General features: G+C 37.3%; 1 long non-coding RNA gene across 2 annotated transcripts; it reads left to right on the top strand.

The window, feature by feature from the left end:
- Window positions 1–44,894: 44,894 nt before the first annotated feature.
- On the top strand, window positions 44,895–136,624 carry LOC117213703. 2 transcript variants are annotated; one of them, XR_004488706.1, is made up of 4 exons: window positions 44,895–44,938; window positions 72,599–72,783; window positions 88,065–88,132; window positions 136,549–136,624. It is a non-coding gene; the product is annotated as an uncharacterized LOC117213703 (long non-coding RNA). The 2 variants fall into 2 exon arrangements; XR_004488705.1 differs by lacking the exon at window positions 72,599–72,783.
- Window positions 136,625–144,179: the final 7,555 nt, after the last annotated feature.

The following is a 144,179-nucleotide window of genomic DNA, read 5'->3' as shown; positions in this document are numbered from 1 at the left end:
AGAGTAAAAGTACGAAATACAAAGAATATGCAATATCGCCTCGAATTTCAACATCATTATATTGTATCTTCTATGTTTCGATAACTTTATATAAAGGAGATACAACAAACAAATACTACTACGTGTGTGATATATATATGCGTCGAGCGTTCAGTTTTCAGTTTCGGTTGAAAGGTCAAAGTTAACAACCAGCAGCTGCCTCGCTATCATGCATGCGACTAGGAAGAGAAACGCTCGAACGATTTTTCTACTTCTTCATTCCCTTCCTCCGTGTTCTTCTCTTGATCTTGATCGTACTTCGTCTTGCCGTTCCTTCGTATTTGCATTCCCTTGGATCGAATCGTCTTCCATGATTACGTAGATACACACTAAGGAAGAAGAATAAAGGAAGGAGATTTCTTCTTGCCAGGCCGAGTTCGATTCGACTCGACTGGATACGACAAGGTATGTGTATGCTCTGTCGCGTATCAAGCAGCGGATCATACAGCGGATCAAGAGCGTGCGCGGATCGACGCGTGTTTTACGAGAAGTATTTATTCGAAACGTCGCGCGAAAGGGTATCGCTGCGTATCGTGCAATTCTGCCGTGCACTCTAGTTTATTACTTCGCCGGCGTAATTTACTTGCGCTTCTACTTGCACGGGCCGCGAAATCGAATCCCCTGTGTCCCGGCGACGAGAGCCGGGAAACGAGACTGACGTCAAGTGCCATGCGAGTAAATAACGCGACAGGGCCCGCCTCTCATCCTCCCTTTCTCTAGATTCTTTCGTTGCTCTTTTTTATCCGCTCCTGCTTCCTTTTCGTTTTCTCTACGCGATTGTTGTTTGCTCGTTCTTGCACTTTGCAGCTCTGTGCCACTGTCACGAAACTTTTTCGAATACTAAATTCCTGAGTTCAGGATAATTTGAGTTCAGGAGTCTTTGAGATCGATATTTTACGTAAGATACTCAAACGGATGTGTCGCGGTATTCGCGGACAATTTTACTTCCCTGAATCGGCATATTTGTTTAAAAAAATGCGGTCATTGATTATCACAATTATTGAAAAGTATCGAAAAATGAACGTATTAAGGAATAAGAAGATAATGAAATAAACGAATTCAGGTTCGTGATTCAAGCGGCGGAAATTTCATTTTCGAGATAATTCACGTCAAACGTCTAAGTAGATCAGATCAAAAGCATAATCTTATTAACAGTCATCAAACCGCCGACATTTATTAGACGAGACAAGGCACCGAACGCATTTCAAAGACGCGCTATTTCAAAGTTGGACGAAACCGAACAGCCGTGCAAGTATCACAGTTATGAAACGGCTGGATTCATCTCGCTCCGCTTCTCGGTCCCTACGAACCGGTTTCGCTTCCGGAAAGTTTTACGAATTACAGACTACCCTCGAATAACGCAATTAATAATTAGTTTCATGTTTCAAGAATAATTAATTATTCATGATTTGTGTAATTCGTACAAATGTAATGATCATTTTCCGCGTTAGTCATAATTCTATTATTCAATATCCTACATTTGTAAATAAATGGATGTATAATTTCAAACATCTATTTAAAAAAATTATATAAGGAGATATAGGAATTTTCGTCCGATCGCTGGAGAACCGAGCGAAGACTAACAAATTTTGGTAACAATCGCGGACTCCTCAACTTGCGAAGATTTCGCGGCTAGGTTTACAAGCGGTCGTGATTTCGAGCGGAATGAAAGTAAACCTCGAGCGAGTTGGCGAGTTTACAAAATTACTAGTTCGTCGGTTCTAAATTTCCGAGTTACAAGGTATCGAATAGTTGGAAAGTTGAAGAGAGCGAGATGGTAGTCGAGGAAGTTTGGTCATTGGCCGATGCGTTTGCCATTAAAAGCTGATTTAAAGCAACCTCCGGCATTCCGCTTTCTCTTCTTTCGGGATATTCCATCGGAGCTTATGAAGATCGTACACTAGAAGAACGTGAAAATTTACCCCGGAACTTTCCACATACTTGGAACAAACTCCACGGTTACTTACGTGGTTCACATTTTCAAATACTTCCTTGGTCTCGTGGAATGTACGTCTAACCCTACGTGCGTTATTCCTTCTATTTTCATCGATCGATCGTACGACGATAGATCGTCTTTGCCGGCGCTTTGCATAACCGAAGGTCTACCATGGCAAAGAAGATTTCAACACGGAAGAGGGCGAGCGTGCAAGAGAGGAAATTCAGAAGGGAAAGAGGGTGGAAATAGGAGGAACTTCAAAGAATCGGCGTCGCGCTGCCAGTAGCGACGAGACCGTTAGCATATTTTTGACTGGGTTCCTAGTTTCCACAGTTCTTTTTTGACGTGTCCCATATGTTTTCGGTAATCTTGGTGAAATAGGGGCATGGTCGGACCTTTGAAGGTATTTCATCTGACGGTGGCGCACGAAGTCGCTGGCAGAGAGGCTTATACATTCTGCACACGCGATTAAATGTTGTCAGAAATTCCTTTCTTTCGCTTACTTTAATTAAGTTCCAGGGGATCGGAATTCGTCCCACCGAGCCGAGTTAGAACGCGTTAACGTATCACGCTCCGCTCGTCGCGGTACCAGACAAACCACGGTTTCAAAATTCTTTCTTCCCGTTCCAGCCCGTCGCGCTTCGTTGCTTTAATTAATTCTTGACTCACCTTTTCATACTTTACGTCCTTGGTTGATTATGTTTATTTGATTGTTATTTTTATGAACTCAATAAATTGAATAATGTATTGTTAGTGCTGAAGATCACTTGATTACGTTACATCATCGAAGTTGAGCTATCGTTGATTGTCATTTGTAGGTTAAGAAAGATCATATTACTCAGAACTTATTAAAACAAATTTACACGATCGATTAATGGTGTCAATTTCGTAACAGATGATTAAATCAGACCGTAACCTTCCGCGTTGTTTCTTATTTCCTCTAGTTGTGTTGACGGTAGATTAAAAAATTGTTCCATGGTCTTGAAAATTGATCAAAGTCAAAACCGCTTAATAATAAATCATAGAAAGTCCGAAGTAATTAGAAAATTTGGCAAATAATTACTTTATCTTGAAATGAAGGAAATTTCAGAGCAATTATAACTTCAATCAACATCGGAAGTGGATTTGAAGAACATAATGGAATCTTTCTTAACCAATAAAATTGCGCGATTAGACAGATGATAAGAACTCTCGTAAATCACGAAGGAGTACGAAGTTCGACGACCTACAGGAAGTTCTGGTTATTGTCTTCGATTTATTTTGGTGGCCTGGAGAAGATTGAAGACCATCGACAGACAGGAGTGGCTCGAGCTCGATCGCTGTTATCGAGCCACTTTGGCTTTGCTAAATTTAGTAATCTTTCTGAACATCGCGTTCATCCAGCGACGAAAATTGTGCGCAACTTTAATCATTTTTTAGCAACGAAAACGAAATATCTTCCTACTTTTAACATGTTCTTACATAGGCGATCGTGAAGATTACGCAGAATGGGATTTGTTTCCAATAAGATTCTTCAGGTATAAGATGGAATATTAGAGACGCTTTAAAATTTGATTTTCGAACGAGATCGCTTGCAGAATTGAAGATTTCATGCCAGATATAGATAGAATTAATTCTACTTCTCTTAGTAAATGATATTAATGCACGATAGATAGTATTTACCGTTGGGAATGATTAAATATTTTTGTAATATATAATATAGTTGTAATATGTTTACATATATATTATATATATATGTTTATTAATATATTTGAAAGTTCAATAATTCAAAGAAGCAGCCTGCCAAGTGAAATATCGACTGCGTTTAATATGTGATGAAATGCAATATCAATATCGAGCGGTTAACATTTACCCCCAAATAATATGTTTTCTATTTTCATATCTATCTTCGTATTTATTATTTAGAATAATGACCTGAATATCGACGATTGTTCTTTTACGAATGACGAGATTTATGTATGTTTATAGGTTTCAAGTGACTCGAAGAGAGATTTCAAAGTAAGTTTATGGTTAAAAAAATATGATTTCCATGCCTCTGTCATTTTGTTTGTACACAAGCGGAAAACTTCAAACGGAAGTGGCTTCTTTTATCCTCACAACCGTTTTCAGCTTCCTCCGCTTCTTCATTTGTAAAATTAATAACAAATGGTTCACTTCACTGCTCATTGAATATTCAAAACTTTTCGTAGATAATATTCACCAATGGTCAGGCAACAGAAACTTTCATATAAAATTTGAAATGGAAATCGTACAAAAAATATTTTATAGCGTTTCATTTTAGCTGATTTTGCAATTTGTAGATCGCGAATTTTCTAAGGATTAAAATTCTGTACAATTAAAAAGAAAACATCAAAAAGAATTCTAAAATATAGTTCTATGTAACGCAAAATAAAGTGAGGCAACACGCAATATCTTTCTCTCGCTTTAAGCAAATTTTCTCTTCGCTCTTCTTCCATACTCTAATTTCGTACGCTCGATTCTTACGCACATTTCTAACAGTAGAAACATAATCACTCATAAATAAATAATCACGCTAATTTCCGTGATATTCGAAACAAAATTTTTACTTGTCTCGAGGAATAAGATCACGGTAAACCATTATTTTATACGAGTCACGTCGCGCTTATTTGACAACGCATTCGAAGCGAAATAGAATCGATATCCGCCGCATCGATAACATAATATCATCCGAGGTGAGCAAGATAAGACGTAATCTCGCTATGAGCAAACCCGCTACTTTCATCTTCTCGTCGATCCGAAAAATGCTGTAGGTTGCTTGGTCTTGCGACTTCAGACCTATATATTTTGTCCTGTGTTCGAGCAGAAATTCGATTCCGATTCAACCCCGGCCAGAGAAACTTTCCGCTTGAAATTTTAATGTCATCTCGTTCCTCGTAAGAAGATCGATCGCCATCGAGTCTCTTTCGGCCTCGATTAAGCGGTTTTCGTGGAAAAATCTGAAAAGTCACCGAAGTCCAGGAGAATTGCAACGATCGCCGTTGGTTTTTCATACGCCAGTGGATTTTCGAGTTCGATGCGAACGGAATATGAAAAGTTTCGTGGCCGGAAGCTCGCAGAGAAGCGCAATTTCCGTGTGATTGACGCGCGCATACATGTGAGTGGCGTTGCCAACGACAACTTCCATGCTCCATAGGTAATGTTAATTGAATTCGTGTTGTTACTACGGTCGGTGTTTTTTTTATTTTCCTTTTTTTTTATCATTTTTCGTTTCGTTCGTTTTTCACGTGTAAAATGTTGTTACGTCAAATTCTTCGGTGGAATTTTTGGTGAAAAATCGCTAGAACGATATCCGCTTCTGGCATTCGCCAACAATTGTTTCGTTCACGGTTTGTAACAGGGTAATTCCGGCATCTCGTCGAGAACTGAACGAAATGATCGATAAACCGTTGTTTTGCTAGTTCGAGATTAGGTATTAAGTCAGCCGGAAAGTTTGGTTCATTTGTAATGCCGTTAAATTATGGAAGTTCTACATGTACTGGCAGAAAGTTCTGTCAGAATGCTTATAGGTAAGAACCAACTTCTTGACGTATGCAGTTCGAAACTAATATTCGATGCCTGATCCTTTATCTCTGCTGTTCGTTACTCTGTTATGGATCCACTGGAAAATGCATTTAGTTCTATATTTATTTAATAATATCGCGATCATTTTTTTGTCATTTTTCAACGCAGAATATTTTATTCAACAGAGAAACAGAATAAAAACGCGATAGAAATGATATAACGTAATGTATAATATAGTATAAAGGTATAAAAAATGTTTTTATCTAGTATGGTTATAGTATACATTAGGTGAACAAATATCCCTGAAATTAAACAGCTACTGAAAAGATTTAAAATTTACAAGATTCCCTTATACATTCATAGACAATATGGTATACAGGTAATTTCGAAATTTCATATTGTACCCACACTGTTATAAATTTATACAACGATCCGCGAAATATTAACGAGACTGTCCAGAAATTTAACGTTAAACTTTGTCAGTGTGTTCTATAAGCAAAAATAAGACTAAAATGTGGCATGCAAGAGAAATTCCAAAAATACTTAATTAGAAAGTTAGAACGAAAGTATGAAATATACGTCGATACTCTTTTCTTCTCTAAATTTAGTACAGGATAAGATAAGATAAATTGTTCATGGTACGTGTTGTTATGAGGTATACATGTTTACTGTTTATGTACGTGCATGATTCTATTTTACGACGACAAACTTACGCTGTTTCGTTTCATTTTTGTCCTGAGTTGTAAACTGATCGCAACAATCAAAATTGCATGCGAAAGAATGAGACAAAATCGCTATGAAATTCGGTCTGTAATAAATTCAATACTATACCAATGCAAAACTTGTATCAATATAAAGCCACGACACTTCGAAATGGATACATAAGTATGTATAGCTTTACGTTCGATACTTTTGTTATAACTTCTTGATAAAACATTTATGAACTTCTCATTATATGACATTTTAGTCTTATTTTTACCTATATAACACACTGATAAGGTTCGAACACAAAACCTCTGAACATTCTGTATAAACTTTACACGGTCTATGAGATTGCAAACGGTGTTTAAATATTCAGTTGAACGAAAATAAAACGTACACCGACACTATAACGTCTGAAAGCTCATTCAATTATTACACAGATAAGAATTTCACCAATTTTTTCACGGCTATATGCATACGTATCACTGAAAAGATTCATATTTCTAGCAAATGTCATTTTGTCAGTACAGGAGTGCGAAGACATTTTTAATAAAAACGAACCACCAGATAACGGTAACGGGAAGATTCGTCCGAAACTTGGACTCGAGAAATTTCCAATATCATTGATCTCATCTATAAACCCACACATTTTCTTCTAGAAATGCTGTGGCATACTTTACCTTTGCTGAAGCCAGATTTCAGCCGGATACATTACTTCCTGTCAGAGATTATCCGTCGCCGTCTGCCACGACGTCTTTTACGTGAATCCTCCAGCTTCGTCCGGTGTCTGAAATAAAAGTAACGGAGCTGAGATTTTCCTGTCGGAATTCGTTTCTTCACGTTGATCACGTCAAGTGTAATTGCGTTCCCTTTGCTCGCAAAAGGATGTCCGCTATGTTTTCAGAAACCGATATACGCTGGATCATCCGGGGAAGAATTAGACTGCGAATCTACTTAAACTACTAATTTAAATATGTACAAACGTACAGAATGCAGATAAGTAAAGAAAGCATACAAAATATCCAAAATAAAGTATTTTTTGTAATATTTAGAGTGTGACACATATTCCTATTTCTTTTTTCTTTTTTTTAGTTGTGTTCAGTAGAAAATGTGAATTTGCGGAATATTATTACGTTTGGTGTCTTCAAAGATTCGTCGAAGTACAATTCTATTTCATTTAACTTTTTCTAAAAAATTCAGAATTTCTCGAAGAATTTGAAGACCTATTTTTGGTATTTGTAGATAAAGATCACAGTCGCTAGTATAACGTAATATAATCTTGAAATCTATGTTAATTTTATTAATTAAATTTAAATTTACCATAGTGGGTCAAGGGAAGAGTATCATAGGTACTTACCATCTCAAGATTTTTACGTTCTTAAAATTCTTCACTTTATGGAATACTATCGTAAAAGGCAGCTGTTCCATTTAAGAGGATAAAGTTGTCCTTATAATCTCCTCCACCTCTGACTCCATAACAAAGTTTATTACCATCTTATTACATGTTCCTCAAAATCATAAACTCTGTATCGTTAACTTCTTCCTATTTAGAATAACAAAGATGTTTCTGATATATAGCTGGGGTCAGTGATCTACTCCCTCTTCGATCAAGCGCGAACTTTTTCCCAAAGAATATCAACCACCCCAATTATTTCTAGAAATAGAACAGCTATGTAAAAAAAACTTCCCTTCGTATCCTCTATCTCTTTATTTATTTCTTTATCCCCATACGTCACTTTAATTTCCTATTTAAAAAGACGTTCTGTCATCATTTACTTTCTCAATCAATGTCGGCTGGTATATTTAGCTATCTATATTTAGCTATATTTACAAAGCTATATTTAAAAATAGGATAGCACTAGAAGTAAAATAGGGTCAGAAATAACTTCGGGTCATGCCCTGAGGCAATTAATTTTTGTATGATTGACAAGTTAAATTATATCTATTTAAATTATATCTATTGTTTACATGTAAGTCTGAATAAAAACATATTTATTATTTACGATAGTTTTCTCTCTACGAAAATAACAAAGAGATACGTCCTTAAGAAATATTCCGATCAGAAACCACGATATCACCACCTCCATAAAGGCACAGATCGTCCAATAGTAACATACCAATATCGTAATAATGAAAGAATTCACCTTAAAAAATAAAAACTAGATTGAACAGAAATGACAAAGAAATGATATAGGATTTAATCACTTATAGTAAACAATCTCTTAACTTCGTTTTAAAAACGCACTGAAAAAAGGATAGCTTAGAAGAAAAATTATTAAGCCAGCCTAAGTCACTTGCCGCTATGACAATTGCCGATTTCCTTGTTCGACACATTCCAAGACCAATAGAGAATCTTACTATTGGTTGGTTCGATGGAAACCATTCGACAATTTGTCGTCGCGAACTGTCGCGATCGGATCGTCAGGTTTCGGCTCCTCTTCCTGCGGATTTAGAAACTTCCGGCATAACGTTTCAACCGTGGAAAGTTTCAATAAGATTGCCACGGGTCCCGCGTAAAGTGGTCGAGGGTTTTCTCGCGACCAACTCTGGATACGGAAACTCCTTGTTCGCGCGGAAACTCGCACACGATCGTCGAATCGAATTTTCGATCTCGTGGCCCGCGACGTCGACTGTAACCGGCGTCGTGATCTAACACCCCACGTCACTGGTCGTCACCTTTACCAGCACCTTTATTCTCCCGGGTCACGTTCGACTCTAGCTATCCAGTAGATTTATAGGCGTCTCTGCCCGCTCGTATATCGATATACCGACCGTGGTAAAAATAGCGAAACGTGGGAATCCCGGGTTGATCCTTCGTCACAGGAATGAGGTAAAATTGCGCGAAAAGACGCGCACCAAAGAGATCGAATTTTGTATGCGTCTTGGAGAGCTGGATACTCCAAGTATATAACTTGAAACTGTGACATGTAAAAAAAATGGTGACAATTTGGGAGAAGAGGAATGAAATTGATATGTATTTGAATCTTTTGAATGTTTTGAGTGCTTTCATATATATTCAGTAATTTGGATCTGGTCAATTTTTAGTGGAAAGAAAAATTTCAGTTAAATCAATCCTGCATGGATAAACTGAATTGTTGACCCATATGGAATGTTGGTAAGAAATGATTAATTCCGAATTGTACTGTTATCCCAAGTATAGTAATTTCTTATTATACGTATGTAATATATTTGTAAGTATGTATATATATTTGTAGTATGTAATATATTTATATGCAAGAGAATAATACATATGCAGCATTATTTTGTTTTTCTACATTTGCTACCTTATAGGTGATATCTTCTCTCGTCAAAAATGTTTCGTACGCATTCAGGATAGAGCACAGTTCTATTTATAATACTCTCTGCCATACCTTTCCATCTCAATAACTCGACACGATCTGACAACTGAGTAAAACACAAAAATTGATGAAAACGAATAGCTCTAACGGTCTGTGCTTGAAAGCACAAGCTTGAATAAAAATATTCTATTTTTCTTGCATTTTATTTCCCTGTTTATTTTAGAAAGGTATGTAAACTATAAATCCATAGGTTTCTCTTCTTTTTCTATTTCAAGCATATTTGAAAACAATTAAAATATTGAAAAATTGTATATAGAAGATTGCTTGTCATATCGTTTCTAATTTTGTTCTCTTTTTCGTTTCTTTAGACAACCTATTTTCAAATATTTTAACAAATGTTGCTACAATGAATTCTCTTGTTCACAAGCTCTGGTGTAAAATATATAGACTCTGCTGAGTGGCAATTAACTGGCTGTAGAAGGAATGGAAGGAGAGGGGGAGTTAAAAAATGAGATAGATGATTGGATACTAATCAAAATTTGCAGGAGGAGAAGATAGGATTGGAAGACGCTTGTAAACTAAAGAGATGTGAGAAAAAAGAAGGTAAGAGAAAGAAGGATACTGAAAATGAGCCCGGGGCTGTTTGTTTGATTTATTGCGGTGTGGCTCGTTTATGTTGCTAGAAGTAGTTTGAAATTTAAGTTAGGCTGGTCTATTGCTTCGTAACGCCTCGTTGTTTGGTTCAGCTGCGGTGTGTATTTATTCATAGAACTTCTAAAAATACTTCCTAAAAAATTTAAATTTTCTTTAAATTCAAAGTTAGATAATCTTTAACCACTTGAAATCTTCTGATCAATTATCGTAATTTTTGTCGTAAAATATTTAATTCTGGCTACCTAATGTTATATAGATAACTTTTTTTGCATGAATATGATGATAGGGAACAAGCGAAGTTCCAGCAAAGCATTGTGCTTCGGTCTATGTTGAAAGAAAATAATTGAGACAGGCTTGAAATAGAATATGGAATATTTTCCAGTATGCATAATACATGGCGTATTGTGAACAACGAATCGATTAAATTTTGAATATGATTGATCTGTTTGCACAAAGTTTTCAGCGGTGATTTTGACTTTCTTTAGTGATTAATGGAAGCGTTTGTACGAGTAGAAGAAAGATTGGGTGTGGTTGAAACATGATTGATTGTTGGAATTTGAAGTTAGAAAAAGTCATAGGAAGGGCGTAGTTCCTTGAAAGAATTTAAACTCTAAACGATCAGAAAATGACTGGGTCATTTTTGATTCACCGCTTATTCAATACATATGTCCGTTAATTATTCGCGAAGAAATGAATGAACGGTTCTAAAATCAAAGCGAGGTACTCTTTCGCGAAGCAACAATTTGTTTGACAGAAAGAGTAAAGCCAAGAGCAATCTTTGTATGCGAAGAAGCTGGACGAGATGAAAGGAATCGTCACGGAAATTTAAAGACGAGGACGCCTAATTATTTGGTCTCGGAGTCGAGAAGAAAATAAGACAAAGGCAGGAACAAAAGGAAAAACCAGAAATTCTCGCATGAAAAAAGAAGAAAGCGACTTGGAGAAAACAGCCGAGCCTGGCAATTATCTCGAAAATGTCAAAAAACGTTTCATTCGGCGTTATTTACACGTCGTGTAGAAAGGAAATGGCCTCTGTTGCGATGCTTTGCGTTATATTTGGTACAAACTTGCTAGTTTAATTTAACGTAAATTTTATAGAAGATGAGCCTAATGAGGAACGTTCGAAGCCGACGACAAATCGAGAAACGCCGTTTGCTAGAGTTTACGAAGCTCGTTCTTTTTCTCTCTATTTTTCTCTTTTCTTCCTTTTTTCTATTTTTAGTTATTTCGCCCTACCCGCGCGTCGCAGCTTCCCCGTTTCCTCTACATCCTCGCCGCCTGCGCGCTTCCCTGGGCTTTTCCGCTTTATTCCACGGACCTCTAATGACGTTCTCGTTCAGTGGTCTGTTTCATGCGCTTTCCTCCCCTCTGTCCTTCTTCTTCCTCTATACAGGCACCTAGTCTTCCCCTTTCTCTTCCTTCTTCCGACTCTTTATTCCTTTCTCACCTTTGTTCTTTCCTTTTTCTCGTTTCGTCGATGACGTGGCCGCTGTGTTCTTTTAACCCTTTGAAGCTGTCCTTTCAATTAATCTTTGCGAAGAAGATAATACGGATGCTGGTTAAGATCCACACAAAAATCATGTCCACGCATGTTTACTTGGTAAAGCGATTCGCGATCGTGTCTTCCAGTTTCGTTCTATCTATGTTGGCTAGAGATTCGATGTAGCAAATAATTCACACTTCGGTGCTTTGCTCCAATTGTTGATATTGGCATCGAGAGGATTAATCGTAGGAGATGTTCCTTTGCTTTTGCTAAACATCATATTCGCAAAGGCTCAAACCCTTTTTCGATCAAATTCAAATCCCACAGTGAATGGATATACAACAGCGTTCGACTATGGTCAAATATCGCAGCCTAAAGGTTAAACCTTAATTTTAGACCCTCTTTTCCTCTTTCCTTTCTCTGCAGCGCCGTTTCTCTTCCTCGCGCTGCCCTTTGCACTCTTTGTGATAAATTTCATCGTTGAAAAAGCGCTGACCCGCGCGCAACGAGAAAGCCGCCGAGTAATCCGTAATGTCGCGCGGCTTAGGAACGGCCGCGTGATTAAGGCAGACGCTAAATACACGCGCTCATTAAACGCGCAACAGTGGCGTTGCTCGTTTCGCAGACACACGATCTCAAAGGAACTCGTCCTGTGTAGCCGTGTAACCAACAGTTCGTATCCACGACCACGGAAAGTAGATCCAGAAGCCATGGAATTTTTCCATTTAGCCGGAAGCGTCGTGAAGTTCGTGGCACGCGGATTACGCGACTTCCTCTAACATTCGGTGTCGTGTTACCTCCTTGCGCTAATATCCTGTGTTTTCTTAACTGATAGCTCGTCGACGATAAGTACGCTCTACCACTGTAAAGTGCGGGTAATCCTTGTCTGGATTCTACGTGGATTCCGACAATTTTAAACGTTGTACGGGTAAATGCTACATAGTACCTACTTGGTCTGTGTGACGTAAACTTTGTAATATGTTTGGGACAGCTGAACGTGCGTTGCAACTGTATATGGACTTTTAAAGTCGTAGAAATGAAATTTGTGAATTTATTTCCAAGTATTTGCGGTTATATTTTCTAGCTAGTTGCACGCAGTTTCTTCTTCTTTTTTTTTTTTAATTCTAAGCTTCGAATAAGAAGTGGTAAACCAATCTATAGTTTCAGGGTTAGTTTATGCAGTATTTATTTGGCTATCTTAGAAAGATCGTGTAATAAAACCGTGTAAATTGTTTCGGCATTATCCAACACGAAATGAATTTCGATTTTACGGAAATTAATTGGCCACTCACAGCCACTTGTTCAACTTTAAACGACGTCGTCGGTAACTCTTTCATTAAAAATAGAGAGCGTGTACTTGCACGGTCCGTCCTTAAAACAAACAGTAGGGAGAACAAACTCATAATGAAGAGACAAGAGACAAAGCGATAGGGTTACTAAAGGTTCTTTGTTGATTTCAAAATGTCCTTAGGTCGGTCAATTGACTTTAGACGAGGTATATACTTGTACTTATAGAACGAAGGTCCCATCTATCGACGTACGTCATTAGCAACTCCCTACAGAGAAAAATTATAATTATCTGGAATACGCTTCGCAAACAAATATATAATTTCTTAATGAAGCTTCTTAAATTCGTGTTTTCGTTTGTCGATATAAATACAATCATTAATTGCACAGCTGTTAGTCGCCTATCGTTAAAAGGATAACAGTAGAAAGCTCGACGAATATATAAAATTAAAATGTAGCTCGCATCGATACCATGAAAAATCAAGCGAAAAATTCCTCTCAAAGGATCTTTCGAAAACAGCAGCGAAAAATATTACCACGGTGCGATTCGTTTATTTTCAATTTATCCTCGACACTTGCCGCGCATCAGTCTTTTTCCCGATCGACGACGAATACAAAAATTTACGACCGTGGAAAGGTCGTAATAGTCAATTAGAAAAATGGCAACGCGTTCGATCAAAACACGATGCGGTGGAAAATTTGAATTTTCGCGTCGAATTTTAATCACGACATTTCGTTATTTTGATATTCATAAAGGAACGGCGGACATTTGGCCGATACTGCCATCCGGACCATTCTGAATGTTCGTGTCCCGCGTAGTTATTATCCAAAAGGGGGAAAAAATCGATACTCGATAAAACGATGACGTTAACAGATGGGGATGCTTGGCATTTTTTATTCTATTCTACTCTTTCACTAGCTCGTCGAAGCTTCGAAGTCAATGGCGTCACGTCGTGACAACTTACTATCAGTCTTTCGGATCTCGAATCAGTCTCCTTGAGATCTTAAAAGCGGTAATTTACATTTTAAAGCTGCCAAATTTCAGTTGAAGCGCGTTACAATGGAATTTTCTTGTCCAGAAAATCGTTTCTTTCGTAGCGAGAGATACTTTAACTGTTTTACCCTACGTTCCTTTACTTAGTCTGTCAATTTGCGCCTTGCGTAAGTAGTTGAAACAATTTGACGTCAACCCCGGTAACTTCGAACTCTTCTTTCTAAACTTCTTGAAGTAGCTTATCTTCGTTTTAACGACAAATCTTCATTCTGATCCTAAAATGTGCATACCAATGTTAGTAGACTAGTAGAGACCAATTTAAAACACGTATCCAGCGTATCTTCTGGGATTATCCTTTCCTTTTTGTAAGCTGTTCTACTAGAAAATCTGTTTCTTTTCACCCTAAAGCCGCAAAGATTTAAGAGGGAACTCAATCTCTTGCATAGTATTGTGAGGAATTTCCGGAGTGTGACAAAGCGCGGGTTTGCCTACAATATCGTGCAGCTTCCGCAGCTATTGGTAAAGTGAGGATTCTTACAATGTAGTTGAAAAGCTGGATAAGTCTCGTTTTCGATTAAATTTTCTGCTGTTCTAATTTTGGACTAACTTAATCGATATTTGGAAAAAATTATTCTTGTAAAAAATGTCTTCCTTAAATTTGTTTCAAAATTTTTCAATATATATACTTTTTTTGATACCCTCTGCGTACTACGTTCTCCATTAGACATTATCACGATTATCTAATCCCAAACATAGAATTTTGGACGACCCTCGAACTACCAAAGTTTCCAGATGGCTATCCATCTTAGACGGTCGTTCAGACTAATCGCGCCCGACGTGGCTCAAACTTCGGTGATTAGACATGAGATGGTGCATTCTATGCATGCGTTAGCTGAGTTGCTACCGCCTTTTCCACAACCACGTAACTGTATAGCTCGCAAGTAACATACGACAGTTAAAGACTTGCCTGGTCCAATCAGAAAACAACGAATCGAAGGATCACTTCTACTTTCTTATTGTTCTCCATCCGGCGAAACCATAAGCATTTTACTCTTCTCGTTCAGAAATATATATGCGTCATATCGCGATTACCAGAAGAAAACGGAAGAATGGATGAAGAAGAACGAAGTTTATAAAACTATTTAGATAGTCTGTTAATGTTTCGATCTCACCGTTCACGTGTGTGCTTTTATGTTATACTTTTTTGTACCTGATAAGTCTACTAACTTTTGTACCTGACGCTCCACAATCTCTAGAAACGTAATAATTAATATTTCAAATATATTTGAATATTTTTTAACAATGAAAATTCCTTATCTGATTGACCTATAGTTTTGAAACATTTTGTTGTTCCTAATGGAGTGAAATTCAAAGAATATGTTGATTTAATTTTAATAGATAGAGATTCGTGGGTTGGGTTCTTACTAGTGATGCTACTTAACATCTCCGGCTATGAGTCGTGTTTCTTTGTTCAGATAACGAATCAACATCGGTGCGTCCTTTAAATCCTTAGTGAGATGCTTGGTCCAAATACTTTCACGAAAGCGCATGATCTCAAATAGCGTCAACTCGAAAAGGCTGACAACAAGCAAAAGGTTGTTAGGACGTTGTTTTATGAAGGTAATTAAACTACAAATCAAACGACCCAGCTTGCTTTTAAGACCAAAGCGCATTCAGTGCCCCTATTGAAGTAGTTAACGAGATAATGTAGAACCATGTCAACATTATCTTCAACTATGTAGAATATATTAATGTAAAGATCTAATATAAATTGCGAAGCATACAATCGCAAGTTATTGGTAATTTAATGTGATAAAAATACGTATTAGGCAATCATTTCTAATGGAAACTACAAAGTCTGTGAGAGGTCATTCCTGCGATTCTTATTTTTAATATCTGTAGTATTTCAAGCGCGTCTGACGCCATTTTTCATCAAGAATGAAAACATCGCAAATATAATTCAATCTTTATTTCAGAATGTAAAGAACAAAATGCAAGAATAACGTGACCAGTATTTTAACTTTATATGAAAAATAAGAAAAGATATAAAAATCCTAAATACTCTGTTTATATATCTATACGCTTTAATAATTAATACTCTTCATTACATTTGAATAGACATCCGAACAGACATCTGAACAATCAAAATAGCCATTTATATTCTATTACGATATCTTAGAATAATAGGTTTCCCAGTCTATTTAACAACGTCGTGTTAATGCTGACGTTATAATTAATAACAAAGTGCTGTAAGAGGGTATTATACACGTGTACCGTTGCTCGTCCAGTAGAATCCCAGAGCTCGATCTTGACTATACACGGAGAAACAAACAAGCATAGTATCTAGCTCATTGTCTGTGAGTCCATGGCTATCTCGAATCAGACATCAATTCTCAGCTCACCTGAGGGTAGTACGGAACCAACAGGATGGTCTTTGAACCGAGAATGTGCGTTCACCAATGCGTCCAGGAAACCTTTACGTCGGAGGATCATCATCTGTGGTGAAAGCGAATTCCTTTTGCCAAAGCAGCTCGGGATCAGTTTATAGCCAATCTAAAGGGTTTCGCTTGACAAATGAAGTTACCGCGGTCGGACTACCGATTTCTGCGGTGGAAGCATTCGATGGAATTGGCAAGATAGCAAGGTTCGATTTAACTAAACTTCAATTAAAGCAAGTAAAATTATTTTATATTTTAAGATCACAGAAGGGAAACAAGATAAGTGCATCTTCGCTGGTTTTCTGATTTTAATGTTACTGTACGATTAATCGAGGAGATTCTAATATGACAATAATTGAATGAAAATAATTTTGATATCGTTATTCTTTTCGTTAAAAAATTTTCTTCGCGATAAAAGATTCAGTTCAATAAATGACATAAAAATGCATCGAGAGTAACATTTTGCTAGCAAACCCCAGAAGTTTCGGAAAAATGGCATTATGCGGCTTCCGGATAAATATCATAGCATGTTACAAAACGTAAAATATTGTGCGTCAATTATTTATTAATAAAGCTAAAAAGCTTAATGGACACAATATTTTGAAAATTGTGAAGGGGATAAAAAAAGAGGTGAATTTAAAAACTCTTTCCCTGAAAAGGAATAAAAAATGTCAATTATTATGTTCGTCTCCTACAGTATTTATTTAAATGAAATTGTTTTTCGAATCTTTTGCAGATTACTAATAAAATCAAGTTGAAGTTGCTTTTATAATCATCTTAATATACAAATTTCCTGTTTAATTTCTAGCTAATTTAAGCTGTAAACAAACTTCAAAATGGTAAAGTTTTTCAAAGTAGCTTAAAACCAGTAATTCTTTCCGGCAAATTCGCTCTCTCTTCTGGGCACGAAGCAATGTCAAACTTTTGACCAACATCATACATCTCCTTACATTTTTAATGTCCTAACGAAATATCATCATCGAGTTTCTGTCTTTTTCCAAGCACTACGTGGCATCTTGATAACAGATTAGAAAGCCTCGTCCAGTGGAATTTTGGTGCTAGCACACTCAATAAACGTGAAACACTGATAATACCCTTCTCAGAACATCAACTGCAACGATCCAAAATTGCACGAGACAAGCATCGAAATGAGCAGTTAGTATCCTGTCGATTGGTCACTGTTACTGTATTTGACACAACCTACTAACGTCTCACAGAACATCAAAAGTATCCATTTACATAAAATGTATTTGATACTCTTATTCGACGTATTTAGAATGTTATACTTTATCCACATACTTTTTCTATACTTTATCCCATCCGTATACCTTTTTTTTAAATATTCGTCTCGGTTATTAATTAACGAGATTTCTTTTTCATTCAATTTCAATTAAAAGGTAGAACCAGAATGGATCGATATTTCAATACTCGTAGAATCTAATTTAATTAAGCCCACTTAATTGCGCATCAAACCATCAGCAGAGAACCATACGAAAATAGAAGACGCTTTTTCAAGCGTGTATTATATTTTATAGATGATAAACGTAAACTCGGCGCAAAAAATTGAAGCTTTATAAAACAAATTTATCGTCATAAAGGCCATTTTTGTCGCATCAACAAAAAAATTACTGGTGTCACGGTAATTCGCACTTTCTTCCAGTTTACTATAAGCCCGCGCCAACGTCATAACCAACTTTTCTAATTCGACATATCGATCGAACGAATCGGTGCTCCGGCTTTTTCATTTTTTTTTCTTTTTTTCTTTTTTCGATTTTGAACGCGTCGCGTCGCCAGACAGAATGGAAATTACCACTTTCGGCCCTTTCGCCAACAATACCGCGACGGGTAGAGTACAAAGAGCGCGAGAAGCACGAAATGGCGCGTTTGACGCGTTTAAAGGAGTTCAATTGATTCTACCACGCTTCTGAGAGAGAGTGCACAAACGTCGATGCGTCATTGCGGTTCTGAAACGAGATGTATTCTCTCTGTCTCTCCTGTCTCTTTCTCTGTGCCTCTCAGCTCGCCAGTTCCACGTCTCAATTTGTGAATGAAAGCGCGACCACTCTCGCGTATCGCCCGCAGAATTAACAACGAACGTTCACGGCTGAAATTGTATTAAACTGCACTAATAGCCGAAATTACGTGTTACTAATAACAGCTGATTATGTTACTAATAACACAGTAAGAAGAATCAGTGTCGTTTTCTTCCGCGAATTCCGACGACTTCTTTAACAAATATATACTTATACGATGAACTGCGATGACTTTTATCGTTGTTTGAGTGGGATGTGCAGAGGAAAAAATGTAACGCAGTCCCGTTTTTTATCCGAAAGATGGATGCAACGCTTTGAATTCCCCTTGATACGCAATTAAGCTTAACGATATCCCGTTAACTCTTACCGTACTGCCGCTTCTCTGTGCTCCCTTAATTAAGCTCCTAAGCAAAACAGTCGTTACTTTTGTCCGTCTGGGAACGCTCAGCTACCAGCTTCGAGACGAATAATTTCCTTTCATAGAAGTTTGCCTCGTTCGCATTTGTCAAACAGCTTTTTCTCAGAAGAAGAGCTTGTGAGAAAATCGAACGGGTCAATGTGTTTGTTTTGTGTCGAGGAATTTACGCTTCGTAAATCTTTGGGAAATTTAACATTATGAAAATTTAATATATGGAAATTATTTTTACGGAAGTAAATGGTTTAGTTTCCAATTATCTCACTCTTTATATAATAGAATATATCTTACTTCGGTTAAAATTTTCTCTTAACTATTTCCTTTTTACATTTTAAACCAGAAAATTTCAACAATATAGATCAATATAAACTCCATTTTAATAGATGGACGGCTCATACGCTATTTCTCCTCGAATAAAATACGTACGTACGGTAACTGACAGACGTATAGAAGTAAGCTCGTTTTACAACACGAAACGAACTTTAAAACGGCACCGTTCATACAAAGAACGTTTTATGTGGTCTTGTCCCACTTTGGCCCAATCCTCGAGGAATCAACAGATTCCCCTTGCACAGCAATCGCATCTGCTAATAGGTATTTCTCGTATATAATGCAGCATCCGCCAGCAACGTTTCTGCTTCACAGAAACGGTGATTGAATGAGAAAAGTTCCCTAAGTTTACCAGCTTAGGTTGGACAGTATTGCTTTGAGAAACAATCTCTTTTCCTTATCGATAATTTAACGTTTGCTTATAAGGAGGATGATAATTTACCTTTTATCTTCAACTTTCATACGGTGAAATAATCTTCCATATGTAACTTTTGTCTTTCATAAATATTGTAAAAATAATCAGTCTCCGTACGAAGTTCTTTGATATTCAATATTTTCCTTTGACAGACTGTTATCATAGTTCTGTTGTTGTTACCCTTTTCCAATTTTCTCATGCATATTACATATCATAATACGTGCTTCAGTTATCCACAGGTTCCATTTATATTCTAAGATGGTATTCGAATCTTTCATGTAATTTAATCCGTTGATTTACAAATATTTTTTTCGTCCTGCATACAATGAATAGATTGGGAATTTTTATATTATTTATATTTTTACAAACGCAATTAAAAAAATCAAGGGATTCATTAAATACATTAAATATTATACATTAAATATTATAACAAATACTTTACTTTTAATATTTTATATACTTTAAATTTTGAGTAAATGTATAAAAATCTGCAGTGTAGCTATGAATCTTTTTTCAATTGCAGCAATTAATTTTATTCTAAGAAATTCAAACATCTTGTATTCTATTTGGAAATGATGTAAAATGACAATGATGGTTTAAAACGTCTGTGTTATATGTACCTAAGACTGCCAAGAGTTGTATAGACTGTCATATGATACTGACGGGTGTATAAAAATTCTATTTCTATCTCGGTCATATGCTTCAGGCGCATTACCTCTCGAAAAAGTTTATCGCTCTTATATCACCGATTATCATGGAAGAAAAATGAGATCATAAAACCAGTAAAAGTAGTTATATTTTGGTCATCGAAACGAAAGATATAGTTATGGAGATTCGAAGATTTCAGACCTCATTCAAAACCAAGCGAGGTATATTTAGCAAAGTTTCAATTTCGTTCCAAGATTTGCAAGTTGAATGAAAGACTTCGCAGAATCGTATATAGACCATAAGTCAACTTTTACCTACCTCTGTTTTACGCTATACACTGACGTACATATGACTGCATTATGTGTGATAGTATCTGAAAAATTTACGAAAAGAACAAGATATAGTCAAATATGAGTTTCTTGAAAATAGGTGACAAATCTATAAAATTTTCTAAACAATTAAGTAAGAATCGGTTTTTGGAATAATCGACAAGGTACAAAAGTGCATATTTAATTCCACAATCGACTAAAAGGACAGTTTCAGTAATATGAAATCGATTATTGAATTTAAAAATTACGTATCATATTTTTCGCCTATGGTCTTCACTTAAGGTATGAAATTCTTTTACTACATTATATTTACTCCATTTTATAAATATTTACATGCAAGCATTTATCCTATTTCACGTGCTACACTCTGAAAAGGTTAATTCATAATTTTCCCAATTTCTTTCGCCGCTGGTACACTCGATTAAACTACAATACATAGATCGATGAAAAATCGTATAGGACGCATATTCGAGCTATGAACGCGTCGTTTAAAATTCCATCCTCGATTCGTAACGCGCCTACGTATGTCCCATTCAAAGGGCAGGATTATAAATCGCACAAACGGTGATTTTTGGAAAAAATATTCGCGCCTGAAAATATTTTAAAGCAACCAGATTCAGTTTTGACGAAAACTATCGAGTGACTTCGACAGGGAAGCGTTCCCGATACCCCAGCAGCAGTTCGTGGAATTGCTTCCTGAAATTTGATTACCACAGTGCCCCGTGGCTTTACTTGCAAGACTCTAGCGGCACTCGACACGAATTCCTGTGATATAGAAGGTAATTACCAGGCCGAGGTTGCACCTCGAAACATAGGAATCCAGGAAGACGGTTCTTGCATTTTAACAACCTATATGTTGCTGCATTCGACGTTTCAGAGTTACCGATGCATATCGCCATGCTATCCTCCGCTGCCAGTAGTTTCGCCGCCGATCATCGATCCTTTCCAATAGATCGCTTTGTCGATACAGACGTCTCTAATATTAACGTTGTGACCATTTTGTTCGATGCATTGCTGTACTCTCTCACGCAATGATAATTGTGCGTGACAGAGACGAATTTGAGGTGAATGCTCCGATTAGATACTATTGCACGTACAGGGATTCCATTGTATTCATGCTTCTGGTATTTGTGATATGGATCATCGATTGCATTTCTGTGGATCCTGAGTGTTTCTATACTCTGTCAGTAGAGATGCTTCTTAAGTGGTTTTGTTACGTATAGTTCGCCGAGAATCTATCGATTGCTCAAGACCATTGAGGGATGAACTGCTACTTAGATTCTCCATCTATTACCGGCGGCGCCTTTTTCTTTCGTCTGATTTTCTTCGATTTTTGGATTTGGTGATTTGAAAGTGGAGAAATTGAAGGTTGTGTGCATATAGCGTATCGTTCTTTTATTAAATTCAACTTCCTACATCCGGATATAAGTCTAATATTCAAGAATACTTTTAGCAATTTACGTTGAAACTTGCAATCTTGACTATTCCAGGCAACTAATTCTGATTCATATCCGAGAATAAACGTCTGTGCCAAATAAGTGCTACGAGAGTTTAATAAAATTAAACCGCGAAAAGTAATCCGATTTCCAAAGCTTGGTTTGGGCCGATATGACATAAATTCTCGATTTAAATCTAGGACGTCCTTATATCCAAGGCGCAGAGTTTGCTAAGTAGTCTTGCCGACGAACTCGACTACGACAGGTTTGAAACAAAGTGTACCTTCTCTATTCGTTCTTGTTAATCACACATGACAATTAATTTATTTAATATTTTATATTGAGTAATTATGTTCTTAAGCTTAATAGAGTTAAATTGAGATTATTGTAGTTCGACTGATCGAGATATTAGAAAATAATTAAACTATACAACGGTTTAATAATTACTTTAACCATTTATGATCCTAGTTATTTGCTATTTATTATTGTAATCCAAAGTTCATCAATTTTTATTATAATCCAAAGTTTTTCAACTTTTCTAAGTTATGTACGTATCACTGGGAAAATAAAGTAGAAAAGAAGAAAAATGTTATTGTGGAGTGGCAACATTAGGTATTACCTATCGCGAATAAAAAGGGATTTACTGTGCTTACGTTTTTCTGGAAATCATTTAATGAATCTCGTAGATGCTCCTTGGGATATTGCGTATTCTACTCCGTTTTATTATAGGTGAATAAAGAAAATGTAGCAGTGCAAAGTATAAAAGAAGTTTTCAGGAGCGAATGTACAGTTTCAATTTCTTTTTAATTTCTATGTATTCTAAATGCTCCGTTTCTTCAAAATAAAATTTTTAAATCGTTGTAAAATAGAACCATAGTAGAATAAATTAATATGTCAATTCTTCTCTTTCTAGTTACATTCAGTGACGTTGAATGTGCAAACGTTAGCCACTTTCTTAGCACGAATGAATTTGTCGTCTTAAATTGTTCAGTTGGTTGGAACAATCTGGTCCAGTAAATCTCTAATTCTAACAGCAGTTCCGCAATCTCGGCTGACATGAAACGTTCTTTTTATTATCACGGTATACTCAGAGGCATTGTATTTTGTGCTTCAGAGTTCATTCCTAATTTATATAATCCTTATCGGCAGAATACTTTCATTCGCATCGACTACACAGCATGATTGTTCGCATTTAGCACAACTATTTTAATGTAAAGAAAGATTCTGATCTAAAGAGTCAGAAAGGTCGAAACTATTTTCCACACTATGTGTATCTCCCAAGCATATAATAAGACGACGTTGAACGCGATTCACGATAATGTTCACTTGAATTTAACAAATATATCTAGACTGCTTATCTAAAGGACTTCTCTTCAGACTCTGTTAAAAGAAGAAAACACGAAGTTGAAGATTTACTTACGTTTTTCAATTTAAAATTCATGAGGTTTAGTAATCCTATCACATTCAGGAAAAATTTTTTCTAGTCACAGGGAAGACTACGCTGATTAAAATCTGAACTATTTACCATTAATGTTCTAATTCATTATCAAGAAGACTATTATGCTAACCCGCTAGTTGACAGCATGAACAAGACCGAATAATCTCGAAGTCGAAAGGTAATCGTTAAACGGAAAACTAATATAAATATTTAACAGCTAGTCGAATAGCTCCTTCAGGAATAATAGAGAGTTTGCAATGGAAGTAGATCCCAGAGAAAAACGCTAATTAGCGAGCTGCGATAGCGAGCGCCATAAGGTGCCAAAAATTCGGGTCAAGGTGCTGCCAGCTTTCATACAGCTGCAAAATTAATTTTAAGTTCGAGAAATTGTCTCCATGCACCAACCTCCTGAATATCGTAATGAATTAATATCGTCATTTGCCGAGGCGTGAAACTTCTAATTTTCCAAACAGATACGCGAAACCTCTCGAAACAAAATTCACACTTTCATCTTTTCTATTGTCTATCCACTCGATTGCCTCACCTTCTTCGCGTTCTACTTGTGCCTATTCCAGTTCGCTGACACGAACGAGTGTACTTAAATGCATACTTGCTCTCGAACAAGTTTTATCGGTATAAAGAAACTTATATATAATAATTCTTATATTTTGACATTATTGTTATGTTTCAAAATAATTGGAGATAATTAATTATTCAACGGGCTTTCCGCAGATAACGAAGATTAAACAAGCAATAGGTTGTTGTTACAATAAATTTGCAGTTAAACGAATTCATTATGTGTGAAATGGCGCTCGTTTAATTGCGGTTTGTTTAAAATCAATTAACAACACAAGATTATTGCATAATAAATTACCATTTCCACTACTTGACGGAGCCTCCCTATTACTCAACGATTGGTTTAATCAAATGTGCTCGAAAACAATCGATGGAATTAATCGAAACAGAAACTATAAAGAAAGAGTAAAGAAGTATATTTTTTGTATGCAGCTAAAGAGATTTATTTTTAACAATTTTTATTTTAAAAAGATTTATAACATAAACTACCTTTTAAATTAAAAATTTGCCACTCCTGATTTTAGCCCCATCTGACTCACGAGCGAATCAACGAGCGTCTGACTACTGCAGACCCATTCGGATCAAATTAGATTCACGACTTACTTAACATACTGAGTACGCCGGCCGTACGCGTTAAAATTAAAATTGCGATATCACAATATCAACCAGTGTCCAAATGGTCGTATGTATTCCCTAAATCAGAGTTTTCAATTTTGTTTCACATCAACCATCCTTTGGACCATACGAAAGGAACCGACCAGCATCGATCGATCACGAGTTTCATAATGTGCCCCGCCGATACTGACACTATTATTTACGTGGCCGTGACACAATGCACGTTGTTGCGTGCAATGCGGTCGGGGAAAACTTCGCCAATTTACTAGAGATATAAAAATGAATCATACACGGAGCCAACGTGGCATGATCGTATACAACTCGTACGCGATAGTTCACGCGCTAACGTGATATATGTCCGGGGCAATGTATTAATTACGCCTTTCAGTCAACGGCCCACGCGGTAGGTAATATCCAAACGAATATTTCAAACGTTTCCTCGTTGTACACCGATCGCGCGTTACGCTTGCACGAGTATACACAATACACACGCATAGGCTATCTATCGAAAGTGTGCACCATGAAACGAGCCAGCGGAAATTTAAGGCAGCCTCTGCTCCGGTTCCTATTCACGCGACACAATCGACCGCTTGCCCCGGAGACGTGAATCGAAATGGCCAGAGTTATCAAGGATTGCACGCTTCCTTGCTGCCCGTTCAAAGGAGAAACACGCACCAGGTAAGGCTATTTTCGTGAGCCCTGCAGACAGATCGCTGCAAGTGATGTGAAGATACAAGAAAGAAGGGAAGAATAGTAGCGATGGGTTTACTATTGGATGAAAGATGGATCGATAGGTGGTGGAGTTTATTCTTGGTTGCAAATGGTTGACAATGGGTGATGTCTGTGCTAAGGTATAGTCAGGCGTTTGAGACGTAGGATGCTTGGAAAAGAAGATTTTCTGTAAGATTGATCTTTGGTTTTGAAGGAAATGGGTCGAATTCAATGGTGGTTTAGTTACAAATGGTATAAACATGTTTCGACGCATTCGGCGAGAAGACGCAGTAAGAGCGTGAATTACGTTCTCTGTTTTACGCTTAATGTTACATATTCGTGACATTGTACTTTTGTTTAGTACATTGACTATCGCTATTAGTTTGTTATTACCTAAGTAAATGATGAAGGTATTCGTTGTCGGTGAAACTGACTTCAAATTTTAGCTTATTACGTTTTTTTTTAACAAAAACATTACAAAGAAAGTTTCTATTACTGATAATTGACAAAATAAGATTTTCTCTACAGATTTTTGTTCTTGAAAGATTTGCAGCGAACTTAGGAAAGAGAAATAGAATGATGGTTGTTATAAGTGATCTACATTTTGTGCACTTTACAAATTGTTTTAAATTTTGATTTAGGTCTGTTTATATTTTATTGTAGTAATAATTATATGTAAATGCTTTTCGCTTTTCGTGTATGAGGATGTGCAAATGATGTCTTCAGGGATATCAGGTTTAAAAGTCAAGTTCGTTATATCGTGCTACGATTTCAACAGGGAAGGTACGACGAAATAAAAATTTCCAAAAGTACTACACTTTATCTCACGCGTTATGCACCGGCTTGCCTATTAAATACAAAGCTATTTTTATATCCTCTTTTTGTTTTCCAGAATGTAACGCAAAAATTAGAATCGACTGTACGTCGTCATGGTATTTTTCCACCGGTGGAAAACCACGCGAATACGAAATCAGGGAATTTGGCAAGTGCGAATAATTAAAGTGATGGCACGTTTTTAATAGGATATTTTGTTTCAAACATCAACTCTTCCTGCGAGTTCGCCCCTGTGTACTTACATGAGACATATTTTGCCAACGTATTTCCGTTTCCCATCTGTTCGTTTTTCTGTTTCTCGGTCTCTGCCGCCCAGTAATCTGTCATGTCTTGTTACACCCTTTCTCGTTGCTTCTTGCCGTTTTAATAACACTGGTTCGAGTACTAACTTTATAAAAATCTACAGCCTTACACGTTCCAGAGACAGAATTTGTGACCATGTAAATGAAAAGTTAGTACGAATTTATCTTTATTAATGTTATTTATTTTATTCGTAGTCGCGTTGACCATTAGAATTTATCATTATATATATTCGGTGAAGTCTATCTTACAAAAATCGAAATAATCGTTGTAGTATTACTTTATCGTTAACTAATCCATTTACAGCAGACACTAGTCTCTTTCATTCTTCGATTAGAACAGTAATCGATATCGTAAAATATTATTAATGTATCATTAGAGATTTTAATATGATGTGATTTACGTGTTATAGAAACATATTTATATACGTATACCTGCGTTCTTCTTTTTTTCATTTTTACGTTTAAACAAAAAACCTTATGTGTCATTGTGAAGAATATTTTATTACTTCTAAAAATTTACACAGCATAGAAAGGATGTTTAAACGAGTTCATAAAAATTTATCAAAGAAATAAAATTTTACAAGTGAAACATAAAAGGTCTTGGTTCATTCTGAGAAATTTGTCGCGGCATTTAAACGAGTCCCAGGAATTCAAACTTGCCAAATGCATTTTCCGTGATTCTCCCATTTTATGTGTATAGTGCGTAGTCGTAATTTCGCGTCCCATAAGTTCTTTACACCGTGGCGACTTTCACACGAAGCAACACGGTTGACACAGTGTCAGGGAAACCGCGTGAAAATTTTGTACGGAAAGCTCGTGAAAGCGTGAATGACGAATTAGGAAAAGTATTTTAGGAAGGCAACCTTCATTGCCGCTCGTTTCGCGTCGTAACTCAGTTCCAGCGTTTCTCCGTCGCGCTTTCAGTCTGCAAATTACTCCTAATTCATTATATCATAACGCAACAAACGCGCCACTACCTCTCGCCTTCGTCGACGTTAGGAATATTTTTTTTGTGTTTGTGCTTTACGTTTGCCGAAATGCGTGTACGAACTGTAGATCTTTTACATTTCCGCTGGATTCCATTGTGGGGAAGAGTTAAGACAGCATAATGCAGCTTTATGTCGGACTCAAGGTAATAGTAACCCTTTCAACGTTGTTCGTCCTTGCACGTGTCATCAAAAGAGTGTCACGGACGATAGAACGCCCATTGATGTTCACGACGATGAATGGAAACGTTAATTTGCCATCAGAACTCTGTTACGATACAGATTATTCTACTACTTTCTAATATCCTTCATTGACGAAAATAAAGCATAGAGATCTGCTAGTGTCATTTTTCAGCAATTAATTGGAGATAAAGTTCTTTCTTTGTAAGATATAGTATACTGATTTATACCAGTGTTTCTAATAATAAGAGATTCACGTGTTGATTTGTTAAGTCAACGATAATGACTAGAGTCTAGGAGAATTACTGAAAAATAGAGATAATTTTTAATTTACAAACAATGTTTCGTCTATGTTATAAAAGATAGAATACAAATTTGTTGTCCTTAATACCAAATATTAAGAAAATTCATAAAGAGACAACGATTTATGATCTCATTGAAATCGTACAAAAGTACTTCGACGTTAATTTCGTTTCGCGATTATTTCTTTAATAATTATCGTGCAAATTTTACGAAACAACCTGTCAATAAATCATTCGCGACAATGGCAGTACGAAATTCACGTGAATATCTGGCCACGACTTGAAATGGCGTCTGCTTCCACTCGGACATAATTGTATCAATTGTTTTCGACGTTTATAATCTTTTTATAGGCCACGACCATACGCTTGGTTGTCAGGACGGTCGATATTCGCCGGAACACACCCTGTACACGTCCTAAGAAGCTGTCGTTGTTTTTACAAAGTTTATCGACCCGGCGACCAGAAACAATTTGGAGCGTGCATAATAAATTGTGTGCGAGCATGTGATCGATACGGTTGATATCGCCGTGCCAGCTTAAGAGGACCAATAAATAAACAATGTAAGAGGTGCGCTAAAAATTCTCCGTGCGACGCGAACTCCACATCCATTCCCGGCTCGATCAAACTTTAAACCCTGCTGGAACGGATGCTCGAAATGAGTCACCGGCTGGTTTCAAAGCGTCGTAGATATTGAAACTTTGCAATATTGATGATTCGCGTTATCTTTTAGAGAAACGGCTGAAATTGTTGGAATGTAAGATATTAATCGCTAATTTTTGATACTATTATTGGCTTCATTGATGGTTAGAGATTTTTAGAAGTTCGAGTTATGGTTCGCGTTTTACGGACGAGGTTTTGTTAGTCTTCTAAAGTATATTTGTTATTAGCGTGTGCCAATGTAAACGAGGTTCCGCGAGTTTCTACGTAATTTTAACTTAAGCATAGTTTGCGAGTTGTGTACCGGAGAATAGTGAATTTAAGTTCGAAGATAAAGGGCAGCGAACGTAGTTCATCTTTCATCCATCAAGGATCAAGCAGCGGTTCATCAGAACGTTACAAATATATCAAAAATCCAGATGGAAGAAGCAGCGATGAAAAAAATACTAAAGGATTAATATACTTTGCCTTTCTCTTTCGTAGTCATAATGTTAAAAAGCAGAATCGGATAATGTAAATTGTTTTAGAAAAGTTGCAAATGAAATATAGCGTTACGTTCATGATATTACAAAAATTTTTAACGAGGTATTCGCGTATCCAATCTACCCCGTGGAAATGAACGAATCGTCAACCCATTAATCGAGGATAAAAATCGGCGATTGGACTGGCTTCTCGGTAGTCCGAAAAGTCCATTAAACGTAACCAGAGTTATCACCGTGTTCGGATTCGAATCGATTCGAATTATTCGATGATGGATCCAGGATGGACGTGATTTCTCCCCAAAACGAATTCGCACGCGGCCAACAAATCGTCTAATCAAATAGATATATGACTGATGGGGGAAGGGTGGGAAATTGGTTCTTGGCCGCGAGTAAATCTCGGCCGCGTGTCAGGAATGAGACGACAATGGGGTGGTGGGCAAGAGGGAGAGGAGTAGGTGAAAAAGGAAGATCCGAGATCGATTTCCTTTGGGGATTTATGTGACTATTTTTTATCCTGATACCTTGAAGCCTGAAACGAGATAAGAGACACCGTTCCTACAACGAGTCTTTCATTTCGCGCTTCCTCCCGCCACCCCCCAAGCGAACGTGAAGATCCTTGGATATTAATGCGCCCAACGGCGTGACTGAAAGTTCTCGCTAATTTATTCGGACGAATCTCGTATATATATATATATATATATATATATATATACATACATACAGATATAGATGTAGATATATATAATCAGCGGGAAAGCTTGGCTTATCTTCAGCGCACGCTGCTTCTTTCTGAATTAGAAATCAGCCCAGTGAACAGCGACGTCTAACAGTTGATTCTCTGCTCCTCTCTTCCTGAAGATAAAATTCTTATTATTTCCACTATTTACGCCAGGAGACCTTGGGTAGTTTTAATTTTCACGCACTCCTTTTTTGGTTGTAAATTTCAATGGCTACTCGACGAAAGACCCCGTAAAGCACGTGATTATTTAAGTAGTTTGAAGCAAAGAAAGAGCAGAGACGTGAGATTAGAATAAAGATGAGAGGCTTATAATGATTGCAGTTTTATGATTTAATACAATTTTTCGGATATATGCTTTAACAACAAGAGTTGGATCAAACAAATATGAATTGAAAGGAAAATTTGTGGTATTAGAACGAGCATTTGTTAAATAAAAAACGATAAAAAAATTCTAAAATATTAATCGTAATTACGATAATTCTGTGAGTAAATATCGTTTTTGTGTACTATAATTACAAATTTAAAGTCACAGATCTAAATTCTCCAAATTGAATGGTCTCAGCTCGTTGCAGATAAAGCATCCCAAATTTCCGACGGGTTATCCGAGGTCCTTTTCCTTGGAGATATCTTGCAGAACGAACCACTTAGTCTGACGTACAAATTAAATAGAAATGAGAGTTCCGAATGCAATGTTTGAATATGTATGAGAGGATTTTACAGAGAAGAAGGGATGATAAATTTAAATTGTAAAATAAAGTGTGACCTAGTAAGTAACATATTACTTGTTATTTGTTAAAGTATTTATTAAATTCTAGATCAACTATTACAGGAAGCAACATTTATAGAGCGCTATAATATACAAAATACTTCATCAAAATTTCACAATTTCTATCGAATATATCAAGATTAGACTCATCAAAAAGTAGAATATTCGTTCTAACTTAGTTTCTGTTGAAGTTGCGCACAAGTTAAAGGAACGAAAGACAGAGAGCATGGAAATGGGGATTAGCCTATTTGACCGATTGAAGACAGCAGCAACTAGTCAAACTTCGTTATACGGTGCATCGGGTAACAAAGGGGAGGAACGACGAGTTAGACAACGTTATATTTCTGATATCGTCCGTGGCCCCCTTTCCTCGGCTCTGTGCATTTTCAATATCGAACTCCGCATCTGCCTTTCGTCGTTTCCCGTTGCAGTGCTGGTGCACGTTGGGACGAGACTAGTCCCATGGTCAATCCCAAAGTGTCCCACATGGCATATTGACAAGGGTCCTGGTCTCTCTCTGTCTCTGTCTGTCTGTCTGTCTCTCTCTCTTTCTCTCTCTCCACCTGGTGAAATTTTAACATGACCCATCGACGCCGTTGCGCCGTATCGAGGATTCAAAATTTATGATCACCGCTTCTTGGATGACGGATAACTTCCCGGGCTTCTTCAACTTCCGATCCGTCTTACTTTTCCCTACTTTCGAGTCGTGTTCTCTATGTCGCAGCTGTTTCTCTTATTTTTCTTGCATGGCTTTAGTAAGAAGAAGTATCCAAAATGTTTTGGGAAATATATCGAATAATTAGAGGAAAAAAAATTTGTGTGGAACAGAGGAAAGTTCGAGAAAATGCTGGATGGAGAGTTCGTTGGTTCAGACGCGACCGATCACAGACATGACCTCTCGAATTTCGCGTTTAATGTCGTTTAATTTGCAGTTTAATCGTCAATTTATGTCCAACCACGATGTACATTAGATTCGTTACTTCGCGAAACGTGTTGATATTTGGTGATTGACTCTCGGTGTATGAACGCGTCGGGGATTATTGTCAAAACTTTTTACGTAATATCGAATAGTATGCGTGAAACGTAACTAACTGTTACTTGTAAATGTATTGGACGTCATAGTGAAATATTTCAATATTTTCGTTTTTTAACTTTGTTCAAGTTATTTGCGCTAGAAAATTAAAAAATAGCTATAACCAAACGTGGCTCTCTGTTTCGTACATTTTGTTAGTTTCCTTTATTTCATTTCGCTTGATTGAATGAAAGAGAATTGGAATAAAATGTAAAATAGAAAAAGACAAAATCGATGAATCATTTTTTAGTGATACTATCTGTTTAAAACGGACAAATCACCATGGGAAATGAGAACTATAAATTTCAGAAGTAGGTCTTCATTATTTTAATATATTTTATATTATCGTTAAACTTTCATCGTTTATCTCATTTCTTTGAATTTAATCCAAAATAATGGATTTCATTGTCTTCAATATTTACTTTCTAGTCGTCTTCGCACGTTTAATTTAAAACTCTACCTAAAATACACTTTTGACGTTAAAAATTGTATACCGCATGATCCTCTCAACACCTGCTATACACTTTCTTTCGATAAAATTTCTGTTTCGTGACTGCTCGCCTTTACGTCCTGACCAAGACATCGCTCGAACAATAAAAACATCGAAACTGGTCAAGCGGTTCGATATCACGTTCGACATTTCCAATTTGAAGAATCGTACAACGTTCTTAAAGGATCTGACCACAGAGTGGGGAGAATAGCAATGCTTTCTGGTGAGAGGTCTATGAGAAGCAGCACTTACCCAATAACCGTTGCATTCAAAACTATATGATCCTGTTCCCAACAGCAAAATTTCTAACATATTGCTATCTTTATCATCGTGGGATAACCTCTAAAAAATGTTAGAGGGATCGTAACGCACGAGACATAAACTAAACCGTATCTTTTCAACCCTTTAATGGAACAAACTTAGTATAATACATCTGACATATTTGACGTTGCGGTGATGTTTGGATATTTTTTACGGTGAAAGATGCAATAATATTGAACAACAATAAATGTCATACGGTCTATCACATCACGTATGCAACTTACATTGAAGAGAGAAATTGTATGGTCCAATGGAGGGAAGGGAAACAGGAAGAATAAATGGAAGAAGACTACGTTTTATTTATTAATAAGACTAAGATGGAGGCTAGGTCAGAAGATATATTTCTATGGATGAGAGAAATATATAATAATATGTAACATGATTTGCTTGTGTTGAAATAAAGGATAAAAATATTCGTATGAGTCATTTGGTAATGATTAACTTCGCTTTATTAGGAAGCAACTGCTTGTTCTTTAGTTCGAGTATAAAAGAAACAGGTTTATACCTATACGTATAGGAAAAATGTTACTTGACAAGCTATCTACCTTGTATAAGTAATCTCAAAACGGTGATCACCAAATAAAAGGTTCGATGGTCAAAGGCACGAACGACCGTGTAAGTCAAACCTTGTAAGTGAGAACTGGGCCTCACATCGAGAGGTCCATCCGACTGGTTTGACATTTACATATAAATAGTATAACCTTGGTCATTATTTCTATGTCGAATGGTTATATGTTATCTATTCTGAGCGTCAATTACCATACATTTGTCATTGCAAACCAAGAATCTTGTTCTTCATCGCTCTTACGGCCGACGTCATAATTAGACTATGGATGAATTTACAAGAAGAAAGATACAGAAATACACGGAACGCACAATATACAAAAATATATAACATTCAAAATAGTTCTAGTTTTTAAAATACCTCTAAGCTCTATTTCATCAATTTTAGCCACAAGAAGATAAAAATTTTACATAAAAATTTGCAGTCGTTATAATTCTCCATAAAAATACCAACCATAGTTAATTGTAAAAAATTGCATATCTGTAGCAGACAGCAAAATTTCCGACAAGAATCTCAAGAATTTCAAAGGTACAAGAAAAACGTGCTCAAATGTGAAGGCGAACATCTGTGTCCCCCATTCTTCGAGTATCATTTCATAAAATAAAAATGTTGAGAATATTCAGTGAACATTCGTCTCTAGTACAAAGAGATGGCCGTTTCCCAAATTTTTGGCGTATAAAGGATTGACGGTTTCGTTGGCGGTCAGAATGATCGGACGCGCAATTTGATGGAGTATCGGATGGCGCTTAACAAACGGCAAGTCGACGTTTCCATCAGATATAATTTTGGGTTGGATTCATGTGCGTGGGAGAAGCGACGATAGAGAAGCAGAGTAACGGATATAGGGAACGCGAGCAGAGGACGCGATTTATCACTCATCGGTGAAAACGAGCGTAACACCGGCACCGTATAATTGCGCGTATATCGTTGACCCGTAGTTATCGCTGATAGCCGGAATCATCGATCGCGCACACCCCTCATTTTCCGCACGATTTTCGATTAGCATTCGACGCGTTTACGAGCCGTCAATAACTACGCGGATCGCGATAGGCGACCGTATGTATCGAAAAGCGGCATTTGACGATCGAGCACATTATTACTCTAGCTTTCGACGCAGCCAATCCTCTTCATTCCTTCTCCATGTTGAATTCCTCTCTTTTGATCCTTCCTGTCGAAGCCTCAATGTTTCCATCAATGGAACGCTAAGGTTTGTTCACAGTGTATGGTCGTTTGTGTATATTTCACGTAATATGAATAGAAATCTGGTATTCGGTTTTAAAGTCCACATGCAGGTTATTTGGTTTCAGGTTGTCAGGGATTTGTGAGAGCAAGTGCAAAAAATAATTTCTTAACGATAAATTAGAAATAATGTTCGATGTCATAATCAGGAAACAGTATATAGATAACACTGTATCGAGAAAGCTGCAATTTATAGTACCTGTGTTTGTTGCTTCCGAACAGGAAACCTATCGAATATTTTGAACGCTTGAAGTTTCATGTCCTCTTACAGTCTGACACAATTCCCTTATGCGCAGGTATGTCATCTGGTAAATTTTGTCATACTTGTCGTTTTTACTTTTTCTTTCAGTCAATCAATAGCGTCGAATAAAAATAGGCATTTTATTTTTTAAACGATCTTCCTAACTTTATTAAACACTAAAAGCGTTATGGAACACCTCTTCTCTAGCCATCCTGATTTTCTACAGCATTCACCGTCGTGCGAGTTTACGATTCGAGTAGCGAAAGATTGTAACAGTAATACAGCCCTCTAACAAACCCCGACGCATCGCATTTCCTGCATGGCGAGGCAGGCTAAAAGAGGAGAGAGATCTGTTTTCCCTTCGCAAGTTCGAGTAAGCTTTTACGCGATGCTGAGCGTCCGCGATACGCGCGTAATCTTCCCGTTGAAACGGCCCTGCCGGGAAAGTTAAATGAAAAATTGTTTTCCCCTGTTGGCTGGATTGAACAATACCGGCCCTTTATTATACGCTCGACGATAAGGATTCTCGTATCCCCTAGCCGTGCATACGTGCGTCGAATTTTAAAACGCACTTAACGCCGAAACTATATCGGTGGAAAGTTTTCTCCTTTAATTGGAGCCGTTTCTATTAACGACCGTCCGTGGATTATCGTCCTTTCGGAACACCAAATGTGTGTGCGGAACCGTTCTCCTTCGGAACCTTCTTTGCTCCTTTCAATTTTAGTATTGTGAAATACATGACCTTTTATTTTTATTTCTTTATAAATTATTATAGAAGTGTGTGATAACACTTTCCTTATTTCTTCTTCTGAAAACACTATGTATATTTCTAAGCGCATGTAACAGCCGATAAAATTACAATTTATTTAGGATACCATAAAAAAATAAGTTGCGATATTCATGTTTCCAAGTGATCGATCAGTCTTTTGGGAGAACCTATTGTGAAGGAAGGTATTTACCTTTTTACAAAGTTAAAAGTATCTTTTCCTAAGGACGATTATAAGTTTTGCAAAACCCCTAGGAATACACCGTTCCTTTGCACATGGTTCTTTTGTGTTACGTTCCATTCATTAGCATACACATTCGTAAATTTTCATTTTCTTTTGTAAGAATCTCCTCGGACGTTCAGCGAGGCATAGCACGAGTAAAACAATAAAGGTTAATGTTTCGATATAAAAGCATGCAGAAACTCGGGTAACGTCACAATCAATCTCAATTCTCCTTCGACCTGTTCGTATTCCGAGATCTTCCACGAAGGAACCTTTATTGCATGGTAAATCATAATGCAACATGAATCATAACGATTCGCTCGAAGAAAGCCGCATTCTATACCAAATTCATGGAATCTTTTCTTCAGTTTTCTCGCGTTTGGTCGAGTTCCTCAGGTACTTACACGGACGTTAAGTGTTTTCAATTTACCTTTCGTTCGCTTTTCCTAACTCTATAAAACACTACTTTCGCGCAATGACTGTCTCCGACGAGAAGTCGTGTATCTTTAAGAGCACTTTACGCCCATCTAGTAGTTACACGAACGAGGAGTGCATAAATTGAGGAGGGTCAATGATTCCCTACCATGCAGGAAACATCGATTCAACGTTCGACATCCTTAGGTTATGCTCGGTGAAGTTGGTACTTAGACGGAGAGTCGAATGTCAGGAGTTTCCTCTTGGCGTGTTTGCATCGGTGATTTGGGGACTCGTCATTAGTGTTATCAAATAAATATGTGGAAGTGAAGAGTTGAAAGAGAGGCTCTCTCTACTTGAACGTCAAAAATATTTCAAAATCTGTTGGATAAAAAGCGAAAAGGGAAAGTACCGATATGCAAAATGTGGCAATATGTGATATTTTAAAAAATATTTTTAGAAATAATACGTGACGTTTTGTTGTTGCACGCGAGAAATAGCAAGGTTGAATTCGACGTGCAAACGAATAGAAACAGTTGGCGCAGACATGTGGTCAATACAATTCTGTTTTCGCGTTCCAGCTAGTTCTATATTATAATAATACTTTGTGTACATAAATATGATATGCACTTGAATATTAGTTTACTATATTATTTTTCTCAACGTTCGAGGATCATGAAATCAAAAAATAACACAATAGAAAAACCTATGTTTCATGAGAATCGACTCAACCATTCTAACCGACATTGGTATTTTCCTATTTTCACGTCTAATCATTGGAGTATACAAATCCATAATCCGAATTTCATACCATCATTTCTAGAACATTTTAAAACTCAAACCGAGGATCTAGCTGAAAAATGTTATCGTATATTTGTTTAATTAATGTGCAGTATCCGCCACGAGGACGAAATTCTCTTTATTCGTTGATCAGTAGCCATGGTAATATTGATGCGCCATCGGGAAACTTTTGTCCAGAGAGGAAACCCTCGTTCTACTGTCATTGTATTCCCCCACGCCAGTCTGTTGTGTTTTTCTCGAATTTCTAATGATTGTTTAACCACACGTGACGAGTTCTGTTTTTGACTTTATCGCGAGAAAACAGAAATAATGCGAGGTTATACGAGTATCGTCGAAATTGCCAGGACATTTCGATAAGAGAGGGGAAAAAAGAGTGACAAAAATGGAATCTGGGTCGTAATTGAAAATCAGTGGCGCGAAACGCGGCACATTGGTAACAATTGGTAATTGTGCTTTCTTTCGTTGATCTCACGATCGCGTTTAATTATTGACCGCGTGCGCGATACCGTTTCATTGATGAATACGCGTTGACGAGCGAGCCAAATGTGCTCTTACGATCCGAATAATACGAGCGAACTTTGGATTCTAACAAACCTGGCCTCAGCACTGATCATGCTTGTAAACGAAGGTTGCGTAGAAACGCGGTCGTGTTTTTCAGCATTGATACGCATAATTAATGGCGATTGGACAGTAAACGAAAATTTGCGTCGCGTTTGTAATGAAAATAAACGAGGAAGAGTATTTTATGACAATGTGTCTTTATTGAATGTATGAAACTTGAAAATGACTCTTCAAATTGGTTTAATAGTCGTGGCGGCGTCTATTGGACATCGAAGTACATAGAAATTCACGCACAAATTCAGTTACATCAGTATTCAGACAAATTAAAAAGACGTGTTTATTTGAAATTTTATCTTTTCGCAGATCTTCGTTATTTGCCTTCGTATGGTTGAAGGATAACGTTTCCTTTCCATTATAGTTGCTTATTATTATCTTCGTGTCACTAGTAAAAGTTTATAACGATCTTATCGACGAAAGTTTATTCTATCTTATCCTTATACAACAATTTTACTTTAAGATTCTGTGTCCATATTACTATTAAAAAACTGGGAATCAATAGTTGAAAAGTTACACCTGATATGATTATTTCTCGAATACGTATCAATATTAGCATTATCAGTCAACACATGTCAAGAAAATGTGCCTGATCGATCATAGCGAGCCATCTTAAGAATCTACAGAAGAATTCCAATTAACCAAAAGTCAGGAAAGTTCAAGAATCCATCACCGTTCGACCTTGTGCATCTCGAAGATGAATTACGATACGTCGTTTGCCATCGATCAAGACTAAACTTCCTCGAGTTCGATCGAACTTCCAACTTTAGAGTCAAATTTCCCTTCTCTCTCGTGTACTAACAATGTCGCTTTAAACGCATAAAATTTGTCCTGTCAAAGACATATTTGTCGTCAGGTATATACGTTGCGAGCCAGGCTCTCCGTTTAACATTCACCGCCAATTAACGATCGCATCGCTCGTAATTCCCAGTACGTGAATCGAAATTGATAATAGTTAACATTGTTCCGTGTCGCGGGATAGCTCGAAGGATAGAATTATTGCTGGAGCGGTCGGAGACGATTTTACTCCGATTTCCACGATGCTCTCCACGCTCTCAGTGCGCCATAAATTTCATCCGTACGTCGCGTCGGGGACAATCGTTAGGGAGTTAATGGGCACGGCGGATCAAATTTCGAGATGTTATGGTACGGTCGTTTACGATGAAAGAAGAAAATGCGCGGGAAAGTTAATAGCGGCGGGAGAGCGCGGGCAAACAGGAGAACAATTAAAACCGGGTACGTCAAACGGTCGAACGAGAACGGTCGTCTTTTGTACGATGAGTCCCTGTGGGACGAACGTAAGTGACGGTTGATTGATTCAACTTGATTGAATAATGGAGAACGTGTGTCAGTCGTATTAGCTGTTTCGTTGTTTATTACCAGTGAATACCAGTTTTAAGAGTCTATTACAATAGAAAAATTTTATGCCCGTATTTTGTACATAAAATGCACATTATGTTACATAAAACATTTGGAAATTTCAATAACACTGTAATGGGGCAGGATTGTTATTTTCGTAAAAGGTGTCTACATGCGTTCAAATACTCGTGTATATAGAAACGCGTATTCATTGTATACATAGAAACTCGGGTATATGAGCGTATGAGAATAAGTGTTATTATTTGTGGAAATAAAATTTAGATATCCTAACAAGCTACCAATAGGTCCTTCTACGGTACTTACTACTAGACAATTAAAGAAAACATTAAGTGATAAATGAGAATAAAGTAGTGCAGTTTCTTTAATATTTTATTTTGCTTACAATTAGCCTTGTATAAAACTATGTCACGTTACACGAACTTTTATGGGAATTTAATTATCGCGTTGTAGGAGGATTACGTGCGCGGAAAGTAAAATAATCTTGTTAGTATTCTTTAATATCATTTACCTACTCGTTGTACGCTAGTGTTAAGATGAAGATATTTTTTAATAAAAATATGTAAATATGCTCTAGGCAAATTAACATATTATACTTAAGAATTTTAGGTGGAAACTTTCATATCATCTTTTAGCAGGTTGCATTTATTACAAATAGTATGTTGGCATTTGTAAACTCGAAATTCTTCAAGAGAAATTAGATAGAAAAATAAATCAACATTAGCAGCAGCTATATATTTTAATTAAGAAAATTGAATCAATGAGTGAAGAACCACTTTTAGAGAATTAATTGTATCGGAATTCCTGGCGACCACACAGTATCGCCGGGGCTAGCTGCAAAATCCTTATTTGCATGTGGCCAAGTTACAACCCCATTCAGTTATTCTTAATACCGAATTTATTAACCCGAAATTTATTCTCACGACTTTATGTACATTTTCAACAACCCTTTTATGCGCCATTAAAGGAAAATTACAGGACGCGACAAGTTACTCGTGTGCAACTTTACACCTTTCCAACGATCGCGTGCACGGTTGCAGTTAGACAGGCAGAGAAAAACGTTGGTTGATGCCTTTCTTTTTCGCCGCCGCGATACAGAGCGTGTGACGCGCGTTAATCCACGCTCGCAAAATTATTTAGACGTTATGGTAGATAGTGTCCGCTGTTCCAGCTCATCATCTCATCAAGAGATCTCGTTGAACGTAATTGTTCCGCATTTACGCAGTTAGCTGCACTCTTACCCGAAATAGCGTGACTAATTAAAGTCTTCCTGCCATAGGAATCTTGCTTCGTTGATGAACATTTCAACTTTCTTTTTCTCGTACTAATATTCATTAGTCTCAGACGATTAAAAGGAAAGTGTGCTAATGATAATTCGTTGGTTTTACTGTTAGCGTTGTAAATCTGAGTGGGAATGAAAGGTACTATGGGTTTAAAACTATTTTATTACTTAAATGATTTGCAGATTTCTTACATACGTATTTATATTTACTATTCGTGTGTCTTCCTCTCTTGTAAATAGTTTGTAAGACACGAATTTTATGAAAAATGTTACTTTATAGTTAAAGAAGCTGCTAAAGCGTTAAAGATAAGTCACGCTCTATGAAGATGGCGAAACTTATTGATTATTTATCTGCAGAGTTTTAGATTCTACTGTTTTATTGTATTAAAGTTTAGGATTATCGTTGTAATACTTGATAAGTCCATTTTCATTGACGTGATGTTTCCCTTCATGACGTATAATGTTCCATTTAAAATTGTGTGGTCGTGAAAGAGATATTTCATATAATAATATTATCAGAAATGGATGTCAAGGAAAATCATTCCTTTCGCAGCACCTCATTCCTACGACAATTTTTTAACGAGATTCTAAAATTAAATTTTTGTATAAAAACAGTAATTATAAGTTGTATGATATTTTGAATTACATGAGATGGTGGAATGTGAATAAGTTAGATAAAAGTTGGCTGATAGCTCTCGACCACTCTATTCGCATTCAAGAACCAGCCTGATTAGTTTCGTGATCTGTCTTACACGAAGTTGAAGAAGTAAATGAGCTCGAGCTGCGCGTTTTCGACCCTTAAAGAGACAGCGACCGCTATCTTTAAAAGATTTCGTAGAAATTCACATTTGCTAATATCACGAGGATTAAATTTTCTGCTTAAGCTAACCTTGTGATTTATCAATTTTTGCCTTTTCATAAGCAAAATTGCCTCTCACATTATAAACCGTTAATTTCTAGTAATTCAAGCAAATCAACAAAAATCAACTTAAGTGGAAATCAAATCACTTTTTGAAATATTATAAATTCATAGTGGACTAATATTCGTGTTAATAAACTTTCGCTCTTCCTATCCTTGTTTTTCTCTTTCAATAAATAAAAATTTTTACAACGTAAGCTCCTGCACGCTTACATACTCACGCAAGTTTATATCTATTTATATCTATATCATATGAACACTTGCTTGTTTTTACAAACTTTCAATTGCCTCCTTTCAGCCATTGTCATCGACAGTTCGAAAGTCTTTCTCGCCCTGCGATGAAAAGATTGATTACAGCTGAACGAAGAAGCACCGCGAGAGCACGATAAACGCAATTAGAGACACGAGATTGAGGCCTGATTTTATTAGCTGTGGATCTTTGGTCGGTGTTTGTTTTACACGATAACAGGATTCCATAAAGATAACGTAAACATAGATCCCGTTGTCTCATCGGGGAAAACGTCTTTTTCATTCCTTCTGTCGCATATTCGCGCCTTCTCTTCCCTCTGTCGGTCCGCGAAATTGGTTTTCAAGAAGAAGTAATCTCGAGCTCCAAAGAGGTCCAATGTCCCAACGGAGGAGTACCTAATGAAGTGTACGTGAGAAACAAGTCATCGTCTGGTAAGAAGACCCGCGGGATGGCAAACAACAAGACTGCGGAGAGGTTGCGGTGAGAATCTTTCGTTCGTCAAGCCGTGCGAACCCGTTGGAAAAAGAACTTCCCCGAAAGTTCTCCACCCTCCAATCTGTAGCGCTCCTACTCGCACGTGCTACCACGAAACGACTTTCGCATCCGAGCATTTTCTTTCGACGAATCATCGGCCACTTTCGTCCGAAACTTTCGTCCAAGTTTACCTATTTGTTTAACGCGACCACTGGCGGACAGGATACCCTTAACAAGCTGGCTGATCGCGTTTCATCGGGAAAACCATGATGGATGGCTCCTATATGGTGTTACCTTGGTAACTCGCATGTGTTATATACCTTCTGCGAGTCGTTTACCGTGGTAATGTTGGGGATAATGAGAGAATTTTTGTTTGGTTTCTTTACCTAAGGAATGGCTTCTTTCCGTTTCTCCTGTCTTAGGTTGGCAGCCTTGGTTTTTAAAACGGAGGGTGGTTTGGATCATTGAATTGTTAAAGTAGGTTTTAGAATTGATTGGAGAATATTTTGTTATTGAATTTTAGGATTGTTGGAGTACGTATTATTTGAAACAATTTTTCAACCTCCGCAAATAATTATTAAATTATATTTACATTCGATATTGTATATGAATGCACGTATTCCACATTACCGGGAATATTTAGATACGTTTAACGAGCTACGTTTTTTAATGCTAAATAGTAGAAGTTAAATTTCTGAATTGTTTGAAAAATATGTAACTCGTGTATGCGAAATATCTGTTCCATAGAGAATAAGATGTTGGAAGATAATTTTGTCGCCATCGTTAGAATTTGTAGGGTACACCTTGCAGCACATTATATGGCTCACCTAGCAGCTGCATTCTAAAGCGTTAAAATTGATACACGAGGGAACGTAAGTACATGTAATAAAATGTTGAAGAGAATAGTCATACGGGAGCCGAGTATCTGGGGCAAGTCTCGTGTCTTTTTCGGTAAGAGATGGAAAGAACAGGGTGATTTAAGGAGCTCCAGCTTCCTATATCCTCTTTCTTTTTTTCCTTTTTTTTTTTGCGATTGCAACAATGCATTTCCGTGGTGCAATTGCATTTTACTTTCTAAACAGAATCCACATATTTTGGACACAAGAATCCATTCGTTTCATCATATCTCCCATGCACAATGAATATACTATAAAACATTATTATGTATGTTCCCTGTGTTTTAAAATATTCAATTGCAGTGATGCAACATTCGAGTATTTTTCAAAAAATCTCAAATTTCTGGGAAACGTTACACAACAAAGAAGATGAATAATATTAGTATTTTATATCTATTTATTTTATTTCTAAGCAGTATCACACTCGAATTGTCGCTTCCAGATAAAGCTTTATATTTTATGGACAAAGTTGTGTCAGTCAAATAAAGATGAATCACATGGTGTTATTTAATATCAGATGCAACAAGCTGCGATATTGCTTGAATATTAACGCTCCCCTCGAAGCGGAGTAACTCCTCGAAACCTCAAACAATGCTAACTATAACAGCCGAAGCCATGAAAACCTCTAAAACCACAAATGACACTTATGTTGGATCACCCTATATGAAACTTATAGAAGGTTGGTAAGGACCCCTGTTGTGCTCTTCTGAGGGTCAAGTACCAAAACTCGCCCAACCTATCGTATGACAGACCTCGCTAAACTGCAACATATGAACGCTTTGGTCTTTCTCTTTGATACTCTCATTGACAATAGTTTGTAACACCCTAGGTGGGTAATCCTGGTGGGTAGCTTTGGATATATTGTCTGTCAAGGGATATGAAGAATGAGGAAGTGGCAGCAAACAATTTTAAATGTATTTTCTATTATTATGCTACTAACATCTGGAAGCGGATTTATTGATTCTACGCTTTTCGTATAAATTGAAAATTTCTAAAAACATACAATAATTGCCAAAAGATGTAGACAGCATCAGTCTAAGATCTAAAATGTAATCTAAATTAATCTTTATTTTTCACGTAGAATAATTCTGTATAAATTTATTTCATTCAAAAAGTCGAATTATACATAGTACAATCGTTAATTTTGAATTTCGTCTAAATTACCTCAACCACTTTTTAGTGAACATCAATGGCAAGAAAGATGTCAGCCTCTCAACAGTTATAAAGAAGAAATAGGTGACACAGTTTGACTTAGACCGTGTCATTGGCGGGTAAAATGTTCTAAAGCCCGACAATATCAAACACGACGATAGAACGCAATGGGCAACCGTGGCAGAAGAATTTCAAGTTTTTCCGATGGCGAATGAAATTGGAGAAAGCTGGGGTAAAACCTTAAAAGCTGTCAGGCAATCACGCCGCACGAGTATCGTAAAACTATCCTCGCATTACACGTAGTCCAGCACTTTTTCATGCTAGAGATGAAAGAACTCGATGACTCACTTTTTCGCGATTTCATCAGCGCTGGGTCACGTTAACGAACCTCTAATTACCAGTTAGTGGCTCGATCGTGCCGCGGAATCGTCTAAGATTTGTCCAAGCATAATTTATATGGTAATTAGCCGGTGTGACCGTAACCTGGTTTCTTTCTACCACCATTTCTCCATCGCTTTTCTGCTCGTGTTTACGTTTACACAATACAAAAATGAAACTCGAAGAAACAAAACGAGAGAGAACGGGACGAAAAAGGGAAAAGGAAAACGGAGAAAGGGAGAAAGAGACAGAGACACGTCATTCAACATTCGTTACGGCCCACGATGTCTTTGTTCACCGGCGCGTCCCTGTTCGCGGCAACTTCCGGTTTGCAAAGTTTAGCTACGTGCACGCCATAAAACCGTCGACCGAACAAAAAGCGTCATTATGAAATCATCCTTTCCTTCTCCGAGGCCCTCAGCGCTTCTGTTGTGCTTCGAGAGTAAATCTGTATGTACAGCGTGATAAATGTACCACTTTACGATCCGATAATTACCGCTGCACATGTACGGGTTCGCCATAATTAAGCCGGCGTATGCGATTCGAGTGGCTCGTGCCTCCAGGCCAGAAGCTCTGGCTCGTGCGGTTCCTTTCTTCGTTCTTGCAACTGTTTGCTATGGTTCGGCTAACGGCGAATCGAATGATGGAAAACGTAAAAAAAGACTATTAGAAGTTGGATCGTTAATGAGAGTAGTGATTCAAATTTGTGGAAACGTTTATTATTGTGTAGACTTTTAGGGAGGCATTTAGTCACAGCAGGCTTATTCCTGCTGTGAAACCGAAATCATAAACCGTTTTTTATGCAAAATAGGTAAAACTGCAGCTTGCTGTCTTACAGAACCAATTTAAAAACTTGTAACATCTTCTGTTTCAGATTTCCATCCCATGAGGAACAGGAAGATCGAGATTTTCGAGGTAAGACCGAGTGATCATTAACGAGTCTGTGTGCGTCTCTGATGTGCTTACGTAGCCTAATGACAGCGCTTTCAAAGAAACGTGCTGTGACTCACTTTAGATGTACGATTCTCGCCGTTTTCAAACCGAGGCGGTTGTTCCTGCTGAGACCCCGTACAGTTTCTTTTCTCAGATGTACGCGTCTCCGGTTCGGATTTTCCATTTTGATTCGAAACGATATCACTCACGACCATAGAAAGGTCACGTGACAGCTATCTCGCGATTATTACTATGGACGATGGAAGAAATTAATTTTTCACCGACCCGGCCAGCTGGCAATACTAATTATTTACAGTCGAGAGTACTAGAAATTAAACGGCATGCTGTGAGCGAGTTGAAGCAACTCTGCCATTTTTATGATGAAAACAGAAAAAATAGGAGGTCTGGCAAAATATAGCGAATCTGGAAGTCTGGTAAAAATAAAACAGAAATGGGAAAAATACAGAAAACAAAGGAAACGAGATTGAAATGAAAATCTCCGATCCGAAAGAGCTTTTTATTTAGCTCGTTAATTATAGTTGAAGCAGATTTCTCCACTCGTGCGGTGCTTCAGGGCTGCTGTGTCGGTTGGTTGAAATTTATTAATTTTTAATGGACCATGGCTAACAAACCTAAAAATCCAACTTTTCCTTCCTGTTTCTCTCTCCTCCTTCCACTCTCTGTTGCTTTGAAGTTCCGCCACAGGCTAGGATCTTACTTTTGTTGCATCTAAAATAAAGATATAAACTTTCGCGAGGCGAAAGAGTAGAATTAAAAAATCGTAGACTTGATTCTGTAACGAGGCCTGTTTTCACGAGAAACCTCGCGGAACCGATTTGTCAGGTGAAGGCCTCGTCCTAAATGCGCTCTCGCCGTTCGTGTTCACCGTTTTCGTCTAATTATTTGGTAAAAAAACGTCGGCGCCACGCCGCGCCGCGCCGTTCTCGTGCGGCCATTCGGTTAACCGGCAACGAACCCATTCAGATTGCTCGGTCATCGCTGCAAATACTTTTGTTGCCTTTTACCGCGACGCAGACAGGCGTTTCGTGTATCTCTCTGACTGGACAGAAATATAAGACTCGAACGATGTCTATTGTTCCCTTACGTTGGATTCGAGTTTAACTATCTTTTTTTTAATTATATATCGCTATATTATTTAAATTTTGGGATATTTATATCGTTGCTCATTGAATTTGTATGAGTTGGATTATACAGGCTGCGGCCGAAAATTATGCATAAAAGGGCACGTGGTGATTCTTCATGAAAAGACAGGAACTAAGTGTAAGATAAAATCTTCCCGCCCGGAGCTTAGTTTTTGAGAAAATCAAATTTAAAAATTTATCAGGTATACTCGAACATGGTTAATTTCGGACTGGACAGGACTAAATGATCAACAGGAAATCATTCTACGTATGAGGATAACTCGAAAGTGTAGAATAACATTTTTTCACAAGGTGCTTTATTTCAGAGAAAAATAAATTTGAAAATCTATCATACGCGACTACTAGGCAGATTCACGACTAAACATGTATAAATTCAATCTTTTGGAAATGATACCTTAAATGGAAAAATTGTATTCTTCACTTTGCAATTATTTTCGCATCTAGGATAGTGTCATATATAATATTTAGTCATATTCAGCCGGTGATTAATCAAGTTCAAGTACACTTAATTTTCTTAATTACTTAATATTCAAACTTGAATTTCTCGGAAGCTAAGCTTCGATGAAAAAGATTTTATTCTATATTTTCTTTTTTATTTTTTCATCCACGCTTGGATATAACTTTTGGCTCACCCTGTATAGGAAATGGGAAGACTCTCTGCAAAATATCGAAGTGATAAGAAGAATGTTTTAATGAGGACCACGTTTCAATTTTCTCATATGATACTACAGTGAAATGTTATACCTTGGATATATTATCAATTATATCAGTTCACAAATTTACAACAGTATTGGTTGCAAAGTACGTTTTAGATCGGACACAAGTACCGCAGAGTACGTTTCCCTTCTCAATAAAATTGTGGATACGTGTCTCTATCTCCTTTTCCTTTATAAAAAATCATCACGATATTGTTTATCTTAACGCGGCTAATTGCCTCGCTTATATCTTGTCGTGCCGAGGCACGGGCCACTCGGCACGCAAAGGAGGAAATTTCGAGTAAAATAGTATGGCTGGTGGAGAAATAAGCCACTCGAGCTTCAATCCGTTCCAGCTTGCAAGAACTGCGATGTTTCCGCTCCCTTTATTAAATCGTCTTGCTACGCTGGAAAAAGTACCGAAGAGCCAGGCGAACCAGGCTATCGCACGTCCTGTTTCGTGAATTTGGCGCACAAGGAGAGATCGGAGGGTGGGCTTAAAACACACACACAAACAGTTACACACACAAGCAGAAAAAATACAGAGAGAGAAAGAGAGAGGGAAAGAAAGCAACTCGTTCCGTTTTCTGGCCTTCTCTCCCCTTTTCTGGCCGGAAGATCCGCCGAACCGCCGTTTCACGGCGTTATCATACAACATGCCCGAGCCTTGAAGTTTTAATGAATCGAAAGAAAAAGTTCCACGCTGAGAAGCAGGGCAAGGTTAATTTCATCCCTGTTGAAAGTTGGAAAAAAGGTGATGTAACGTCTTGAAGCATTTAATCGTCCGTCCGCTATTTGCCTCGGCCGGTTTCTTCGTTTTATTTTGAATTACTTTGAGACGAGTAATCTCCTTAAGCGGTCTCCCTCGTGCGCTTTCCGGTAACAAAAATAGCGGATTTATTTTCTAAGCTTAGTGAACGAGCTCTGATGGAGGGAACTACGTGTATTTTGCTTTTGGGGAAGAATATTGAATGGTAAAAGATGGTTTTACCACGATTAAGGACATAGATGAAAATAACGTATGTTTTATGAAAATCGAAGGTATTTTGCTATGGATAATAACACGATATCGGAGAATAATTAATGCTTGCTATCCTTCATGGCAAACTAAATGATTCTATAGCAGACTGAAAATAGAGTTTTAGTTTTCTTTTGTTCTTTCGTTCCTCTATAGTTTTTCAATGTTAACTTCGTATATGACTTAAGATAATCACGTTGGATAAACTGCTTAAGTTTTTGGAGGCATCTGGTTTTTGAATAGCGAACTTGAGGTAAAAGAACGTATTGATGACTTCTTTTCGCTCCGCGAAGCACTGAACAAGCAACTAAAAGTTTCCACAGTTTGGTCGACTTTTTCTAGATTTTACGACGCGAAGATAAAATACGACACACCGCGTTTGGATTTCGCACCGTTTCGAACTTCGAGCTTGCTATGCGAAAACGTGAGTAAGGGTAACGCAATTTACATAATTCTTTCAATAAAATAACAAACCGATAATTCAAAGATTTCATATTCGCTTGCTTTACATGTAATATTGTAGTATAGTATTACTTCGTATTATCTTTCCTCTTATATTGTTTTAAATTGCAACTTTTACAATCTTAATACTCAATTTCTCCTTAAGTTTTAATCCGACACTGTTATAATTATCAAAGTAAGCATCTAGAAATTTTCTCAAATAAAATACCGAGATAAAAGTATTCTTTCAGCGATAAACCAGCAAACAAAGTATACGAAGCTTCTTCTCTTTTCATTCTCTCTGGCTGCAAGCAAATAAGTTCCCGTAATCAACGGAAATGAATGCAAAGTAATCGTACAACGGGAGGAAAAAAAACGGTTAAACTTTCTCGCGGATCCTTGCGGATTAGGAAACTTTGTCTCTCTTTTGTCCAGATACTGAACACCATCCCCAATAAAACTTCTCGAACCGCCAAGTTCTCTTTGAAACCGACAGACGGTCACGATCGAACAGCTCGGACGACTTACGCCGTTTATGGAAATAAATTTAGATAGACTGGAACGCTCGCCACGCGGATTCGACGTTGTGCGCGCTAGTTGGAATGGAAGTTGCGCGGTTCCAGCGCGACGGGACCGCGAAACTCTCCTAAATCTACAAGTACCGAACGATATACACAAAATCCGGCGACGACCAGTGGCGTGTACGCGTTCGTGATTTATGGAACGCGCTGTAATTGACTTTCATTACGATGCAAATTGCTTCGGTCACGATACCACGCGAAATACCTGTCTAATTCTTACGAGGAATCTGGTTCTTATACAGTTTTTCCTCTTCGTTACTCCATTTTTTCGTTTGTTACTTGAGTGCTGCTATTACGAACAATAACTTATGTCAGGAAATAATTATATACAGGGTGATTTCAGTAACTGGACCGCGTGTATGCGTCCAAAAACTTTGATTGATTTATAGTAGCACCGTGTATGAGTGAGAAACGTGTATGTTGACAAGCTGATAAGCTAAAGTAGCGTTTATCGTCTTTTTGGGAAATCAACACATCGTAACATTAATTAATTTGAAAAATATACGGATATTTTTTTTCATATGATGAAATATATATTACATTGAAGGAAACAGAATGTCTACGTTTAGTAATCGTTTTATCAGAATTATTCATCTACTGATTTAACAATCGTCAAGTTAAATATTTGATTTATCGCGATCGAAATATCACACAAACGGAACTTTTCACGCTGTTGCAATTATTCATATGGTTTAATCCTGATCCAGACAAGCTTGCGCTGTTATATTTCATTACAGGAATATACTGAGCTCGTTTTCGTTGTAGAAGACAACAGCATTGTCAATAAACCTGCTCAACCACTGTAGCGTGTAAGGGGCTTGTATTTTTACTCGGGTTGAGAATATTTTTAACCGTCTGCACGGTCAAGATATACGAGTATTTGGCTGCCATTTTTAAGCTCTCTCGTGTCTCTCGAAAGAACACGACAACGTGTATTGGCCGGCGCGGCGGAACGTCTGCTTCTTCGCTTTTTAGATTAACTTCTGCTCTAACACGAAAGACGAGACTCACGAGGAGCCGGAAACGGGTTGGTGAAATTTCCGCAAGTCTTTGAACATGTTTAAGTATCTTACACCAGCCTGAAAACATTCTCTTGAACGGTAATTGAGCGGCGTTATAGTTCCTTTTAGCGGAGATTAACACCGCGAAAGAACATTAGTTTAGTGTAGCTGGTCTACAAGAATTTTTACAGAGTTGTAGTAGACTCTTAAATAGAATTTTTAACTGAATTCTGTATATCCTTGTTTTTACGTTGATTAAGTAATTTAGTTCGTACAAATGGTTTATTATATTTACGAGAAACATGATGTATTTTCCCTAATGAGCTGCTAGGTAGGTATATTAAAAATGTCTGCACATAAATTTATGCAGAATGAAGGATAAAATATAGTTATAATTATTTGGAATTTTAGAATGTTGTATTCGAGTATATGCAAGTGAAAAATCGTAAACTTCATTCATCTGTACAGAATGAAAAACGATGTTAGAATGTAGTTTGTAGATATTTATTTGGAAAGATATTTATTTAAAGCATCGCTATTAATGTAGACACTGATTATACCTACATGCGTGCTTTGTATTAAATCAGTTAGCGTTATACCGTTGAACAAATTTTTTGCGCTGAAATTCTACAAAGTACAGATATTCGTTACGTTTATCTTCATATTCACTCTCAAAGGAGAAAATAATTCGATATTCGTATTGTATATTCATGATAGATATTCTTCTTTCTCGTCGACACAGTTACTACAATTAACGCGAATAAAAATAAAACGAAATCTAATATGATTTGTAAAAATATACGTATATCGATCTTTGAATCTAAGAAAAGTAACACAAAGTCACAGGCATCTTCTACTTTTAGAAACAAATGACAGTAGCAGTGAGGTCACAGGGGCATTCACGCCGGAAAGGTTCATGAAATAAATTTCTCCGCAATTTTCGCGAAATATCGCAGCATCGAAAACTGGAAAAACCTCAGCGGGACCGTAAATGATATCCAAGAGAGGACAATTTTAATTCGATTCTGCATACTGGATTAGTTTCGGATAAAAAGCGTTTAATCTACCAGCAGCTGGCTGGGTCCGCACGAAATTTTACGAGCCCCGAGGCTCGGGATTTTCCTTTCTTTGCCCGCCATTCGAGGCAAGCACGTGACCCAGCTGAAAATGAACTTGCCGCGTTGGTGGAAAAATATCCGCGAGCTGCCGCGTTTCCTTGGTAAGCTTCGAGCGTGTTCTCGCTTTCCTCTTCGTCCTTTCTGATCCTACCGATACAATTAAGGAAGTGCGATAGATCCGTCGCCGAGTTGGAAGAAATAAACTCTTTGACGGTAAATCGGTAGGATCAGAGATGAAGGAACCAGTTTCTTATCGCTCGTTTCCGGAGAACGCCGTTTCTCTTTCGTGCGGCTGCAATCAACTGTGATTTCCTGTTCGACCATATATGTGTATGTATGTATGTGTGTGTGTGTATTAAGCGAATCGTGGACGATTGTTTCTGATAATTACAATTTTATTATCGAGCGAATTTTTTAATGGTCGTGGATAATATTAAAATTATCCATCTGGCGATAATACTCGAAATGCTATAAAATCAAACGTAATTCTAGCAACTGTGCATCGCTTTAGATTTAGTACTTCTAACGTCATTGAAACCAAAGATGTTCCACATCTACTCACTGCTCTACACGTGACGTTATCAAATATACCGATTACGAGTGGTAAAACCATACTAAATTCACACACGTTGCGCACTCCAGCTTTACATCGATTGATCCATTGATTACATACAGATGTAACATTTCCAACGCTATTGAATTCAAGGACGTCTGGTGAATCTGGCGTAACGTTCACCATATCGACGAGCCTTAAATTGTGTTCGCGATTAGAAGCGATAACCCCTCTGACGCCACTAAATCTTCAAACGTTTGATAACTAGGGGAGATATATAGTTCCAGATGCCGCAATATCAGTCGACCTATGCTGGTATCCTAATATTGACCGATACGATGTTTCCATCGTATCTTATCGACAATCTAATGACAAAATTCAAAAACGTTCTGTGGTTATCAATTTCACGCTTTTGATTACCTGTCCTGTCATACAAAAATTATATTTCCATCTATGAACCTCAATCATCGCTAGGCTAATTAGATTATTGACAACCTTAGTGAAATTTCACCCGGCATTGTCTCTAAGAAAAATTTGTATCTTTATCAATACAAAAATTCTATGTGTTTGACCAATAATTATATAATGCAATATGCAGACATTGATAAGTATCTAAGAATAAATACTCCACCTTTGTCTTTGATTTCTTAATACTACCGAATCTCGACGTTATCGGATACTATACTTGTTACAAAGACGAATGATGTTGCACTTTCTGAATACCCGAGTCCATTTCCATTGATATATTACACCTAACACGACTTACGTCCTACTTCTTCCCTGTATCTACAAATATCGTTATCGACAATCAAGCATCCACTATTCGAACTATCAATATTCATTGACAGGCAATATCAGTATTATCGCTACCAACTCCATTGCATGTTCAAATAAGAAACAAACCTATATACGTATATGTATATAGTAGCAGGACGACGAGCTCGTTTGCCTTCATTTCATCCTGTGAATGTTTGATCGTTTACATCAAACTGTACACCGCAAGCATGCAGGAATAAGTTAGATGGTGCGGCAGGCAGAGACGAAGAATGTTACCCGACGATTTATACGAGGCGGACACAGAGAGCGCAAGGGACCCGTTGAGAAATCTCTGCGAGTATAGTTGTTTATTCGTGAGAGAACGTAACTCACTGCAGAAGGGTAAGTGCGTATCCGTGTGAACGATGTATCCTTTCTTACAGTTATAAGGCATGCAATCAACGCGCGTCAGCCATTCAGCTTTCCATACAGCTCCTCTAGGAAATCCGGTCGAAAATTGGCACGGATTTTATACGCGAGTCACATTACTCACGACTCGATTCCGTGGCCAAGCGATTTTTCGCTTCGAACGTCGAGAGTGGGTCGGGTGAAATTAATTTTGCTTTGAAAATTTCTTTGGCTACTGACAATTTTTCGTACTCCGACGATTCTGGATGGATATTAATATCGCTTTAAAAATTTCTTTGGCCATTGACAATTTTTCACTACCGTCCGGTCGAATCGGCATTAATTTTACTTTAGGAAATTTTCACGCGCGCTAATAATTTCTCGCTTTCATCGAGATAAAGTTAATTTCCCTTCGAAAATTTCATCATCGATATTTATTACGGTGGCGGCAATTGAATCACGGGATCGACTTATTTCGATGAATCGGTGAAAATTCGAAACACCCGGTGACAATGGCGCGCGCGATAGTGGCGGAAACTTGTAAATTTCAAGGCTCGTTCGTTTATTCAGTGAGCTCAACCGGCCATTCATAATTTCGTGACCTGTTATTTTTCGCAACAATTCTACCTCCTGGAATACAAAATTCGCACAGTCTTTAACTTTGTACGCTACTATTCCCGGACAAAGCGACGTTCTCCGCTAATGTACAATAATTCATCAGTCCGCGACTTGCTCGTGGCTTCCGTAAGTTTCAACGTGAAACGTAGCCAGTCGACAAAAACTGGCAACTTTACAAGGAAGGACGTTCTGCCTGCAGTAGGTGTCGTCGAAAAGTTTCCCGACAATAAGGACGCTGGAATTTTCCTCTGTGTTTTAGATCCCTTTGTTTTATGATGAAAAACGAGTTCCAGGTATGATGGCAGGAAAGAAGTTGTTGCGGTTGCATTTCAACTAATTTCATTTGTAACAAATCTAGTTAACTGATTACTTTGCTATATTGATTGGCCGTAAAACTGCTTCATTTATAGTTTGATCTTTTTCTATAATATCTTTAAACATAATGTTTAGAATTAACATGAATAATTTATGCGTTATGTACGTTTCGTAAGATTAAATGCCTCGTACGCTGGATCATATGTCTTGAACGTATTAGGAATCACGTATGAAATACGTACATAGATAGAAACTGACATAACATTGACAGATATTTTTTGAATGCCAAGATGTAAGTGGTTATCTTCATTTTTAGAACGTATTTCTGCGAATAGAACGTAGTGTGTATAATACCGTTATTAAAACTTTTAGACGAAACAAATGACAGTACCTTTTTTTTTAGATATAATCGTCATTACAGTTCTTTACTTCGCCCCTACGATATCAATTTCCATTTTCACAAATTTGAATTACCCGAGCATCTACTTCACTGGGTAATTGAAACACTCCCGAATGAGTATACTTTCGGTAACATGACGCCGTGTATAAGTTTACAGAAACCATATAACCGGGACAAACGACTTTCATTTCAGCCTATGCACGTGTAAAAATTCCTCTTACGTTATTCCAATATCGCCTAACAGTTTGAGAAATTCAGCAAGAATATGAAATACGGAAGGAAACGCGGTTCACTGCGTTACTTCGTGGATATTCGCCTAGAATAATGACACGAACTTGCTAGCTATTATAAAATTAGGATGTTCGAGCTCGTCGGTTTGCAAGCGCAAACAAACCGAAGCGAATTATTCGCATGAACGAGTCGGTGAGAAGCTACGAATTCGTTAATTTCGGCATAATGCACATTCGAATGGGCAATTGGAAAGTGTTAATTGCAGTTCGAGCGGATTCCCAACGATAACGTTGACCGGGTTATCATTTAGCGAGTCTGTTCCAATTATTCCTGGTGATTTTCTCCTTCAAAGTTCCCGAATCGATCGTGGTTTTCAATTTATATGCGACCTTTACGACAAATCTTGTACGGTCGCACGTGTCAATAGCTCTCCATCTTTCTTCCATTTTCATATCATCGTATTTAATCGAAGAAACGGCGAACAGAAGGCTCGCCGTTTAATTACCAAAGATCCATTGTTCTCCGTCCAAGCCTCTCGGATACAGCTTTTTTTTCACTAACCTCTTCTAATTATCTCTCTCTCTAATTATTCGAGCGTGTCGATTCGCGAATCTTGCAGACTCTCGACTTCTAGGTCGTTAAACGCTTTACCGATGGATGGAGAATACCTTGGCTCCCGTCCGAAGGGAAGCGGCGTGGCATCATCCCCTCATTTCGCGGCCAGCTTTTCTTTTCTAAATAGCCGAGGTGCCTAAGTAACAACGCCCTGACTACGTCCTATGAATATTGACGATCGAGGGGGTGGCCGATTCATATTCTTGTTTCTAATCGAGCTCTCCGTGACTCTCCATTTTTCATCCCCTATCAACAGAACAAAAAAGTTCACCATCTACCCTTGCTCGATCGCACGCGCACTTGCCCGACCTGTTTTCTCCGTCGTTCCCCTGCCTCCTCGAGCTTTTTCTTCGTGTTCGAAGCATGCCAGCCCGAATCTTGCCAGCTCGAAGCACAATACACACCTTGGCAACTTTTCGTCTATTTAAAAGGTTCGCCCTTTCCCTAATGATCCGACGCATCAGCCTATCTGCTACCAATAAACGCGAACACCAACGACACACATAGACCGCTTCGTTCCTTCCGGTTTCCTTCCTTCGATCCGTACCCTCTATATGCGTCATCCTGCACAGAATGCTTCATCGGCTTTCTTTCGGTTCGTGTGTATACGTATACACGATGCCACAGAATATCCTCGACGCTACTCATCGTCGTGTGCGATTAGGTTTCAGCGTCTTTATCATCCTTATCCACCTTTTCGGTGGCACGTACGATAACGCTGTCCTATCTCTGCTGTTTCCGTGTGGTGGAATTCGATCAAAGGATAGAGTTAACCGGCGTCCACCACCCTTTGCGTGTTCGCTCGTAGAAGAATTGGGAGGTCTCCTTGAAAGGAGCCTTTTGCGATCTACTCTTTGCGATACGTGCGCGCATCTCTACAGTATCCTGCTCCTGCTGGAGGAGTTCATGCACCGCGTTGCTTCGATCTAGTCTCGATGACCATTAGCAAGCTGAATGATTAATGATCCATTCACGATGAGAGAAAGATCGGTGTTACAACGAAACCTTCTTATCCTTGTTTGAGATTCTTTGGAAGTCGTTGATAATCGACTCCTTCGGTCTTTCGATCGACGCAGGAAAGACTCTACAAATGTGTCGATATGCCGCTGTGATCTATGACATGCTGGATCATTTAGATCGATCCCGTTATCATATCAGCGTACAATGGAGATACATATGTGATCGGAACATTTTGCAGGAAATTGGATTCTTCTGCTATATTATTGAAGTTCACTGTGAAATCCTTTTGTATTGTTAGATGAAAACGAAATAGAAGTCAACTACACGGAAAGATAATTCTATATGCAGAGTGTTTTTTAATAAAACAATGTTATTTATATTTAATTTTGTCGAATGCGTTAAAACTCCAATACTAAAATTGCCTTCTTGACTGGAGACCAAACGTTTGATACTTTTTAATTCGAAAGCTACAAAATTTCAATGAAATATAATTTTAAAAAATTACGCTAACCGTTTAAATCTAAAGCAGACGCGATTTCAGAGGAAGTTATTGCCGAAGTTCAAGTTTATAAATAATAGATCCGTCGTAGAAATTTGAAAATCTGCGAGTGTACACAATCCGCGAAAGCTATTAAGCTTGGGCTCGCGTGTCGTTTCGTCGTTCCAAGTTAAAAACGAACTTTGTAACTGATTCAGCTGGTCTAGGGATTGCCGTTTTATTGGACCGACATCAAACACGCGATCTCTAGATCTGTTTATCTTAAGCAGAGCCCTACGACACAATAAATCGTTACGGTGATACTTGGTCGTGATAAAGGGTCGCGAGATTGGTATCCTGAAGGGCGCTACGCCACCATGTTCTTACCGATATAGCCATTTTATTCGTCGTATTCTGGAAGACGCACACGCGCCATAACCATTCTGCTAATTTCGTGTTCGATATTTCGACTATGGTGAAATACATCTGACCTGTTCAGGATTACGCGAGTATCAAAGATAACGACAGGTTTGTCTTTGTGAAATAACAGGTGGAATCGTGAATAATTGAATGTCTATTGGCTTCTTGTTAACATGATGGCAATTTGAAGTGGAGGCTTATTTTTCTGACAAGTCGTAAGTATGTCAAATCGATCGAATTGTTTAACTTTGGGGTAACACATAATCACTTATGTACGAGATAAATAGAGTTAGAGTTATTATTTCAAATTTAGTAATTTCGGAACGCCTACAGATAGAGTGGAATGTTTCCAAGTTGTCAACATATTTAGGTTTGTGAAAACGTTTCGCGATATTAAATTTTCTAAATATTACTGAGTTCTGCAGTTTCATTAAAACTGCAAATAAATGTTTATGAGTTGGAATTCATCGAATAATAAGAGAAAGCATTCTGTTCCTTAAAAAAAAGTGTTTTAAACGTAATATCGGCTGCAAAAGCGAAGAATGTCTTAACGGTTTGCTATTTCTCGTTAATCCTTTTTTCTACGAGCGAATTCCTTCCAGGAATTTCCAGGTAGGTCATTCCAGGGATCAGACAGCATACCTAAAGATGTCTGGCCTTGTTGAGTATCTTGCTGTGGCTTTTGCGAACACGTCGAATAGTTTCAAAGTATTTCTTGATAAATCGGCTTTAATTTTATTTAATATTCCTATTAATCGTATTGCTTCAGAAAAAAGCCGCATAAACGGATAATAAGGGGCATAAAAGAGACATCGTAATCGATAAGGCGATTCGCCGAGGATTTCACTCTGCAACTCGATACATTCAATAAACGAATCTCGTTAGGCTTCGCATTCACATTGAGCATATATTAGACAGATGATCATTCATCGACAGAAATTCTGCCTTTGTATAATCTTCGTAAAGTACGATACTCTCGAACCTCTCAGCGAAGAACAAGTGACTTCGCTGACCTAGATCCTTTGTAGTCGGGCATCGAATTCTGCTGAGTTGATCTGACATTTAATAGGATACAACAATACGTATAGTCGAACACGTTTCGGTTGTCCTATCATCTCTACAAACAGTTTACCAAACATAGAATCTTTGATTATCGTCACGAACGATATTTTTCATCAAAAAGTTAAAAAATTTCATTCGATGCAAGCGCAGGTGATTCGATGAAACGTGGTAAGTCGCACTTGATGCGCAGTGACGTGTTGTTATTCTTGGCGAGGATTGACGCGCTGCTTCAGTAATTGACATTGCTAGATAGACGTGGTAAATTGCGTTACTTCGAATAAGATAACACGAGGTATTTGTTGATATTACTGGTTTACCGATGGTAACGTGTCCTGATTGCGTTTGTCACTCGGCGTTCGGAAAAATAAATATCGCGGGAGATTTAAACGATGCGTGGTTGCGAAATGGCGCTTTACGAGAACATCCTGTACATAGTAATAATTAAACTGTAAATGCAACGTGAAAGGATTTACAAACTGGAATTGGAAATGAAATGAAAAATGAAAAACTCACTGAAATGATAATTACAAGGTAATTTTCTACCCGTTGAAACAAATCATAAATCGTGCTACAAATCATTTATTGGAAACTGCGCAAGTTAATTAAATTCTTTTCTGCCGCGTACTTCAAACAACAAACATTTCTCCGACAGCAATAAATTGCCAATTTTCATAAAAGTCTTTCCAAATGGCATAACGCGTGTTATTTATCGATTGGCTACGATACGTTTTTACTCGCCGTGAAATTACGTAAAATGAAACTTGGGAAAACGTAAGTGCTACTTGAGTACGAGTAACGATAGCTGTTTGAAATAGTAACGAATGCTCCTTTTGAGTTTCGAGCAGCATACGAAGTGTTCATTGATATTAACCTATATATTCGTCGATAGCTTCGCGTTTTAATTGTATTTGCACTTGATGATCGGTGAAACAAATACCGGGTACAGTTTAAACGGAAGCATTGTTAAATCGATGTCCTGCACGTGAAAGAATTACTTTCAATGAAATAATGCGTGTCATTTATCGATATTAGTAGTTGAGCGACGACAACGCGTTTTAATTCAGGCCAGGTTGTCGCGCGTCGAAATAAATATTGCATGAATTTAAACTGTCGCAGATGATAAAATGTTATCATACATGCACAAAAAGACTGTCGAACGATGTAATACGAGACAATTATTCGTGTTAATAGTCACTAACAGCGACATATTTTAATTACGATTTAACATTGCTGTGTGCCAAAAAAAAAAAAATCAATACGGCATTCGGGTTCGAACTTCCGAACGGATTCCTACTGAAATGTAAAAATAAAGGGGAAGAGGGAAAGATGGTTTTAATTAAAATTAATATGTCGCATGAGTAAAATATTTCAGTTTCACGAGGCATTCGAAAGCTCTGTCAGGTATGAATATTGTTTCAATTTTAACTGGTGAGCTTTCTATGGAACTCCTTAAAAAAAACATCATACGCGTGGAAATCGATGTCCGCTAAAATTAATGCTAAAATACTAGTGGTTAACTGCTCCTCTCTCAGAATGCACGGACAAATCTCTCGAAAAAATACGTAATGAAAGAAGAAAAAGCGTTCGTTCGTATTTTTCGTGAAATATCGCCGAGAGCTTAAATAAATGTGCCGTTATAAATTCAAATAATTTTTATAGAAAAAGATGAGAACAAAAGTACAAATTGACTGGTTGTTTCGTTCTAATATCAGGTAACGATCAGATATTTCAGTTTTATTTAACACGCAGATTTTTAAGGAACGAACGCTGAAAAAATATCGTCGCTTTACATCGAGAATGTACGAATTGGAAGGGAAAGAGAGGTTCTCCTAAAAGCCTCGAATCGAGGTTAACGATACAAGTTAGGTATGTGTATTGGCTACTGGTATCGAATGCATTAGAGAAATGATCGGCTACGTGATTCGCAAATCCATTACCGTAAAATTGTGCAGATTTTGCACGGCCTTAGAGTCGGACGTTGATATAACGATAGGATTTTTTTGTCTTTTCAAATAGGAAGCTGTGGCGAAACAATACCGTACGATTTATCATGGACCTTGGTGGCTCCTTTATTGTTGTTATCGTTGTGCACGGGTAATCTGTAGAGAGGAGAATGTGTTGTATGCGGAGGAATTTGCATTCGATGCACTTCGGATACAAAATGAGAGCGGAGAATGCAAATCGAATGTTCCACCGTCGGCATGATTGAGGTTTTTAATTTTACGCTACCGAGCAATTTCAATTTAACTAATGAAAAATAGCCAGGAATTAACCTGGTTGTTAAAACGTATTAAAAGAACAGAAAAGCGACTGAACTTTCTAATGAAACCTAATATATTTCGTTTTCGTTATTAAAAGAGATAAAAAGAGCTAGCAGATGTATCTGAACACTTCGCGTTAATGGTTCGGAATAACGACACACCACAGATAACATGAATGATAACTGGCCATTGTAGATACAGCTCACGATTTCCACGCGACAAGGGAACTTCTAGATTTCTGGTTTGCACTTGGGCGCAGGTTAACAGCGTGTCATGTTTAAACAGCTGTCACAAGTTCGACTTTTTGTTGGCTGCCCCGATCAAATAAACGTCCCGATAGTTTCCATATCTAATCGTATTATCGCTGTTTACGCTATGCAAACGTTCGTCCTACGTCCGCTCGTTTTTTTCCAGCTGTTCTTTTCCACGAATTCGCGCGATCCAGGCTTAATTTGGCACGAGTCCGATTAAACGTAAGCATGTCGCTGCTAAGTCCTGTACTGACGTGATTGAATTGATTTTTAAACACAGTTGTCACAATTATTTGAAATTTTATCTTTACGGGGAGAAAGCTCCTTATCTATTTATCTGATTTGAGAGGTGCAACTTTTCTCAAACGAACCAAGTTATACTTCGTTCTTTATTTTAAATAGTTAATTAAAGATAACTTCGTCGAATGAATTTGCAATCAGAGCCATCAAGGAAGAAATGACCTATATAAATCAATTAAATCAATTAACCGTCACTGTTATAAGAATCAACTCTTCAAGAAGTCTGTTTATTAACCTCTGATCATAGTTAGCAATCTGTTTATATAAAACGTTATAACATGTTAAAAACACAAAGACAATGGAAGTCATATAGATTTTTCTATTTCTTAGAATGGATAGACTGTGATTTCCAAAAATATAATCAATTTCCCTACCTCGTTCAATAACTGTATCGCTGAACTATAATACGAATAACTATAATATCAAATCAATTATAGTTATTCATCAAATCGAAATACCAATTTCACCATATCTCCATCAGCCGCCTCATGACCAAAATCATAACTTCCCCATTACTATTACATCGCGCGTTTTATTTCTGACAAAACGCGGTGATATTACTGAACGCTAGCGAGTGCACAGTAGTAATAAAAGTAGAAGTATTTCCAGCGGAAACGACGGTGGTATACGCGTCGTCGTTCGCTATCGTCGCGGGAACTTGAACGATTTACATCCGAAATATCTCACGGCAACTGCTCCCGCTGGCATTATTATTACAGAAGAGACGGGAACGGGTGGTCGCGTTGCACAGTTTGCCGCGACATCTCGCTTTGGTTTCGGGCTCCGGTACGCGATATTTGAAAGCCTGCACACACCGGTGCAGCGTCGCTTTCATTCCGGAAAGCTTGCCTTTGCGGGTACTCGGTTCACGGGAATTCGACGCGTTGGCATCGGTGGAAAGGGGTTTGGTAGTTCACAGGAACGACGCGCGAGTCTCATCAGCGAGCTGAGACCCACGCCGATGACGACGACGTTGCTCGTGGATAGAAGCCAATTTTGTTGGCCCGTCTTTGTAACAAGTCAAAATGCTCATTGCCTGGGGTCACGTACTACCAGCTCGATGCATCGAAATGAACGCGAGTTTTGTCGCTCAAGGATTCACTTATCTGGCCTCCAACAAGGTTGTTTCTCGCAACATCTCGCAGGCGCAGGGTATGCTACGAGAACGACAGCGAAAGGAAAACCGATTTTTGCTGAATAGAGACAAATTTGTGAATTGTAATTGTTCGAGTGCTGGGGAGCTTGGTAATTGCAGGCGACAGCTTTGAATGGAGAGATTACGAATATGGCTGGGAGGTAATAGTGTGTAAAAGTTGGTTGAGAATCGCCCTGTTTGCTTCGGTTCTTATGCATTGAAATCCCTGAAGATTTTGGTCTAATTAACTGTTGTCACAGACCTGGAGATATTACATTTCATATTGTCTAAAGGTGTTTTAGTTATTAATTGTTGTAGCCCGTAGGTGGTAATTTGGATTACATTTGAATTTGTTCGCATATTTACGATTTAAAACAAAGCACTTCAAAAGTATCGAATGTTAATTTGATTAGAAGAACGATATGATATGATAGAAGATACACGATATGATAAAAATAGTACTCCCATTGTATGTAAATCAGAATGAGTACATTGTTATCAGTTTGAAGAACGTTCCTATTCAAGCAAGAGAATTATGCAAAACTTTTTGTTAGTATCTAAATGAAATATTACTATTTGCCTGCGAATAATTTTAATCTGACGCTTTCGTTAACGTTTTAATTTGTATACATACGAGATAATATTTTACTGTAGAAGTACGGAAAAATTGTTACACGAGTATACGCTGTTGTCTGTACAGCTTGTAAATTGTAATGAATTTAAGAAGGTATGACGCTTTTATATTCATGAAAAGAATACAAAGTATGTCTATATCAGTTCACTGGAATTGGAAAAATTAATATTCTGCTGAAGCATTTTAATTCAACTCCAACTCTCCGTTCCCTTTCTTTTAATCTGAAAGATTCCACAAAGTGTTTATCATCGATCGCAATTTAGGATATAACAACAAAAATTAGCGCGATTCGAATCGTTACATCTGAAGTTTTCTCAGTGCAGTCGTGCATCTCTAATCTTGTTCATTGATTAAACCCGATAACTAAAGAGCAGACAAGAATGAAATCGCGTCTCGATCGATAGAGAGTCTGTTCCCATTGCGATTTATTTCAAAGCAACTTGAAAAAGAATCGAGTTTCTCGTCAACAGTTACTGAAGTCTCGATACAAACGATTAATCAACGGTAGGCAAAGCAAGGTGTAAAATCATTTTATTTGATTTAACAATGTTCTCTGTAATTGTTTCTGTCGAAGCAACTCGTTGAAAAGTTGCAATCAGGAAGAACTTTTTAATTTTTCTGGAACAATCTGGAATATAACACAAATTGATAAAAATGTCTACGAATAATTTTAATATTCTATCTTTTTACAAGATGAAATCGTCTGATCTTAAAGTTCTTTCAAGCTTTGTTCTTTAAGGTAACGACTATATTAAGGAATTTTTTAGGTATCTCAAGGTCTTTTCTAAATAATTTCAAGTTCATTATCTAAGTGTTTTCAAGAAAATTTCATAGTCGTTTTTCATTCGTTTCTCATTGTTAAATTACACGCAACGCATTTAGCGGATGCACGCGATAGATTTAAACATCTCTTCGTTTGCACGAACCATTACGAACCACCAAGTGGTATCACAGAAACGTTTCCGCAAGAACTTTGATCGCATTCGCCCTGTACAAATCAACGATCACGTTTTCTGCTCCACGGAAGATAACTAATTAACAAAGTATCGTACTGTTGGCCAAGCTGTAATTAATTTACAGGTCGCCGATTAATTTAGTTGGTATAAAACAGAGTATTCCAACGTTTGTCGTTCCAGATTCGAACTTGAATATCATTTGGCAGTGATACCGTCTGCAGTGTCGTACTACAAACAGAAATTGTAGAGCGACCGTGGAAAAATAAAGGCGTGTTAAACGTCGAAAGTAACTTTGCACGATTCGTCGTTTCGATTTCATCAGGTTGAGGGCAACTATGCGATAATTGATTAACGCAGTGACGGTTAATAAACAGTACGACGAGTAATAACGTTCGAACCACATCAAAACACCACACCGCGTCCGGTATACGCGAAATATCGAAATATCGAAAGTGATAAATTTACCTCGATGAAATTCCCTTTGGTCGAATTTCGATCGTTGCTCATTTCATTTTCCGAATTTTTCATGATCGTCACTGACGCTGCTGGTTTGTGTAAAAAACAGGGCAATGGAAAATGAAAGTTTTCGTTTATTCGTCAAAATTGCGCATAATACGCGAGGTATCGTAATGATGATACTTATCAATTATTAATGCGTGTAGAGTACCGGCGGTAATTTTTTTTAATTATGTCGATACACTCAGTATTCTCTTCGTGTTCGAATAAGATAATTATGCATTTTTCAAGCGCTGCATTAGCGTACTAAATAACTATACTGTAACATGATATTGTATGAGAATACGATACAACGAAATTCATATATGAATATGAAGTAACAGATTTTCATACAATTTGAAATTCTGTATATCTCCATAATTACTCTACAAAGTAAACTAACAAATTAAATTAATATCTTCCGCCTGTTACGAAGAAATAGTTCGAAAGTTGCATTTCCGCAGCTAGTATCACAAACGAATCTCTCAAACCCCAGCAGCAACCCCAAGATCATTGCAACCCACGAAACACCTGAAACGTAGCTAAATTTACATACACGCGTCGAGCCAATTTTGTTTCTCCACGTAACGCACCACCATAATTTACAACATAACACGGGGTGCATTTCATATTCACTATCGCACTAGTCTCCCCCGCGAAACATGACGCGTATACCACGTTACAATCGATAATTATTAAGACGAAATAGTTTAACTAGTTTTGTCGGTTGTCTCGTGTGTACCACAAATATTACAAAAAATATTAATATCTTAGCTTTTTGTTCGTTGAAAATCCGACGCAAATGCGAAGCGAATGCAAATGTTTCGGCCAACTGGCGTTATTTTTCACGGTCGTGGAACACGTCCGCGGAAGTTTAATTTCGTGCTCTTTGAAACGGCCTATAGGCGCTTCTGGATTCGCTCGAAGTAACGCTGCGAGATTAATTGTCTCGTCATCCCGTTGTTTTTCACCTTTCCCGCATTTTCGTGCCCAAGCGGTGAATATTTCTTTTCCCGCGGTTGTTTTTTTTTTTCATTCCCCCACGTCGTCGTTTTGCTTCATTTCGACGATGTAAATATTGAATGAAATTGAGCGTCGGGATTTACGGCGCTTCGTGCACGCGTAACGACTGTTTATTTTTCTCCGTCATGACCGTTCTTTCCCGCAAATAATACGTTTTTTATTACTTGCTCGTGGCGAATAAGTAAAAAAAGCCTTAATGAACTGTTGTAGGTACTTGTAACGCGACACTATCAAATAACAGAACGAAAATGCGTTTATACGTCGCTCGTTGTGAAACGGGAGAATCCGCATTTTGGGCGTGTCAACTTGTCGAAAACTGATAGGCGGTGGATAAAAGACTGTAACGTTATCTGAAACGTTATCTGTATTTAATGGTTTTTGTGATTTTTCGAGAGGACAATAAATTTGCATTTCATTGGCTGCTTTAATGGGTATATCGTAATTTCTCAAGCCCTAGAAGATCTCATAACTAGAAACCTTAGTAAGAAACATTTCTGCTCCCGTCACAGGGTCTATGCTTATACAGACCATTTAATACCCACTTTACCCCAAAAACAATTAATCCTCAACGCACAAGCCGAACCTATATCTTTCTGTACATATACCTCATCCACCGCAGCATTCCCTGTATAATACCTCTTTCACCAACCGCAACCCACCGAACCTCATCAAACCAAGATTTCCACAAACTGAATACCATCGGTTACGAGTTTTCCAAGTCATACTTACCCATAGCTTCCCTCAGACACCGTCAATCAACACCTTGAGACGCGAACTCGGACAAGTACCGTAACAAACCCGCTTAATCGAGATAGGGGCGGCAGGCAGAAAAGGGTAGAATCGTGTTATTCAACGGATTGATTTGCCGGTCGGTTGGAAAGCACACACAGGCTATCGAAAGTTGGGGCGACAGGGTAGTTAGATACAGGAGCCACGTAAGTTGGTAGTCACTTGGTAGCGAAGGACGCCTCGGAAGGGTGGCCACAGCAGGAGGAACACGCTCGTCCAATAGCCGTCCGGTAAAGTACAATATCTGGAGGGGCAGGCCAGCCCATTTAGATATCGATTTGCAATCTCGCCGACAATTACACGAGGCGCAGAATATGTTCGTATAGATTAGATCAGATTAAATGAATATTTACGAGGAGGCCCGCGCCGCGGACGACCGACACTAGGTGCGTGTAATCTGCCTTGCAAACACCGCGATGCCGGCGTTCATTGCTACGCGCTTGCACCTTAACCCCCACAGAAATCAGACTTTTTACCATTTTTCAGGTCGTTTGTTGCGTTCTTCGTATCACTTTATCTGATTCTCAGCATAGAGCAAAATGTAACTCGTGTAGTTTGAGAATAAGAGTTGGAGTAGAACTTAAAATACCAGAATACTGAACATCGAAGGTGACGATGTTGAAAGAATTAGGAAATTCAAGTGTAATCGCTGAACTGCTGTAGTCGAGTTAGTAAATTTTGTCTTGTATAATGTATAAAATAAACCTGTACGTAAAAATTTGATGAATGATTGCGATGCCACTTTTCGAACCGACGTACAAGACTTAGTTTCATAAAGATTTCTGGATCAATGAAAGAATTAAAGAATCTTTCATAAATCAATCATGAAACTTTGCATTCGAGAGAACGTATGACTTATGAATAACCTGGCGCTTAATGAATTATTCTTGTATACATTAGTAAACATTAGGTTTCGCTATATATAAATGATACTGATTTTGAGTGATTCATAAGGAAGCATCTGTTCTTAACTTTATAGCGTCAAACAGCAATCCCAAATGAAACGGAGTCCAATGTACACGTTCGATTTGGGGATTTGGGGAAATAGAGCTTTTCTGCTGCGTTTTTGGGTCTTCCTGTCTCGTTTCTTGTCACTTTTATTATTTGTAATTCTGTTTTCTATCTCCCTCTTTTTTCTTCCTTTTTTTTTGTGAAGGGGGTTCTTTTGGTTTGATCGAGTTGGTCGAGAACGAAGGCAGAGGACGGAGTGAGAGGGATTTTAGTTGTAAATTGGAAACACGATACATGGTCGGAGAAACAAAAGGAACAAGGGGATCGAATTGGAAATGGTATTTAGTCACGACGTTCCAACAACCGTGTCCTAACAATGTCCCTTTTTCGACGATGGTGCCTTTGTTCGTTTATGCATGTAGAGGGTGTCTCGAAACGAGCGTTACGCTAATAAAGTGGTAGAGAAACAATTCAATATTTTTCTTCGTTATTTCTAGCCGAGGCGTTTCGTTATCTTGCATGAACCTGTTGCTTCGTTACTTCGAGTTTACATAATCTTATATATCTTTGAACGATTTCACATTACGAAGGGCAAAAGGTAAATTTATTTCTGTATTCTTTTGTCAGTTCTATGTAATGTTATATCTTTAAAACTGACTTTAAATTTTATCTCGAAATAATTGCAAATAAGTAAAAATCCAGATTCTATTAAGATGACAGTTATCAACGAACAACAATAAAAAAGAACGAGATGTATTTTCATCGCTGCACCAATTATACATCTACAAACGTTTCCTTTGTCTCGAAATTTTAACCACTGTATGTCACAGTGACCGTTTACAATCGAGCTTTATTGTATTTATTCATTCTTTTCATCGTTCCAATATTCATCTTGGATTACTATGGACACGCTTCAACGAGGGAAAATTACGAGAAATAATGGAAACTTATCCAAAGAAGCGACACGTACATATCTATAGTTCGTACTATCATACAAAAGCATCTTCACGCTTTATTACGAATCAAGCATTATAGTTTATATTTTATATATATCGCTACAGCAGTGTTAATGGAGAACAAATTGTAAATTTCTAATTATATATATACAGGGTGGTTGGGGACTGGTGGTACAAGCGGAAAGGGGGTGATTCTACGCGAAAAAAGAAGTCGAAAATATAGAACATTTTTTTTTATTTTTTTTTTAATTTTTCCATCGAGACAACGATCTACAGTGAGATCCGTTATAACGAGACGTGATAAAGTGCACGCGTACCGAGCGAAAATTCAAAGTCGATTTTCTCGAAAACAAAGCCTCAAACGAAAAATTTTTGTTCTATATTTTCGACTTCTTTTTTCGCGTAGAATCACCCCCTTTCCGCTTGTACCACCAGTTTCCAACCACCCTGTATATTAAGATTTTTCAGTGACTTGCGGTGATATCTGTAATTGATAAATACAGCGGCTACAAAAAGTATTTACACATACTCTTCTAATTCAATGAAGCGTGTCTTTGTTGAGCGAATGAAACAGAAGAAAAAATAACTAAAGAACAAATCGATAGATCTTTTCTCGTCTTTCAAAGTAGACACCCTGTATAGAGGATAACGGCGAACGTTTTCGATCATTTTGTATCGTGGACAGTGCGTGTCGGTCCCGGATTGTGCGTGCGTTGTACACACTGGCCGTTGTAATGGATTTAGCTCCTACTCGAGCGTACAGTTTGCGCATGTACCAAACTAATCTGCAATAAATTTTCGAGGCCGCGTCGTTACATCGTTTACGATCGGGGAGATTTTATCGAAGAACTTTTGATTGCCATAAAATATGCTTCGCTGCGTTCCCTTCCTGTTCCTTCGTCCTTAACCTTTCCACTTTGTTTCACGAAGCCTGGCTGAGCCTCCAATCGACGAACGATATTGAGTTAACGGCGTGACGTCACGGGGAGAGGAGAATTGAGCTTTTCTATTTTATCTTCTAAATGATGCCTCGATAAACTCTTTTATTGAGTAACCAGGATCGGAAAGGAGAGAAGCAGAAAGAGGAAGGATATAGATTTCTTGCAATACCGTGTACCGAGAATATTGTACCTACAGCCTCATCTTTATTTTCTTGCTATTCCCTACGGGATATGGCTGGATAACAACTCGATAATTAGATAGAGCAACGAAGGCTTGTAATAATTCTGGAATAGCCGTTAATACTGGTAACCTTTGATACCGGCCTCGGTGATAGGATCAATGGAAGTATAGTAAGGAAGTATAGCTTCATCTTTATTTATTCTTTAGGATGAATCGACTCTTCACGAGACGGTTGGCTATTGTGTTTTTCTTTTCGACGTAAGACGTTAAACGAATGGCAGTGTGGTAAAGTTAAGCCTTTCACTACGAACCATCGTAATTAACATTTAAATCAAAATATCACAATTTTCTTTCTTGCATCTTGAATAGAGAATTATCGGATATTTCGTTATTGATAGATGGCAACTTCCTGGCTTGTTCTTGTCACGTTTCACAAAGCAACGAGCATCGATCGTGCAACCAATGTCAATAACGCATATTACATGGCAGAGCATAATACACCAATATAGCTGATATATAGAATAGAGCTCTGCGCTTTCCGTATATACATTACGAAAGGGTTAAACACAACCCTGGGAATATCGCGAAGATGTGATAGGCAGCAAAATGGTGCGGGGAATACCTAGACCTATCGTAAATTCTGTTGCCGAATTATTAAAGACTCTCTGACAGAACGAGAAGCTACAGAACGACAATTTTCGTAATGGCAAGGAAAATTTTGACAGAACTGCTATAGCAACTACAATGCGGTAAGATGATCTACGACAGAATCAGATACTTAACAAAAAATGAATCTGTAGTTCCAGGTGAATTAGCAATCGGGAAACAAGAGGCTTGTGCCACGATTAAAATTTACTTTCCAGCAGGTTCGTAGCGTCATGACCACGATTAGTTGCGTGACCAGCCTAGCTGATATCTAATGTCAATCCAGCGTGTTGTTTGGAATATATCGTACTCGGGGACAGTGCCGATTCGCAACATGCCTGTAAATGGCGCGAACAAGTGCAACACAAAAGAAGAGAAAGAGAAATAACCGAAAGAAAGTGTGATACAGTTGAACAAGGGATGGAGAGAGTTCATACCTTTCGCAGGCGCACCTGTGTACCACACGGGAACGTGATTTGTACACGGACCAAAAAGGGAAATCGATCGAAGCAAAGCCGGTAGCAGGCCGGGAGCGTTTTCAAGGATTTCCTCGATTGGTATTCCAACGATTTTTATCCACTCGTGCTAACCGATCTGATCCATTCGTGCGGGTAGCCGCCGCAAATTAGCATTTTACGAGCCACCGTCGGCACACCAGACCCTGTGGGGACAATGGAGGGCCGCGTTAAATTCGTTGGAAAGAAGGGTGGAGAGCGGAGAATCCATTATCTGGATTGAGGAAAGCCTGATACTGTCGGCTGTTTTATGCAAAACAAGACGTAAAATGCCGGATGCAAATGTCAGGATTCGGATTCCATCTGAAAACGTGGCCGAACGTAGAGACCCGGACGAAGGAGGAAGGAACGATGGGTTAACTTTCCCATCCTATCAAACAGTGTTTTTATCGTGTCCCATGTGAAATTAAATGGATCATCGTAGGCCATTTTCTTCTTTTTCGCCTTTTTCCCTTTTCTCCTTCTCTCTTCCTTCTTCTATTCTGATCGGTTTCCTGGGTTTATTTTCGTTCCATTTGCTTTTCTCTCTTTCCTTCTTCTTTCCTTCACGTTTGATTCGCTCGTTTTAAATGTGGAAAAGATTAGCCATCCGGTGCGTGGTGTAATTAAATTTTCTTAGCCGAGTTGAATTTTCAATTGGATTTCGGTGATTGAACGCGTCCAACAAAATTATCGGTCCATTTTGTATCCGGCAACTGCCTGCGTTTGACGGAATCCATTACCTCGCAAGATCGGTTCAAGAACATCGCGAACGATGTTACCGCGAGGAAACTGCCGCGCTACTTGTTTAGAAACGAGCTATTTAATAAACGCAGCTAAGATTTGTCGAGTGAATCGACGTAAAAATAAAAATTCGATCGTAAAGTCTCTTTAGCTATCAACATTAAATTAGAGTAAAAATCAGGTATTCATCTTGCAATTTAATATTCAACTGATTTAAAGAACCTCTCAAATAATTGTACTGTTAAAAATATCAAAGCATCAAACTTTTCTCAAATTCCTTCTTAACGCCATCTACATTGAACTTGATCGTCCAGAGTTCAATCGTGTAATTCTCTAAATAATATTCAAACTCGCAATCAAACCGATTCATCACCAAAAAAAAAAAAAAAAAACAAGGAAACGAAAAATGTTTCGCAACGAAATCATTCTTGAAACGCTTATTTAATAACGTACAATTCAGGTTGGCATTCGACGAGGTAATATCGGATTGTTGCTTCGGCGAGCGTAAACACGAGCAAATATAAGAAGGATCGGTGGTCGGGTCAGAGACTGCGGTGTATTTCCACGTGAAATTCATTTCGCTGAAGGCGTTTTGAAAGGCTTTTTTTCCATCAACATTTTTCTTATATCATTCTCTTTTAATTCTCTTCGAACTACATTTATCTATGCTCCCTCTTTCGTATGCTCACGCACACCTACCTAGGATGCGCCGATAAAATTCGAAGTTGTTCAAGCGTTGCATAGATTCGTCGCGAAATAGTCTATCGCGCAAAAGCGAAGGTCGGTGCGTTGCAAGTGAGAAATGAATTGTTCGTTGAATGGTTCGTTCGATCTCTGCGCCCCAACGTTCCGGTCACGGAGTTCGATGAAAATTTCACATATTCGAACGTTCTGAGTTCCCGATACTTTGTTGCTGCCTCGCATTGTGGCTGTATTTCCGTGCTGACGAATTTATGACGCGTGTGTCAAGAATTGATACAAGACATGGTTTTTTTGCGAAGAAGTCTCCATCGAACTGGAAATTTTATCCCTTTGCACCGCCCCAGGACAATTATTTTTTCGACCAACAAATATGTCCAAGGATCTTTTGAATTTTGTTGCGTGTTTTTTCTGCGATGTAAATTTGATTCTATGTGAAGATTTTATGATGGGATATTATTTTTTGATGTTTCTTATTTAAAATCCTCCCATGTTAATGTAATTATTTAACACTAAGCATCTTGTTAACCTTTATGTTGATAAAATTTTGTAATTCGTGAATTAATAGGATTGATAGAATTTTTTTTCCTTTTTTCTTTTTTTTAAGTGATAATGTCTTTGACACGGCCTTGAATTCAAATTTAAATGACCTCGAAATAATTGGGTTAAATTCGAGTTAGAGTGGAAACAGTGTAGAGTGACAGAACATTGTTCTGTTGTGCTTTTGTAAACTTTTTTATATCTTTACAATATTCTCCCGCCTTTGTGCTTATACATGTCGTAAGCTTTTAGACAGCATAAAAATCGCTGTGTTCAGCATAAAAATCTGGGGTCAAGGATGCAAGATATACATAGAATCTGGCAAAATAGAAAATCCTTTTTAGATTACTTGCCCTTTGATAAGAAGAATTTTAATGCAAAGGTCATGGGAATATAGCGAAGCTGAGAGATTCAGCTGAAAACGATTCTCCTCGACATATTGTTCGTGTAATCTGTTTCATTTTTCGCATCCACGAACTAAGCAATAACAAACAATACTATTTTTGTTTCGTTTCTATTATTCCAAATTTACAGAAAATTGTCTTAACTACTTTTTAGCCTTGACCAACGTTTCTTATACATATGTAATGTCTATCTTTCTTCAAAGAAGACACGCAACATTGTACGATATCTCAAATGGAAGGGGGCAGAAGAGTTCTAAACACACTTCGAAATAATTAAAGCCCATGTAGTTTCTCTTTGTCATCTACATGTATACGATCATCGGTCCGTTGCAATCAAACATTAACAGACGTCAGTTAAAACGTAACGCGGTATAATTTATTCTTGCGTTATAATTTATCCTCTTTTCCAGTGTCAGAAGAAAACGTAGCAAAAACATCTTGGCAAAAAAAGGAGGCGGTAGTGGCGGCACGATGACAGCAAAGGAATGGGAAGAAAGATTTCAATGAGCATCCGTGGATAAAATCTTGAATAACGTTCTCGCCCTCTTAAAACAACAGTTGATTTATCTTCGAGGAACATTTCCTCCGAGGACAGGTTCGTTTCGATTTTTTAAAAACTCCAAGCTACATCGATTAGCTTACGAACATCCCACTGCGGCGAACGTTAATTATTAAAAACGTGAAATCACGGTGAATGGCGATTACGTGTTTAAATGTGAAATGCGTTTGACGCGGCGATTAATTCAACGTGCCACACTAGATTGTTAAGTCGGCAATGTTTTGTCCCAAGGCGGAATAAATTACCCACGCCTGCATGAGACGTTCGCCGAACGGGATCTCTGATCGGCCGAGGCTAATATTTTCTCTTGTTTGTTTCGTTGAATAAGGTAATCTTCAAATGCTTACAAATCAGATGATTAAATGAAGGTTCAACGATGTCCAGGTTCATCTTAAGTTCAGAATTTAATTACACAGTTAAAGAGATCGTGACTGGTTTGGTAGCTACGTACGAAATTTGCTTATAAATAAAGACCATGAAAGAAATATGAGAAGCAGAGCTCTTATTAAATTAACGTTTAATTAAATAAAATTTAAATTTAAGCCTGTATTATAGGTAGATCCAATAGGTGGAGTTCAATTTTCCATCTAGTATGAATTTATGCTAATCGTTTATATCGTTCCTCTTAGTATGTGGTGTATGTTAATGGGCACGCTACGGTAACAATGGCCGGCAACTATGGATTAGCGAATAAACCGATGATAGTAACGATTAAGGAGCAAATTGTTCATTACAGTGCAGCTGTGTGCGACAGTTATATTTAGGACATCTGGAAATATTGTTTGCGAACTCTTGTCTCCATTCTCTTTGTCAAATGTCTTGCGTTCATTTCATTAAGATATTGAAAATTCTACGGTAGCTCGTTATCTGAAATGAATTAAAATTAGAAGTTCTCGACGGTTCAACAATTGTTCGTCATTTCGAAATTACTCAATGTTTAATATCCAACATTTGCGATGAATTGTGAAATATTCTATATTTACCGAAATATTGAACTATGCTCGTTTGTAGCTTCTATATACATTTCCAGATTCGTTCCGAATTTCGTCGATATAACTATATTCATGAAAATTTCAATTTATAAATAAAATGTATAATTTATTCAATACGCTTCCATCTGTCGCTGTATATAAAATTATAGAACGACAGAAATAGCGTTCGTATAAACTAATTTTCTTCACAAATAAAGCTTTTTTACAAATATCTATCATCGCAGTATTATCGGAAAAACAATGCATTTCGCTTAACGAAATCGAAAGGCGATGAAATTTATGAGAGAAAAGGTCGATCCCTACGGATACCGATTATCCGGAATAAAACTTCAATAAGGAAGGTGGTGTAGCTATTCGACGAGTTAAATGTGCCATAAGTAATGCATCTCCGATCGAACGTGTGCACCGGAAAAAGATTACCTTCACTTTTTTTCCGCTAAATTTTATTTGTCGATACTAAATACGTGTGCATAGTTTTAGAACAATTCGCCGATGCTGTGGACAAAACTGTTGCTATATACTAGAACGTTGGTAGGCGAGGTGATCTGTTTCTGTTCATTTATCGGGATATAAAAATGACAACGTAAGAGGAACGGAAGTGATTCGTTTGAAGGGAAAGTAATATCTCACCTAATTTCGGTCTCCGTTATTTGCAGGATTTATCGAATCGCGTAAAAAACTGCTTCATACGTTTCCTCCTTTAATCGAGTCCACTGATTAGAGTTCCAGCCGGACTTTACTTATAGCACACGTCGATAATGGAATTGTCAAAATGAAGCGTCTTCACAGAATGAGGATAATTTAGTATTTCAGATTGCAATTTATAACACAGAACTTCGTTGCTTCCCGGTATACTTCGTACGTCTCTGTCTAGGATTACAAAGGGTTATTTCGATTATCTTCCGCTTTCAATTTTCGAGGATTTCGTTTCTACATAACCGCTTATTTTTTTACAATTATTACGATTGTATTCTAAATTGCTTGTAATTTAATTTAAATTACATGCTTCAAGAAATTAGACGAACTTTCACTTTCTTTTTTTTCAATTAGATATTTAAAGAAACAGCAACGCATCAAAAAATTCTACGTCTACTAAGGTCAAATATGTTAACAGAAAATTATATAAAAAATACAGAAATATTATGAAATATATCACTCGTAATAGTATTCACTCGATGTCGGTGATTCAAAGGTTCGTAAAATGAAGTCGGTATTTTTGTAACAAACAAAATCCTCTATCTCCCGATACAAAGAAGTTGGAGAAATACCTTCGAAGAAAGCAACCAAGCCGATCCAGTTCACACCTCACTCGTTTGTTCACTTTAGAACACGTTTAGTGTCTCGTCGGCCATTACCCAAGGAAACAGACGGACTGGAGCACGCGACGATCTCGAGGAGGAGTCTTATCTCAGCCGTCGTGAACGCGACACGTGTGAGAGAGAGTTTTACGCTCGAATGTTACACCTGATGGATCTCATTTACCGCGCGTATCTACACTCGCGAGTGGAACTGTCAAGGATCGCATCGATTCACCTCTGAAATGCAATCTTGCTGGAACGATTCCCGGTCGTTAGTACTTTTTCCAGGATTTAAAGCGTTCTTCGTTCGAGCTTTATTGAAATTGCGGCATCGATCCTGCAGCCAGCGCGTTCATTTGTTACAACTAAGACGCGCCGCGAAGAAAGCCAAAATACTCCCTTCGTTTTCATCGATTCGATAAAGAATTCTTTCTTTTTATTTCGTGTTTCAGTGAGCTTCAACGGAGTCCCTTTAAATACGACGATGGTCGTGAAACGTTTTCCGAGAGATCACCGTAGTTACTTTCAGTTTATTTTCTTGTTTGTAAATTATTTTTAGAAGATTTTTAGCACCGACCTTTTAGTGATAATTTCTACGGGTTAAAGTAAATCGGAAGTTAAAAGCGATAAAATTATTATTGCATAAAATCAAAGGCTTCGGTTTTGGGAAAAATTCGCTTGAAAATCAATGGATATATTCCTGGCTGACATTACAACATCATTTGGCCGCGACTTTTTATACTTTGGGCGTATAATGCTAAGACATTCTAGCCCAGCTACTTGTGGATATTTCACCATCCATATTCTTACTTCACTCCATATTCTTTTTAGACTTTCACGACTTTGCATTTTTGATTGTCGATATTTATTTATTTTCATTATTAACAGATGTCAAAGTGATTTATTATACGGAACAAAATTGGTCGTGTCAGAGATGCCTCCTTAAAACGGCGCATTTAGCATGATGGGACGAGCAACGACCTGTCAGCCGACGATATACGACCGCCATTGAATTTTGCTTGTGCAATAACGCAAAGTCGCGGGAATATTTCTCGTTCTACTTGACGCGTGATAGAATCGGGTGAAATGAAAAATTGTGTGGCTGCGCGACCTGCGCGATGTAACGCATCAGTGTTTACGCATCAACCCCTTCCGTTCGTTTTCGAGTTGAGCATCGGAGGGCTGAAAAGCAGCCGATTCACCACGACTGACGCGATGGAAAGTTAATTGCGCGTGAAACGAACGGAATGGGTTGTGACAGAGTACTGGCCTCGATATATTCGCAATATACATATGTATCCATAGTATAAGAAGCGTTGCGAGTATTTTCATACAGAGCAAATGAGATTGCGTGGATGAAGCAGGTTAAAAAGAGGAAAAAGAGATAGGGTGCGTCGTTTGTTACGCGGTAGCTACTTTATCAATTCAGTTATTTAGGAGGCTTAGGGAATTTCTTTTAAAGAGGGAGGTTACGACCCTGGGGGAATGTTGTTTGAATAAAATTGGGCTTAAGTTGTAGGGGAGGATAAGTATGAAAGTATATTGGAATATTTATTGCCTGTAACCGTGCCAATTTGTTTGTGAAAGCTTCTTTGAATATTGAACGTTTGAAGTTGTTGAATTTTACTTTTCAGGTTGTTAGATTACGTTAGATTTTAGGAAGCAGAGGATTTCTGTGCGAAACTTTTAAACGTCTGATCTTTTTGTTTCCATGATTTTCATGCAAATATTTTTTTAGCGAGTAACGAACATAGTAATTAATTTGTAATTCCTTCGTATATAGAAATTAAAAATTGAAGATATAATATCTGAGTATAAATAGAGAGTGAGAAATTTTCTATTTGTTATTCTATATAGCAAATACTCTCTACAATAACGTACATTTCAACGTTCGAAGTCAATTAATCATTCAGAAATTCTCAATCTATACACCTCTTCCTTCCCGAAATATTGACAAACAAAAGTATTACAAATTATTACAATTGTTACAAACAAAATTAGATTTAACTAAATCAAACCAAGCTATATCAATGCCTTAAATTCCTGTCAACTGGAAATCCATCGTGACAAGATTTTACATCCACGATATTATTCTTCTTTTTCCTTGCTTCAATCCTCCTTGAAAACGTAAAAGTTGGGGTCGATTATCCGAAGAGTGGCACGTTTTAATAGCGTGGTTTCGCGTCGGAAAATAAGGTTAAACCAGAAGCGAGATGACGAAAGACGAAGTTTGTTGGCGAATAGTCGGAGGAACGATCTTTCGTGGCGACTTTTAGCAAGGTCTGTGTGCGAATCCGCGCAGAGCTCTCGTAAAAGCACTCGTCGGCGAAACAAACGCGCGAGCACAGCCTGCCGTGACTTCTGTTGCGAATTGCTCGCGTTTTGTAACGCTAATATGAAAACTTGGCCGCGGAATAATTCCTGCGGCCAACGCCACGCGATATTAGTTTATTTCCTTCCTGTAACAGGGTGTTTCTAGCCAACATTTTTTAGTACGCAATGTATCATCTTTACAGTAACAATTTTTTCTTGTAAGAACAAATTGTAATAAAATAGGATTTTTTGAGCCATAGAAGCTTCAACAACTTAAACTTCAATTTTGAATTTTTGCATAGAATAACCAAATTTCGTATATTAGGAGGCACCATTAATCTATAGTATAATAACAGAGGTAGAGAGAATATCGCGTATTTTCTTTAGATACAGCAAGAGAAAGAAACAAGGACGAGAAAATTATTTCAATAATAAATTATTTGAATAACTTTATCATAAATAAGCACGAGTAAATATCCCACTTTATCCCACGCTAAGTAAAATAACTTTTATCAATTCATTACACTTAAAATACGCCGGGAATTTAAAGGTTTTTTGCGATTAAGCATTTCAAGAGCAAAAGTTTCTTTTTTGCTTTTTCACGTGCCTTTGTCCCTTTCGCTAGTATACTATCAGCAGCCTTTATTTAATTACTTTCATCTTGTGTCACGGCACTCGCTACTCTCCATGTTCTGACCGCGGCCGAAATCCGCAGCCCTTCTCTCATTTGCTTCTTTTCTCTATGCTTATACGGAAATTCAGTTATGCCCTGATACCAGCCTCTACTTGTCGATACTCGTTCCGCTCCGTAAATTCCGCTCGACGATGAGGAAGCTCGCGCTGCCTCGGAAATCGAAACTTTTTATCACGAAACCTCGCCGAACTTGTTCGTCCCGCGCGAGTCCGCCGTTGCAACTTGCGGCGTGGCTTCTCGAAATCGCTGACCAAGTTGTGAGAAGAATTAGTGGATAAGGAATAATCGCATAAATATCCATAAATATCCGTTTGCGACACTGTTTTCTTTTGGAATGCTATTTTGCTGCGGGATAATATTGCACGAGAGTGGAAGTTGAGGATATGTTATTCTGTTTATGGTATGCGCAAAATTATTTGAAAGTTTGCTAGTACAAATAGTTCTACGTTAATTAGTGAGTATTTGAACGCGTACCACAGGAAAGTTTTATGTCCTGTAGTTAGAATGTTAGTATTTAATTATAGAATTCATTTTAACAAAGTTAACAATTATTTAATGAAACTATTTTGTAATCTTTGGATTGTAGGACACAAAGATTTTGGAAATATATTATTCTGAATCCTACGATATTCGAAATGAAATCTCCTTGTATATTATTATAATATTATATAATATATAATATAGTCCAATATAATGTACAATTTTATATATATATATATATAGCCAATTATCCATAAAAAGCATCCTCTTTCATTCATCTCGCCCCAAGTTCTATCACACCATATACGATATTACTACAATACGTTATTGTTTCCCAACTCGCCTCCCATACTCCATAACTATTGCTCCATCGAATCCATCACCCTGGAAAATCATGTTACACTTACGAAGACGTTGTTATAGCTCATCGAAGGCGTTAAGACGTAATAATAAATGGTCCTCTCCTATAAACCACAGCGATTAGGGTGAGTTAACGAGAGTTAGCTGGCGCGGTTTCTGTTGCCCTACGAATTACGATGGGACAGTAGTTATATCTACTTTTTATTACTGGCACACTCTCAGTCTATTTACCCGTGACATACAAGGTTTGCTGTAAAAACAGTAGAAGAAAAAAAGACGGGTGTAAGTATAAAGACACGGAGGAACTTCTTATAGTGGCTGGTAATGTCTTCCCATTAACGTATCCTTTGGAACGATCGTGGAATCTTGGAGAAAGAGGGACTGAAATGACATCGCGGCGAAACTTCCGCGAAAGTTGTCGCGCAAGAAGACTTGGATGGTGTGCTAAAGCGGTCCGGTTGTTTCTATGCTAATGTTATGGAACCGTGGAAACGATTCTTCGGTGAATCTAAATGAAATCACCGATCATCGTCTTACTGCCGCTGGAACAAGTACGACACTCGAGTTTTGTTTCAGTACTTGATAACTCGTTCAATTATCGTGTTTGTATGCTGTTGCGGAATAATCGGGGTTTATGCTATTTCTTTTTTCATTTCATTTAAGAGTAACACTCAGCTCAAAAACGTTAATTGCTTAAGAGATGCGAAAAACTGTCTTCCAACATTATGACTGTCAGCGAAAAGAATAATAGTCATAGAACAAGATGAAGTTTCAGTTTCGTTAGAAAATACCACTATGTTTTAATTTTTCCAGAAGAATAATACTCATAAGAAATTCATCGTTAAAAATTTCCACCGAACTGATAGTTTTAAAAACACATTTGTAACAACGCTACAAAAATAATTTCACAACAAACGACACGACAAAATAATTTCTATAAAGTTTAATAATCAAAAGCAAAGCGACATGGCCATATATCAAGGCACTGCTTAGTATCTCCACTTCACTGTATCGTCGTTTATCTCCACTTGGTTTCCAAGTCTGAATGAAAGCAGTGTTGTCATTGAATTTCGAATCGAAGCAATTGAATAAATCTAGGTTATCCCTAGGTTCTAACAAAGGTACCTTTGTCCGACGATTCTACTTTGCTCACAACGACCACTCTGTGCGGTTCGTCGTTCCCGGTAAATCCATCACGAGCGAGTTGCACAATCGCGTCATGTCGTAACTCCTAAGTATGCCGCATTTACGGCAACGCTTTTCCTTATTCACGAATATTCACGAATTAGATTAGCATTCAATGGTGGTAAACGTGATAGCGTCGCCGAACGTCGGTACGTACACGAGATAACTTCGAAACTCGTGCCGGAATTTCGTGATATCGTCAAAGATTACGCGACTACTTGCATCTGGTTACACAAACGCTCACGTTCGTTGCAAATTTCAAAAAAAAAGGAGAGAAAAAAGAGAAAAAAGAGAAGAAGAAAAAACCTGGGTAAAAAGAAGATAAAGGAAGGTCGATTTTTTTTTGTCGAAGTTACGATAACCGAGGTCGTTTTCCCTTTCTACGGATTGCGTTTCAGATATTAGCCGGGCTTTGTTCGCTGGGCTACGAGACGAGAAGTTTGGAAAACAAAAATTGAAGCACTTTCGTTGGCCCGTTGAAATTCGAGTGGAAAAAATTAAAAGTGAAAGAGGGGAAAGCGAACTAGGAAAAGTTCCCGTTCCTGTGAAATTGTTTCTTTCGTTCGTTTCCACCGCTTCAGGGAAGCGAGTCGCGACATGGAAAATAAGTTAATTCCAGAGGAAGAAAAATTAAGATTTAATTTTCAATTTGAAAACAATATTACAAATCTGTAACCGGGAAACTTTTCTCAAACTTACGGGATCCGGCCCGTTCTTTATCTACTAAGAGAACACCGCTTAAACGGGTTCTCTTTTTGCTTCTGTCCGCGGTTATATGCGAGTTCTTATACTTTAACGGGTTTACCAGCAAAGACGCTATTTCTTTCTTCGTTCCCGACTTTGCATTAATCAATGTTCAAGTTTTGGTTGATGAGTTTTGACTGAGCTTTGGATTTCTTTTTACCAATGTCGCAGGAAGACGGTTCTTGGAAGTTCTTCATAATTTAAACACATTATAAATAATTTAAAACGTGCCATGGTATAAGATAATTAAGTTTGTCACTCAGCTTATTCCTGGAAAGTTTTCCAGCGTCGTCCATGTATATTTTAAACATCCTACTTCTACGCAATGTACTCTCGTAAAATCAAGTAATTAGTGAATTATATTACATTTATTACAATCTCCCAAGATTCAAACTCATCTTTTACTATTTTTATACCAAGAGACATTTTTAAGCTAGCAACCGAAGACCATATAAAAGACCAAGCAACCTCGAATATTATCACAATAATTTTATATTATATACATTAATATTTTTAATATTTATTATATTTATATACATCAAAGAATCCACGCAAGAAATCTTCTTCTTGAACAATGACGAAAAGAATCGTCTCGTTTGTAAATCCCACTCTCCCTCAAAAAAGCAAGATAAAGGAAGAAAGGAAACACCCTTTGCCGGAATTAGAAGCAGCCACCCTAGCTGGGGTACTTTAAAGCAGCCATAGGCAACCCCTTCTTACCGCTAAGCTAAAACTGCAAGCGAGTTCGTTACAAGGTATTCATCGATGAAACTTCCTCGACACGTTCTTATCAAGCACGTCGATTCTTCGACGTGAATTAATTCCAGCGTGTAATCATTCGCGTCTTACGCCTTTACAGCGGTCGTTACGTTTAATTTCTGAGGGCATCGTGACCCGGTTTCGCGTTTCCTCCCTCTGCTCGTTATTACACCAGGAGAACGGTTGATCCACTCGACAGTTGGAGCAGCCACAGCTGCAACCTAGCCAACCGAGGCCCCGTATCTCTCTTTCTCCAGCAATGCTGGCTGCAACTGCTGTGCTACTGCTTCTCTACCGCTGTAGAATTCAAACCAGCCTCGTTCATGAGAATTGTATATATCCATGGAGCACCTGACGCCGGCGATCGCCTTCAAATTTGCACACGCGTTCATCTTTTATTCTATTTCGCCCCTCTATCATCCCTTCACACTCCCGTTCCATCGACGTTTCTTATTTCGTCTCAGCCATGTCGATCTTTTTCCTTTAACCCCGAGTCCACATCAAGCCGGCTAGCTACCACCCTTCCTCGAATAATTCTAAAGACAAGTATAGACTCTACAACTTTAGAACAGGAATGATTCACCAACAGTGATAGACGTAAAGATTGTTTTCATCTGTATTTAATTCAGACTGAACAGTCGATATTCTCGATGAATGGAACGGATACTTCGTTCGTAGTAAAGCAACAGCAACAAGTCTAAACTTAACAAGTTTGGCAACAAGGAAACAACCGTTCGGATATCACACAGCTCTACCGACTAATTAATCGTGTCAACAATTTCAATCGTCGATAGTTTGAAAATTTATGAAACGAATTTCAATATCGAACCGAGGCCTGAATACAGTTTTCACTTTTGACATTCACTGTGAATGAATCATCTATGGCGCACATCTGAAACGTAGAAGTGCAAATACGCCTTAACTCCGATAGATGGAAGATTTTTGCACGCACATGAAGCTATGAGTCTTCTCAAGCGGAAATTATAGCTTCTGGTTAGGCGGTTCTTCGCCCTGGCGATACCCTTCGCTTTTTCCTTCATTTACATCCAGCATAATTTACGCGAGCTAACTGCAGAAACTTCACGTCCCATTCCTCTCTCTCATGCAGGCCTGCTGTTGCATAGATCGATAACGGGAACTCGTTTCTTCCGTTTCTTTTTTCTCATCATTTCTTTATTTTCTTTTTTTTTCTTTTTTGCTCCTTTGTTGTTCTTCGTTTCAGTTTGTCGTTGCCTCGGTTCGAACGCGCCTTCGTACCGCTGCTTGTGAAACTAACATAATTTTAGCAGATGTGGTTCGCGATGTCCGTAAATGTTCGGAAAACGGGAAACTTCTTGTAGTATTAAGGAGAAGTATTAAGTTTTTACACTGTTGATTTTTGTTTTTGATTCGTTGGAGCATGTTGCACAGAGGAGTTTGATAACTCGAGACGTCAGCTTTAACTTCTCGCTGTCTCGCTGTGCAATTTTGAACGAGAATGATTTGAGAAGCTTGTTGGGTTTTACACACTAAATGTTACTGACTAAGAATATAGAAGGAGTTTATATTATAATTTAATGATCTATAACTTCTTTGTAAAAACAAGATTTAAGTTTGTCTCCTTTGATACATTGTTACTTTCGTTTCTTTCTTTCCTCTCGCAAGGGAATGGAAAGCGGAAATGTGTATGTATTCCGTTTCTTTTTTCCATACATTAAATCCTATTTCTCATGCCTTTTGATTACACTTCCTATCTTTTATCTGAGACTGTATAAAATATATATTGATCTGTAAATTGAAAAAAATGTCGATATTGACTGTACCAAAGGGAGAAGCTCTTAATCTGACTTAAGAATTTATCTTACAAACAAATTAAATGAAGAATAGGTGACACCAAAGTTGGGCATTATTCGAATTGTCTCGAATAAATATTTATCGAAGATAATTATCGGAATAAATTCGTATCAATCGAATAATTTATCTGTAGAATAATTACATGTTATCCGTAACAAATTATTTCCTCTATTTATTCGAATAATAATTGCAGAATTATTGGAATATTAATACGAATAATTGTTTGTTTCCACATAATTTTTTACATTATAAGTATATACAAATACCAGATACTGTAGAATTTTTACTATTAATATATGTGAAATGAATAATTGTCACGAATAAATGTCAAATGAACAATTTACCAAAGAACAATAAACTTTTTAATCTGGCATTTGAGAAAAATTGGTTATAAAAGTCAATATTACAAGTGGACAATGTAGCTTGAAAATATATCTCACGTTCAATACCATGTTCATCCTGATGTAGCATAAATATCTGTATATAATATATAATTTTATCCGAATAAGATTTATTCGATTAAATTTTTACTCGGATAAATCCTTATGCGAATAATTTCTTATTCAAATAAATTTTTGTTCGGATAAATACATGCTCGATCGCATATTTATTCGCTAATGGCGAATAAAATATCATTTTTTATTTTTATTCATTATCAGCTTTTCTCAACACTGGATAACACTACTTGCCCATACACGTTTCCTTTAAAATTTTCACTTTTCAAACATTCTCCTAACTCACTATTACTCTAACCTCAAAAATGTCTTCCAAAAATCCCGCAAAATAGCTACATCCGACGCGATACATATTTCTACTACCACGTAGCAAAATTACAATACAACATCGACTTCCAGCATCGATTTCCGAATTCCATAACGAACAATGATACACGCGACAGAATCGAACATGCCATCGAAGATCAGTCGATCGGAGAAAGCTACTTACGTATTACAATCGAGTCACCGATGATACATGACTCTTTTTCGGTTTCGGATCAGTGTTACAGCCTTTTGGCAAGCTGCCCATCTTCCATGGCTCTTCTATAAGTCTCTACGAAGAGCGCCGTGGAAGTCCTCGCTGCCTTTGCCCTCTATAACGTTCAAGACATATAACTTCGGTGTCGTGATTGTGAACATAACTCGTGCCGAAATTTTTCAGCGCCCGTTGAATTGGAATATAAATCGTCTGCCGTCCGGGTGCGCGCCGTTTCCGCTGACGATCCACCACCACCGCGATTAACCGTGTCTGTCACGCGTGCGTGTACCAGCAGTGCACCACGACCACGAGAATTGTTAATGCCTATCGTACTGAAGATTATTGCGAATGTTTTCGATCGGAAAATTTTTTTAATTTTTTTATTTTTTTAGGTAATTGATCGAATGTATAGTTAGTGTCGGATGTGATGACGTTCATTATCGCTTATAATTAGACTACAGAGATTTATGTATTTATGAGAAGATTGAAAGTGCAAAATGCAAATAATTTACAAAAATGTATACAATATTCAGAGTATAGCGATCTCTATAATATTTAATAAGTAAAACAATCTATCTAGGTTTAATTATCTTCGTAAGAATATGAATTTGCATAATAGATAGGGATCCTTACTTAACTTGCATAATACAAGTGAACTACAAAAAGTGTGCAAGCTATTCAATAGATACGTTACATAGTAGACTAATAGTTGTATAATGATATCATTATGAATTATTTTATATAAATAGGTATAATATAATTTGGATGAATAATTGATTAGTTAGTTGTAAGCATTACATGAATCCTTTAATTTAAATTTGATACATGTTAATGCATATTGAAATAATTCGTAAAACATTATCCACAACTCAAAAATGAACATAATATAACAATTAAACCATGCTTACGTTATAAATTGTAACAAGTTTTATTTGTACAACGAATATGGCTGTATATGAAAATAATTTATATAGCGCGAGGAAGATCTTTGTTAATAGCAACATCATTAATAACTGACATTAAATTGCATTAAAGATTTAATTACGATTATCCAGGTACATTAATTAAATTTAAAATGGGGATTATTAAAATATTAACATTGACTGCAATATCGAAATGCTATTAAATAAGGATGAATATTTAGACACGACGAATATTTTAATTCGAACCAATTAAATCTGATTTTTAAATAATACGCGCATTTTAATAATAATCCATCATACGTGACAAGATCTTAACTAATAACGTTAAAACGTTTGATCGATTCTATTCATTATATGATTTATCGTTTAACTACCTTACTTTGAAATTTTTCTTCCACTCTTAAACGACAGAAGCCTTTCTATTCATGATCGTTAGAAGGTATCCTTCTATAGCTAAAGAAGACAAAGTACAGAGAAAATTGGCCTCGAATTAGTATTCTTCGAACATAGAAATTAATTCCTGATCGATCACTATTTCGCTACGGGAATCATAATAAGGCAAACGCTTATTCAGTCAATACTTTCTCTACGCATCAATAAAGTGCAGAAAATTTCATCGATCAATTACGGATATTATACTTTCAAAGTTATTCTACTGTAAATTAATTTCTCCTTTTCTATTTTTCATCGTTCATTTGCTAGTTAATCAGTTATCAATCTTTCAGCTAATTTATTTATATTAAAAACTAATCGAAGTACATCTCGATAATTAATGATTTTTTAATTATACCACGAAGCATAGTTGAAAATAGCCAAGTTATTTGAATTCATGAGGGTAGTAACTTGCAAGGATATTTCAAGCCATGTAAATCACAAGTTCACACTAGCAACGTCGTTTCAGTTTGCTCGAATTTAGGTGACTTGACTAAACTAAACTAGACTTAATTGTTATTCGCACAAACTTTGGGGATGAACTGTTATAAATCTCTTTAAGAAAACTCAAAACCAGCTTCGTATCTTGATAAAAAGAAGCCAGATTATTTGTATCACAAAAGTCGCGGTAGCTTTTTTCAAAGTGTTTATAAAGGTGAAATAAAGATGTTTCTTCAAAGATTATTTCCCCAGTCTGTCGTCGACATTCAAAACGTTCTCGTATATTGAGGAGCGTTCGGCCATCCATGCGCTGGCACATCGTAATAATCTGGACGTGATAAAACATAGTTTTCGTTGCGTTTCATGCTGGAGAAAATACTGCTCCGTTTGCTGGAGATACTTCCGTCTGTCCGCGAAGAATATTTTCTCCGTGTACACGAAACGTTTCGACGAAACTACGAAACGATGGATCGTCCAATAGCGAAATAGTTTATATTATTCTTCACTTCTCCATCCTTTCCACTCTAGATACCAAATGCAACAATAACAGTGAGCAAATATTAAAACACAAAACGTTTCATTCAATCGATATTGCAAGCGTAATTTATTTTATCAATTAGATTCATAGCTAAATTGGGTATTTCTCTTCCTGTAGATATTCGGAAGAAAGATACCTATTTGAATATTCAATGTAACAGCCATTTCATAAAAATTTTTGTAGCAAGCATGACGAGCGTGATTCTCTAGAACTCTAGAAATTCCCTTTTACAGTTCAAAAGACTTATCCTAAAACATGTATACACAGAAACATTTACATTGCAACTATTCAATATGCTGTATATATATGCTTGTGTCCCTGGAATTCTAATTTCTAAATATCGTAGTCATAGCCCCTTTAAAAAATTCTCATATTGTTAATCTTACATGTTTTATAGTAATCTAGAATTATTTTATTATATGTAATGTATTTTTAATGAATAAAAGAAATATGGGAACATAAAAAATATAACAGAGAACATATACGAAAAATGTACAGATCATACATCTTTTTTAGTGCTGTTAAAATTTTTTAATTTTTTTCCACTTTGCTTAATTATACTGAGCTTAATAAATAAATGAATAAAACATAACTCGGTAAAAAATTAAATCATTCTTTTTCCTTTAAACAAATCATCCCAGAGGTGGTTGTATCTAGATACAATTTTCCTCGAAAGAAGAATTTTTGAGGAGAATTTTTCGCACGTTATCTCCAATAATGGATTAAAATACACGTTTATCGTCGATAAAATGTTACAGCTGCGCGATATTATAAGAATATATACAGCATCGAAGAACGTTTGGTATTCCCCTGTATTTATCTTTCGTGCCTTAAATCATCTTCATGAAACAATCTATTATGGACCCGCGAAACACCCTGTACATCGGGTCTATTTTCCATCCGCAAAAAATTTATCGGTTGCGGAGTTGCCGAATCTAACCGGCTCGAAATCCAGGGACACAAAAATGCGCAGTCGATAGATCTAAATACAAAAAGCTTCAGACCTTTGAATCGCCTGTGATCAAAAAACGAATTCACGCGAGATATCGTGCAGTTGATCATCCTACACCGAGTTAACTGCGAACCATGTCCGTCGATTACAACAGAAAAAGAATGGAAAACAGACAGGCGAAAACTGTCAACGAGCCGATGTATCGGGCGTTTGAATAAAAAAAAAAAAAAACAAGCAGAGGAAAGAGATTCCTTACGAATTAATGGAAAAAGCCCGTGGCTTCAATTCAAATAAAACATGTAATTACACCGGGAATTCGTGACAATTCGCGCCAATTAGCTAATAATCTATTTTTGCCCCAGTTATTGTCAATGCTAACGCTATTCTTTCTATTGCAGGTGCTTTCCACGAAGGATGGAGTATCATAGCTTTCGGACTTATTCATTTCGAAGTTATGCATCGTAAGGTGAGTAGTTTCAGCAAATTTGTCATTTTAATTTCGGTGACATTCACTCGAAAGATCTTTTCATTGCATATTAATATTCATAAGGAATTTTTCATTTTACTTTGATTATCAATATTTTCACTTGTTAGAAATTATGCGAGTATTTTGCTTTGGATATTTTATGTAATTTTGCATGTTATATGCAACTTTCGAACTTTACACGAATGCATAAAAATCCGCGATATAATTATCAGAACTTTGTTTAACAATATTTTTTTTAACCCTCGTTCTCACGACTGGCCACAAAATTTATTCCTCGCATTGAACGTCGCCTAATTTCGCCGCTATTAGTTGATCCTGATAAATAATACCACAATTTACTTCACAATTACACAATTACACACTAATAACACAATTTACTTCACATATAAGGATACAAAGCGTCTGCCGTAGGTTTCCCGGCGCGACTTTCATTCCCTAGTTCCGCGGAATAAATATTCCATTCGTGCAGTCGTCGGGGCTCACTGTCAATTCGGTGGCCTCTCAAACAATATTTATTTAGCCGGTATCGATTTTGTTGGCATGATATTGGTTTCCCGTACCGTTGCTTGTATTTTACCTCTCTCTTTCTCTCCCTATCCCCCTCCGTTTCGGTATTTTCGCTCGCTAAACCTCTGACCCGCGTTCGTTTTTAACCGTTTCCATCGTTATTTCTTGCACGGCCGATGAAAAATCGCGCAGAAACTCTAGGGTAAACTGATTTATAAACATTCAAGATTCGAATCATCGTGTTCGTCGTGCGAGGAACGCCTTATAGGCTTATATATACGTATCGTATTTTCATAAAGAGACGGTAAAGATTTGTCACGGGGAAAAAGAGATGTTAACGGAATAAAAATAAGGGGAAAAGGAGGGAAAGGGAAAAAGCAAAATAGGAACGTCGAGTGTACAGAGAGAGGGATGAAAGCTGTTTCCGCGTGCACAATACTATTTCCGGCACAATGATGGATTCAATTTTCGATAGAAATACATTCGACTCGATGGGTACAATATTATCTTCCGGAACTGATATTGTATGAAAGAAACTTCGAAATAGTCTAGTTGCTTGTCCTCGTTTTCATCGCAATCGAAAGACGATTAATTTCGGTCTTAATGCGTGTAATTAACCGCGTTATATTATCAGGTTAATGCATAAGTTTGTATATTTTTATACGATAGATACGATACGTGAGATATATTTTGATAAGAGATATATTTTTTAAATTTTGTATCGTTTTACTAAATTATTTCGAAGTAAAGGTCATAATCTTGAAATTTTGTATATCGACCTGATTTAATTACGTCAACGAGATGCATTTAAGGAAGCGATTTATTTAGAATACTTACACACGAATATGCTGTGTAGATTTTCGTATTGAAAATGGATTAATTGCCCAACGCATTAGAATTTCGCCGATGTAAATTTTAGCGTGCAAATATTCCTCTAAAGCGGTAAATGTTGGCTCAAGTATATTTGAATACGAATTCGATGTAATTGTATACGTATGAATCTAGCAGTGATTTTATTCTTACAAAATCTAAGTGATGACAGTGAAATTACCAAGTGAAATTGAAGCGATGTCAGTTAAATATTCTGCTAAAAAGTATTCGAATGCTTTGCAACTTCGTAAAATTTAAAAATTTGTAAATCGTTTTTTATATTCGAGTGCTTAGCAAATGCTTCTCGAAATTTGGGAATGTCTAATCATTCTCTAAAATACCAATTTGTCGTACTGTAACAAGCCGAATGGATTTCGTGATTTTCCCACTAGTCGCACGTTACAAACCATGTGTAAAATATTAAAGCAATCTGCTCGATAACACTGAAACGATTAGCCACCAGATTCGTGCAGCGATTGCGGATGCATTTAAAAATTCGTTTAGATTGCCGTCTCAATGTTAATAACAGAGTACAAGTTTTCTTTTAGTCTTCCCGTTATCACCGTTGACACGCGAAAACCGACACGGCTTAGCATTTTTAATTAACGATATTAATGCATCTCGTCGCGAATGTGTAGTGGGTAACATAAGATACACAGCGTGCAGCCTGTAAAGCTTATTTTTGTTCCGATAACGTTGAAACGCGTCGAATACGCCGTGACGCCATTCGTTCCGCTTTATACTTAATATAAAAATGTCAGCCGATGTAAAATTTTCGAAATTAATCTTAGATGGCATTGCGTGCGTGACACAGGATATTTAACAAAGTTTTCACGTTTTTACCTGATAACTTGATTTATATCAACAAATGGTGCTGCTATACACGCAAAATGACACCCAGTCGATTTATCCGAAAGTAATTCAGCTTATGGATTGGTTATGGCGGTAACAATGAATGTTTGCCAACGATACACATTCGAATAAGCTTGTTCTAATAAACGCGAATAATAGGTGTCACAGAGGGTCGTCACGCGAGCCTCTAACGATTTTATCGATACTGCGTATACGACTACCTCGTAATAAAACACTAGTTCATCTTCGTTAACCATGACCCTGTACAACTACTGTCTTTTTTTAGTTATAATCGTAAAAGATGCGAGATTCTGACTGGAAAGAAATCATAATATTAATACTCTGACTCGAACGGAATAATAATTATATGTCGTTATTAATACACATTTATGTAATGAAATAAATGAGAGATCAAGCAGACATTGGTTGTTTTATGACTTTGTTGTCAGGATAATCACTTATCAAAATTAATTAAATATTCGGTTCGGGAGACGTACAAATGTTGATAATAGAAATTAGTGCATTAATTCATAAAGGTATTATAGACATTTCTCGTTTGATGTGATATACTTCATGGGTGCAGGTTCGGTGAACCTCTCGAATCGGATACCAAGGATTAATTATCCAAGAAGCGTGTATTATAAGAGTAATTCTGAGATAATCGATCCTATTACCATCTATTAAATTGAACACTCACATATCCAGTGTCATCATGTTACCGCGTGTGCGAACGATATATATAGTCGAATACGTAATTTTTCTTCCCAGACAAGTCACCGTAATGGCACGAAGGTGCGTCCTCAATATGTTGCGCGATGAAGTAACGCATTTGCATAACGATCGTCGTTATTGGAAGCCAAACTGTGTATCATAAATAGCCCAGTTTGAATTGGTCCAGACACAACGTGGTAATATCTTCCAAATATGCACCAATCGTCTCGAATGACATTAGTAACACGAAAAGTGGGTTCTGGCCTGGACTAAAAGAGTACTTGGAGATATTTAAAATAATTTTAGAGTAATTCTTAATTAAGAGTCTCGGCTGACGTCGCTTATACAAATTCCGTAATCATCAAGCACGACCGATATATCGTGACTTCCGGTACTCCTGGCTATTTACATTGCCAGTCGAGGTCCACTCGTGAACGGTCGAGCAAATTGAAGGATCACTCGATGAACTTATCGGATAGGTCTCTGCAGTCGACATTGTTGCTGAAAATAGAATTCTCTGTATTTCTGCGCTCCGATCGCACGACAATATTACCTTCGCTTCTGAGAATTTTGTATCCAACAATGAAAAGAGGTTCCACGTTATCTTGTTTTAGCATCGAACGTAATCGAGGAAACTAACCTAACAACTTTTCCAGCAATTATTTCATATATTCTCTGATAATCTATAAATATTGTGTTGTGTTTTAAAGATATTTAAAGAATATATATAGTTGGACTGCGCGGCTTCTCTGAAATTATAATTTTGTTTAATTAATATGCATATGCATTAATAGATCATATTCAAACGTATTGAATCTTCTGCTTGTAAAGCTTGTAAATACCGTTTCCAAATTGTTATTTAATTAATTATCGTGATTAATATTTTCAAATACGTAAATGTGAGAAAGCAGGAGAAATTTTTCTATAGCTGCTTATAATTCTTATTCTAAATATTCATTCGTTGAATACAGATTAAGCATCTTCGAAGGATGCATTTCATTTATGGTATGAAATTTCAACGATACAGGAGCTTTCCATTTAACCGGGGTGTTAAACGTCACGCGTCGTTCTATCAATCGTGCTTCGTCAGTTCGATTATCCTCTGTGTCATTCGATGTGATCTTCAAGCGTTTATGCGTCTGTCCGTCAGATAGGTTTCTCCCTCTGATTGGCTGTAAATAATCGCTTTCCCGTCACAGTGGCTCTTCGCCCGTACGTCATGCCACAGACATTCAAGATATTACATTGGTTCGCCGAGTGCCAGTCGTTTCGCAACGCTACCAACTTTTCGGATAAATTATCTGTTTTTTTTTCAATCTAACAAAACGATCATACGAAAGTGACACAGTTAAGCGCTTGACAAAGTTTTTACTGTTTTAGTGGAAGAATCTTATTGGCCTCTTTATACTTGGTTACGGCAATATCATTTATTTCTCGTACGACATTCTATTCGATATTCAAATGTAGGGAGAGAATGGATTGGCTAACTTGAAATTCTCTCCTTTCGAAAGAGATTATTTGTGATTCAGTCTTCAATTTGTTAAAAGAGAAATTCCTATGCTAAGAAGCTGACTTGATTTCATCATCGACAATTCGCAATTTAAAAGATACCAGCCTCTTAAAAGACAAACTGATCTAGTCCACTTGCTCTGAATTTCTCAATTTTGTTACGTAAGTACATAGTTAATATCCAATTCTCAGGAAAACAAATTATATACTTACTCCATGAGTTCTTTTATGACAAAAGAATGACATAAATAATAGTAAATTCCAAAGTAAATTCAAAAAATAGCTTTTCCAACATCATCACTCTTTTCTGTTTTTCAGTCAAAGGACTGTCTCACAAAATGATTTATTTTATCATTAAAAAACTCTTCCTCGTTTTAACATCAGGGAAGAATGATTAAAATCGTCACGCGAAATCTTGAAATCCTCGCTGCTCTCTTTCTCTCTCTCTCTCTCTCTCTCTCTCTCTCTCTCTCTCTCTCTATGAAACAATCCTCTACGATACAACGCAAGTACCATGGAGAGGTACTAGGAATTTATCAGTAGCCAGATATAATTAAGCGTGTAACGGATAACCGTTGCGCTCCCAAGTTCGACGGTGCATATACGTTTCGCTGCACAAACAACGTGGGCCAGGCCACTGTTTCTACACCTTGCAGCCGAATTCCGATGCTGTCGGCCAGCCACTTATCTCCGACTAATCTGAATGTAATTTTAAGTGAAACAGTTTCCGAGAGTTTAATAAAGCGGCTCTCTCTCTCTCTCTCTGTCTGTCTCTCTCTCTCTCTCTTTCTCTCTGTTCCTCTCGCGAGCGCTTACGGCAACAAGTGCAAATTACGCTGCTATTCCGGCAAGAGGACGGATCGGTGACTCGGTGAAGGTAATAATTCTCCACTGGTTCACCTAACACCTTCTGCCACCCTTGTCTTATTATTTGCACGTTTTAGCGTTACCTATTGGTGAAACCATATGTTTTTATGAACGAATCTGTATCTTCTATCGCGAACATTTTCTCAAATAATGAATATTTCAAGAGATACTTGCGTTTTTCATTGTCTAGTGAAAACATCATAATCTTGAGATAGCAATTCATTAAAAATTTATATGTAGAAGTTTCAAATATTAAAGTTATACATTTAATTGCGCACTTATTGGATAATCATTTATCATTTTGGCATTCTGTTAGCATTTGATTTGACCTTTTGTTTGCCTACGTAAGGGTTAAAGTAAAGCTAAAACGAAGGTCTTAGAATCAAGGAAACTCTATAAGCAATTTGTTAATTAAATTGTACGTGATACTGAAATATTACATAAGTATTGACCAATCCACTTACAGCTGTTTTAATATCTACTATATATTTTCTTACAATATTCATTTCGACACGAACTGGTAGCCTTTCAAAATATTACTAGCTACCCTACGAGTATGGGATTTTCATGTAGTCTCGACGATGCCAGACTGCCGTCATTCGGGTGTACACCCTCGTTCCCTTCTTCGACAACACGAAACTGCTGTCGCAGTAGCCGAGGGTTGCCAACATGGGTGGTTGGTCGTCGAATTCGTTTTCTTCGCCTGCACTCGTGGTACTGTTCTCTACACGGAATAAATGGCGCGTTTTGGACGCCCTTGCACGACCGTCTCTTCCCTCATTCCCGTCTCGACTGGTTTTTCCACTTTGTCACCTTAACGCCGGGTGTAAGAGTGGCTGGGCTGCAACGAGGGCCGGCTTTATATCCGTGGCCAGATAAGAGCGTAGGGCACGGAGATTTACATGGACAGAGTGAAATGCAGGCACACTGGAATGCGGGAACCGGGCCGGAATGCTTGGATTTTTCGCCAGCCGGAAACAAGGGTCTGCGAACGGCTATTCCGATGAGCTGCGTACGAAGGGAAAGAAAGCGCCACCGGTCCGCAGATTTATCCATGTTAACGTCCACCTGCCACGCTGTTGGACCTGTCTTTTTACGGCTTTTTCCCTCGACCCTTGATCAACGTTTCTGTGAGGTTTTTGTTTTTAATTGCAGTGGTTTAACGCTAAAATTAGCAAAGATTTTCGATTTTTTAGATTAATTGGTTTTACTATTATTATCAACCAAGATTTCTAACGCTGGAACTAGAAAAGATATGAAGTTTTTTTAAACTAATTGGTTAGATTAATTGCAATTGAAGAATTTTCAGGAATAAGGCGGTAGTTTCAATTTGTTATTAAGGGAATGTTAAGGAATATGACGAAATCAACATTGACTTGTATTGAAATAGACTCATTGATTGTATTGGTATATCTATTTATTTCCTAATAATCTAAGTATTAACATATAATATAATACTTATGTACATATTACAGGTGAATGGTTTGGTTATACCTTCAAATTCTGGTTCTCCATGGTTCTGTTAATCTGATTTTCATTATCTGCTTCAATTCACCGTTGATCTGCTTTTCATTATCCTATACTATATGTTAATAACTCACACAGGCAAATAATTCACACAAAATCTCAATTTACATACGTGCTTTAAACGAATTTATCATTAATTTTTTATTTTGCATCGTCACGTATAAAATTAAATACTTACGTACTAACTAAAAGTCTTATGCTAAAGTTCTTGCACTTATTTACTTTACTCTTCATATAGGACATTGTATTTGTTGAATAAATACAAATTTTACGAATATAAGTTTAGAATTACCATAATAATCGATGCGTTTACTCACGGATTAAATGCTGCAAAATTTAGATCTGTCAAAATTACTCGTTGCTTATGTGGTATTTATTGACACGTACTATTCCGATTCTCGTTGTTAGTGTTTAATTGGTCAATTAAGCGACTGGCGTTAGCTCTTAGATAAATAACGAGTGTGAAGTATGATACATTCTAAGTAGTGTAAATTGTATGTTCGACGAAACTAATTGTCCTTAAACGTGACCCATTCGAAAGTTTCTACTAGCGTTAAATATGAAGTACTTGTATTTAGAAAATGGCACTTTTCTACAATTTCTAGGATATTTTTTTTAATTAGTTGCAATTTAATGCAATTACGAGTACATATAAAAATCTTTCTATTATTGACTTTTACTAGTGAATATTATACGATATTGCTTTCAGTATCATATGCGAACAAAATTTGTCGCATCGAAGCGTAATAATTCAGGCGTAAGATATACGATCTTGAAAAGAAATACCCAACCAATCGCATCGCATATTATCGACATTTGCCATCTGCTTCGTTATCGATAAAGCGACAGACAGGCGAAAAGCGCAAAATAGGTCTTCGACCTACATTCTTGGTGATTCATCTTTGAGATGCGAAAGTTTTCCACTCGGTAACCTACGTCATTTTCAGAGAGTACGTGGATTCGATCTGATAATTAGTAGCAATTGCCGATGAATCCGTTGCGGATAGATACGAGCGTGCATGAAAATGCGAGTCATGAATTGTAAAGTGACTAATTTCTAAATTGAACTTCGTCGCCAATGCTCGTTAAAATCGCCTAAAATAAACTCGATTTTTCTTGAGTGGTATGCCTTGACATAATTAATTATACTCATATGCAATATGATATGCCACGCAGAAGCTAAACTGATTAACTCCATTAAGACTAAGTTGTGAAAAAAATTTTACTGTCATTAAAAAAATTAAAAATTTACTTGAAAATTTCCAGATATACAAATGATAGGAAAGGATGGAAATGTGGTTCTCAAAATGAAACACATTAGTTGTTTACTGGTATTAAAAATAATAAATATTCAGAAAATGTACTTAATCGGTTGGATTTCTAAATGATTCTCATGTATCACGCTCTTGTGACGATAACTAATTCGAGATAATTGGAGCAACTTCTACCTACCGATATCCGAATTGAAATTAAATTCCTGGTTTAATTGATTAAACATTACTCGCTCGTTGTACGTACGCACGGCTCTTTAGCTGGCATGCAATAAATCTGTGAATAACAACGAGACGATGCGTGATGATGCCTAATGTGTCTGGGGAAAATAGTTACGCTAAATATTATTTGCATTATTGTAATTGCTATTTGCATCGATGCAAATCGCCCGGATTTTAATGATGTTGGGGTGTGGCCCGTAATTAATGGCTTATGCAGCGTGAGACATAATTAGAACCATTTTAATAATTCTATGATAATTTTACAACTGATTGATTTAGCTAAATGAGTTCATAGCCCGAAAGAAACCATAATTTAATCTTTTCCTGTCGCTTATTATTTTCGAAATTTCAACGTCGATTTTTAATTCTCTTAAATGGCAGCCAATTCTTTGTTTAATGATCAAAATTGTAAATATGTATTTGACATGTAGGTTCATTATTCATATACGGTTTATTCTATTACACAGTGAATATTTTGCAAATAGTTGAATTGGACGTAATGAATGTAATTGTCAGCACGTTTATCGGATTTGTTGCCATTAGATATTTATGCAAATTTTTTTTCAGATGGAAAATTTCTTTATATATTTTTATATCTTCTACTCTTCTTCTCCTACTTCTGCATCTTCAAATTCTCCATAAATGCATAAAAGTCCGCACTATATTAATAACCTATGTCATAAGCAAATTTAAATCATACCATTATTTGACTACTGACCTATTTTTATAAATGAAAATACTCAGTGACCTATAAACAAGAATGTACGTACTTCCAGGAACTATTTCGCATTCATTGATATTGCCGGATTCCGGGGGCAACACTGCAATTTAATCTAATTCGTTCGTGGCGAAAGTTATTTCTTCGATCGTGAACATACCTCGTGCTGCACATTGGCAGAAATATGATGAGTTAATAACCTCGTGGCAATCAGTCGACGTTATTTCGTTTCGAGGAAATTGTCGAGACGAAACTTTCGAGATCTCTTGTATATGCGACTGGCTTTGTTATTTGTTCCATTAAATTGACTCGAGCCACGCATTCGCCCGTAGCTCAGATTATTTATGACGAGGACCGGTGCTGTCTCCGTATCAGTGGTCACTGGGTATCTCATTCGTGTCCGAAATTAGGAAAACAGTGGCGGTGTAATTTCCGGTCGTTGGCCAAATACCGGTACACACAGACTTTGCGCTGTTTCAATTTCATCTACGCCCTTACCCGTCTTATAAAGCCGAGCGGCCTCGTATCATTTGCATACAATTAGCTTTATCCAAATTATTTTCGTGCGTACATTTCGCTAATCTTTACCACCGCGTATTTACCCTCCTAGGAGCAGACTCTCCTCTGTGCTTTTTGGCTTCGATGCTTTTTCAAGCTTTTCGGCTCGTACATTTCATGTTTAGAAAATAATATTGGTGATGGCATGTGTTGGAGATCGAGAAGGATAATTAAATGTGTTGGAGGTGATAATGAGGAGACTATTGGTAGATGAAACTTTACACGTACTTGTAATTTGTAACACCTGCTTGTCAATTTATTTAAGTCCAAATTTTACTGTGAAAAGAGCTCGTTGAATAACGGTATACGTAGGCACACAGAAAATGTAAAATGAAGCTACGTCTGAACGTGAATTTGTGTTATATAGTTTGCAGATATTATCTCTTGATGAGATACCATTAGAATTATATCTTTTCACAAAATCATCGCTTCCATAGTGATAGAATATCGAAACTCTTAGTTCGGAATCGCGACCAATTATACGCAAGTTAGAATATACAATTCGGAATGTGCGGCGATTGGGATGTGGATGTGGCAGGAAGGCATGCGGGTAAAACACGTTCAGAAAATTAACAGTTCGTACCGGGTAGTTTATGTACGAGCGAAATCGTGTTTCGCTCTAAAGTAACATTATTCGGGGCGAATAATGCTTTCGTTTCCGGGGGAACGCTACAAGTATAATGCAGTGCATCATTTGCCTGGGGTAGTGGGCCGCATTTAGCGTTGCCCCCTCCGGTACACATTCGAGTTTCCGGTTTTTCATTGCGCTCAACCAACTCCCAGGCGGCTTTTAACGTTAAAAACGTTATTCGATTATTCCCAGAACGAGAGGGGATCGCAATGAATCCGGTATGTGAAAATACGATTCGCGCGTCGCGACGTCTAACCAGTTCATACGTATACATATTAGGTCGATAAAAAATACATGTAGCGCGTGTTAACGGGTCGCTTGTTTGCAGATATCGCGTCGTTCACCAGCGAGGGGTGGTGGGCTTAAAGTATTTCGACGTCGAGCGCCACTAATTTAATCGCACCTAACTCTTTTCCGGAATCGACGCGTCACTCGCAGCTGTGCGCAATTTACCTTTAAAAGTAACGAATTATGTACGCCAGACGCCGCTGGATATAATTAATTTTTAGCTAGGACAGGGAGCGTCTTAGGGACGCGTCGTAGACCGTGTTCCTGTCTTTGGTACGCAACCATTTTCAAAACGGAGAAACTCCCCACTTCTTGGATATTAACGTTAAAAGCGCTCGGGGTAAGTAAAGCGTCTTCTTCGTTCTGTGAACGCCTGGTGACCTTCATTAAGGAGTAACCTCTAATCTTGTGGCAGCGTGTACGGATGGCCGGAAGTTCGCACGATTTTGGCAACGATGATATTCGCAAGGTAGCCACGAGGTGGCAATTACCACGTGTTGGGTGGTCCGGTTCTAGCGCCCAGTGCACCACCGCTGAATTAACCAAGCCGGGACGAAATACTTCTGAAGTTTGCTCTCCGGCTGGATTGCCGGCTAGCTTTCTAGTTGTAGTTACACGTTGAAGCTGTATTACAGAAGTGCCCAGACGACTTGTCTGGCAAATTCTCGAAATACTTGCCAGCTGCCACGGTCAAACGTCAAAGCGAGCTTCCTGTCGTCTTTTCGTTCTCTTCTCTGTTTCCATCTACCCGCTCCTATCCAACAATCTTCATATGGCACGATATAATTCGAAACATTAATATTTCCAACTATTAAAATTTTTACCATAATTCCGCGGATAGATGTGCTGTATAATTCGCCAGCTGCCTGCTAAAAATTAAACGCGCCACCGACCTACGTTCGTTCCTTGAATTACACTCGAATCTTTGTAATTAAGTTTTTTCGCCCCTATTAGACATTAAATGACCGGTTCCTTGAATTTTTGTCAGAATATGTATAATTTGCGGTCTATGACCTGTTATTTGAGGCGAAATTAGTTGATTAATGCGGTCGTTCATTGGAAGAACGTGAATGATGAAGTTTTTGAGGTAAATTTCGTTAAAGCGGCAGACCTCTAGAATCTTTTATGAAGGTTTTAACCTTCTTTAATTATGAGGAAATTGTAATGGATTTTATTTTTTAATTAACACCAAGTTTTACAATATGTTCGTGATGTCGAGTTTGACGTAAGACACAAGTGAACTTAGTATGAAAATTATTTACTAGCAAACAGCGTAGCTAATAGACGTTTGTCATGTTAGTGAATATTAAATCGTAAAGTAGGATTATTTTATATAGGAAACCATGTCATCGTGGTTCCCTACTTTCTATAATACAAACGAAGATTATTAGAGCATAAAACAGTAAATGCAGGGGATGATTTTCACAATTTCCATAAAAAGCGAACAGAATGGAGAAAGTTGGAAATAATATATTACATTAAAATCGTAAAGTAACATTTTCTACGTAGAAAAATTAATATTTGTTTTCTGACCTCATTATAAAATTCATTTATTCGGAACTATCTATAAGTCACACTATAAAATTCTACCTTCATTAAGTACGTTTTAAAATTTCTCATTGAAAATATTCTATGTCAAAATTACATTCATTCACATTTGTTTAGATCAAGGAAGTTTAACAAAACACCATGGAATCATGGCATGGTCCAGGAAGTAATAGTCCAGCTGGATGGTGTACGATTCTGTAGTTATTCTATACCTGCTGTTTACAAAAGATTCCAGGTGGTCGTGGTTGAATGCAAACTGAGAGGAGCTGGAGTGAATGATAGAGTGAAATTGCCGGTTATTCGATTACTTTGAGCCGCATGACAAGCCCAGGTGAATATTTGGTATAACTCAATAGGACCAACTATTAGCACAAGCAAATAGTAAACATCTGTTCGAGGCGAGACAGAGGAAACGTACAATTAAGTCACGGAATACCGAGGTTAACCACGTAATTATTACGTTATCGTACTTTATCGTACTTTAACGTAGCTTTGTGTGGATTACATCTTTTCTAATGTTAAAAAAAGTAGGAAGAAAAGTGATAGAGATGAAGGTATTCCTATTTCTATGCGTCTGCTTACTGTCGCAATCTTTGCTCTGATATAGCGTGAAAGAGACCTGTCTTAAAGGACCACGCTTTGCCCAACGCACGTTTAATAATGTATATAACGGAACACGTATGGGATGCTGGAAAAGTTTGCGGAGAGGAAAGTTTTGTTGGGTATGTGCAAGGAGTTTCTGTTTCGGTTAGTATATTCGAACGGCGTCTAAATCGTGCGAACTACGGTGGTTTATCTTTTATCTTGTTTTATTGTTTCGGATATTGATCCAGCATTCTCTAGAATAGTTTATTCTTTTTTTACGAAATTTTGCTGTACTTTTAAGACAGTGGCTACGAAAAGTATTTGCAACTCGTTTATCAGATTCTATGTTTCGTTTTCATAGTCATACGCGAATAATATCTATACTTTCTTAAATTTTTTATGTACACGTACATACAACTTCCCATTACGATTCCAGTGATATTTTATTCTTGTCCATTGCTAACAATCGTTTTCTAATAGCATAACTTCGTAGAAAAGTCGGTAAATTCGAGATTCGAGTCGCGTTGGTTCGGCTGGCAGCAGCATAATCTAACCTCGTTAGCGCTGCTCGCCGAGTGCTTCAACACTGTCGTCACTGTTACACTCGATGCACCATTAAGTTCGTCAACCTAATTCACGGTAGTTTACACTCGCTGCTGGCATGCATAGCAGTCCGAAATCTCTTTGAACGACTCTCGCTCACCTTCCTCGAAAGAACCGAGACTCCACCTTTCACGAACCACAGAAGCATATCGATCGTACTTTCGATTAACCAACGCCATAGTCTCTTTCCATTCCTCCTTCCCTTATTTTTTCCTTTTTTTTTTTTATCTTTTTTCTACTTCTCGTGCCTTTTCTTTGTGTTTCTCTACCGCTGTTCTTTATATTTTCTCTCTAACTTCTACGGTCGATCTACCACTCCATATCACTATTTTATTCCCCTTCTTTTTACCTTGGAGCTGGAATATTTTCTTTCTTCAGTCTTTCAACGTCTTTTCTATTTGTACTATTTTTTAACTATCTCACCATACCTTGCTGTTTTCTTATTTTCACCTAGTTCTTCTCTTCCTTTCGAATTTTTTAACTTTCTTACTCTCCTTTTGTCTTTTTTTTTCTTCCACTCTTTTATGTTTCCCAATTCTGTTCAACTTTGATTTACTTTTCCTCCTCTTTATCTTTCTTTCGTCCGTTTCCTCTCTTCCCTTTTCCCTTCCTCATTTTTTCCTATAATTCTATATAATATCCCTTCTTCGCCCCCGTCTATCTCCTTTGTACTATCGTTCGCTGCTTTCTTACTTTGTCTCTATGAGAGTCATATCGAGATGCAGTTTTAGGAAGTTGGTTCGCGCCGATTCGAGCGGTTCGCGTTCGAAGTAAGGCATCGCTTTAAATCGTTCGATCCAGCCGCTGGGTGGTTCGCGTCGGTGTTTTCCGGACGAGGAATTTTTCCGGCCACTCAATTTCTTCTCCTCACTTTCGATGCCCGTCCTTTTCGAGGATGATCGCCTTGCTCGTGCTATTTCTTTGATATCCTTCGCTTTCACCACCCTCGCGCGGTCAATTACAAACGAGGCGTTATTAAAGATTATCCAGTTCGAAGAGAGTGCACTAACTCGACCCGTTCGTTCGTTAAAGCTTAATAAATTCCCTTTTACTATATACATTTATTACAAGTTTCCTGCTACTTGGTGGCTTGAAACGAAAAATGATTTTTGAGTGAATGAACTGATTCGTTTAAACGTTTCGAATAAATAGCATTGTATTTGAAGCGAATTAAAAAAATGTAATTATTCTGAGATTTGTAGATGCAGAAATATCATAATGAATCTTGTCTACAAGAAATATAACGAGGGAAAAATTTTTGGAGAGAAATCAACATTTCTTACTCTCTAACTGCTAGTATCGAAAATGCTTCTTCATCTTTCACATACATTACCTAGCAGCGCTATTATCGTGAATATTACACGAATAGTATCCAGCGTCAGCTCGGGGAAATCCGAACGGTTAAAATGGTTAAATCACGGTGCGATTTTCCGACTGCCAGAAGTTGACGGTCACGAATATTCTTTCAGCGTGTAGACGGCACCGAGCTCCTTCACCTGTCAACCTATCCCGTCCGCCCTTTGATTATTCACGAAGAAAATTCAGCACGAAGTCTGTCGAGAGATACTTTACGCACCCCGTTCATTGTTCAATCTCGCATTTCTCTCGTAGCTTCGATAACCAACCCTTGACCGTGTTATTTCGATATTCTTTCTATTATCAGTTGTTATACATTCGATGCTCGTTCTGAGCCAAATTCATGTTTTATCCAAATGTTTGTGAGTCGTCTATAACCCAACGATATCACCTAAGGACTACAATAATTTATAGAAATTCTATTCTTTCACTTTCTATTATTATAGAGAACTTCTGAATTTGTAAATTTTCAATTTTGTGAACTTCGCAAAGAAAATCGCAGGAACAAACTTCTTTAAAATTAATTATAATATATCTTAATGGAGAAGTATATGAATACCGATCGTGACTTTTAGTGAATTATATATTAAAGTTCCAAGGAAAAAGTGCTGTGAAAATGCCACGGAAAAAATTCGTCAGTAACATGTCCCCTGATATTGTTCGTGCTTTCGTTGGATAATCCTGTCTTTGTGACAGATCGTTCTTTGGTTGGATCGTAACGCATGTGTAATCCAATATCCAACTCTTTCGGCAACCAGACATAAGACATTTTGACATTTTCAACGAAGATCATCCGTAGTTCTAGTATTAAACGCGTTTTAAAGACAAAAGACATTTGTTCTGCCTTCAACTTTCATATCCCATACGACATAAAACAATGTATTCGTCAGCTTTTTAGTAAGTTTGAATCTTTGAAAACAACGGTATTTCATTAACGATGCCGGTGATAGACAAACAGATACGAAACAAATGCTCGTAAACTCGTCAACGTTGTGAAGCGCATTCCTTTCTAAAGGTATTGTATTTTATGGCGAACGAAACCAGCCACCATGTATGTGTTTAACAACATTACGTTGCTGTACAAGCGTAGGACTTTTGTTCTGTGACAATATAACGCGGATACCTGTAATATCCGTCACATCCGGATTACAGATCCGCAACATTATCCGGATAACGCACACATCCAACGCTTGTCTGCTGCCGGATTACGAATGTACACACCGAACATCATCTCTCCAACGTTACATTGATATTATAATGCGTAGATGTTCGAACGTCTGAGGTATCTTGCCCGGTTTCGTCTCTCGCAACCTACCTACGCCGCACACGATGAAATTATCTTGAGCGAACATCGCGAAGGGAGATCGTTTCCCGAGAAGCTATTTCGTTGGTAACTTTGATATTGTAATATTGAATTTTGATAGGTTGATGCTGTTCAATTTCGTTGATAAAACGAGGGAGGAGGGATATTTTATGGTAAAGGTTCCATGAATACATTATTCGTGATTTTTGGATATTTTATTTTTGTGGTTGTAAAATATTCCTGTGGTTGCTTCTTGAGAGGGAAATTGATCTACCGAAGATAATCTTACTCGGTGTGAAAAAAATATTGTTCGTTATACTATACCTGGAATAATCGATATAAGTATAGTATAACTAACTTTAGAGTAGAAAGTTGTAACCTGAATGTTATAACGTGTATGCGTGTAGTTACATCTGAGGATCAACTGGAACGTATTTTGCATTAATTTATCATATAGATGAGATTTCGTGCTGTGGCTGATGATCAACGCGAAAGATGTTATTAAATTTAGAAATTATACCATTATTTATGACACGATTTACATCGGTGCGTGAACGGTGAACATAATACCTGTCAAAACAAATATCTTCGTTATTCAAAAAATTATAAAAAAATCGAGGGAGCGTTCATTTAAGAAATTTTAAATAATAAATTTTATAAATTGCATTGTTATCTGTCATTTTTCAAATTGTCATAAATTCTTTTCGAATTTATTCTGACAAGTTGTATAAGTATATCATTACCATTACTTATGATACCCAGGAAAATCTCATAGTCTCACGTCTCACAGAACTCGGATCGACGTTTACCATTTTTCAACTGACAAATAGCCTTTTATTTACATTAGTTTGATTGAAATCTCGCTTTAAACGTTTCCTTCATTCCATCACCGTCAAAGGAACATGTCCCGCAATGATATCTTCCCTCCTATCTTACGAAACCGACCCTCATGGTCGAATTAATATCTGCAAATCACGCGATACAAATAAGAGCTTCATTGTTCTTTAAGGAAGGGAAGATATTTTCTTTCAAAGACCGTTAAGTTCGCAGATCGTTGAAAAGCAGCGTTCGATCGACGTCGAACGGAATTATAGTCCAAACTCTGGACAGCTTCATAAAAAATTCATTCAAGCCAGACGTGACATTATACCCAGTGAAACGAAAGATGTAGAGTGACATCTACTCACATGAGTAATGCACATATAAAAGCAATAATCCTGTAAGGGCATCTGGATCAATTTCAACTTTATAGTGTTCTTCGTTCGTTCAGAGATTTTTTAAATTAGAGAAATATAGAACAAATTTTTGTTAATACGCGAGTTCTTCGTCACGTTTAGATCTTTATCTGCAATAAAAAAATCTTTTAAAGAAACGAGAGCGCGACATTGTACCAAAGTAAATTTAGTAATTCGTATTCGTACTTGCTTCACTTTGAATTTTACTATGCATTTTCGGACACAGCACGATTTCCAAATATAAAAAATCGCTACTACATAAAATTATTTATATTTTGCATAAAATATCTTTTATTTATTAAGTAATATGATTTATAAATTTTAATTCAAAGAATTTTAAGTCAAAGAAAACTTAGCGAAAGAAGGAAAGGGAAAAACTCTATTGACAGAGCTTCTGATTGATCACATTCAATATGTTTCCTTTGTTTCAATATGGATACCTCTATTAATTGCGATCCACGGAAGTCTCTTTTATTCTCGATCACAAAACCTGTGGTTTTCAGCTTTCTCGTTCAATATCAACGAGCACGATACAGCCAAACCAGCAGCATAGCACCCCGAAATCATCCCTCCATGTGACACTTCGTTTCTCCATGGCGTCTCTATTATATTGCTTTCACGGCTGTCTTCCATCGAGTGTTCTTCCCTCGTCATTCGATTTTCTCATTTGATCGAGGAAAACGTCCGATATGTTGAACCAAGCCTTGCACCAATGTCTTCTTTCATCATTTTTATCCCCTTTCTCTATCTATCTATGAACGGCAATGGATGTTCGTTTCATGTTTATTCTATGGAAGCCATTGTGATTTTGGGTCATGATACAATGCACTTCAATTTGAGTTTAATCATCTATACATTTGGTAACCCATTATGCGCGAACAATGTTCGACTGTAGATGTGATTTCGTATTTGCTTTTCGAATGATATTCGATGTGAGTTCTGTGAGTCTGCTCGTCGGCCAGCCTGCTCGATCGCTTGTGTGTCTATTTGACACCGATTAGTAGGCCGGGGAACCGTAGTGGTTTTGTTGAAGACCGATTAACCGAAGTTAATTATTTTTTGTTGGAATAGTTTGGTAGGGAATAAAATTTTGCTACATTTCTTAGAAAAATTAGAAGTTCGTCACTATTTTACATTGAATATTCGTCTAGCTAGTTCATTCGTTTCTCACGAACATCTATCGTATTTTGAAGAACAGAGGTACAACATTTTAAATCTCGTTTTATTAAAATACGTGCGATTTCTAAAAAATCTCGACATTTGTCTATCTTCACGTGTCATAATTCTCCTCACCGACTTTGCTTTATTAATATTTTCCAAACACATTGTATTTGTGCGTATTCAAATGCAAGACAAACACGCATTTCTACTAACACACATGTCTCGTTATATAATTTATATTATTCCATAGAATAACGAATTAAAACCGACGCGTAAAAAATAGGAAGAGGCAAGTTTGCCAGAGTAACTAGCGACGGCTACCCAAAGAGTTGCGGTCAAATTAAGAAGCGAAGATTCGAGCGAAAATGCAGACAATATTTTTTACAATCCATGTCGTAACCGTTTTTCCAGTCGTAGCTGCGAGAAATCCATTTCGACGGTAATAAAGCTCTGATTTTTTTGAGCAACGACGAAACGTCTGTTACCGTTAACGATCATTCTGTGCGCGTTACTCTACTTCTATCTCGCTGCTTAGCTCTAATCATCCCTATCTACTAATCTTTCTCATTTTCGTTTATGAAAATTCATCGATATTTGCAATTTCGTCATATAATGCAAGCCAAAGATGCTTCACCTAAAACATATTTTCTTATAGAAATCCATTTGACCAATGTATAATTTTAACTTAAAGCTTTTTGTACTTTAAACTCCACATCGATCATTTTAGTTGGTTGAAGCTGCCACTCACTAAACTTGATTAACATTAAATTCTAAGCCGTACTTGTGGTTAAATAACGCTATACGAGCAACTTGTTGGTATTCTGCCTCAATCCCAACCAGTTGCACGCCATTAAATTAGATCGTAACAATAGTAACATGTCTTTCTGCCATATAATGTGCTACAACAGTAATTAAAACGCGGGCAATTTACAAAAGCAATGGGAAAAGAATTCTTTCAATAAATCATATATTTAAAAAATTGTACTTTTGCACTTTTCTCGCCATTTCAAAAATAGCATTAATGTGATTTATTCTAAAAGTCATATACACTTTCTGGCAAAAGTTAAAAAACATAATGATGCCTTTAAAATTACTATATACTTTGTATCTTCTGAGGTACGCTAGAATTAAAAATACCGTAACGAGATAACAGTCCATACATGAACATACGACAGACTTTAATGTTAAATACTTAAAAAGAACGAGAAATTTGGTGATGATAATGCGATGGTATGAGCTTATTTCTGGCGTAATGGTTCTGGTACACTCATGAAAATAAAAGAAACTATGAAAAGCTTGTTATATCGTGATATTTTACGAACTCATACGTTATTATTCGTAAACGACAGAATGCCAACAAAATGTTCATTTCAACATGAAAATGATTCGAAGCATTCCTCTAAATTAATTGAAACGAAGATTTTTTTTCAAACAAAATATTAATATAATTCAGTGGTCAAGTTAATCTCCTGCCTTGAACCCACTTGAACACTTGATTATTTTTGTATATTGTATTTTTAATGACAAATACGTTCTTGTTCGTTCGAAAACATTTTAAAAGGACAAGAATAAAGATACGCAAGTAACAGAGTAGATTTACTAAACATTTGAAACACGTTGGCCGACAAATTAATGCTTCATCAATATCACCGTTAACACTGCATGTTAGATTCTTCGCAAAGATCACATTGGTAAGTTAAAAAATTGTTATAAACTCATTGAAATTGTCCAATTCTTGCACCGATTAGTCGGATATGTATAGAAACATAAAACTTCAACAAATACACTTTTTCTGAAAGGTAAACGTGTCCGAGTTTTTGCACAAAAATTTACAATTTCACGTATGGAGGAAGTATGGTTTTTTAGCTACCAAGCACATAAAAATCAGGAAATCGACGAAAATGGACTTTCCATGTTTTTTTCTTGATATATCTGCATATTACTGATAAATATATATTCATCGAGTTCCATGAAGTTACGTCTACGTCAACGATGAAAAGCATCGTTATGCAGTTTTAAGATGTACATATTCAGACTTGTCAAGCATCGTAGCGTGTTTAACTCTTTAATGTCAGTTTTGCATTCGTACGGCGAAGTAAGAATTCGATGACAATATTTTTGCTTCTTTACTGATGTATTGTTAATGCGATTTTCAGACGCTTTAAAAGTTTTGCATACTTTTTCATATTCTTCAATTTGAAGCGATCAGCGAAATGGAAATATGCTGATACATCTGATTTCTCATGAAAAATCACAGACTACTTGATAGCATTATACATACTTTGTGAGACACCTTTAAATATCATTAATACTGTTATAAAGACATATAAAATTTGTTATTTAAAGAATATTACTCTTCATTTTTTATTATTTTATTCTTTCATGAAAGATCACGTGTTACTCAATGATACTATAGTTCATAGGACATTTCATATATCAAATGTTATTAATGCTAAATTTAGGGAATATCTTTGCAGAAACAGGCTACAACAAATAATTCAAATTAATTTCCAAAAACAATTGGCTAACAAGCAAACAATTTCCATAACTACGTGCCAACTACAAATTGTTTCCCTTTCTCTCTTTCTCTCTCTATTAAAATGTTAACTGGTATCGCCCATTTTCGAGCACGACATTGCGAAAACCGGCACAAAGAGAGATCGTACTCCGTTCTAAAGGCGGCGTGAATTTGATGCTTATGAATTCACGATATATATATATATATATATATATATATATATATATATATATTCTGACGAGGCTGCGCAAAAGAGCGAGAGACAGGTACATCTGAAGAGGAAAGTCGGAGAGAGAGATGGAGCAAGAAGTTGGAAGAGAGACACGAGAGAGCAGCGCAAGCTCGTAAGCTCTAATCGTTCAGGCCGGGGTATTACTACGCGATTCTGGAGTATGCGCTTCCTGCGAAAGCAACGTAATCCCGATTTCATACTGTTGCATGTTTAACCTGCGTGCAGTGTTTAACGATGCCATCGATCGGGATAACATAGTCTGTTAACGAAGAACCGTCGTGTCGCGAGAGTAAAATGCAAACGATGCATGTTTGAATAAGGACGAAGGTTCGATGCTCGATTATACGCAACCGTTACGGTTTTCGACACTTCGCGATGCTTCGTCCGCTCTGTGACGCGTTACTTGTTTAACTTCTTCGATGTTACAGTGGACTATAGTCGTTCGTCTTTAACACTTTAAGTACGAAATGTAGAGTTAAATGTATACAGTGAATGACGCGAGGATGCAATGTTATTTGTGCAACTTCATTTTGTAAATGTTGTCCAGTAAAACAAAATGTTTCTATGATACAAGGATTACAGGAAAGTAGCTGTAATATCGAGTACATTGTCAATCAACGCTATGAATATTAAGCTCGTTATTGTTCTTTCTTTCTTTTTTGGTTACATCGATTCTTATAAATGAAACATACCTCGTTTGAATTTGATCAGCGCTGTTATGCAATTCATAAATATGATAGATTACTGTTTAAAATTTCTAGGTGTGATTATAGCGTGTAGTAGGAAATTTCGCGAGATCAAATAGTAAAAATTAGAAGCATTGCTTAGTTGCTACGATGGAACATTAATAAGAAATATTCATTATTAAAGTTCTCCATTATCCGTGGATCGATTGCATTATTCGGATGATAATTCGTATGAAGTATCCTTCATCATGGAATATCGTCAATTTTCCGCTTCGAAGTTTTTATAATTTCGTTCACGGAACATAAAAAAGAGCATTTCGACAAAATATTAATTTCAGGAAAATGTACAGTATAATGGTAGAAAAATATTGGAGAGGTAGATTGAAATACAAAGACACTGTTTAAAATGTAATCGTATATCTACCGTCCAATTATCTGATTTTGGAGGCATTAATTAATTCGGATAATCGAGTGCATTAGCATTGCTACTATTGGCTATACAATATGTCCGATACAAATAGATCGCCGTAATACCTCTCATTCAATTGATGGTATCAAACATATATTATTGGAAGATTAAATTCGTTTCGTACCTCTAAATGACTGTTTGAAATTTATTTGACACGTGGTTGAATGCACGGGTAACTTTATGCCTGTTCGAGTAATGTAAATTCTCAGAAAAATTATTAAGAAAATACGACAGAGAAAAATAAAGGTGTCAAATATACACAATATTTTTATTTGATATTGCCAATAACTTCTCCGAAGTCCCATTTAATGAATATTTTCTTCTCGACTCAATCGATCAAACGCGGCAGGTAATTCCTTATTATTGATAAGATTCATTCGACTCCATTTTGTTCAGCGCGCCGAAAGTTTTGAAAAGTTACGTGCCGTAATGACCAATTTAAAGTGTAAACGAGAAATCGAGGATCATGGATGTCGAACGATTGATTATCATACTTTCGGTACATAAATTGTCCGAAATAAATGGGGTGACATTCCGATTGAAAATATCGATGGAAGAAGTTGTTGAATCTCTGGCACTGCCTTGAGCTTTTATTTAATTCAATTTTTTCTATATAAATTCAGATTCGATTTATGCACGAATATTATACACGATTTCTTTATAGAAAATCACTTTCAAAATCCGAAAGGGTCATAAAAACACCGAACACGAAGTCCATTCTTTTTACAATCTCTAATAATATTTCCTTTTCTACGAAACGAAACAAAGCTACACGAATGTCACATTTCATCGATATTCCACATCAAACTCGTACGAGTAGAATAAGAGTAATTTTCTACCTCGAATTGCCAGCAAGAATACATCTTTGAATACAAGGTTACTCGTTCCACTTATGTGATTCAGTCCGTGTTTCTTTGCAAAACGGATAGCGTTTATTAAATATAACCAGCGTTTCTCGCACACGACACGGCGTTGTACGGTCCGATGAAATGTCGTTCGACGAATTACTCGGAATTACACAAGAGACAAAAAAGCGACGACTAAAAAAGAGTGGAAAAGAGAGAGAGATCAGTGGTTCGAACGGTCGGAGAGTTTAAAATGTGAAATTAAATAACAAAACGGATAGTAGAGTAATCGGGTCGACTGGTTAATGCTTGTGACCCACTGGCATTCGAAGCTTCGATAGTAGGAGGGTTTTAGATGTGGATAATCGGTGCGCTAATCTGGCGGTAAGCCAGACGCGATATTCCAGATGTAACCACACCTAGTCGCGCGCTATCAGGCCGAACTAATCGAAACTTTGTTGGTTAAGGCCAACTTTACGTCAAACTAATCGGTCTATAATTTTATGACCAACTTTATCCTCTCCTCGTGTTCATGCCGAACCATATTTTTCTTGTCTATGTACGTTCCGATGATTTATGGATTTTCACGCTGAAAAACCTGGGAAACAGGGTGCTGCACTGGAATTCATATTTCAGACGTCGCATGACATCATCGATGTTGCTGAATTGAGAGATGAATATTCGGTGCAAAGAAAAAATGAGTTTTCCGATTACGATTATTTGTGATTTTTCGTGGAAAAATTTCCACTCTTCTTCAGGCGAAAGCAAGGACGTCGCGTAAAATTAACGGCCGAAACAAAACGACCTTTCCTCGAGCTACAAATTTTGATAGATACAGAATTTTTCTCGCGACGGAGGCAGGTTCTCGCGAACACGATTTACGATGTCACTACCGGTGTAATGCACTCTAGAAAGACACAACTTCCCTGCTGTAGGTAGCTCAGATCCATAAAAACTCGGAGCAGAATGAACTCGACTCTCCTCCCTCTAATCACGTAAAACAGCGAATTTTACATCTTTCGAGAGAAGAGCGTAATCATTCGATCTAAAACATTCTTGAGGTATAACGGTTCCCTTTTTTCTCAACATTTATGCGAAGTATAACCAGAAGTATTGCGCAAGAGGTATCTGTATAAAAATAAATCGAAAGTGTTGTGACCGAAAACGAAAAATCAGAGAAGAGCAATTTTGCATAAACGCTTATATACATATAAAGGCTCATGAATGTATTCGAATTTGACATATTTTACGAGTATATCATATGCGTTATACAAATTTACAAAGTGACATAATTAGATTGGTAATGACAGAAGCTTATTTTATCAGTAGCTTTCATTTCTGAAAACGAAGTTTCTACAAAATGAAACCCCAAACGAAAATCTTTATTCTACGCTTTTGACGTACATTTATATAAAGAATCTTCTATCCGATTCTTCCAACGTACTTCCATGCCCTTTATGTGCATATAAGACACGCGGAGAATAAAACTCGCGCAGTATCGATTCTACATCGAACATTTTCGGATCCATTCGGTTCGACGGATTATCCGACATTGAGTCGACGGAATTCTCGAAGAAAATTGGATCACGACGCAACCGGAATTCCTTGACCCGTGGTCGGCCTGCCGGAGCGTGCGCACGAGTGCTGATAGAAAAATTGCGCTACGCTCACGAACTCCGATCCGTTTTTTGTGAAGATGCATCTTGCTTCGTGGATCGCCCGGTATTTTCGCGTCTCATTGTGCATCGACGAGCGGGGAATGCCAGCTCGCGACCATATTCCCTCCTCGTTTCCAACAGGTTCAAGGCTTTTTTTCCTGCACCTCGAGTTCCAACGGTTCCATGGAACGTGAGACGGCGCACACGGCAGACGCGAAAATTCCGCGGCCGATGACAAGTTTTTATTGCGCCAGGGACGGAATGCGTGACTTGTTACGTTCCGGCAATCGTAACTTTCAGTGGCCATCAGGAGAACTTCGAATTCCGTTTCCTTCGTCTGTTTAACACATCGCGTTCAACCCATTTGCATCGAAATGTATACAACGCATTTGAAAATTTGCAACGTGTTGTTACGTCGGCTGACTTTAATTTGGTTTTTTAGTGAATAATATAATCTTTATACTTTTGTTAATCTTTAAGGGCTTTTCTATGTGTGATTTATTATTATCCTGTTTTTAGATTTCAAACTTTAAATTCGAAGGATCTGTTCCTCTTTTTTTGAAGAAACGATATGCCAAGTAATCTGGAGGATTACGATGGTTACGGGAACATACGAATTTCTGTAGTTAAAAGTTAACGTTAAATAATTTTTCCTCTGATGTTTATTCCCATTCCTTTTTTTGCATCAAACAGAATTAACGCGAAGATTGTATTTTTTTGATCAATTGCTCGGAGGTTTAGTTTTTCGAGGAAACACTGACGAGTGAACAAAAAGAGAATATAACGGTCCAATTGGTCGACGATTGATACTCGAGGTTCGTCTCACAATCATCGTGGGTTACATCACGCAACAACATCGTTACACGAAACAATGATCCCGGAGAAGGGGATCGTGCATCGGTGCATGTGCTTCATAATGCTATAATACATAGTGCATAACAATGCTTTTGTTATGCGAGAGTATCGTTACACGAACCCCGTGTTTTCTGATATTTCGTATCCCATGGCAGTAGCGTGTTTTCCAAAAGGACCTCATTATTATTTGTCGAAGCGTGGCTTATTTTCTTTGAACCTATCCACCAGTGCTCCAAAACTAGCATCGACTTCGTGCATATTTTCGCGTTCATCGTTTCCAGATTATTCGAATTTATTAACAAACTTTACTTTTGTCTTCTCCGTTCGAGCTTTTTATTATTTTTAAAAAAGATATACAAAGCATTAACTTTGCTATAGTTCCCGAATTTTTATATATCAATCTCATTATCATTTTAACAAGTAGAAAAAATGTTTCTCGTATTTAAAAACTATTTTTAATGATAGAAAAACGCGATTAAATCGTAAATAACACGGAAGAGTATAATAGAACTAAATCCTTTTAGTCCTAATTTTTCGGAGTGGTATAGCGTATACACTTCGAACCTTCCAATAAAAAAATTACATATAAGAAACCTTCTGTAACACTACTACTATAGTAACGCTAAGTTAGTATTGTGGATTAATAAAGTCAACTCTTAAACAGGTGACAATGGTATATGATACTACTTAATTCTTCGCAGAAGTAATTTAACAGGTAATGACTATCTATATCTCACTATACCAGGATAATGGGGTCAAAGCATTAACTCTTTAGTTGTGTGCAAAGCTACTACATACTATGTATATGTACCCTTAGGAAGCTGTATCGTGTACATTAGAAGCTTACATACAAGGTGTGTACAAGAATTGAGTTCAACACGAAAGATGAAAGAAAATTCAATTAGGAATAATTATCCTATCTAATTATATATCTGAGGAATATAAAATAGCGTTTTATAATAAAAATTCTTGATACAGGTGTTTTTACGTATTAAATGAAACGATCAAAAATTCACGAAGAAATATAGAGGGTAATATCATGGAAGTGTAAACGCCTATAAGATAAAAAGCAATCGTATGTAATCGATCTTTCGTATCTAAGTCATTTACAAAATTGTGCTTATATATTTTTATACGTTCTATAGATATCTGATATATTTATTTACATAATCTTGAATATACTGATGCATACTGATTCCGAACATTGTATATTAGTGTTAATAGCTCCCTTCGTTGAAACCTGACACAATCAAGGGATCAAGTGCAATTTTTTCAATGCGTTTACACAGTCTTCCACAATTCCGCAGTTATATGCACTTGGCAATTCCGGTGCATAACCTATCCCTCTCACCCTCTTCCTCTCTTTCTCCCTCCGAATATGCTGCATCGAATTTCGAGTAGAAGCGTATTCGCGTGTGAGACGAAATACCGGCTTAACTCTCGTTGGCATCCGTACTTCGTGGTTATTCGACGCCATCCTGGCAACCAGTAACGGAAATTGCTAACGACGGTCCTACGGATAATCAAAACCGTACACGCTGGTATATCATCATCAAGAGCGTGTGTTTCCGTTTCCAGCCACGAAATCATAGCCGATTGATCTTAAAGAGATTTGCGACCTATACAAAGATACCCCCGTTTCGCTTAATTAACGTTTCTCGTTATTCTTTGGATTTCCACGTATTGAATTGATTGAATTAGTCGAAGTTAGGACTAAATATCTATAGAGTAAAAAATAATACTAGCATGCAGTTGTGATAAACGTTTTAATTTGAATATTGAAACATTTTTATCAAGATCACTCATGTGTAATGTAACGCTCGATCGACTATCTAGTTCTCAAATTAATTGGTTATAGTTTTATACTAGAAATGAATTGCGCTTCAATTGTTTTAGCAAACTGATTCATCGAACCGATATGGGTTACGAAACACGAGCAAATCGGATCGCTATTGCGAAATGTGAATCGTTTCGATATTTGAGCCTAACTTTCTGACTCAAAGACATTTCCTTCTTTCCGTTTTTTAATAATCCAAATAAAGTTCGTATCAAAATGACCTATACAGATATGTATACAAATAAAAGGTATTGTCAGTATACTAAATGTCATTCCATTTATATCGATAGCAACAAAATCCACAACTTTTACGCAAAGATTCTTTAACGTATCTTTAATGAGGAGACAATCATAAGCGTCGCATTGAACAATTTTCACGTTCGTATTTATCAAATATCGTTTCATTCGCATTAGAAAGCACAAGGTGCGCGATTTTTACACAAAAATTCCTCGCCAGTCTGTAGCCAGAATAAACTCACGAGTTACATCAAACATCAAGTCATTTCTCCTTGCAGCTAGACCACTTCTCATCTGGCTCAAATTGGATCCCTTTCTAAAATCGTTTTCCGTCAGGTCAGCCACGACTCCGGCAGTTGCCTCGTCGACAGAAAAAAAAATCGATGAGGGCAGTTCTTTGGATGGAACGCGTTACCTTCTCCTTGCCTTATTCAACATGTCTGAGACACGTTAAGTTTTCACCGTACACCGAACGAATGACAACACTCCGTTAACGTCACCTCGCAACCTTTCTTCTTGCCTTGCTCTCTTTCCAGTCGTTCGTCGTGCGGAATCGTGAAAGTTTCAAGAGGATCGGCCGCACGTTCTCCGGTGCCCGTGTTTTACGCTTCCTTTTACGAGCCTTACAGCCGAGTAATCGCGTCCGAGAATTCGAATGCATTGTTAACAAGAAGCTTATTGAACACCCGACCGTCTATTAGTGTGTCTTAGTGTGACGGATTGAGCACGGTTACGTGCCACCGATCTATATCTACGAAAACTTCCCAGGATAACAAAAGCACACCCGCGTAACTCTCTTATCCTGGCTAATATAATTATTCGGCTTTCATTGGATGTAAAATTTTGATGAAAAAGAAACGAAAAGAGGGAAAAGATTTTTCGAGTTTACCTGCGAATTGTACTCTTGTTTCTTAGTGAACGAAAGTATTTCCAATAGAAGAAGGGTATTGTCTCCGGCATGCTACTATAAACGTAAAGTAGGAGGTAGATAAAAATCGATTGTAGTTTAGCCAGTAGAACTAGCGAGAAAATTGGACCTGAGATGCGACACTGAAAAACAGATCTGGAATTCTTTTATACATTTGCCAAATTTTCCCAATTATTTTTTCTTTTTTATTTTTTAGTGATTACGATACGTGTATCAGCACCATGAAACTTGTGCTGACTTCACTATTAATTACTATATTGCTTATTGTAAATATCGTTACTTGGTTATTTGTTCAAAAAACACATCTATTTGTTTAATGGAAGTTTTACTTTTGCTAAACATCGTTGGTAACTGGTAACCCAGGTGGCACCGTACCGGCTGCGTTAATGATAACGTGTTATATGCGAGTTTTCGTCAGAAACTAAACTCATTCGTAACTCCTATTTCGAATTTAAAACAAGATACTGTCCCCAGTTTTTTATTAATTAAAAAATCAAATAGTAATCCGTTTTAGTTAGAGATTTTTATGTCTCGTAATAAAACAGTGAAGTTGATAATCACAAGGAGTACAGCTGCTTTCATACTCAACAAGAAATTTACGTGTTTAGTGAGAGTGGAAATATTATAGCGAGAGACAAACAAAATGGAGAAGTTAGAAAAAATTTTGTTCATTGGAAGCAGATAATGCCCCACATAAGCTTTTATGTATTACTCTATTTAATGGCGTGGGAGATATTTAAGCAAATGGCAATCTTTCTTTAACATCTTTTAATGAACTGTAATTTAAGATTTTGTAGCTCCATCTTTAAATTCCTAAAACAATAAAATTAAGAATATAACATAAATTCCTAAACGATATTAATTTTTAATTACAATCGCACTCATATCTCGGACAAATTATCTTTTTGTCTATTGTGCATAATACGCTGCACGAATCATATTCTCGCATTTCCTCTTCGTGTAATAACCGTGTTGGTATGAAACGTTTTCCTTTTGGTTCACCCTCTTTATATACTTCGTATAAAGAGCCTCGTGGCATCTTCGACTATTGATTTAATTGGACAATTCGAATGATGAAATGAGAATTTCGAGAAGGATGAACGTTTCAACACGCACATAATAGATTTAAATGCACACAGCGACAATACTCGTCGTTGTATTAGGCTATTAAGAGGCTTTCGAAAGAAGTTGAACCCGCTCGGATCTAATTTAGCATCATTAATTACAATTGTCGCTGTGGTCGTGGGAACGGCCAGTTCCCGGCGCACGTGACGAAAGCGCTTACTAGACTAGTAACTTCTGTTGTTGCGAGCACAATGGGTCGACTCTCTACCATGCTGCACCACTGCCACAATGTGCTTTTTAGAAGCGCCGCCATCGTCGAAGAACGCCACGGAATAATTGGCCGGCACTGGATAAGCGTGTAATGAAGTTAATTGCTCGATAGACGTGTGTAATTTCAATTAGAGCTGTGCCCAGCATCCAAGGTGAATTTCTTTATCTTCGAAACAGGCAGAGATTGAGAAATGTTTCGCGAATGAAAAAACCATATTAGTGTTTCGGAACGTCGAACTTTTACAAAAATATAATCCGCTGGTAAGCTTCGACTTATAATATATAATTATTAGACTATAATTATTATAATATAATTTATATAATTATTATAATATAAATACTTATAATAAACTTATAATAAAAGAGCTATGGTTATGCAATAGGTGAAACAGTTTAGATATATTTTCTATATGGTTTAATCGATTATCAAGAATTATTTTCATTTTATAATTTAGGTTGTTTCTTAAAATAAATTTTTCTATGCTTTAATATAGGCACGAACGATAGGGAACGTCTATATAACGATAGGGAAGTGTAAAAAAATGTATAAAGTTAAGAAGATATATTTTTATCGTTATCGCTATATGAGTTCGTACAAAGATAAAAGAAATGAAAATGAGATACTCTGATTCAGAAGCTACATATTGTGACTACAACAGCGTGCATAGTAGAATAGTAGAATAGTCGTAGATTCTTCGCTTCTCCTTTCACCGCCCGTTCGTTAGAGTAATTTAATTAAAAATGATTCGTAATCCAAATAAATTGCGAAAGCTCGAAATCAAGCTCCGAACAACAAACTATATAACGCGGAAGACTGATTCATCACAGTCGACTCTGGTATCCTCGTCGCGTCTCCGAGCTCTAATCTCATCGTGTCATTAAATTCTCACGCGACGCGTACGTCGCAATCCGTAAAGTCGATAAAATAATTTTCTTCGTACGCTTTGCAGAGTATTATGATACAGGACGACATTAATAATTCATAAGTCTCAACAAGATAATCTGATACGCATTTAACGTAGAAACCGTGATTCAATTTCCATTTGTTATTCATTGTTTCACAGGATTGTCTTACTTTATGTGCTCTGCTAAGAACTGCCAGTCTCCGAAACACGGAGCTTGGTTACCTCCATGTTTTGACGTTCCTATTTTCTGTCTCGACATCATGATGAAACTTTCACTACGTGAGCACACGTACAAGCTTACGCCAAAGGATTTGTATGAGATTCCCCATGATTTAAGGTTTAAATTTTATGGGTGTATTCTATGGGTATAATCAAATAAAAAATGTTATATAGACAGAGGGCATCAAAGCATCGTGCTCTTTATAGTATGTATTCTTACTAGAAAGCTTTTAATAAAAATACTTTCGATGCAGTTTTAAGTGAGCTATGTTTATATAATGCCTTTTGCTCTGTACATAAAAAACGTTGACAAAGTTTGTTAAACCCTGATTGTTAAACCCTGCTACATCCCGTATAGGTAGAAACCAGATAAAGAAACAGAAATGGTAAATTTCGTCAACGCGTGCTCCTATTTCTCCGACTCTATTACTCCGTAGTGGTTGCTACCATTCCTTCTGCTTCCTTTCGTTCTCTACTCTGCTTCTTCCCTTTTGTACCCCTGTAATCGTACAATCGCTGGTTAAGCAAACGTGGAAGTGCACCAGCTAAATTATGGTAGACGATTCCTTGAATCTGAATCGGCACTGCGGAAAACGCAGCAGTTGCGCTTTTTGCGCTCTGTTTCGCAGCATATAAACGTAAAATACCGAACTAATTTCGTATTCCCCTTCGATTCCGCGACGCAACGTTGCTCCTTGCAGATGCGACCGCAGATAAAACAGCAACGCTTCCTCCTGGACCGTATCTTTCCACTTGCGTAAAATTATTTATGAATTTATATGGCTCTCGGAAGATAACTCCATGGTTTATTACGTGCTCGCAGATATCAAGCGCAAAAGTTGAATATAAGAAGTTATTAAATTGGTTATTCGTGATTTTGTTTCTTAATTACGATCGATTCTTGAAATTATAAAATATGCATATCTCCTTCTCCTCTGAATCGATCGATAATGAATGATTTTTTTACTGATTTGTAAAAACTCGTTGAATAATTAAATCGATAGGTGCATAAAATGCCATCGAACGCCATCATCATCTATGACCTTCTCAACATTTGATCGCCAACAAACGTGTCGAACCTGAACTTTAATTAACCCTTTGGGTTAAGTGGAGAGGTCAACGAATCTTGACTACACTCACCGATTCCAAGAGTTGTAACGTATTTCATTCAGTAATCACGTTTTATTCGTACACGAAACAGATCGGTTCAATAAACACAAATTCTGAAATACATGACCACCTTCTGACCTACTAATTACGACTAACCACTGTTGAAACCATTCACAAAATAGGGTCACTTGTTTGCGAACTCCCAAGCTGGTTCAGGGGCTCAGCCATTTTCAATATACGCACGTTCCTTAATTCAATCCTAAATTACGCATTTGCATGCAACTACACAATGGCATCAAAATAGGAATAGAAATAATGTAGATAAGTATCGTAACTAATTAGTCATTCAGTCGAGTCACGAAAGATGTGAATTCAGATTTTAAAGAGACATTCAATGATACGACGAATAAGTGTCTAAAATTCATCTTTAGGATATCTTGAAGTTATTGAACACATCCATATATAGTAAACATATAATTGTTTAACTCGATCTTCGAAGGAATTTAGTCAAAAATTTAGTCAAAAAAATTAGCCACAAAAGTGATCTAATTTCATCCAGGTATACGAACCATTCATTATAATAACACGAGCGTTAACAAGATTCTGCGAACCTATATTTCGCCATCGAAATATAATTTTCATTCAACATTCCATTAGGCTCGCGTTTGAAATTATATTCCACTTCGATATTGAAAGCAAATTCGGTTCTCGGAAATATTTAACTATGAATCGTTTCACAGAACAGGATAGGCCGCGGAGCAACAGGGTCGATTAAATGTGCGCTTGCATGCGGGAACACCGGAACGAAGGAAAGAGCGCGGAATCCGCAACGACGGAAGTTGGAAACCACGTTCGCCGGCGTAGCAGAGGGTGGCCCGGTGAAATTTTCAATTCACTTTAACGCTCCAAGGCTCGCATAAATACGCGATGGCGCGGAATGCCAAATAGAAACGGTCGATACGCGTGCGTGCATACAAATTCTGTTCTGTCGCTTTTCGTAATTACTGGCCAAGCAAAGGCCCCCGTCACCCTCCTCCCAGTCCTTGTACATTTTTTCTGGCCAACAGTGCAGCACAGACGACGAAACGAATTCCTCGTTTCCGGTGCAACTTCGTACCTTGGTTGACTCCATGCTTCCCTCTCGTCGCGTCTTTGCTCCAACACGATGTCACACGCGCGTGAGCGATCTTTCCACGCTACTTCCTACGACTCTCTTTGAGATTGCGTTAAATTATGAAGGAAATAAACAATTCGACTCTGGCAGATCCCTCGAAAGCGCTCCAGCTTACCAAGCATTCCGGCAGACATACGGCGCGGCGTGATTAAATCGTGCTTGTGGTGTTTTGGCAGATTTTCAAGTGTTTGCGTGCCACGCTTGCCAGTTCTAAGCCCCTCTGACTGTGTACACCGATAGGAGACACGTCAGCGACCAATGTTTGGAAAAAGAATCGAAAGCCATGTGTCTTCGTTCTTCTTCTTTTTCTCGGGGCGGATTCGTTTAATGGAAATGTTTTCGTGGAAAGTCTTCCCTTCCAAACATAGATATTAATCATCGTAATACGGACTTAAAGAAGTAGTGTTTAGAGGATTAACGAGTAACAGCATCTAGCTGAGTATGTCCTTTGTAAGGATCACAATGTGAAAGCATTAAAAAATGTGTACATACGAGATTATGATGTAGATGAATTACGAAGTTTGACGTCAGAAGCCTGTGTTCTTTACGAATAGGTGTATTTTGTTAAACCCTATGGAGAGATATTTCGCGATACAGTGTTCTTGTATGCAATTTGCTTGCAGTGTTCTTGCATCCTCTTATGTCCGTTCTATGCGACGCTTTGCCTGGGATATCTCGTGTGTTTTTTCATTAAAACGCGAGATACGATGTCCATAGATTCAAGTAGAAAGCAATTCACGAGACATTTTATCCGCGGATAAAACGTAGAACACATTATATTTTTGAAAAGAAATATTTTAATTTTTTTCTTTTACATGAAATAATACATGTTCAGTTAAACGTATTGATAAAAATAGAATTTTCGGAAATTTAAATTTAGATTGTGACTCGTTGCATTTTCGGAGTGAATGGTCCCAAGAGCGTGAAACGAATGGAAATGTATGCTAAGTAATGAAATACGATAAAGCTACAAAAACATTAGATGGCTAAGATAGAATGCCGGAAAAAGAGGTTGCGAAATCCGAAGTTAAATATGCTCGTTAATTTTTCAAACATTAGCACACGAATCAGATTACGTAGTTTGAAACCAATTATATTAAATGTGAACAAGAAAATGATTTTACACCTTGTAGTTTCGAAAATATCGTACACATAACGTATTAATACAGACAATATTTTCTTTCACGTATTACTTGTATATAAAATATAATATAAAATTACACTTGACAATTACTCCTCGTCTTATTTAAATTTGTAAGCTAGGATTTTATTTTTTGATTACTGTGTAGTAAGACACAAAATCTCCTTCGAGGTCACGCAGCCTTAAGGACCACACAGATCTAAGCATTAGCTGGTAAGAATTCAGTAAGCGGGTTTACAGCGACCATATGGTACACCTGTATCCCCTAAAGTAAATCCGCCTAAGATGGTTTTACTAAATCGGAAGTTCAACTCTTTTAAACCATTTGCAATCCGAAAACTCAAAACCGCGTATTACTCTACAAACATTTATTATTAAAGCTATAGCATGTACCAAAACCAATTTCAGTAATAATTAAATAAAACTAATTCCACTTCAAATCTGGGTCTTCCAATTCCATGTATCTACCATGTTAATCTATCTTCTCTCAAACAGAAATGAAATCTCGAAACGCAACGGAGATTCCGAATTTCCAGCGGAAATTGAAACGCGACAGATGATAGCTTTTCGTGTATCAGGTTAAATCACCGGAACATCTTAATGAATCTATGAAAAATACAAATTCCTGAAACCACTATAGAATCGAAACAAAGAACAAAAGCTATCGAAACTCGTCCTCTGTTCATTGAACAGCTTGATGGATATCCTACTCGATAGAACGAGAACGTGTGGATTTTCGTTGGCGAGAGTTTATGACAATTTTGCGAAGATAAAATGTTATGTTTGCGTTCTAATATTAGTGCACTGCACAATATCGTCTATTGTTTGTGGTAACATCTCTTAGAATCTTTATGGTCGTTATTCCGAATAAACGTAGCTCTTTGCCTGACTATCGTTCTAAGCTTTCGAGATAAATTCTGGATTCTAAATCTAATTTCTAAATTCGCCTTTTAAATAAATTTAAGACGCACTAAAGGCACAAAGGATTCTTCTCTGTAACACGAGCGATAAACAAATAATTAACAAATTCATTAGCAACTGATTAAGTATGTATTCTAAAGATGTCACAGGCATCTGACAAATAATATTTTATATTAATGTCTTTACATCTATCAACAATTTGACCTGTACCATACTAATTAATATATTAATACAAAAATTCTAATTCTGTTACTGCATTACACAACTCAATTCGTTCTCTCATTACATTACATAAACAGCCATCGGCTAATAATCAAAGCTCTGCAAAGTCGTGTCGTATATTATAGTCACTTGAAATTCTGACGCGCGCACCAAAGATAGAACTCTGATATACTGATGGGCTCGCATTGCGAATCAATCTTACTCACGGATATTTTACGTCTATTTGGATGGTCAGATAAGCGCCGTTGTAACTCGCGAACAGCTAACCTATAAACCCATCGAGCGTTGTCAATTCGCGGATTTGACCAATAACCTTCCGAAGAAAACATGATTCCATCGCATGTGAAATTTGCACATCGTTCGAACGCACAACTGATATTGTCATTGCTTCATCCCACATAGCGTTTCGCATCGATGTTCGAAGTGTAGAGGGATATTGAATTTATTAGTTTATGAACCCAAAATACAATTTCGCGAAGTTGCAAGGATAGTGAAGATTGTCTTGGGACAATTTGGGTCAAATATGGAGAAAAGAATTTTTCCTTGGACTTTTTCGTCTTTGCAGAATATTTAGAGATATAGTAATTTGTATACGCGAAGAGTAGCGCAAGGATTGAGACGAGATTGGATTAATAAAGTACTAGAAAATTTTTATTTCCACTCCTGTTAAAGCTAAGTTCATTATCAAAACACGAAGACCTGGATAGTAAACATCATCCTATCCTACTGGAGATGCTAACGCGAAGAAAACTTATACCAAATTACTAGCAACCTCAAAGAAGTGATTAAAAATGTTAAAGCATGTTGGAACGTCTTTAAATTCATCTTGGGATATGTTAAATTGTTTAATTTAATCTGATATGTACGTAGCTTAATGTCAGTCAAAACTAATGACGCAGCCTTAAAAATTAAATTAAAAAAAATGAATTTATTTTGAAATATCTTTCGTAAATTGCAAATTATAAAGTGTTTATTTATGTGGTGATATGTTTATAGATATGGATGTTTTGTACGTTAAAAATTAGTTCGTTGAAACGTAGTTACGAGTTTTATGATGCACGCTATAACATTGCGCAAAACGATAAAATACGATGGCTGCTTTCGATCTCCCTTCAATTCCATCATTTCTCATTGCTTTTAATTACAAATTTCTGAATTAATTAATTAATGCAGGATTTCCATTGTACCGTACTTCGTGACTGCTCGTTACTAGTAAAATGACGCAGAATGCTCAGACTAGACATGAAAAAGAGAATAAACGATCACACTAATAAAACGCGTAAAAGGAAAATATTTCCTATTTGCATGTCACTGCTTGTTCACTGCTTGTTCACTGCATAGTTGATCGAGACCGCGCTTTGAATAAGAATTTATGGCGCATTTAAAAATCAGCCATAAAATATCGTACCGGTACACAATAATCTACTAAAGCTATTTATTATTAATCGCAACTCTGTAACAACAGCTTTTTCCGTATTTACAAATTAATAAATCAATAATTGAAAGATAGTGATGAAACAACGAAAAATAATGAATACATATAACAGTTTAAATAATTGAACGACAGAAATTAATGGTCGAAATTAATAATCGGAAAGTACAAATAATTTGATTCGAAATAAAGATAAAACATGTAACATAATAAAACAGAAGTTATTTCATATTACACAAAAACATACATTAGATATGTTATAATGTGTCATAAAAATTAAATATAATAGCTCCAATATTGCACAATTTTATTACTCGCAGTATAATTAGTATCCAATTAAAATTCAACATTTATATAAAATTCTAGTGTATTAAATATAAACTGTATCAAAAATTATAACGAAGTTTCGACGCATCATAAAAATGAAGCACAATTAATTCGATATAAAAATTAATAAAAAAAAAAAAGGGATGTAGCGATACATCTTGGAATCTTTCAGGATGTTGCACGACCCTTTAATCGTCGATTACTATTTACATTTGCATCGGTTCGAGTCCCTTTCCCGTTTTACCGTTTGTCTGCTCGAGAAAATGTATCGCTATTTTCAATTGGATTACGTACACAACCGTACGCTAGGGAGAGAACTGGTTCCGATCAGGCGGATAAACACTGCATCCATATCTATCGGAAGTATCGACGAATGCACTTGGAGAGGAGGCCCTTCGTGCTCGTGTATTGCGAAGAAGGGTAAGGATCAAGTGCCATTTCCTCAAGATTTAGACTAACAGCGGGCCGAGCGAGTGTCGCTTTCCCTTTCCGAATAGAACGAACAATGTGTACACTTGAACCTCGTAAACAGAGAGGAGGAAAAGGATCGTGAGAATTTTCTTCTACATTGCCGGTTCAATTTATCGCGTTTAAAGCTACTAGTGCGTTAACAGTTCGTTCAACGGCGGCCAGTAATTCTCGTGAATTGAGTAATTCCAAGGGCCGCACGGTATTCGACGTTTTCCACGCTTCGCTTGAGAGAAAATCTCGTACAAAAGCCCTCAACTGCCAGTGGCGTGTAGTGTACCTCGCGACAAACGTTTGCGATAGCGGTCAAATAAAACGGAATTAAAAGGAGTTATTTGAAAATTAAACTTTTACTCGTTATATTTCGAATAATTAAATGTTTTCTATTGGCATCGCTGTGTTGGAAATAAGTTGCGTGTGATTGTATAAAAGTCGTCTACAGATTATATTTGGCATTCAAAGGGAGATTTAATAAGAATTGCATAAAAGATTCGATTTATATGTTCGATTCAGACCTTATAAGTTTATAATGTGGATTACATATGCAACATTGAAAGTTATTAGATTTTATGTGGAGCGTTGAAAGTTGTTAGTTATTCTATAAAATATTAACAATTTTGCTAACAATTTCACAATTTTACATCGAATGAGATAATCATTTAACTTATAATTATTTATAATTTTGATACGTCGCTCAGATGGAGTTTTGTTATCCAGTAGGATAGGTATAAATCCCGTGTATGCATGATAGCGAGAGTGAAATAGTGAAAAGAGAAAGAGAGAGCAAAAGCGTGACTATGTCCCTTACCGATGGATCACATATCAGACCGCAAAATCAACTGACGCGTTCTGCCGTGATGCGTCCAGCTAGAATGCAAATCCTATTTTCGCTTCGCGGCAACGTATTCAAGCGATAGAAAATGGCTGCTGAAAGCTCGATAAATACAGGAAGTTAAAGACCAAATCGAGCTACCGATTGCCGGAAATTAAGTGCCAATGGATCACGAAACTCGGCCGTACGATTTTACGAGCAACAAAAACCCTTAGCAAATCAAATTAGGTTACCCTAAGTTTCGGTTAATGCGTGCGATTTTTTATTTTTTCACCTTCTTCCCTTTCTCTCTCTCTCTCTCTCTCTCCCCTCTCCTCCTGTCCTTCATCGTTCTTTCTTGGTTCGTTTGGTCGTTTTCCCAGCCTTTCATCGAACTTCCTATATTTCCCATCGATTTTCTTCAGGCCACGCGACAGAAGCTCGAGAGTCGAAATTCGATTAACATTCGAGGTCGCAAATGGCTAGCGAAAAAGCGATAATTCGATTATTGCTTGGAACCGGAATTTTCAACGTAGAATGAGCGTGATAATGAAAAACAAATGGAAATTTAGGGCGTCCCTGGATCCTGGACGCTTTTAAAGATATTGGAACGATGTTTCACGTAGAGATGTCGATCGTAGCTGTCCACGGGGAACCAAATGAATTTAAAAACGACACGATCCCAAAGTAAGTTATCACGTTCCCGGAAAAATATGAATGTCCTCGATGCATGTTATGTTTGAGATACACGAAAAGCGGATGGGTTCAAAGTTTGTATAAGGATTTTTTAGTCGTCAGACGATTGTCTCGCAGGTTGCTTATACGTGACGTGGCTGAAAGAAATTTAAGGCGAATCGTAAATCCAGTCAGACGTCAAATGTCAGAGGATTTCACATATCGACGTTTCGTCAAACAGGGACGTATATATATAGAGTCTTGAGATTAGGACATTTATGTTCCAAAACGAGAACAATGAAAAAAGAATTCGGTTTAAAATTGAACTAAAATTTGAATGTTGAAAATCCTCTTTTTGGCTGTACATGTATATAATAAATGAGGCTGGGTACATGCATATATTTCATATTTAATGCTATTTGCGATTCGTTCTACATCCTTATCAGCAACGACGCATCAGTAGAGATAAATTTTTTACAAGATGTACGACGCATAACAAACCGGAAGTCTTTAACGAGATAATTTATAAGGAAATCGGGAGAGTCAGGAAGAAAGCTCCACGTCGCAAAAAGAGACCAAAAAGCTTTCCAAGAAGACTTGTTAGGAAAAGTTGATCAAGTTTATAATGAGTCTAACTCGACGTACTTGAGTGTGTAGTTTATGTAGAAATAATATTTGAAATGAATGAATTTAGAAAAATTTTAAACTATAATCAACTTGATTATTATTAATTACCTGTTATTCTGAGGTTAAAGTATGTTAACTTTCTTGCGAAGTTCTGGGATATTTAAGTAAAAAATTACAAAAAATTATGAAGATCACCCTAATTTAAAGTTAATGAAACATCATTATCTTACGTTGCGTGTTGCATAGGAACGAAACGTTTGATATCCCTAAAGGACTAGTTAAATATTACAGTTATTCCATGTACGTATAACATCTATTTAAAGCGATCCTTTCACAAGCGTTGCGAGTACATCGTACAAATGTCGCGCAACGTCGACAATAAACCGCGCAAGAAACCGTTGCACTGCAACTTTTTGGTAGCTAACCGAGAGTACGCGTATCTGTTATCGCGCCGCATATCGAGTAATCCTTGTTCACTCGGAATTTTTGCTATTTCACATCTCCAAGCACGCGAAAGGAAAAGAGAGACCTCGCGAACCGCACTCGGACTCGAGCAGGACGAAACGCAAAGGAACGAGGATCGCCGGGGTTAGGAGAAGAAAGTAACGTTAGAAAAGTTGGAAGGCAGAAGCTCGACCAGATAAGCTAGGGAATGGAAGAGGGATGAGTGGCTGGAGTAGGATAGAAAAAGTGTGCATTTAACGCTCGCGAAAGAAGAAACGGAGGGAGCTTGGCCGATAATCCTCTCGTTTATATTACTTTAACGGCGCACGGAGTTCCTCTTGGTTTCGTGCCGTTGCTCTTCCTCCTTTTCTTTCCTTCCTATCTTGTTCTTCGTTCTAGCTCGCCTGATGGCGACGCAGCTTCGAAATGACAATAGTCTCCGGTTCTTTCATATTCCGTGGACCGGCAAGACGAAACGAACCACGGGATACTGGGATTGGTGCTAATTAAATTTCTGCCATGGAACGCTGGTTCGCCGTTTTCTTTCAACCAAGCAAAAAGAGCTGGCTACTTGAAACGCAAAGCGCCATCTTGGAGAAATCACGAAGCGCTATATGTGGTACCTGGGAGTTCACCGATGGCCATTCACTTTTTTTGCACTAATGGAAGAATTCTTAGTGCAGCCGAAGATAAGTTGAAGTGACATGGGCGGGACGTGTTTATTAATAATAAGTCGTTTCATGTTTGCGGTGTGTGAGTATTAGGAGATTCCTTCTGGCGGTCTTATTATTTGTTCCGAGGATGTGAATTTGATTGTTTGGGAAAATTATTCGAGATTTTTTGTCGAAGAGTTTTCAGAACATGGAAAGTGGTATCTGACTAGAATTTCTTATAGGTATGTACAGAACAATCTTTGACTTTCCATCAGTGAGCTCCAATGTATGTATATATCGGCTTTTACATTTTTTCCTATAGGTATAAAGATTGGTTGTCATTGATATTGTTTAAAAATAATTAATTGATCTTCAAGTAGTAATATTATTCTCTATTTGAGTAATATTTGTGGCAAGTATCTTCGAAGCAATACGTTAAACGAAAGGTAGTCCAGGGGAAACGAAACAGTCTTACTCAGAACCGAAACGATGTATCGATTCCTCCTTCGCCGATCGCTCTCGACGTGAGATTAATTTTCATGCAACATGTTACGAACGTTCAATGCTTTTAAGATTTACAATGCCAGCTTCAGTTCATAAATTCCGTGCTCGCCGCCTCGAAAAGAGTGTTTCTCATTTTTCTCTTCCGCTTCTCTTCCTCGACGTCGGACGTTCGTGTTTTCATTTTCCTGGATTATCGAGAACTGATCGGATAAGGAAGTTATGAAGGGCGCAGGTGTTCGAGATTAGGAAGCTTCTCACTCTCTTTCACTCTTTTTTCCGTGATACCTTCATAACGTTCGAGAAGAATTCTCGCTTGCGTCAGAAAAGAAAAAGAAAACAAAACGAAACCTTCAGTGAAAAATCCAGCGATTATGTTTCGTAATTCATAATATGATGTAGGTATCTCTCTTATCGGTAGTGATAACGATATCATGATCGTATATTAATATATATTTTCTTTTATATCAAATTCGGATGCAAAATTAAATTACAAGGCAAATTACCTTGCTTGTCTCAAATATCCTTCTGACTCGAATAATCCTGTCTTACCTCATTTTTACAGATCAGTGATAGTAAAAGAGTCATGCTACCGTAAACATATTTCACCTAGTTTCTTTTTCAGATTCGTGTTCGCGATGGCCACGATTCGATTGCAATGAATGAAAATTCCGCGACGAAAGCACGAGTCTGTGTCGCGTTTCCATCGCTCGACCGCGGGTAGTTTAAAATCACGCCCGTTTTCACCAAAGATTGCCGTTAACCGACTTAATTAACTCGCCTTAACGAACTTACAAGTCGGTGTTTACATGTTAACGCGCCATGGAAAGGATTATTATCGCGCTGGACGGAATACCGGCTTGAATCGAGTGAAAAGGAATTGGATAAATAACTCGTAGGGTTTACGAAGTTGATCGAGTAACAGAAATTACTTTCGCTATTAAAATATATGATGTCGTTAAATATTCGATACTTCATGAATATAAAGTCTAAAAATTGCTTTTAGTTTCATGGAAATTGAAATACTTCAAACACTACATTTTTCTCGAGATGATCCGATAAATAAACAAATAAATTCAATACAGAACGGCCAAATAAAATTTGTGGCGAAAATTATTGACAGAGATCTTTAATGTCATATTTTATCGTAGAACTTGTATCAAGTAAGGACGACAGTAACGAGATGAATTAATTCTACGTTATATAATTTAGTAATAGCACGAAAAACATACTTCTTTCCTCTGAAGTTTTTAATTATATTAAACTCTTCGAAGCTTAAATCACAAAAAGCTACATGAAGATTTGTTCCGTAATAAGAATAACAATCTTGATTACAACAGAATATTACGTGGGATTCAAAACGTACTCAGCAATCGTGGAACCGTACAAAGCAAGAAATGTACATTTTCTTAAAATACTGAAAAGAGGCAAAAAGAAGAGATCCAAAAAGGTATAATTCAATTTGTTACTTCTGGTACACAAGCATCCGCAGGAGGGTTATGTAAATTCTATTTGTTCCCGCAGAAACGTCGTGGAAAGAGTGCATTACATTTCATTTATCCCCGTTTAAATTACCGCACGCGAAAGGTATCCCGAGGCGTATTCTCGTTCCCGGAGCGTCGAGCTGGAAGCAATTTTGGAAGTTCTAAAAGGACCGGCAAGAATTTTCTCGTTCGCGTCTCGAAAAGGGGTTCTGGCAACGGTATGCCCGGCGTTATCCTTCGGGGAATTCGAAATGCTTCCCCCTTTTCTCTCGATCCTTCGAAAACCGGGGATCGGTACACCGCGAAATGGCAGTGTTCCTTTGTGCTCGCGAGAAAAGAGAGGCCAAGCCGTTACGTTGTTCCTTCCGCCTAATTCATTTCGTTGAAGCGTGCGCGCGGACAAGAAAAGGGCGAAGAAAGTCGTGAACACGGTCGTATAATGTGTGGAAAATAAGGAGCACGTGCGAATATGAAAGCGCGCCGGAATAAAAAAAAAGAGCGAATAAAACTCGGTCGTACTAGCATAACAGAGAAACCGGCACGAGGTATTCTCGAAGAGGAGCCTTCTACTGCATTCTTTTTTCTTCCTTTTTTTAACTTTTTCTTTCTTTTTTTCTTTCTTCTTTTAAAAACTCTAACGTGTTCTGGTAGTAACCAGCGTTCTAGCGGGAGGTTCTTCGTGAAATTAAATCGGCTAGATCATCGAGTTGCAAATGGTTATTATTGTGCACTCGACCGTCCAGAAAACCGAAACGTCCTCGCGGCATTTAATTGTCCAATTCCGTTGTCGAACCAATGGTATTCCCGATTAAGGAATTCCGCGACAAGGGTAACTACATAAAGTTGCGGTTTAGGATAGTGCGTTTTACTTGTAGAATGGAATGGTATATCTCGTTAACGAGTAAGTTTAATGTTCCTTGGGTTTTTCAGTTTTGCAATTGGGCAAGTGTTATTTCTTCGAATTTCTGTGAGGTGGTTGAAACATAAATCTAAAGGATATTTCTTTGTTTTTATTTTTTTAACTATTAAGGTAGAGGTCCTTGTGTTTTAAATTTCTGAACGTAATTGATTTGAGATCAAGATTTCTTGTATTTCGTTTACTATGCGAATTATTATACTTTAAAGGTGAAATAGTAATACAATCTATTATTATAGTAGTAATTATAGTAGTACAGTCTATTCGTGCCAACAACTCGTATCAAGCAATCATACACAACATAGTTTTACACTATGTTGAATATAACTAAGAATTTTTTTATTTTAGGAAGGCGTGATAATTTATTAATATTACTTCACATGCTTCTCACTTAGATAAAGGACCATAAATACGTCGATAGAGTTTGGAAAGCTACGATAGAATTAAAATGAATGGTTTCTACATATGTAACTACAAGCATATCCTTGTATGCAGTACAAACTTTCCCGTAAATTGACAAACACAAAACTTCCATAAAATTGATGAAAAGCAAATATTTCGAATGTTATAGCGTACAAACCGTCAAGTTCGCAAGTGAAGTGATTTCAAGCGACAATCTTCGTGCAGTTTCTAAATTCAGGGCCAGCATTTTTCTGAGAGTAGAATCCGCTGAACTCAAAATGTTCTTCCCTTAAAAATTAATACAGGATTGTAGCCTCTGTTCCTCCCTCTGGAAATATCTCGGGTGCCAAACGTTGGTAAAATACTGAAAATTTCAATGAAAATTGTCAAAATTGAATTTTCTCAATTTTTGATGCCTCACTGTATAAATCTTAGATACACACAATGCTAGAAATCCTGGTTCACGACTTCAAGTCGTCTCAAATAGCGTGTGCCATTGTCATCCCTTTGCGATATATCAATTGCTTGGAAACTTTTATATCTATTCTGTTCATAATTTCAAGAATCACTTATCCTTTATATAGATCACTTCCTAAATCTGTTGAAATAAAGTGATAAATATATCTTTTTGAAAATTTCAGAACTCACTTTATTATCACTTTTGTTGCAGACAGAAGTTACTAGATTCCTATTTAGAAAATATATAACACATTATCGTCCATAATATTTGGTATTATGTTTAATTTTGAGAAGTTCGTATCGCCATAAATTATCGAAAATTTAGCTCCAAACTTTTACCATTATATATCATTTTTGTAAATTTTCCATCTCGTCAGAAAAAACGGAAAGAGCAGGGACGAAACACTGGTAATGTAAGAACAGATAAAAGCAACCCCTATTTACCGAACGAAAGCATAGTCGAAACTATGTTAATCAAAATGAATCCAAGCGTTTTTAATTTTTCCTTTCGATTAAAAGAACAGTCGCGTAAAAATAGTAATATCATTTTTGTGTTAGTGTTTTAAAACTCAAACTTTCGCGATCAAATGTCAAAAACAACAGTAGAATCGTACTTACACCATACGTTTTGATGCGTCAACAAGCTTTATCGAGCGCATGCAATTCGGAATATAAATCTCTAACATTCAGCAAAGCCAATTACACAACAGAGTGTGTTCGATCGTTGTAGCATTTTCTTGTGTGTGACTGTTCGCATAGGAAAATCCAGTGAAATCGATAAGCGGCTCGGAACGATGCGCGAAAGCTGACGCATATATCGCACGTAGTTATCGGGATGAATGTTAAAGTGGCTAGTTTTTAATAATTCTCAGCGTGAGCTGGCTGCGTTTGAACCTGGAGGAACGAAATGATATCGCGCGAGCCTATATACGTTGCACGTCAAAGAGATGATGATGTGCAAACATTTTAGGGGAAATTTAGTATTATCCTCGCGAGTTCGTAACTTATGTTTCGCATATTAAATCGTGCAAACTAGGTCGTTCTACGACCAGTTCCTCGGCTTTGGTAAATTGTTGATCACCTGCAAAAATATTTTTTTCTTTTTGGTTTAACCGGGTAGTCGAGATAGCAAAACTAACATTTAACATACGACGTTTGTTATAAAAGGTAAGAATATAAATGTCATGAGTTTAAAATATTTCCATTCATTATTTCAATGAGATATCTCTATTTATACCTTCGAATACGGATGAATGTTTGAGAACTGATCTTTCTTTCCTGTCAGACTCTATGAATAATCTTCTTGGTCATTTATCAACGATATTATTGTTGACTTTTTCTAATTACGACTGTTATCTGACCCTCTTCATAACGTCATCCGAAGTCTGGTATAACGCCTCATTGGATTAACCCTTAGCAACGTCAACAAGTCACATGGTTCTTTATTACATCCTTGTCACAGTTGATTACATTTCGTAACGTACACGAAGCTCATAAAAGTTTCATACACGAGTTAGAATATCTCACAATTAGCTACCATAATTGTATTCCAAGAATACTTCACACAGGTACAAATACAGAGATCCAGGACTTTCCACTGTAACAAGGTTGCAAATGTGCAGCGACGAACGCGCGCGAAATACCTAACGAAGGAAGAGGAAGGAAAGTACGAATAGAACGAAGTCGGCGAATAAAAAGAAGAAAGAAAGAAGAAGAGAAAAAAGTTAGCAAAAGGAATAAGAAAAGGAAGGAGGAAACGAAATAGCCGGACTTTGCGCAGAGCATACCGACAGAACCGGTGAAAACTTGTCGTGTCTGATCCCTTCCGCTTTATACGGTGAAACCAGGTCAAGAAAATGCGGCGGAAAAATTCGTCTCTGCCTACGTAGACACGGACAGCTTTTCCTCCGTGGAAGGAGTGGAAACTGGGCCGGCCGCCTCGTTATCGAATACTCACGTTCTATTTTCTCTTTCCGCTGTCGGTGGCACGGGACACGGTCTCGGCGAGCGAGCTGGCATAGCGGAAGAGAAAAAGAAGAAATAGAGTACGGTGGTGGATGCCACGACAGGAGAGACCTTCGGCTCGAAAAATATTCTTGGGTTCTCCTTTGAACACGCCGCGAGAAATTCAAGGAACGAAAGGACGAGCGCGGTGAAGGCAAAAGAGGGCGAAGACGGAAGGCGAAGGTGGCGAGAGGGTTGGTGACGCAAGCCCGGGGTTCTCTCGGTGAACGGGGGTTGGAAAGCAGCGGAAACGGGGGGGAACAGAGGGAAGTCTAACAAGACGTTGCGATTTGAGATAAGCCGGGCGGTTTGCTTATGCCGTGGCTCTCTCTCGTCGAGGCCTTCGCCTAACCCAACAGCTTCATCACGCGCTTGATAAACGAGGCGGCCTGCCAGTGGCTTGAGGGAAATCTAACCGCTCTTCCACTATATCCGACTCATCTGGAGAAACATCGCGCTCATGGCCGATGGTCAGTAAAGTAACCCGGCTGTACGCGTCTAAAACATCGGCAACAACGATGCACACCAACGCGATGCTTCACCTAACGTTAGCTTCAACGTAGTTGTCTACGTAGTAGAGTCCTTGCCAGCAGATATAGTTTTCTTCCTTCATTCGATTTTGAACGTTATAGTTGATTCAGCTTCCTTTCATTGAAGCGTGTGCATACGCGGTTGCATGAGGTTGTACGTTGGGATGCGCACTCGAACGAGTGAATGATGGATCGAACCGGGCCACTGTACATGGAACCAAGCGTGCGCGCTGCTGCAGCACCCAGCGCTGCTACCCCCGCAATGGCCATTCTATCGTTATCGCTGCTAAGATAACGATACAGCTTGAACTCGACGTTTCTTGGCCTACGTCAGCCAAGATAAAGCATGCTCACCTTATATTCCTCTTCCTTTGGCTCGTGCCATTCACCAACCACCCACGTCTCTTTCTTTCTGTTCGATATATGCGCCGCGTAGCCTCGTCTCTTCAGCGCTAGCATTCTTTCGTCTTCCTCGTGACAACGAAAGTGGTTCGTCGAAAAACGAGAGCAATTGAACGACGGTATTGTTATGGCCACGAGAATGCTTTTCTTCCGTCTCGAGTGAAAATCCATATCGCGGCCTTCACGTACGCGGAACTATACACTATCAACCTTCCCTGGCTGAGTTCTTTGATCGGCTTATCGTAGCATCGCTCGCGTGGTTCTCGTAGTCTCCGAAGAAAGACAGGCGTCCATTTCGCATCTTATCACAGCTCCGGGGACGAGGCAGATACTTTCCACCTCTTTCGCCAAAGGCCTACCTATTTTCGTAACCCTTTCTTACCGCGATCGAATCGACATGCCTGCGACGCATCACCTTCGCAGTAGCTTCTCGGTTTCGGTGAAGTGGTAATCGAGAAATCCCTTCAAAAGCGTAAAAATTTAGATCAACGGTGAAAAATGAGATAGAGCTTGTCGTCTGAGTGATCTGCCACGATACCAGTTAATTCTTTAGTTAGAAAGCTATAAAAGGGATTATGAATGTTCCATTTGTTGATGTCTGTGCCCTTCTGTTGGGATTTTATTAAATCGTAATGTGTTTTTTCAGGTATAGGTGAGAAATAAGAAAGGTGGAGAAAGTGGAGGGCAATTTTGCGCGTCTGCTCGAAGAAAATGGTAAGTACTGTATTTTAAAAGTGCTTGCAAGGTGTTTTAGTAGAACTTTAGGATAAATCACAGTTTTTCTTGTTTAAATATAATTATGTGAGATTTAAAGATAATTATGTTGAGAATTGAAATATAATTATACTTTGACATACAATAATCTTAATTTTTCTACACATCTATTGTAAGGCACAGTTAAGGTTCACTTCGAGATAATTAAAATATTCCTGGGAATAGTATTATCCGACTAATTTTTTTCTCGATCAGCAACGTCATCGATTTTTTCGTATTCATGATTTGTCTTTGCCATAATGCATTATGGCAAATTAACATTTTCAAGACATTCACTTTTCTATTGAAAGTGACATCTCACGCACGGCGGAAAGTTGTAATATTCTTCGCGTACTAAAATTAAAAAATTTTCAAATATTCAAATATCTAAATTTTTAAATATTCATACCTTCAACTTTTTAAACTTTTTCCAAACATTTAAATACTCAAATATTCAAACTTTCAAATTCGTATTTTCAAAATCTCATTGATTTCATCTGTGTCTCGGAAGCTAATTAAAAGGATACCATTTCGATCAATTGTATTTCTAATCTGTATTTGTATCACTTGCGTTTAAAAATATTCCTCTCTATTAGTAACAGATCATTCTTCTTTCTAATAACTAACTCAAAGAATCCAATTTTATATCCGTCATTGACTTCTAACCTTGAAGTAACGAACTTCATCACGCTTGAGCATAATACTTAGTGCGTTGAGTGATCATCTACGTGTTCGAAGCTATTTTTCTCCGCTCGTAAAGACCGATAATAAGCCACACACTCATCGACGTGGAACGTTTTAATGAAACTATTATGGCGTTTCACCGGTCACCGATCGTCGGTTCACCGGCGATAAAATAGTTGGCCGTGACGTGTGATCACAGGTCTACACTGGGACTGAAATTCGTCGCTTCCAATAATCGCCTCATTAATCCGTCCCACCGTAACAAATTCGTCTCCGGGTCGCCGTTTCATTTCGCAGCAACCATCACGCTGTTAGAAACGCATCATTCGTGGTCGTGTTTATATCCACTTTTATGCATAAATTTCTCTTTCGCGTCGTTGAACTCAACCGTGTTCATATAGTTAACAGACTCGTTTTCAAACGTTGAAAATTAAAACTTTGTAACTCTTTAGGAAAGTTATACCTTTTTTTTATGTACAACGAAGCTTTTTAATCCAAGTTAGAGAATTCAACTGAAATTTTTATGCGTTGGAAATTAAAATTCATGGCCCTTTAGAAAAATTGTACCCTTGCAAAGTAGTGAGGCTTATTAACAGGGGATAGAGAATGCAATTAAAAAAGGTTTAGGATGTGAAGTAGTAGTATTGTTCAAGTAGACTTACATTAAGTTCTGAAAATTTTTAAAACAGAAAAAAGATTTATATGTATGCGTTTGGGTTAGGTAGGTAAGATGATATCGGAAATAACGAAGAATGGGGCTCTATTATAAATTTATAGATAATTTATTTATACAACTTTATTTTAGTAATCTATTTCAATACATTTTCTCTTTCATTGAGTAGCTTTTCTACAAAGAATATCGGCAGATAAATACAGAGAACATGGCACGATAGTTCCTCGGTCATCATTTCCTCGAATCAGATAAGTGTTTAAAATTTTCGAAATAAGAGCTACTCGTCAGTTTTCCTATTAACAAATTGATAGTTGTTGCGATCATCGAAACGATTATTCTATCCACTACATGAAGTTTAATAGCAGTTCCTATCAGCTAATGTAATTCAACAGTTCCCAATAGGCTTTTTCTCATCAAATTATCTCAACAATTATATCTTACGTTGGAACTATTTCACATTTTATCGCGTCAGTTTTTAAATTCTTGTGCGTCAAAGTGAATTATTAAACTGCCTGGAAACTGTGACAGATGAAAAATATCCTAAAACGTTAAAAAAGTCATATTTCAGCGTATAATATGTGTCCAAAATGTGACACGTGTTTCTTATATTCGACCATGTATTCCAATATCGCAAGATGATAATATAAAATTTTTATTTCAATTTTATCACATTTCCATTTTTCACTCCCACTTTATCGAACCTTAAACATGCAACACTAGCGTGTATTTCTCGCATAGAATACACAGAGAGCGTGCATTGTGTCAGAAGAATATACAGTACTCGAGAAAATTACAACTTCAGTATAATAATTTTTTATGATTAATGTAAGTAGCATTTTATTTAATGGCTAATGCACTTTTATTACCTTTTAGTAACGTTTCAAAAGGAAACAAGTGCGACATTTATCGACTAATTTATAAAATAAATTCAAAAGATTAATTTGCTAATATATAAGATTTACAATTTCCATTTTTCTTTTTACTAAATTAATAAGAGCTACATTAGATTAATTTTTTCAGGCCACGTAAAATAATAAGGATTTTCATTATTTGATACCTATAATATTATTAATATTATTAAAACATATTTCTCATGTTTTAAGTGATTAGATGTGCGAAACATTTAACGGGTTAAAGAGTTGATGAAATATTGAACGACTAGAGATAGAGGCGTGTTTTTTTTTTTGGCGTCGATGGAAATTTCACGAGGCGTTTACGAAATAATCACAGTAAAACCGCATAAATATGAATGAGATTTATAAAGCTACACCGGCTAAACGGCGCGCGTCGTGTTTTCATTACGCGATCTCTCACGACGCGGGACATTCGCGATACTTTCTCGTTCGGTATCCTTCGTCGTTCTGTTTCAACGAGAAAGTCGATACGCGTTTTTGGTGCCCGTTCCGTGACATTTTCATCGCGGTTCATTGTGTCGCTTGTTCATTGCGATCGATACTGAATTCTTTTTTTTTTTTTTAATTTACTTCACGCTCTCGTTTACTTTTTAATCGGCTTTGGCGAGAAACGCGGATAAGCTCGTTTGTTCAATTGCTAACTCCAAAATAACGAACGTTTATCATTTAACGAGGTGAATCAACGAGCTGGAAAGAACCAGGTTTTCAATGAATGCCTAATTTCCCGTATAATTTTATTGAGAAAGAAATTTCGTGAAAAGATTTCCTATAATAGAAATTTGCGCGTTTTCCTGTAGGTTGATAATGAAGTAATTCGTAGAATTTATGGATTTAATAGTGCAAACAAATTTTATGATTTAAACAGTGCATTAAGTTTTCTGTTGTTTTTAGAAATGATGTGAATTATCTTTATTCATAATGTAGAACAGATCTACAATTCAGCACATTTTCAGGTTTCCATTTGAACTTATTTTAGTGTTTATTGAGATTTTTCGGCGTGAATTATGAAATATTTACTATGTATAGCACTATTACGTATAAAACTATTGCTTAACGCTCGAGTAAATAATTTCCTTTCATTCGACCAGTCGTTAACCTCTGCAGTTGAGATTTATTTTATTTATGAAATGGAAATTACGATCGATTATAATTTTTTGTCGAAATGAAAGGAACGACTGCTAATAAGTATTATAAGTAAATTGCTTTGTAGTAGTAGGTAGCAGCGTGATAAAGTTTAATGGCACAGTGATAAGCATAGTAATTTTCAGGTTGTGACTCTTTAAATACACAATTTAAATTCATAATATATGAGTTGATTTTATAAATAGATGACAAGTATTGCTTTCGATCATTAATTTATCACTAATTTATATATTTTAATACTATTCTCGCAACGTTATCGCATGAATTGTGAATATAAATGTTAGATCAAATACGAATTACACAAGCACTACTCTCAATTTTATCCAATCATTTCCCAACGTCATAAGTATATTCCACTATATAGGGTGATCTAAAAATACGAAAGACAAGTAAAATATAAAAACAAAGAAGTATTACACTGTCTTTTCTTGTCTTTCATACGATAAGTTTTGCAATATTAAAGTTAAAGGATCGTTTAAACCAACTATTTCTCGATCCAAGTATCTTCATACTTTTTTTTTGTAGATAATTACAAAAAATGCTTCGAATGACATATAAAAAAATGTATTGTTCAGTTTAAAAAAGTAGAAGTGACATTGAAACTTTTTAACGAAATCAAAATTCGTTTTAAATCCTTGATGTTGCAATTTGTAGTAGTTCGAGAGTTGATCCACTTATACCATACGCAAAACATTTTTTTGACCGACTATCGGAAGTGTCTGAAAAATCGTAAGGACTGTTTTTTAGACCTTATATATACGATGATCTTATTACACCGTTATAAATGTGCACGATGAAGAATACAAATCAATGAAAACCTATAACAGGAATTTACAATTACTAATCTATTATTCTAATTGTTACTAATTTTAACTCTAACGGTAAATGTAGAAGAATTATAATACAGAAGATAATTTTCCAACAGATATACTGACTAATCACAGTTGATTACAATTAAATGTTATTTTATCATGGATTGTGCATCGCTGGCCCAATTCTATGAGAATATTTCATAGCTCGAATCACGAGTATCGACGCGTTCATACCACTGTCCGCCCGATTACCAAGATACCACTGTAATAATATCGTATAGTATATATATATTAAACATATTCGGTATTTTCGCGTGTACGCTGACACGGGCATTTCATGTGGCACGGATATTCACTCAGTTATGTTACGTACCGCGCGTGTCACCTCAAATTTGCGAGACGGCGCGTCTAGCACCCGACAGTTGAGAGAATTCGTTGGAAACGTATGTTCAACAGATACTCCAAGGAAAATTCCACGGGAAGGAAATCGTTTCATAACGTACATGCAGCTATGCGTGCTCTGTGATACAAATGCGGCCGATCTTGCCGCTTACGATTCCAATAGTCAAATTAAACCGAACAACTGACATTTCCTATGGACAGTTTCGGTTCTCCCAACAGAGATTTTCGACTTGTGGACTGCATAATGAGTTGTAACTGCGATTATGCGATCCTTAAGATGCTGCTTATGTAAAAATAATTCGAAAGTATAGAACAAAATTGATATTGAAAATTCAGTAAGTACAGATGCATTTATACAATTCCAGGTCTGCATCTTAGTTCATTTAGCTAAATCCTACGTCTACTTTCTACCTACTTGCGATGGAGCTCAACAAAGACGAGTATATACTAAATTCAATTTACCGGCACACAATAGCTCTTAACGTGTTTTTATTTTTTGTCTTTTATGTATTTCTATTTTCGCTCCAATATTTGTCTATCAAATAAGCCAATCATTCACACACGCTACATCTATACTTCAACACTGAAAATAATAGAATCGCTAGAAAATCAATTTACGCGTGTCCCATTCAACACGGCGAAAACTTTCGAAACGCTCCAAACAATATTTGGGAATAAATCAAAGTTCGTGTCTCGAAATTTCCATATTCACTGAATACGGAGGCAGAACCACATGGTATAGAGCAGATCTTTAATTTAGGAAGCAACGAGGGCGCGAGAACATGGCGACGCGACGCGGCGTGGCGTGGCATGGCGCGGCATGGCGCGTGGAACCCGATAGGCGCCCTAATGGATCGTGATTTACACGATGGATCCGTGCACCGCGGTTTATCCATCTGCGCTTTCACGTATCAGCGGATTCCCTTCCTTCCGGTTCATGGGGACATGTTCGCAGCGCAGCTATCGCTTCCCGGCGGAAACGCGACCGATATCGACGACAGTCACGACCTTTTATTGGCCGATACTCTCCCCGTAAAATAAAACAAGCCGGTACGAGATAAAAAGCGACATCGACATCGACATCGTCGCAACGTCCGAACCTGTTAACGATAATTGCTTCCTCTACGAGACGGATCGTAATTAGAAATGAGCGAAAACGAGTTCCGCCGATTGTGCAATTTAGTTGAAAGTACAATGGCTCAAAAAAGTAATCACATACTTGTAAAAATCTTGTCCGAATATATTATGTACAACATTTGGAAATTTCAATAGCACCGTAATGAGACGCAACTGTCGCGATTATATTGGTTAAACTTAAGAACAATCTCGAAAAATACTCGTAGAAGTTACAAGATATTCAAATATTCGATCATCTATTAGTATTAATAAATCTCAATATTCAATGGAACCTATCGTATTTGATATATATTACGTATTTAAAATGGCTAGCCATGCTGCATATCTTTTTTTTTTTTTGTAAGTATATGTATTTACAGTAAATATCTTGTAACTTCTATACAAAGGTATACACCTTCAGATTAATTTCAAATTTGACCAATATAATTAATCGTAACAATCATGCTTCACTATAGTGTTACTGGCATTTTCAAATACTTTCGTGGGCTACCGCAAGCGTGGTGATACACGTGCGAGTTAGTCGCAGGGATTTCCCTTTGAAGCCTAGGGAGTTTCGGGATAAAACGACACTCCCTTGCTGGGATCCTTGTTATTGGAAGGGGACCGACGATTTACGGGTAAAGTGTCAATCGTGAAGTGGATACCAGCGCTACAGTTAATTCGCTTTGATTCTTACCCTCGTATACGTATCCCACCCTACTCTTTCCTGCACCCCTAGTCCTTTCGTACGACCAACCCTCACCGTCGCGAACTTCGTGCTTCCGAAAGGGCAATCGGTCGACTGCGTACCACTTTTTGACCCATTTAGAATTTTGCCGGGAATATCAGGACGTGCAGCAAAGTTTCGGAAAGCCAGATGGAAATCAGATTTTTCGACTACTTGTGCGATTTTATTTGCGGTTTGTGGTATTATAACGGGGAAACCGAGAAGGGAGATTGAATGAGTTGTATACGGGTCGATGGGTTTTAGGTTAGTGGTGTAATATTCGAATTATTCTAATCGTGTTAGAGTGAATAAAATAATTGGTGAATGAAGTCGACAAATAAAAGTTTATGGTTGGATATAAATTAGTTTAATACTGGGATCATGTACGGATCTCCGACATGGTAAGGAAATTAACTTGTGCATGTACTTTGGGAAGCGAGATTATCAATAGAGATTTCTAAGAATATTTATGTATTTTGAAAACACCGATACATAATGTAGTTTATGTATAACATGTAAATTTAGTCTGCAGGAGTGTTGTAAGAAGCCCTTAATTCGAGGAAAAATACTACTACGTTTGATATCAAGGACGGTGTTAGTGGGGTATTTTCTAAAAATATATTTATTTAACAGATCAAAGATACCAATTTCATTATGTCTCGTATTCACGAAATATTTTGTATAGCCGCATACAATGTTAGCAATTATTCAAAAAACGAAGATATGGAACTATCTCGTTTACTGAGAGGAGGCTGTTACCTTTTACAGCAAAATTCAAAGATATAAAAGTCGTGTGAACCACGCGTGAAAAATCGTTGGAGGAGAATTTTTTACCTCGACGATGTGAAAGTCCGTACGGTAGAAAAATTTGAATATCGTCGACCCTGTACATAATTAAACGAAAACCACGCATGTACCCCCAGAGCGAACAGTAGTGAGCGAATTAGGAACTTTGTCGTCCAGAAAGGTTCGCTTTTAATACCGACTAACCAACTGCTCTCAATTGCCCTCGAGTCAAACACATTTTTTTGGCAATAAACCGCATAGTCAGAG

The sequence above is a fragment of the Bombus bifarius genome, unplaced genomic scaffold (genome assembly GCF_011952205.1).
Source record: "Bombus bifarius isolate JDL3187 unplaced genomic scaffold, Bbif_JDL3187 scf7180000009125, whole genome shotgun sequence".
Classification (NCBI taxonomy): domain Eukaryota; kingdom Metazoa; phylum Arthropoda; class Insecta; order Hymenoptera; family Apidae; genus Bombus; species Bombus bifarius.
Note: the sequence above shows the minus strand (reverse complement) of the source record. Positions and strands in the feature narration are given on the sequence as shown.